This window comes from Strix uralensis, chromosome 1 (genome assembly GCF_047716275.1).
Source record: "Strix uralensis isolate ZFMK-TIS-50842 chromosome 1, bStrUra1, whole genome shotgun sequence".
Classification (NCBI taxonomy): domain Eukaryota; kingdom Metazoa; phylum Chordata; class Aves; order Strigiformes; family Strigidae; genus Strix; species Strix uralensis.
The window spans coordinates 26,526,288-26,654,356 of record NC_133972.1 but is presented as its reverse complement, the minus strand read 5'-3'; the positions used below and the strand labels follow the sequence as shown (position 1 = coordinate 26,654,356).

Sequence of the window (128,069 nt, the reverse complement as noted above, 5' to 3'; positions counted from 1 at the left end):
AGCAAAGTATCCCTTACACTGCTGCCGACTGGTGAAGACCAAAGTGTTTTTAATAGCTCACAGAGATACCACTGTTTTGATTTAGAATCAGCAGAGTATGCCATTCCCTGCTTATCTACAACAAGCATCTGTTTTAAGATTACAGTACTTTCTATAGAGCTGCAAAAATGTGATATGTTGTAAGTTAAAGGGAGACAGAGACTGCAGTGCGCTCACCAGGGTACTGCTCCCACCAAAGTCAAAAGCAAAGCTTGCTGTGACTTCATATACATGAAAGATTGAGTCCCAGCTTCTGAAACAAATATCATGAAAACACAAGGAAGAGAGTATAAGGGCTGGGTAATAGCCATATCCTGAATCGAGTCACTAAGAACAAAGAGTCATACTCTGACCGGGGCCAGCCAGTCAACTGTTTGCCTGGAGGTAAGTAGTTCTTACCTGGGTTAAAGCCAACAGAGCCTTCTCCCATGCCACCCCTTTTGAGGAAAAGGAAATGTGGATGTCAGTGTTCAGCTCTGTAGCACCCATAGTGAAGTGAAAGCAGGCACACCATGATGCAGTTTGTTTGGCTGTGAGAGAGCATATACAAACTAAGATGACCCACAACCACCAACCTCTTGAGACTGTCTCCCAAATGTGTCTATGTATTCATAATTTTTTTCTGAAACAAGGATTTCTTATTTAATGTCATCAACATAATATATGCAGAAACATGCATACGCACGATTTACTATATGCTCAGGAAGGAAATGTTAATTTTGTACTCTGCAATATCCAGGATCAACAATCAACTTCTACTGCAGTTATAAATACTAATTAAGGTTTTCCACTAGCTGATATTAGCTAGGACCTCCCATGCTTACCTTTCTACTGACATATGGCAATGCAATTTGTGTTTCTCTTATGATACTGTAACAGAGCTAAGGCTTTGAATTGGCTAAAAGTAATTTTGAGGAAAAGGTTATTATTTTTTTTTTTTCTTAAAACTCCAGGTTAAATATAATAGCAATTAAGAGTCCGGTGATTCATCTGTATTATTCCGTTAGAAATAATCACTGTGTTATAGTTCCATATCCCATCAGCTTTATGTTTTACATTTCTGTTTTTGTAACCTTGAGTACTAAGAAGACAACTGGGAGTGCAGGGAAAATTTCTCAGAGAAATTATGTTCACCTCTTTTGGAGGGTTGTAGGACTGTTGGAGGGATTTAGTAGCGGCTTTCAATCAATGCAGAAATAATCATCTTAGTGTGATCCAATTTGATTATGTGCCTTTGTATTCTTGTGTGATTTGAGAATATCTGCAGAGATATTTTTGTAGGAGGTGAAGGTAAGCAGTAATGCCTCCTTTGTTAAGAGGCTGTATAATTTACATGGATCAGTTTCGGTGTGATTAGTTTAAATAGGAAGGTGCTAGCAGATACTACCTGTCAGTTGTAGTTTATTACATAAATATGTATAGTACAGAGATAATAGAAATTAAATCTCCCATATTTTTTGATATTTAGTCTTAATGCCTAAAGATATTGGAAGCAAAATTCCCCCCTAAAATGCACTGTAACCTTTTTCCAGTAATTTGTTCTATTCCCAGCCAGGCCTACACAACCTACCTAGTTATGTGTTATTTATCTCTTGGACTGAATTCCATGTGAGCCTTAAGACCCTCTTGTCTTTTTCCTCTGGTGACTGAGGGTCTATGAAGACTGACACAACTTGAAGGGAAAAACTGGCAAAGTAGTACCTGCTGGTAGCTCAGTAGGATGCTGCTGAGCAATCTCTGTCCAGACATCAGTATTACACCCAGGAACTCCCTTCATTTGTGATTGTCCTTTTGTTGCAGTTGGGAGTAATGGCTGTTCCTCAGGTTTCAATACCTCCAGTGTGGCAAGTTTGGCTTCCTGTGGTGAAGAGTGAGTGAATGAGTATGAAGAGAGACAGCTATGGCTGATGTAGCCACAAGTAAAGTGGCCTTCTTGGTGACTGTAGCCTCAGTCATGGTTTCTGAAATGCCTGACACAGAATAAGTATCCTCGTTATTTTCCTCTACAACAAACAAGACCTTTTTTCCTCCATAACTGATAGAGAGGAACATAATTGAGAGAGATCAACATATTTATTGACTGAAGTAACAGATATTTGGGGAAAAAAATGTTGTGAATAACATTCCCTTATTACTTTCTTGACTGAAAATCTACATAAGAAAATACCTTGACTCCGTTCAGGCTTGAAAAATAGCAGGTGCTCTTACTGAGGCTGCCACAAATGTTCTATGACACTTGCATGTTCTGATAAAGCAGTACAGATGTGAGGAAAGCAAACCACATCCATCAGCAAGATGACAGAAAAGGAAAAGGGGCCTTCCCACTATTAAGTTCACAGTGTTTGGTTCCTTGAGGCTTGTTTCATATCAATCTGGGGGTTCCACAGTCCTCCTGATGTGTCTGTCATGACTAATTACATAATCTAAAGTTTTAAGCCACTTAGTATATGGAATGGCAAAGCTCTTACCAAAGGACAACCAGCAATACATAAAACCCATGTTAATTACATTGCTTGAATCAGAACCACTTGCATGTAAGCATTAGCTGGATAATACAGCAAATTGCTGCTCTCTGTAAGTGTTAAACCAACCCTAGGAAATCTTGCACTGTTATGAACTGTTGTGATTTATATTAGCTATTAAGAAATTTTTTAAATCTCCAACTATGCAAAAGTGCCGTATAGCTGGAGGGGATCTGGAGATGCTCATATTGTGCAGTGATCCTTTATGAGAAAAGCTCTTCTTTACTTGACAGCTGTGTTATTCACCCTATGCTGTGCTTCCAAAATATTTCAAGTTGTGGATTAGTTGCACTGTTTTAATTACTAAATGCAGGCTTTTTTAATCAACCATGTTTCTAATGCCTGAGGAATTTGCCCGATCCTCTGGTAAATGCTAAGTCTTTGTTAGTGAAAGGCATTTAAAGAATAGCTCAGTAGTCTGAGGGCTAAAGAAAATCCATATAAAACAAAGATATATTTTCATTTTTCTAGTTCTGCATATGAAAAAAATGCTGATATGCCATAAGCTATGTAGCCTTCTGCCATTTTTCTAACCCTTGGGGAATGCAGTGCAGAATGGACACTTGTTCAGTTACTAAAACTTCTTTTCAGCCTCACAAAGACTTGGCTTCCCAACCTGATGAAAACATTCTTAGGAGTTTATATATAGCACTGATTCTTTGAGCTGTATTGTTTGGTGACAATAATAACATTATTGTTTTAGTTTCTCAAAAGCTCTCTTCACAGCAATAGTTGAATAGTAGCAAACTAAATGCCACAGTACAGTCCTACATGTTGTACCATTTTCTTCTGTACCCATGGACATAGAAGATGCAGGTGTTTGTTTCTCTCACCAAATGTATATTGGTTCATAAAAGTATTACTGCATGAAATACACCTTCACAAAATGAGAATACAGCTTCATGATTTGTAAAATAGAAGGAAAACAGTGACTTTTGGAGCAAACTCCCAGCTGGTATCAATTAACTCAGATTTGTTGAAGTCTTTCTTTTGTCATATGCCACCATATGGTTTAAGGGAAACATTTTGGCATAGTCATTTTATCCTGGCTCGGGATTCATCTACCTAGAGAATTTGACAGCCTCTTCAGTGACCTGAAGTCAATACAGAAGTTGAGTGTTTTTCCCCCCACCCCATCAGGGTGCTCTCATTTAGTAGTAGACTTCTTTTCACTTCTTTTCACTGCAGTTTGCACAATAGAGTATTTGAAGTGCTTTTAAGGATTTTTTTTTTCAACTTCTAACATTAAGTCTAAGCTTCCAGAGTGCCTCTGGATAGATAAGTGAAGAGAGTCCTTGTCTTGCTCAAGCAGTTTAACTGCATTTGTGCTTGGTATGTGTTTGTGGTAACATACCTCATTCACATAACAGTAATTAATAAATCAGGAAATCTCTAAGTTTCTAATCTACTGTTTAGCACCCATTCTTGTAAAGCTGCCATTTTGCTTACCCACAGTTGCGAGAAAATCCCATTCTCCCAACCCCAGTTTTACATTATGCTCACAGATGTAGTATAACCTCATGTAATTGATGCAGTCCCTTGTGACATGTTATAATATAATAGGCCAGCTGGTAGAAGTGGAATAATGAAGAAATGTAAGTAACTGTTGATGTCAAGGTAGGACTGATGTGAATGTTGTGCTCTGGACAAATCCCAAATTAGAGCAAAAACCACAGTCAACTGAGATAAGTATGGTTTGAAGCAGAATTCAAAATGTTATCATCCTGTAGCAATGTGCAAAAAACTCACTAGCTCACTAACTTTCAGAGGAACTGAGGATTCTCAGCACCTCTGAATGGAGGCCCCTTCCTGAAGCATAATTCAGGGTGAAGTCAGAATGCATGAGAAAAGCTACTTTGCAGAAATCCCTCAGCAAGAACAGTGGTGAGTTTACATCAGTCTCAGCCATACTTTCTCAGAAATCAAATTATGTTAAAACCCAGGCTCTTGAGGATGTGGGCAGATTCTTACAGCATTGCTCCAGAAACATTCAGCCAAATCATATCAATAAAAAAAGAGTTGTGCTTGCTTGATCATGCTGAAAGATACAGGATGTGCACTGGCTAAAAATCTTGGTAAGATGCTTATCACACTTGACCTCTTGGGAATAGACCTATACTTGTATGTACAGCTGGTCAAAATGCCTTTTTTATAAATGTTGACTTGAGCACAAAAATACTGGAGTTTCTTGTCCAGAATATTCTTGAAAGAAGGAGGGCAGAGTTTGTTATCTAAAAGAAGAAATATTTTAAGAAAACTTTTTATGAAAAAGAGTCATGTTCCACAAAAAGCAGATTCACACATGCACCCCATTTATAAATGTTCCTAGTTAATTAAAAATTCACTTTTTTGTCTTTGCTTTTGCTTTTTTATGATGTTCTGACTTGGAACACACCAAGTTCCTTACCTAGCCTGCTGATAATGTTACCAGCACTGGAAGTTAAAGCAGCCCACTGGGGACAGTAACTTCTGCTGTTTTCACTTGGTGTTCAGAAACAACCCTGAGACCCAGAATGGTTGAAGTTTTGCAGCTTCTTTGGCCTCGCTCCTGTGCTAGTCTTCTAAGGGAGCAGCTTGAGGTTTCACAGAGAAGTTTAGCATCAATCTTGCATTGTGGAAAATTCTCTAAGAGGCTACTGAGATTCTCTTACATTGTTGAACAAGTTCAAAATCTGACCCATAATGTTTGATGGTAATCTGAGTATGAGTGAGCTCAGGAATGTTACTTGGAGTTTAGAAATTTTTTCACTTTGAGTTCAATATAAGCTCTGTCTCTTTAACACTCATTTTGTTCAAACTACCAAAGGTTAGACAGTTTCTAATTTGGTAACAAACTGATCTTGTCAGTGGAAATAATCAAGTCCTTAACATGTTCAAACAGGCTCTTAGCTTCCAGAGATAAAACTTTGTAAGCATTAAGAAAATGAAACTTTAAGTCAGCTGTGGAATATCCAAAGCACAACTTACTGATGTAAATGTTATTTGTCATGTTCCTCCATTTCCAAATGGAATAAGATGACCAGCAAAGGGCAGAAATATCTTTAAAAGGGCTGTTGGAACAGTTTTCTTTTTTTCAGATGGAAGATACAGGTGAATGGCCACCCAAAACTGCATTCTTGTGACCAAGGTGAGGAGAGAATACAAAGACACCTTAGGGCAAGGAGCAGTCTTCAATTAGTGGTTAGTTTATAAAGGAAAAGCTTTTTAGATGCTCTTATTACTAGAATGGGGGAAATAAATGAGAGTGTTGAAATTAATATAGACCAGCTTCAGAAAGTTTCATGGGATGATGTTGACATGGTAAGGTTAGCTGGAAGAACCTAGCAAGCCTATATTTCAATAGAAAATACCTATCTAGTTTTGAGGAACTGATTATTCACTTTGATTTACCAAAACTGTGTAGTTACCTCAGCTCTGCAGTCAGTAGCGAGATAAGGTGGACTCAGTGGTGTGCTAGGGAGGAAAACTGGCTTTCACTACAGACAGTCAGTGTGATCCTGAACATGACAGGTCTCTGTTCATGTTGGTCATGACCGAGTGAGTTGTTCGCAGTCAGTTCTGTGGAGGAGCCAAGGAGAAAGTAGATGGAAATGTTGTCAAAGTACAAAATTATGAAGATGACCTTAAGCATCCATGTGTATTTTCTCTCCCTGTCACATAAATTCCAAAAAGCTGAAATGACAAGAATAGAATGAGATGGGGAGGGGAAGGAAGAAGACAACTGCACAATATATATTTCTAAAGAAAATTAACACACTGAAGACAAGATAACTTCAGAAAATTCAATTTTAATTTATGTTGAAATCTTGATTTGTATTTTTTTCATAGCCATCACACAATTGCTTGGCCTTCCTTATTAGACAGCTATAAAAGCCACTCAGTTTATGAATTGATATGGGAAAAAATCAAGAAAAGAAATAAAAAACTTCACCAAATTGTCTTACTGTCCACATGTGACCTCAAAGACTTCCAGTTTGAGATATAGCATGGTAGAGAAGTGAACAAAATGAAATACAAGAATTCTCCAGTTCTAATGATGTGCCTTTAAGAGAAAATCATTCAGCTTACACAACCCACTACCTTTCTGTATAATGGAAGAAATATTTACCTACCTCAGAGGAATTTATGAACTGGATCCTGATTCTGATTTTATGGTCACATAAATGGTAATTTTACCAATGAACATTTTGGCTGGTAAAAGCACAGAGGAAACAAGTCTTTTTTCAAAATAGAGACTTTTGCAGGTGCAAAACAGCAAGCATTAGTATTTCCTTAATAATATTTGACACCACATAAAATTATAAATAGATGCCCATCTCTCCAGATTCCCAAGCCACTATTAAAAATAATGATACAAATAAAAGCTGGTTTGTTTTGTGTCATGTTTGGAATCAGTAGATTGGGCTGTTAGCTCCATCTGGAAAATTTGAAAATATATAACCTTAGTGTAGTAATATTGCTTTTGCACTACCTTGACAATACTGTCTGGACTTGAAAGAGAATTTGCCTAGAAATGCATGCAAAGACATCAAAACAGAAGTTGGCATCTAAAGAACAAAAAGAATTAATGTGATGAGATCCTGAGTTCCTCATCCTCTGGAAGTGAATAGCAAAACTCCTGCTGACTTGGAGGGTGGTTTCAAGCATCTGTCTATGTCTGGTAAATTAGTAAAAATTGATAATTCAACACATCCTCAAGCCTTAGGAGTCTAAACTGTCAGATTCTTATCAATTTGCTGCTTCCTCTCTTTCTTGCAAACATTTTTCCTTCTGGTTCTTTGCTGCAGGCCATGCTTGCTTTGCTGTGCCTGTTCTCTAGACTTCTAGGTTGGCATAAAACGAAGACAGCCACTCTGTGCTTGGAGGAGATAATTGTGTGTCTTGAAATGGTCAACTTCAGATAAATAATAGTTACTGCTCTACCTCAAAGAATACTTTTGCTGTTGTACGAACTGCTTTCTCCCTAATGTCTTGGCATATTCCCCCTCCACAAAAATGTTAACATTTGAAATTTAAAATGCTTCATTTTCCCAGACTTCTTGCCACTGGCTAAGGAGGGAAGACAGTGTCAATAACCTTGGTGCTTTTTTCAGTCAGGCTTTTTCAGAAAATCTAAACAAAATCGCATAGGCCTAAATATAAAAAGCCTTACAAGATTGCTGATTCCTTCTCAAACAAGTCTCAGTGCTAAAGAAAATTATTTGATTGCTTTGCACATTATAAATTATTATGAAGAATATCTGCAAAATTTCCTAACTTCTGATGTATTTAGGAGCACAAGTCATGACCATATTTCCCTTCTCTGCTTTTACTCCCTAATATATAATCTGGTGTACCAGACTATACTGTGCACAGTTCTGATACAGGATGGGTCCAGGCAGCTGTGCCATGACTTTAAGGAGGCCAGGAGTCTCCCCTAAATTTTCTTAATCAAGAAGTCCAAAATGCAGATGAGCATAACAGAATCCCTTTCTCATATAAGCAATCCAAATGCAGCTGATGGTTGCTTCACTTTTTGAGATCTTAATCTTTTACACCATTGCCCTTGATTAGAGATGCAAAAGCTTTAGTACCTTTGAAACAGCTGCAGCTTCTGTCCTTACGTCAGAAGATAAAAATATTCTGCTCTTTGTGTCTAATTCTGTTCTGTTACAGTAAAATTAGCACTGAAATTAGGGATTCTGATTTTCAGGTTACTAAAAATAAAAAAATATGATAAAATTACCTCAGCTATAAGTTTCCTAGAGTCAAAATAAACATACTTGAATGGCAGAAAGTGACACATTTCCTTTAAAAGGTTTTTCGGGAATTCACCTTCTGTTCACACTGTCTGCCACACAGCGTATACATCTCTTCCTGTTCATGCTCTCTGTGGTTCACATGTGCATTGGTAAAAGTAGTATCTTAAACAGCTTTTTATTTGTGTACTAAACTCCATGTGGGACCATATGTACCAAATCCTAATGAAGTAATGGCAAAATTTGTATACGTTTTTCCTCCTGCCTTTCTGTCTGTCTTGTAAAACAGCTCATTTTTGCACAGGTTTACATGGCTAACATTAAAATCATCATGTAAAAATCAGTTTTCTAAGAATTTACAAAGTACTAACCATTTGTAAAAACAGACACTAAGGATTCACTAATTATACCATTCATTAAAAAGAAATCTCTCTCCTGGATCTGTAAATAATTCATTTTATGTTATATGCCTGGGACGAGTACAGTCTCTCTTTTTTTAGGGGAAAAGTGTTGGAGTTTATTCTAAATGTTACAACGTCAAGGATAGAAAATACAATTAAAAATGACATTTTGATCATAATCCACCTTTCAGATACAGTATGTAAAAGCAAAGATAGATTTAGTAATGGATCATTTCACAGAAAGTCTTAAAATGTCGTTGCTAACCATATTTTCTACCTTGGCTCTCTGTGTGTAGATAACCACTTGTTCCATTTGCCACCTACACACTGATAAAGCTTTAAGCTCCCTTCTCCAGGTGAAAGTATAATCCAGTGGTTAGACTGAAATTTGAATTTGATGACCAGCTTTGCCGTGGACCTATATCTGGTGGCCTGCCACAAATCCCTTATTGCCATATGCAAACAAAAGGCAGTAAATGCTGCAATGTTTAGGTTATTTCTGGTGGTGTCTGGCTTATGCAGACTTATCAGGCCTAGTTGGGCTTGTGGGACACCTTACCTAGAGAGAGCCACCTTGAAATATAGGAACATTCAGTCTGCGGCATCAGGCCAGCTCAAGCCTGAAGTAAAACACACAAAATGACTTGCACAGGATCCTCAGTACCAACTGCTTGATCTGCTTTTATTCCACTGTGCTTACCTGATTGAATCCTGGCTATGTTTCAGCATCTCATTTCCCTGACTGTATGTGCCATCTGCTTGCTAGAACAATCCTGAGATATCACCTGGAATGGAACAACTAGGTCTCTGGACAAAATTAGCAACTACATAGTGTTTGAGCAAAGATCGTTCCACTGGGCAGGAGGATCCTCTGGTATTGGTCCTCCAAACAGTCTAGTCATCCACAGCCATTCCAGAAAGCATCATATCGGCACATGACCTCTTGCAATAGCATAGAGTAATGCTTAGAGAACCTTTAAAAGTTTTTTAAGATGTCTCAACCCAAAAGAGGGACTACAAGGGACCTGGAGAAGAGATGGGATCTTTATACCAATGTTCCTCAAGCTATGCCACATGAGATAGGAGAGTTCATGTCTGTGATGTTGGTCACCTACAGGGATGTGAAGTGGCTTCATTCAGAGTTTAAAAACAGCATTGAAACTAAATGTGATCTGTACTAAGCTCTGAGGAGGGAAACTGTCACGTTGAGCACAGGGCAGACAACTATTGTGCCTGTCATGAGTCATGCAATAAAAATTACTTTGACAGAGGAAAAATGGAGGTGTAGGGGACAGCTGTGGAGCCAGAGTTTGCATTAAGCAGTGTGCAGTGTGGAATTGACTGGCTGGTGCTGGGTGTGACTAGGTAAAGGCAGTGACAACGTGAGCTACTCTGGACTGCTTGGCTAAGGCAACAGGCCCACCCATAGGTCAAAACCACAAAAAGAGGAAACTTTCCCCTATATAGAACAAATATTTCACTATCAAGTGTATTGTGAAGTAAATAATTTAGAGGCACTTGAACATTAGAAGAGAGAGTTGTGTAAGCAAGTACTAGACACGCAGTGGATACCTGTTGGCCTTTGAGTCAGCAAGGCAGGTGTTTAAATTTTCTGCTAAACAAGGATTTATTTAAACAAGAGCATAAGGTCAGAGTCCCCATTTTGCTACTTTTGTTTCTCTTTGCTTTGGCCCTAACAACATCTGCTGCACTGCATCATCCTGCTAAACACATCAGAACAGTCAAGACAACACTTCTTAAAAAAAAAGCCAGATGTCATTTCATACTAATTTCCTGTCATTCCTGACAGGAAATTAGTACGAAATAAATTGGTTGGAATTTTTTTAAGGAACATCAGCATTTGACAAATAAGGATGCATAAAAATAATTGAATATACTATACATTTCACTAGAGCAATAGTTCCTGCACTAAATTACATATGTAGATCCCACTGTTTCATCTGAGATCATCTCAGCAGGGATGACTATGGAAATGCAAATTTACACTGCTGCTGAGTCCTTGCAGATTTTACACTATGTGTCAATAATTCGCTTAAGGATCTTGGAATGGTTTGCTTTCTTTCTTAAAGTTTAGCAATTCAAACATTTCGCTCTCCAAATTGGACAAAATTATTTAAATCATAATGTTCTTCTCAATGTCCTCTCTGGGCCTCTTCTCGCTGCAGGACGTTCCAGGTTTCTCTATTTCTCCTTTGTGCAATGTGTGAGTATGTCCATCACTTAATCTGAAGTATGGAGGGGACTTTGTGGCAACAGTCTTTCAAAAAATGGCAAAATGTTAATTTTTCATTTAATTTTTTGTTTTACCAAAAACAGAGTCAACACAGGTAACAATATTGCTGTTCATGCAAAATCCTACAGTTATTCTGCCATCTATTGTTTTTATAAAGCTTCTTTTAGAATCCCTGCAAGCTATGCCAATGTAATGTCTGATGAAACATTCTCTGTATGGAGGTGTTCGATATCTTGTTAGACTGACTGATAGAGTTGTTAAAGGATAGCCAAGTTTTTGCCTGTGCGAGCTGTTTTCACCTTGTGTCACACAATCACAGACAGATTGACTTCAAGTCTGTAACTATGTAAAACTGGCAATCTCCTAATTGCATTAATCCTTATACTGAAGAAGCAGCAGCAAATGACCAAGACTGGTCTGCTAAAAGTTGGGAAAAAAAAAAAAAAAATCTCCTAATAAGGTTTTCTTACTTTCTTCTATTAGAAAAATCCAGGTTTTCCGTAAACATAAAAGGGAAAGAAACTTGCTTTCCTACAAATTCCCTTCATGATTGACTTCACAGCCTAAGATGCAAGGTCTTGCTCAAGCCTTACCAACAGTGGGGTTGTTTAGGGCAACATTTGATATCACAGTCTTTTGGATATCTAATAAACACTGCACATTTTTCCCTCATGGAAAGCACTGATAGCTTGACTTTACCAAGCCTTCATAGAACTGCTAGGAACTTAATGTCTCTGAGACTGCCAACACTCTGCCATGCTTGTTTGAGCATATTATTGGGAACTGATGGGCAGATAAGTGCAGCACTTAACAAGTCACATGAGGGTAGGTACCTTACTAACAAGGGTAGAAAATAGTGTAGCTTGTAGCTAGGCTAGTCAAACTCACATTTTGGGACATACCTGATTTTTAGGGGATCGGTAACTTTCTTCCAGCTTACTGTACAACTCTGATACATGCCTCTCCATCCGCCAAAATTCAATTATAAAACAAATTTAGGGTTGTTTAAGAAAATCAGTCATTCTGAAAAGTAAACTGCACTTGGATGAATTCTCTTGATATAAATTGGTCTTTAACTCTGTTTCTGGGGGCAAAGATTTTTGGTAGTCACAGTGAAAGGGATAGCACATCTGTGTGGCAGTGCTGAAGGTGTTTTTAGCTTGAAAGTAGTGGTACGCCTTGAAATGAGATACTCGTGGGAAGTGTGCTTGGAGGGCTGACTGACTGAAGCATGCTGCTCTGGGCTCCATTAGCTGTGTCCGTGTTTTGTTGTAGGTCAAAGAACAAGAGGAAGTCTAGTACAACGGAATTTCTAGCCATCCCAAGAATAGAATGGGTTGGATGTTCTCCAGTAAAACCACTTTTTTTGTCAGAAAATGGTGACTCATCACATCTGGAATGATTTGTGGAACTCTGTCAGTTTTAGCAAACTGACAGCAAATCATCAGTTGGTTTTCATCATTTCACGCTTGTTTGCCTGGCAGGAGGTTGTAGACCCCAGCAACAGTCAGTCCTTCAGCACCATGGGACTTCTACGGGTTTTTATATCTGCCAGGAACTCTCACAGGCATTTGGAGGCTAGAAGCCCAAGGAGCCTTTGGTCCACTTGGAGTTTGGCCCACTGTTGTGCAGCTGAGAGCTCATGCTGGGGGCCTCTCTCAGGGCTTTCATGTAGACACTGTTGAAATTTTCCAGATATAAACTGCTTTTTTTTTTTTCCCTGAAAAAACAGCTATTTATATCCATACAAGTAATTTACAGTTACTTTGAGTGAAGAGAGTCAACACATTTCTTTCTTAAATTGACCTAAATTTAAAGTTTAAAAAAAACCAAAAACCACCACAAATTCTCAAACTCCAACATTTCATTCTGCCCAGAACAGTCTTCCTTCCATATTTGGGAGAAAGAAAGGTTGAGACATTGTTTTCTGGGTTTTGATGGTAGCTCATGTGGAAAGCAGGACTCAGATAAGCCAACTACAAAGCCTGCTCTGTGTAAAAACCCTACTCTGGATACCTTTGCCAGTGAACTGGAATGCTGATTCCCACACTCCGAGTCTGCTGCCTTACTCATGGACTCCAGGGGCTTTGTTGTTAGCCGAGGAGCTGAGCATTAAGCAAGAGTCTGACATGTTTTCTAGTTTCAGTTACTTCAACATTTTTGAAAAAACAGTCATTCTGGCTATTTGGAAACAAAATATTTGAGAACTTTTCACTTTCACAGGAAACTCTTGAAATTTCTATTTTTTTCTTCTAAAGAAGCAAGAAAAAAATCTAGAATGTCCTACAGAGAAGAAATGACAACTTTTAATGTGTTCTCAGGAATATCCTTGCTAGAGGCCACAGCATTGCAGCCTTAGGAACAATAGGAGCTGGATAGAATAGCTGGAGGCAATCTGAAGTGTCTGTTTTCTGTGATGTCATTTTACTTTTATCCGGGAACAGCAGAGTGCTAATGCCTTGACAGCCAAAATCACAATAAACTCTAGGTGTAATGAATGTAGGGTTGCAGACTTGCCTGCAAATCATAAGAGGTGTGAGTTTTGGATGCAGTCATCTGTACTGCCAAATCTTGCCCACATGTTGTGCTGTTCTCACACTGGGATTTTTCAAGTGTTACTTCTATTAAGAAATAGCATCACTCTCAGAAATTATGGAAAATAATTTTGGGAAAAAGCAGACCATTTTTGAAATCTCATCTCTGCCACCCTCTCCCCAACATTTCATTGTCACCTTGTCCTTCCATAAATGACTTGGAATAATTAGAGCTATTTAATCTGAAATTATCTGTTTAGCAGTGAGTGACACTATAGCTCTTCAATAGCACTTGTTAGCAGAACGATATTGATTAGCCAGTCACCCACAATTTCTTTCCTTTCTTGATCTTGGGAAATGATCCTGGTGAGATTAAAATGACATCAAATATGCTGTTTTCTGAAGAACAGCCTTTTGGTTCCATGAAAGGAGAGTTTCCTTTTTGACTGTGCTGCCAAAGCTTTTTGTCTACACTTTCAAATTAGTATGAGTCATTTTTGCAAAGAGCTGAATATCTGTCCACTAGTGAGTCTGCAGGTGTTGGGTGTTATTCCCAAAGTCCTCTTCACATTCCATGCTTGCTGCTGTGTTCCTCCAGCACTGCTCCTGCTTTTTTGCTTGCTAGATTCAAAAATACATTCAGTTCTTGCTAGGCCCTTGCAGGGCAGCATTGATCCTGGTCTTGTTCAGTAACCACTGACACTAAAGGTATCTGTATGTTCTCTTTGAAGCAACTACAGGCTTGAAGGGAGAGGTCATAGTTTGCATTAGACCAGCTGGAGCACTTGATAAACAGAGACAAGTCTTCACGCATGCAAACCTTTCTTCTGGTCCGAGGGAGAAGCAGCAGGCAGACTCACACTAACTAATTTTGCTCAGCCATCATGGCTACAAAAACACAACTACTATTGTATTGTAATGCTTTCTGTAAAAATGCCAGAGAAATAGAAAATAGAAATCTGGGGAGGGGTACTTTAAATTTTTAGTATTCTGCACAAGAAGCAGTTCCCCAAACTGAAATAATTTTGTTTGGCATTTTTCCTAGATTTGTACTTGCACAAATCTGACTCCAGAGCAAATATGATCTTTTAACAGGGTCACAAAAGTATCTATCAGCAGGCATCTTTAAGATTGACTTCCTCTCTTTCACCTTGTTTCAGTTGCCAGGCCATATTCCTTCAGCGCTGCAGAACTTCATTTTCCTTCCAGCCTGAAGGCTGGTTCTCTGGTGTCTATTCATATACATAATAATGCCTTTATATTTAAAAAAATATTAGGATCAAGCATGAGACTTTTCAGTTTGTAAATAACAGCAAAATCTATCAGGCAAGCAAGGAAGCAAAAATTCATCATTTAAATCCCATATTAGAAACAGTGGGTATAAAAAGCTGCTTGAAATTGTATCCTGCATTAAAAGGAAAATAGACCCTGTCATTCACTCACTTGAATTTACATTTCTTTTTCTCTCATGCAAGAAGTGGGCTTCAATAGATGGGCCATATTAATTACATCTTAACTCCAGCCATTTTAAGGCTTGCCCCTTAATCTACATGAATTATCTTAGTTCTGTTTGGAGACAGAGGAACAGAGGCAGGCAGCTCCTGAGAGTAATTCAACCCACCTCTCTTATGAGAGGATGAATAGTCCTGTGTGACTGTCTTGGATTGCCTTTCTTCAAGATAGCTGAAACTAGGTGAGATGAGCCCTATTTCCCAAAGTGAAACCCTACAGAAAAACCCTACAGAATCAGTCCCTTATTTATAGTTCCAGTTTATAAAGAAAACGGTATGAGGTAAGCTTCCTTTTTAAGGCCAGTGAACTATGAGCAGAACACTCCACTTTGAGGGGGATCTTTAAGTTCCCAAAAATATTTACCATGGTGTGGCCTGATCCTAAAGTGAGCTGAGAAGCAGTGGCTCTTCAGACTGTGTGGAGACCCCCTATGTAGAGTTCCTGTATGGGGTGCTCTCTCCAATGTGGATTACATTGCCACCTAGCCATGGGACTCTTCAAAAATGTTTCCAGTCGATATACAGTAACAACCTTTATTGGAGAAAAATGCAGTCTTGCAGATCCCATCAAAAGATCCTTTCCTTCAGCCTTTATCAGAACTGGGGAGTGACTCATTTCAGAACTGAAGTAGAGCCTACTCTGCATCTCACAGGCATCTAACCACTTTCTAGGAGCCTCAAAACCCACAGAAGTAATTTCTGGGTAAACATTAATCTGGGTATTTAGAAACAGATCTTTTTAACCCAAAATAAAGGTGCCATTTCTCATTGGTTATTCTACTCTACCTTTGTGTTTCTCTTTTCCTTAGAAAAGTCTGTAACTGCAATAATTAAACTGACACTTTTAAGAATAAATTTACCTGAAGCCTCTTCTACAAATATGAAGTCATTAGACTTTGGCCTTTGCTTCAGGTTTTGCCAGGAGGCCACTTCTCCTTACAGCCAACTCTATTCAGCCAAGAAGAAAACTGTCATATAGAAATACTATGCAGCTGGATGGAGTAATCATACCATTTATGAGTTTTGGGCCAAATCTCATCTTCAGTGATTACCTCATACCACTCTATTCACTGTAATGGATTTGATGTGAAAAGAGATCAAGCTGATAGAAGTTCAACCAAGGCTACAGGCAACAAATCCAAGGCACATTGATTTAATGTATACCGATAAAGCCAATGTCTTGGCATAAAAATTCAGTAGTGTGCTTAAGTGAGGAAGACTAGTAGTCTAATGTGTGCATGGTTCAGTACAAACAATTGCATCTTATACTGGCAAAGTATGATTAGTAGGAATAAGAAATCCAAACTCTGGTAAATAAACACTAATATTTGTTATACCCACTAATTGTGCACCAACAGAAATGGAAGAAAATTATCCCCTGATGTGCTCAATACTAGTCTTGTTAAATTTCAAGCACTCTGATTCTATGAAACATGCAAATAAACCTAGCTGCAAGCATCTGAGAAGTCATATGGAATTATTAGCTCCATTGCATTTTCTTCAAATGGATCATCAAGTCTAAACTTGCAGTTTCCTTACTAGATGACACTTTGCACCTAACTACAGTCCTGTGTGCCTCTATCTGTGGAGATGGTTAAGGACTTCCAGGAGGCCATTCACTGAATACAGGTGGTGAATATGCTCCTAATTCCAGACCCTCATTGAAATGCTTGGATTTGTATGGAAGTAATGCCAACCATACTCTTTTCAGGAGGATAGCAAATGCCAATTACATTGTAGTCAAGAGGCAAAACTCATGGTGCCCAGAATAGGTGTGGAAAGCACAATGAGATATCATCAGTGTACATAACATGCCCTTGAAATTTCTCATCCAGAAACACGATCTGTTTCTGAAGAGAGTAATAGTGCTGGGAAGCAAGGCTGCAAAACTACATGGCTAAAAGAAGCAGTTAAACTGCATTTGGGAAAGAATGAAATGGGAAGGCACGCTCAGGGATGCCGTAGTGTTAAGTTTGAAGTTTTACAATTGCGAAAAGAAAAAAAATTCTGTAAATCTCTTCACTATGATGAGAACACATGTAAGAGGTCAGTTTTCTGGAAGCTGGTCATTTGAAAGCAATTCTGATCTGCATCTTCTCATTTGAACTCTACTTCTTTGCTTCCTGAAATGCATAAAGTTAGTTTCCTAAATAGAATATGGATTAAAAACTCCAAAAAACTCATGTCACTTGATTCTTTTCACCAGTAGAGCTATTGTTACATAATCATCATAGGAACATTAAAAAAAAAATAATTGGGAAGGGACCCTTGGAAGTCAACTGATTAAACTACTGCTCAAAGAAGGCTAATGAAAAAGTTTAGCATTTCTAACTTCAAAATCTTTGCTGGCAGTGTCATAAACCATGTTCTTTGATTTCAGTCACTGTGGTTAGTGTAGAGACTGGGGAAAGAGAGAGAGATTTTTAACCACCTCTTTGATTTTCCTGTATTTTTGTGCTCTTAAGTCTGCCTGGCTCCCACTGTAAATCGAGACCTCTCTAAAGTATGTCTTGCTAATGGGCCGTGAGAAAGAAAATACAGTTTTAGCATTCCCTACTCTGCCTGTGTCTTTTGTTCCCATTTTAGAGGAGTGCCATTACAGTGGGAGCTGAGAGAAGAGCTGGAATAGGGTCATTCCCACAACCTGTGCTGATGGGGGAGGCTCCTTTGCCTAGTCCCACAGTACCTTTCATGCTGAAAGATCAAATGTAAACCTTTCTTACATCTTCTGCTGTATTCAAAGAAACAGTACAAAGGACCCATACATTTAGGTTTCAAATAACCATGTTTGCTAATACACAGGGCCCAGCTGCGTACAAACCTCTGTTATCTGGAGGGAGTTGGAATCCATCCACATTTGCTGGATTTCAAATTGGCACTTAATGTATCTCTCAGAAAACCAATAAGAGGCATGTAAAGAAGTGAGATATATTTTCCAGTTCAGAATTTCCCTGTAATTAGAAATATTTCAAGTCCTCTTTTTCTATTTCAGTAATCTAAAATGGAAAAACTCATCATAAGCAAAAGGCAAGCAATTTTCAATCTGCATGTGAGACATCATTTATCATTAGGAGCTATGAGAGCATGACCATTAATTTTTTCCCAGGTCTTTCATATCTTGTATTTTTTAACTCACTTTTGTATTACGTTTTTGAATGATAAAGTGTTCAATTCACTGCTTAGGGATTGTTCTCAAACTCTTTAATATAAACCACATCCATACAATATTGAAGGATCTGACTTAAATTAAATCTACAGAAGAAGGGATATTCAAAGTTCTCTATTTTTATGAGTGTATCATTCATCTTCATCTGTCACGTCAGTGTCTCTCTGTACTTTAAGACTGTGTTATGTATTGCTTAGATATCCTTGAATAGCCAGGAAAAAAAATCACAAGCAGCGAGCATTTTGTCATCAACTTCACGGAGCCCAGAATTCAGCTTTTAATGCAAGGAATACTACTTATATGGAAGTGTCTGCTCAGTCACTGCAAAAAATTAATTATCAGGTGTGAGAGACTATGGAAATTAGGCTCACCTTAGTTACGCAAGTGTTAATCATAACTAAGCTCCATGGATTTAAATGGAGGTGCAGCAAGGTCGATCAACTGCCAGACAAGAACCAGGTTCATTAAGTGCTAAGGGAGTGACTTCCACCAATTTTCCAGACGTTGCATCTTCCTGTATCATTGCAGGGTGAATGGGAAGCTATAAGCAGCAGTAAATAACAGAGAGGATATGATAAAGTGTGTGTGTGTGGGGGGGGGTGTTAACTGTAACCTTCCCGTGAGTTGTTTTTCTGCTACGCATTCCTTTCCCCTGCAGTTGGTTTGCCAGCCCACAGAATGTCAAGCTGTTGCAAGACACACTGGTTTAGCACATCTGTCAATTCTCTAACCGGTGTTTACTTGATGCACTGTATACATGCAACCTGGCTTCCACATACTATCTAAGGCACATATATATACATATGAACTTGAAATGTTGTTCATGGGGACTTTCAGTGGTCTGGTACCTTTGGAAACACAGTAAATCATCTGATACCTATGCACCAAATTGTATAGTAATTTGCTCCTGAAAACACTTTTGGTACCAGTTTCAGTTCTAAAATTTGTCCACGATCAGAAGTAGGTTTGTATAGTGTCTGCTACTTAGAGTAGTGGTGAAGTGTATACACTGTAGAGAACATTTACATGCTTCTGATGCAGTTTAGAAACAGATTGTCAGAATAAAATATAATCCAGTATAACTCATCACTAGCAACCTAGATGATTTTTAGAGTTTAAATACTTCTTCCATTTCTTAAAGTGCAAAGACTTGACTCACTTCACTATGCTTCCTCTTATGGAGAGATGCTATCATGCAGAGGTCATACTACTGCAGCTCAGTTACAGAAGCATGCATATATATACATCAACAGTATCCTTAAAAAATTGATGTCACTTATGAGACATTTTAAATGAATTTATTACTATTTATTATAGGGCCTGTATTTATTAAGACATTTCATCAAAGTTTTTGGACTTTTTACTTAAATCAAATAAAAAGATATGATTTTCTTCTTATTTGTGCTACTGTAACTCCATTGCTTTTAGTGTTGCAGCATCCAGTGCAATTTGGAGAACAATTTGACTTTCCTTATTCATGTTCATAATTAAGTTAATATGAAATTTTCTTTCTATTTCTGTTATTCCCGGATGAGCTGTCATGAGAAAATAAGTTCAGGGCAATACCGTTTGGTCATGGCATATCTAAGAAATCCAAAAGCTTGGCTTTCAAATGAAAAAAATCAGTAACCAGAGGTGACTTTTGTTTACTATTCCCTACCGTGTCACTGTCCTGCAGTGGACACATGGATTTTTAACATTCCGGTCTGGAGACCTGCAGTTTCTCTCTCTGTCAACAGCTTTCAAGACTCCAAACCTCCAACAAGCTGAAATGTCTGATTGCAGAGCTGTGTCCTTGCTGCTCAGCTGGGGAAAGCTCTGCTTGACTTTACTGTCTGCCTCCCCCCAGTGCTTCTAAGAACACTGTGCAGTGGGGTGACTAACGGGTGAAACTCTCTTCTGGGAAGAGTTAGCACAAAATACAAGGAACCTGAAAAGAATGAACTCACTGTGTGGTTGGGGGTGTGTATGTGCACATGAAATTCAAACCAAATGTCTTACAGAATTAAGACTGGTTTGCAGAGAGACCTCCTGTGTTAAGATTGTAAACTGATCATGTTCTGCAAACAGAAAAAGATGAAAAATGAATGCCGTGGACCCTGCAGATTTGTAGTCACCTGGGAGCTTGGGAATGTGTGAAGCTTCCGACACATAAGCAGCCACATTGAAGTTGGTGCCCGCAATTAAGCCTTTTCCTGAATCGGGTCCTGCTTGTGAATTATTGGCTTAGTTCTAATTCTTGCCACATGGGATTGCTTTTAAATCTAAATTCATTCATTAATGTTTATAAGGCACACTGAGATCTTCCAATGTGTATGGCACTATTGAAATGCTAAGCATCGTTATAACTCATGCTTGCAAAAGCAGCTGAAGATGGATTTACTTTACATGGCAGACAGTAATGGCTCACTTGGAACAGTTACACATTCTATTGGGTAAATAACAGGACTGTTATAAATTGTAGCAGTGATATGTTTACATAATAGACGGTAACCACTCCAGAGGAGCCATAACAGTCAACTTAATAATGCGCATTTTGAAAATGATGTAAATATATGTATATGTGAGGAAGCAAAATGGCTGTAGGAGATAGAGAGCTGACAGTTCCTGGTAAATACTACATGTTTTCAATGTTATATTTTAATGTTTTCATGCAAACATGTCCATCCGGTGGCTTAACATGATAGCAGAGCAGAAAAAGGGTTGTATTCCAGGGCTGTCGCTAATGTATTCACCAGTGCTGTTAGATGCACTGTAGATGGGCTATACAGTGGGCTGCTGACTTTGCAAGTCAGGCAACACTGCTAAAAGCTTTCAGGCATGTTTGTTCCTGAGGACAACTCCCTCCATCTTCTCATCCCCCTTTTGGCTGTGTACCTTCACATAAGCTTCCTCCCACACTTTAAAAAATGTGACCATTTCATTTCTGCCAAGCATGTTGCCTGTCCTCCATCTGCACAGTGCCTCAGGAAAAGCAGTCCTCCCAGCTTTGTTCTCTGGCTCTGTAGCATTTACCTGGTTGTTTCTACCTTATCGTGCCTTAATTTTTAATATTCTGGGTAGTAAAGTTCTGGTAAGGAATGTTGTTCTGTGAAACAGTATGAAACTATATCTTACATATACCATAACCATGCTGTTAATGGTTGTACTGACTATGTGTGAGGGGAAATAATGCAGTAGCATTACTGTAAGAGTGAAACCAAATTCTTGACTGGAGCTATTCTGCGGGTGTTTGTGAAACATTTTTTTCAACAAAAGCAAAAATGCCTTTTTGACCAGAGGAATTTTTTTCATGGGAAAAGCATACTTTGATCAAAATCATTCATTCCGGAAAGGAAAAAGGAGGGGAGGCATACAAAAAAGGCATCATTTTAATTTCTAAGAAAAAAAAGATAGGAGGAAAATCATGATGCAACTTTTTTTTTCCAAAATATCCTGTCAAAAATAGTCATATCAATCTGCTTTATTCCATAGTTGTGCTGATACACCTCCCATCACATAGTTCATATAAGAGCTTTCTCCATAATCTCTCCACTGGTTTAAGAAAAATACTTGGACTGTCTCACTCTCTTTGGTTTCCTCATCTGTTTAAAAAAAAAAAAAAAAAACCCAAAGAAAACCTTTACTCAAATAACTTTTTAAGTACTAAGGATAAGCTAAGAACACTTTAAAACTTATTGTTAGGATTGAAACTATTTTTAGTACCCTAAAATAGGAAGCCTAAAGACAGGAAAAATTGTCAACAAGTAGCTCTGTAGGCCCCTGCGCTGTGGTGGCTGTATGACAGACCAGGAGAACTATATTCTTACAGCTTCTGTAGAGTAAGAATCATACCGCTCTTTCCATATTTATCTGGTTTTTGTTTCTCTCTAAGTCTATGCAATTTGGGCCCCCATGACAGAAAAGGTTTTCTGGGGGGGAAATCACATGGGAGTCCAGAAATCAAGCTGCCTTTTCAAATCTGAGCAGCATCCTGCAGGGATGCAGCCTGGTGCTGTGGCTGCTGAGCCACACAGGTCTCTTGGTATGTGCTAACTCTTTGGCAGAGCCCATGCTGTGGGGTACAGCAGAAAGCCCTGTCACCTGTGGAGGAGTCCTCCTGTCCTCCTTGCCCTGGCTGGCACAGAGAATGTGATTCCTCCCCTTGGGTCATCTGGGTTGACACATGAAGAGAAGGAAGTCTGGAGGAGCTGAAGAAAGGAGCTTTGGAGGTGTAGTCCATGGACAAACTGGGATCTGTTTGTCAATTATCACTAGCAGTGAAAAATGGGAACATTTTCTTGAGGACTGGGACTGAGGGGAGTGCTCCACTCCCCCAAAGCTCTTGTACCTCCAGTTTATTCATTAGACATCTCCCTTCGCCAGAGGATGAACTTGGACTGCAGCTTTAATACCCCCTTGCAGCTCAGCCCCAGTGCGTGCTCCTTGCCCCCTCCCCTCTGCTGTGCAGCTCTTGAGTTTCTTCCTCTACAACTATAGCAGGAAGCCGAGCAAAAGTCAGGAACAGAAAGGTCGGGGCATGAGTCCTGTGTCAAAGCTGAGAGAGAGGAACAGCTTCGGAGATGATATGGCTTTCCATGTTGCTAATAAGGATTGTTTAGAGTTAGAATAAAACTTACTGTAAGGTTCTGATTTGGTTTTTAACTCATTTGCCTTCAATACTGTCTAGGAGCTAAATAGATTTCTACTATTACCCATTTCAGATGCCTGTTTTAAAATATAATACTTTGATCCAGATTTATAAAAATTTTGCTTCTTGAGGATTCTCTTCTCAAACTACCAGTAATAAGTCAATGTTAGAGTACCTGGCAGATCTAGAGGTTTACAGACAATTAGATGAAGCCTAGGAGAGATGGGGAGTTTGGGTTTCATTCTTATCTGTGTGTGCAGCAGCTGGGTGAGGATGAGGATACGCTTGAAAGATTGATTTTCTTTTCCTGTAAATACAATGGAGAGATGAGTCTTTTCAACTACAGAAAAACCACACCCTGTTGTAACAGGATCCCCACCCTGTCTCTGCTCAATCCTTTTGATAAAAGCCCCATGCTGTGGGCAATACAGATTAGTTTTAGATGAAGAAAACTGGAGAGGTAAGGATGGGGTGACAGGTCTCTGACTTACAATGCAGTCCATTCTAATTATCTAGGAAAATGTCTAAGGACCACAACTCATCTTACCCCAGCAATTGCTAAGAACTCTGTGCCTCATCAATGTTCAGTCCAGGTGTGGGACTGGGACAGTTTCACTTTTCATATGAAAATAGCTCTTCTCAGGCACATGATTTTAACCAAAATGTGGTATTTACAGTATATCCTTTTCTCATTTATTTTGCAACATCAACGGTCATTTCAAAAAGAGACTTACAGGAAATATTAGGGGAAAAAGCAAAAGTACAAGAGTTACCATCAACAAGACACTGGGAAAGTGAGACACGCAGACCAAAAAGGAAAAAAGAAATTACCAAGCAAACCCAGCTGACATGGGTTGACATTATTCTTCCTAAAGTCAAAATGTCATGACAGCAGCAACGAGCGAGATGTATAGTGTGATATTTTAACTGGGGCTCATTCGTGGTAGACTTAAAAGTGTTGCAGAGAGACAACTCCATTGACAAGTAAATTTTACTCAAGATGCAAGTCCTTCTCTTTCCCTTTTTGTCCTAAAGACATACCATTAGCCTAAAGAGTGACTTTTACTTTCTTTTTCTTATTCAAGCAGTAAGAGAAGCTGGATGGGAGAAAAGAGATAATCTATAAAGTAGGCCAAGTCCTTAAAATTTGGATTTTGAACAACATATTTGTGAGTGTTAATTGGGGAACAAACCATTAGAGTTTTTTCCCACAAGTCTTTCAAGGTCCAGCCCAGTTCCTCCAATTAAGTTGTTCTGAAGAACAGTTTATCATGACCAGAGCGTCCCTATCTCAGTATCGAGTGAGGAAGGGGATTGACTAATGTGCATTGTCTAAAAACTTCATCTGAATAACAAAAAATGTTATTTCTCTCTCCTTTCTTCCTAATATCCATTTTGTGACGGTGACTTGATTGTAGCCCATATTTTGTTTGTAGTACTTTTAGTTGGGAGTTTCAAAATGCCTAGACAAGTCTGATACTTCTTGCCACTGAAATGCAAGGTTAACTGGGAATCGTTACTATTTTTTATTGGCTTCAGAAATCTGGTCTTTTATTTTTCCATCTGTTACTAATTTTTCTAACAGATTTCAATTTTTGAGGTGTGAAGAAGACAAAACGGATTTTTATTGTTTTTTTCACCTGCAGAACCTGATTAAAAAATGTCTTTCTGCACAGAATACACTCAGCTTTTGAAACTGTGGGTGGGGAGCTCTTCTGAATCCTCATGTACTAAATCCTGTCTCCTGTGATGTAATTCACATTTTAGTATGTAGCATATTTTTCTTCCCAAGCTGTAGAATTTTCTAATAATTCTGGTGACAGCATTTGTCATCAAAAGGAATATATGCAGTACATGTATACATATGTGTGCATATATGTATATGCATGTAATTCTAGTGTGCAAGAGAGCAGGGTGCTTTATGGAGTTACTAGACTATATATGCTATCTGAAGGTACTGATGTCTACATTGTAAAATCTGAAAAGAATGTAAGTTAACTATTGTGACACCAAGGGAGAGTTGGCAGCTGAATAACTAAGTACTTCTTTGCATGCCAACCTGTACAAGAGCAGCAGAGCTGGTGTGCTGGGTAGACTGAGTAGGATGCTGTGGTGCTGCTGCTTAGTTCCTAAGCCACCTCCACCTCTCATTCCCTTTCCTTATTTCTATGTTGAGTAAAACGGTTTAAAGTTTGAATATTTTGTCTTCCTCCTTTCAATTTTTAGAGACATTTAAATAAGTTCTTTTTGAAGAAGCTCTTTTGCCTGGCTGCAGGAATTGTTCCTTAGAGGAAGGCAGCCAGCAAAATACCCTAGAAACAAAAGAAGAAAATGAGAAAAACAGCCCCGATGGGAATGATTTACAGGCAATCTCTGTGAGATTAGCAAATGGAATAAAAGCCAAGTCTACAAAAGGAGGCAATGCAGAAATGAGATACTGATCTCTCTGCAAGAGACACTGTCCCAGAATTTGGGATCAGCTCAACTGAGCAGCAATAAACAAACAAACAAAAACCAACAAAGCTTACAATAGCTGGGATCATAAAAAACTTAAAACCATGCTGCCAGCCATCTCAAAACGAAGCCAACAGAAGAAACAACAAAACTTTGGAGTAAGCTACAGCATTCTGCACCTCCTAAGAAAATTGCCCCCCCTCCCAATATTTAACATGAATATATGTTTGTTACATATGTTACAAAACCTCCTTAGCACTGGCTGACCATATCTTGGTATTTTACAAAGGACCTTACATGCTGGGCCTTGTTTCTGTTCAGCTATTTCTAATAGTCAATGCAGTATTTTGTCTCCATCCTCATCCCTTCCTGAGAAACTTGGCCCTCAAATCCACATACTCCAATCAGCTCTCGGAAGGTGGTTTGGAATATTCCACTGATTTTTTTTTTCCTCATTTTTTTTTTTTGGTCAAAAAAATACAGAAACTAATTTTTTGAAGGAAAATGTATCACATGTGACAAAATTTTAATTGGAAAATGTTTTTCAGTTCCAGGAATTTGTGGTCCAAATGTGAGAGTAACAAATTGTTTCAGTCTAGCTTTTAGTATCTTGTGTTTGGAAGAGATCACAGGTTTTTCCAGATTTAAGGCATGGTATCTGTTTTGGTTTCCTGACCTGTTAAAAGTACCTGACAATGGATTAGGACTAATAGAAAACTTGCTCTAGGCCTCTTGGTGTAAACTGTGATCATGAATTTATATTAGCAGAACGCAGTCAAGCCATCCAAAGCAACATTTGGTGCAGCACCACGCGGATATTCCTGAGCTACCTTATTCTATTCCAGCTCTGGGCCCCCTGCACTGCACTCTGCACAGCAAAGATAGGGCAAATTAAGACTTTGAAGATTTTGCCAAGTTTCACATCAATTATGTTCCAGATCAGATTTCTTTTCACATTAACAGTCACTGCCTTCTGATTACTGCTGGAGCCCACTCTTGAACAGTTCTAGTGATTTGCCCCGTCCCTATTCATAATCATGTAGCCAAACTCCTTAGTTCACTGAAAATAAAAACAGATCCACAATTTACAGTCAGCACATCCATTTTGTATTTTAAGAACAGATTGTTCAGTGCAGCGAAGTGCTATTCATGATGGAATAGCACTAAGGCATTTCCCACACTACAAGCTGGGATCTTTTAATTAGACTCAAGGGACTGTTATTCCCTGACCTGCTTTTCTAGCTCAAGGACGTGGTGGAAAGAAGTTCAGCCTGAGAAACTCATGTGGCACCTTGTATTTGTTGGCAGCTTTGAAAACCTCACCTTTGAGGCCAAAACATGCACTGTCCTGGAGTCAGCCCTGACCCCTCAGTGGAAATGTTGTCTGCATGCTAGAGCTAGCTGCCAGAGAGTTAAGACATAAAGCATAAAGGTACTCAAAATTCAGCTTGTTCTTCTTTGCTACTGGACATGTAGTGGGGGAATTAAGAGCAGTCACCTGGGGAGGTAGAATGGAGAAGTCACTGCTTCCTAGCCTCATCCCCACTGCACTCCAAGAGAGCTTGCAGAATAACATCAGGAAAATTTGCTGCAGTGCTGCCAGAATTCAACATTTGCTACAGAAAAGGCCTTTGGTCTGTAGTTCTGCTCCAAACCAGCAAGCATTACATTGACTCCAAAAGTGTTTAAATATTTTTGTTAAGGAAGAGAAGAAAGATTTTATGCTATGAGTAAGGAGGTGTAGAAAAGGAGCAAAAAAAAAAATGCGTAAAGGTTAATTAAAAATTATTTGCTGCATGAAGCAGTTATGTGCACCTAAAATATAACATTGTTAAGAAATCATAACATGGATTTCTTTTATATTCAGAATTAAACTCTTCACTACAGTATCCAGTAGCTGGAATCAATAAATAATCACTAAATAATCCATGTTGGAAGTGGTTTTGAGGTTATTTTAAAACAAAGGGAAAAGAATAAGAATTGGTGAAATACTATAGTTTGGAAATACTTTTTCTGGAATAGAGATATACCTTTTAGGGTATTCATGATCCAGTGGGACAAGTACTTCTACTGCTTTGATAAATGACCTTTTTTGCTGCTTCAGAGTCAAAGGGAGAGCCACTTTCCAGAGTGAATGGAGCTGGGTGAATCACATGGTCTATGGCAAGCTCTGGAGTGCTTAGCAAATGAAGTCATCCAGACAGGATTAAACAGAGTTATGTCTCCGTAGCAGAGCCTTGTTTATGGAAAATGAGTTTGGGTGATTGGCTTAGCCTGAGCACATACTGTTCTTTTTTACCTAGGCACATACGGCTTTCTTCAAAAAAGTAGTCCTGTCCCAGGCAGCAAATGTTCCTGGTTTTAGTTCACAGAGGTGGAGCTTGGGGGAAGGAGGCTGGCCTATCTGTTCCTCTGATTTCCCATAGCCTTGGCAAGCTCCTCAATATATACAGCAGTCTGTGCTGCTTTTTTTTTTTTTTCCTAATGAAATCCTACACTTTTTGAGGTCCCTGTGTCTTTTCCAAATGAAGCCGCCAAGAAACACATGAAATATATATCAGCTGCAATTAGAAAATGGTGTTTTGAAATTATGTCGGTATTTTAATGCATAAATATTCCTATTCATATGCATCTAAAATACATAAATGCACCAGCTGTGAGGTTCTTTCCTTTACTTCAGCTTATGAAAAGTTCCGGGAGATCAGGAAATTTAGAGCACAAGAATGGTTTATTTTTATACCTATTTCCCTTGTCATTTCCTTTTCCCATTCCAGTCCCTGTGAGAAGAACCAATTAACTTGAGACATTTTCCACATTCATTAGTATCTTCATTTAAAAAAAAAAAAAAAGCAGAATTGTTTCAAGACTGGTATTTTATGCCCAGTAAACTGTGATAATGTTGCTGTCAGAGTGCAGCAAATAGGGGAGGTGCCAAAGATGTAAAATCTGTGAATAAATAAAATAGTTAAATTTTGCATCTGCACCTGTATCAGAATGGAACAGATGCCATTACAAAACAGCAGGTTGCTAAATAAAATTTACTTTAAGAAAGCAGGTTAGTGGCCGTAAATGAAAAGATGATTGTCGATGCTGTTGGAACTAGTTGCTGGAAAAGAACCTGATTAACACTTTTCAATAGAAGAACAAACTGTTGTGACTTCAGCAAAACTCTTTAACACTATCAGACATGTAAGGGAGTCACCAAAATGTCACCTGGGCTACATGCCACAATCAGAGAGACAGGAGTGCCCCATCTGGATGCCACCTGAGGAGTCCTGGACCCACAGGGCATCTGCTGCTGGTAGTGCTGCATGCTTCCCTTCTCCTCCTTCCCTCTCTCCTCCTGCCACAGAGATGCCACAGCCACCCTGTCATGAGCACAACCAGTAGCAGAGGCAGGTGATAGGGAGGAGCACAGTACATGTGGGGGGTGAGAGCTGATCCCTTCACGTTTATAAGCTTCTCACCTGATCTGGCTGGCTGGGGATATTGCTCTAGTCCCAGAATGCTCCTTAGATGTCTGCTTGGGTTTGGGCCTGATGCTTTGCTTGTTCACTTCTTGGCCTCAGTAGAAAAACACTAGGTCAGTAATAGTGCAGGAGAGGGTTACTTCTGCTGTGTACATAGTTGCCTGCTGTTTATCACTGTATTTCTATGGCTTACATTGCACACAATTTTTTTCACTGTTGTTATTATTATTTCTAGTGAAAAACACTAACAAGTTCTTTTCCACTGCTCTTTTTCTTTTACTACTGAGGAGGTTGGAATTGGCTCAAGCTGTCCAGCCAAAATTGTGTATAATATCAGAAGTCCTCAAATGGCAAAAGATCAAGGTAGCTGGTTCTTATGCTCACTCATCTTAATTCTTTGCTATGTAGATATGAAGTCCTGTGCAGATTTTTCCCGTCCTTCAAAGATTTGTCAAATGATGTATGGTGAACATTAGACACTGACCAATAATGTACATCGGAGCAACTCAGAAAAATTTTTGTTCTAGGATTAGAAAAGCCTGTGCATTAGAAATATGTCACACTTCCTCATGCTACTCTCTGTGTTCTTCCCTTCTTGTCATGTTGAGCAAATTGTTGTAGTGCTATCAGTTCTTGCTAGACCGACAGGAACTCTACTCTGACCCATTTACCCCAAAGGGCTCTACAGTCTCTTGTAGTGACAGTTCCCCAGCACAGACAGGTCTGACACTATTTTCTGGTGAAGTTCCAGCAACCTACTCTTTAATTCCTAACTGAATCTAGTTTTTCCTATTATTAGGGTTTTTAAGTCGCCAAGCTCAGCCAGCATTTCAGACTTAGGGTTTGAGGCTAAAGTCAAGTACAGTACTAGTTGCTGCTTGGATAAAGTGACTGGATCTTTAGTAGCTCCATCTCAATTATTAAAGGTAGAGCAAGAAAGAAGAGGGAAGGAAAATAAAAGCATTTGTGGTGGAGCAAAACTGTCACCCCAGAAATAAAGTGGAGGAACATTTCATAATTCTTAAACTGGTATCCCCAAACCTCTGATAAGAGAGGATTTTTGGTTGGATGCCTTTATTTCCCAAGCTCCTGTTTCTTTAAGACCCCACTCAGAATATGCTGTTATGTAAAAGATTAAAGTTTTCCTGACTAAATTATCAAGAAAGTTTACAACTGCCTTCAGTGGCTGCTTGCAAAAACTGTTTCTCTGGCGAAGAAAAAAAGGCCCCATTTTTAAGGAAAGGGCTTCACATACATCTGCTACACTGTAGGTTCAAACATAGAAAGAGAATTTTAAATGCAAAATTCAATATGAGAAACATAATAGCTGTTTGAGTTCTTGATAGTCATGGTGAGTTTTTGATCTTCATCACAAATGGCACTGAATACAGCTTCCACCTCTCAGTCATATTTGCTGAGGTAATTTAGTATCTGTTATCATGTTGCCTAAGAGGTTTCATTAAACATCGAAGACAAATCTGAGCCAAGTATCTCAAACATCTTTCAGAGTTTGTAAACTCAATACCTTATAATAGAAAGCATTTCAGTGTCAGAATGCTGCAAAAATCTCATGCTTAAGAATGTTATGTGTAGGACAGTTCACCTCAGAAATTATGTTTAGTTTTTTAAAATAACATTTTTCTGATTTTAATCAGATTAAATCTTCAATCTCCTATACTTAAAAATACAGGAAACAAGAATTAGACAATGGATAAAAGAGCTCAAAATAACTAAAACAAAATTTCCTCCCATGAAGTCAGAGATCTGAACCTTGCAGGAGTATCAAAGTACTGCATATATTTTCTGTGCACTAAACTAAATATTTTAAAATACCATAGAGACTTTTAAAAATAAATACTTACTTAGAGGACTATTTCTCCTAAAAATATTTTTTAGAAACACAATTGTGGTTTTGGTTTCTATATTGTTCAAAAGAAGAAAAGAAAGTCTGATGAAGCAGAAGCCAGAAAACAGCAAATGGTGTAGTGTTCCTGTAGAAAAGTAAACAAACAAACAAAGAAAACCACTATAGGGAGAGATGTACTGAGCTATCCAGGGCAAGATTGTAATGGCAGTGAAGGGAATCACATATGCCACGTTACAAAAGGGAAACCAAATGTAAAACGAAATTAATCCCACTACATAGAATAAAACAGATAACCGAAGCATACACATGCATTCTGTTGACTTTACTTGTCCCTGCCACACATCTATGGATATCAGTGGCTGATTAAGGATTTGGGAGGTTTTTACATTTTCATGAGTCTGCTGTTTTCTTGGGGATATAAACTCTCTCCTTGACAGTATACTGCATATGAAAGGTGAATGCTTGCAAAAAGAAATGCAGAACATCTTCAAGCTAAGCTTAGAGCTCTGCATTTCAGTGTTGTCCATAGAGCTGGTTGTACAATACTCACCCTGCTCTAATCATTAATATCTATCTATGCCTGTGCAACAAGGAAGATGGAATGATAGAGCCATAGCACCTTACATGAAGAAAAGATGTCTAATATTTGTGAATGTTTTCTAAATTATTGAGTAACAGAGTATAGAGAGTAACAGAGAACAGAGTCTCAGGTTCTGTTGGCACAGGTGCCTTTGTAGTGGAAAGATCAGCAATAAATGCTACCCAAATCAATATTTGATTAGTGCAGGAATAGCTGCAGCTCAGTTTTGTGAGCCTTTTGTCTCACGAATTATGACTTCAGGTTTGATCCAGCTCCTACTGAAGTCAACAAGAGTCTTTCCATTGTCATTCAAGAGAAACTAGATATAGATAGACCTACAAAGTCTGTAGTCTTTGGGCAAAACTCTTTTGGCTTCAACTGAAGAAAAAACAGCCCAAAAAGGCTCTAAATATTTCAGGATAGAGTTACATACTTGTGCTGACACAACAGACAGTTTCTTTTTATCTGGATGTAAAGAGCATTTCAGCCTACTTCTGGATTTTAAGTGGTTAGAGAAGAGTTTTAAAATGCACAAAATACTGCATTACAAGTTGCAGATGTATTCCTCACTACTGTGGGTCAATGTGGAGCAGTGGGAAAGTAAAACAGCTTGAATGAACTTGCCCTGTGCCATGTTGATGGACATTCACGGAATGACTGCATGTTCTTGGGGGTTAACTGCAACTTTGGATTTGAGCATTTTGGCACATCCATGGGTCAGCAGAACTCCTATGCAGTCTTTCTTGGAGTTATTGCATGACTGGACTTGTGTAGTGCGAATGATTCAGAGAGGCTCAGCCTCCTCCCTGTGCCTGAGAGGATCCTTTAGAGAGCCATTTTCTGTGTTTGCTCAAGTTTCCGGCAGAGATTACATTTGTGGAGTGAGGCTATTACTAGAACTAGTGAAAAGGGTGGGAGAACCTCACAGATCTTCACACACACAAAATTGCTAGGGGGTTCAAGTTCTCCAGCACAAGGACATGTTAAGAGTGGGCAAAGAACAAAGGTGTGAACAGATCTCTGACATCATCAAAGGGACCAAAGGTAGGATTTAAGTAAATGGACAGAGCTACCCATGTCTGGAAATAAACACACTGGGAGAATAGAAGTATGCGCATGGTGGGGATGGCAGGAAATTCAGTTTCCCCATTAGAAGATCTGGCTTGTGCTATACATTGACTGATGTTAATGAAGCAGACTATATTTTCATCATCACCTGGTAACTCTGGCCCTGACGGTGTATTTGTGCATGCTAAGTCTGTGTGTGTAAAAAGGACATTTTCTCTATCTTTCTTCACCTTCCCTTCCCTTCAGTGGACAAATTTGGCAGGTGGTTACTGTCTTTACCTCTGCTTCTGCATGACCTCTCCTGAGAACAAACACTGTGAAAGCTTTCCCCTGCAAATTTTTATAGCTCTACTAAAAATATTGTACACACACACTTAAAAAGATGTCTTATCAGCATAAAATAACGTGGAAGCCCTTTAGAGTAAATTACTGTAGGAAAAACATATCCTTCCTCTCCTCACACAACATCAACACGTACCATTATTACATATGTGTTCCTGTCTCGAGTCCAACCACGTGTACTGCTACATATTGAAATGTCTGTACATTAGACAGTTACTTTGAACAGCTTCAAATATTACAAGCAAAATTTTAAGCACATTCTGTGCTTTGTCCTTATGGCCCAGTTCCTGTTATCCATCAAGTCTCTTTTCAAATAGGACGCGTTTTTGGTACTGCAAAGTCAACAGCACTGGAAAATTGGCAGGTACGCTTGTTTAAACAACATTCCCAAGTAGTCTCCTGGCAGGTGTTTCCAGAGTACTTTGAGCACAATTCTTTGGATGGGATATCTGCCAAAGTACATAGCAACAGGGAAAGAGTGTTTTCCTTTTACCACACTTGGGACAGTGCAGTGGTTTAGATGCTGCGCTGTGCATCCATTTCAGGAGCTTATTTTGGCACAGGCTCAGAGCCTATACAATGGTAAAATACACAGCATCTTCCTGCCTGTTTAATGCAAGTGAGTTCCAGAATACCAACTGGTAGGTTATCTTTCTGGCAATGGGCCAGCCACTGACATTCCTGTTGCACCGATTTAGTCTTTCAGCTATACAGAAACCCTTTACCTTAGAACTCTTTACCATAGACAGTCATGCTGCAAGGGTTTCTGCAAGTTCAGAACAAATGTTCATTTCATAGCTGGCCAAAAGAACAAAATGTGAAGGGTGGGTGAGGCAGGAGGGGGATCGGAGAAGCCTTGTCTACCTGGCACTGATTTCTGTTACAGCTGAACCTAGATTTGCTTAATTGGAACCTGTCCTTTAAATTTGAAAAACACACAACTGGTTTTATAATCCTTCTGGCAGACCATCCACTTCTCAGTATGTGTTCTAGACCTAAAATTACCCTCTGTGTTATCCATGCAGAAATAGTCCCTTAGATATGTATACTCTTAGATACATACAAATGCTCTCTGACCTAAAATAGAAACAGGTATGTGGAACAGTAAACAGACATCAAAGGCTAAAGGAAACATTAACTGAGAGAGATGCTTTTTTGAAATTTAAACTTTAATGCTGTGCTGAAACAAGCCCTATTCAAAGACATGGTCACAGCATGTTTGGTTGTTAAATGAGTACTTAGTAGTCTAATACTAGAGCTGCAGCCACAGGTGACCTGCACTCATGCAGCCTTGCCACAGGTTATGGAGAGTGCTCTATGGCACAAAGCTGATTTCCAAAATAAGGACTTTCATCTCAAATCCAATTCTAGATCTTGGTTATAAAGAAAAAGACCTGGCTCAAATCCAAGCACTTGCATTTTCCTGGGTGTGTAGACAGGCTAATGCAGAAGTTTCAGATGTGACCTACTCTGGTCACTTCAGAACCTTTCACCACTGGAGAGACTGTGTAAGCATCCATACTGCCAGTTATTTCACTTGACCTGTTACTGTGCATGTGACACAACTCCATACTGCCTCCTTACTCACCCACCCCACCAGCTGTATAGTGAGCTACCAATACCTTCACCTCTCTCATTTGTAACTTCTGCAAGTTGGCATAAATGCAGGAACCTGTAGTACTCTGTAAGCTGCAAATGACAATACTATGTGGTAAATACTGCAGGAAGACAAGCAGTGTGGGTGGTAACCTTTTTCTGTTTCATTTTGTAATAATCTCCATTTCTCTGTTGAAATTGTCTGGCACAGACTTTTCAGGTTGCCAGAGCAGGCTACCATCAAATCCAGCTGGCCTGGCTACAAAATGTGTGGACTGGCAAGGACTATCCCTTGCCCCTGTAACTGCCAACCTTCCTGTTTCACTGAGCCTGACCTGTTTCTCACACAAAATTCACCTTGGCCTGAGCTAGAGGCAGACTATTCTCTAGGGGCTAGGCTTCTCTAGGGAGTCATGACTCCGCCTGTCTTCAAAACTAACTTCAAAGCTCTCCTGTTGTGAATATTTTATAGGTGACTATTTTCACTACTTTTCTTTGCCTTTTATGTGTAAGCAGAAAGGGGAGCTTGTTTTTGTTATTGTATCTTATATAAGATAGAAAGCCTAGGCGTACGCATGTGAACAGGGATGCTGTGGGACTAGGCACTGTGCAAACACAACACAAACACAGGCAGCCCAGCATCAGGCACTTTCTTGTCCGGGTGTAAGGGGTGGATGAGCAGGAGAGCATGAGGACACAGCTAAACACTACGGGGTGGCATGGTAGGTCTGAGCAGCCCTGCTCTCATTATGAGCATTGCAGCAAATGAAAGTTTTCAGCAGGCTTTGGAAGAAAAACTGACTGTCCAAAACAAAGCACGAGTCATCACTTCAGGGGAGCGCAGCCCAGATAAGATACTTTAGTGCTGTTATTTGGGGGAAAGTCTGCAGTACCTTCTTACTAATAAGTCCTTAATAAATTGTTTTATATTACTTTGTGTAGTAACTCTTTTAAAGAATGAAACAAAGAAATGAAACAAAATAAATGTGCAACGTATCCAGGGGAATCAGATATTCAGGTCCTAGTTTTGGTATTTGACTTTAAAAACCACTTTTCAGTGGTACACATAGATACTTGAATATTACTGGGGCGTTATAGCCATATTAGTTAAGCATCCTTTTTTCTTGTTTTGTAGACACAACCTTGTTTTCAATCATTTAATATTCTCGAAGAGTGACATTCACTCTGATGCTGGCTCTATCCCCAGGGACGAAAGTAACCTGAGAAAATAAATAGAAATGCTTTAAGTCTGGGTGAAGCAAAATCTGAGTGAATATCTGCAGAAATGTTTACAGTATTTGTCAGTCTATGTTGCTCCAATGAACAATAGAGTGAAGAATACTAGTACTAGTACTGCTTGTAAAAAAGGCTATATTCTGAGTCGTTAGTGGAATCCTAAGCATTTCCAGGTGTTGTGCATAGTTTACAATAGTAAGGATGGAATTTTTCCCAGGCTCCTTTTCCTTTTTGTTTGGACTTTTTCTACAGTTGTGAAGGTTGCTAGACTGACAAGCCTAGAGAATACTCATTTGTCTTGCCACAGATCATATACACTCCTGATCTCTGGGCTTTTGCACTCTGACAAAATGAACATATTTCTTTTTTGTCTTGATTTCTTTATGTTGGAACTGTCTGCCTTCTCCAGATAATGGAGTAAGACCATCACCATTTTCCATTAAAAAAATTTATTCCATTCAAGTTGCATAAACCCACCATGGACATCAATGTGAACACAATCACTTTCAGTGTGATAATGCTTTCTAGTCATTACCAAAGTAAGTCAGATAAAGGCTAGTGACCTAAAAACCTCAGAATTACTTTATTAATCCTGTAAATCTCTGGATTCCTCAAACAGAAAGTGGGCATGCTGCATCTGACCAGGGGTCAGGTTGATGGACATTCCTGTTCAGGGGAATAAGGAATTTTTGGTTCCCTAATAATTTGGACTAGACATATATTTTCAAACAACTTGCCTTTCATTTCTGGGGTTTCCTGAAAAATATTACTTTTGAAGAAGGTTCTTTTAGTTAGTAAGCGCTCCTGCTGGAGAGAGTGAATTATTGGTGTAGTTTTTCTTAAGGAAAATCTTTAAACATACGTGATCTTACAGGTTTGCATCAGTCAGACAGGGCCTTGGAGATGGAACTTCGGACACTGCAACAGAAATTTTGGAAGAAGGCATTTCAGAGGTTTTCCAAACCTTAGGGGACACTCACTGACATTCTTACAGATACTTTTTGAAAGAGGAATGTTCCTGAATGTCTTACTTCCCTTACAGTACTGGATGTAACTTTACTCCAATGCTGGCGTAGCTTTCTCTAGAGTGGGCAAAGGTCTTGCAACCAAAATGGAATTTCCGTGAGTGTGGTTACAACATGCTTCCTCCAGAGAACCTGACAAGGAAAACAGGGAAGAATGTGCTGAACAATCAGTGTGGGGTTTTTTTGCCAAACATGCTAATGCCTGTCATCCTCCTTGAACAGTCACTTCTGAAATTTGTGAGTTTATCAGTAGCACTGCTAAATTACCAACAAGGATCCAGTATTAAATCAACTGTTCAGACTGCAAAAAAATCACCACATCTTTTCCTCTGTTGAGTGCAAGGTGCATAATAATAACTCAGTGGACATTTTCCTGTAGAAAATAGAAATCACTAAAAGCTTTAGAACAAAATGTTTTCTAAGCCTAGCTGAATGGTCACCAGGTTGCTGAGTTGGAGCCAGCTTTCAAATCCCTGTTTGTTTGGAGCTGTGTCTAGGCACAGTTTCTAAACCAGCTTACCAGTACATCTCTGTGGAACAGATCTTCTGTCTAGTATCTGTCATCAGCATGTGCTGTCATAGCATTCAGCTGCCAGGGTCCCAAGTATCAGTTCTGACACATCCCATTTCTTTTACTCATCTCACTAATTGAAATATGTCCAGAGCTCTACCCTTTGGATTTTGTGGCCAATTAGTATAGGGATAGAGAATATCAGCTGACTGAGTAGGCTGTTCCATAGCAAGGAACACAGACTCGGAAATCCCAGCCCACACAGGACAGAAATATGGAATAACAAAATTTAAACATAGGAAGGACAAAAAAGAAGTAATGCATTAGAACAGCCTATTGGAAGGCAACTCACTTTCTAGCAAGCCATGAGGACAAGGCTAGGAAGGCACAAGAGAGCCCACATTCTTTAGAAGGGTGTTGTGTCCAGGACTCCCAGAAAAGGATTCTCAGTGAAGACACTGAAGATCATATATGTAATGTAGACTGTTTTCTTACCAGCTGTTTTCTCCTGAGCTTTGTCATTAAGGCATCTCATTTTAACAGTTGTTACAATTGTGTTCTGTGACACCACCTAGTTCTAACTATTCCAGCTTTGTTTTAAAAATAACTGTAGAACCCAAGAATTTTTTTCCCAAGCCAAAATCTGAAATTATCTTCAGACTTCTATAAGCAAGCAAGAATTGCTAGGCTTGAAATGACTACTCCCTCATAACATCTTAAATTCCAGAGACAGCCAAATCATTTTGTCCACATTTTCTTTCAGAAGAAATTTAATGATTATGAGGCAGTAACAATTCAACATTGCCTTTTGTTTTTTAAAACCTGTTACTAGTTCAGTGTTAATTCTCAGCTTGTAACTTGCTGAAGAAAAGTAGTGAATGCATTTCCAATATATCCTTTTCCTTTACATATTTTTTTTTTCCAGGAGTATTGTAGCAAATAAATTCACTAATAGCATTCTTAGAAACTATGAATTTTAAGTTCATGTTAGGGTTTATCTGCAGAAAATAAATTTTCAACTCATGAAACCTAATTTTTAGACAAGATAATCTCAAGCAATCATGTTTCAGCATCTTAAATAATTCCATCTCAGCTCAAAATTATAGCCGTGCAACTGAGTCACTGTAACAGATCATCACCATGCTTTTAAACCGGTGTTGATCAGAGTTAAATGAGTTACTGCAAATAACTGCAAGTTGTTACTCTACCACAGAACAGGAAAAATACTCTGTGGTCAATGTATTCAAATCAGACTAACCCACAGACTTTGAATTTTAATTATTGAATATCCTTACCCAACTGTCTACAAATGATGCAGTCATTGAACTTTGAAAAGGTATGCGTTGGAGGAAAATTGGAAGGTGCTCACAGATTTTTTTCCAAAACTTTTATTTCACTGAAGTATGTGATTTGTTGCAAATTATTTACCAGTTCCACTAATGAGAGAGAGAAGAAAAGGAAAGTTGTACAACAACTTCAAAATAGAAAATGGAAGTAGTGTTGAATGTCTTATGCTACAGTGTAAGGAAGAGATTTGTGCACACAGATCAGGCTTCAACTGGTGCAGCAAACCATATAAGATGGAATTCATATCATATCACTGCAGTCATCTGGAAAGTAGATGTTTAATTTAGTAGCAGCCTCAGTTCACTCTATAGCCAGTGGCACATAGGCACCTCCTGAGAAAAGTCAACCATTTCAGATGGGTTGAATACTTCTCCACATTAATTACAGAGGGAGGAAGCCTCAGTAACCAGCACAATAGCACAGATAACTGTTTTTCAGTAGGTTAATGTTAGGTGAGACGAATCCTACCTACAGGAGGGCCTAGCTTCTATTCAGAGCCAAAGTTACAGGTCAAAGTTTATCGTGTGCAGTAAACATGTTTACATTATGCAAACAGTTCTTTGTCAAAAGGGCCTCCAGCTGGTGAGGGCCAAATGCATTCAGGCTTGTCCTGTCCCTGGAGTGGCTCATGGTTCTTGCTCTGCGAAATACCACAGCCCTGGGGCAGGCAGCACTGGGAAAGACCTGCTCAAGGAACAATGGGCTCGTAGCTGAGCCACGCACAAATGAGGAAAGGAAGCCATTTATCATCTCTAGGCCATAATGGAGAGCCACTTCCTATTAATTAGAGAAACACAGAAATGAAAAAAGAAAACAAGAAACTTACGTAATATGATCTCAGAGCTGGCTGATTTGCTAATGTAAAACACAGGGTGGAAAAAAAAAGACTGATAATGTGGAACAGTAGGGCATGACTGCTGATCTCATAGAAAAAACATGCGGAAAATACTATTCAAAACACTGGCAAAATGACTTCATGCGAAAGGCAGATTTCTTCTCTTCCAGTGGGCTGAATGTTCCAAAGGAACCTGTATGCATCTGCCTGTGTGCTCTTTCCATTAGCAGGCATGCAGACAGCTTGGGTATTGCAGGGCCAAACGAGCAGTGTTTGGTTCACATAATGTGTGTATCTTTGTCCTAGATTACAAACCTGTTAGATTGCACATTAGAAATTTTCCCGCTTGAGCCCTGGCTGTAAGGCTAGAAGCATTTTCTGTGGTTTCAAGGGTTTGGGGAGCAAAAGAAAGGTCCTTATTAGATGCAGTCACTCACCTCTAGCTCTCTAGACACAAAAGGTAGCAGAAGCAAAATTAGCATCAGGATATGGCCAGTCCCTGCTTTTTAAAACTGGAGTCTTGAGCATGGGCAAATGACCCAGGGACACTCTCTACTACTTCCATTTAGTAACCACATACACTTGTTATTATTCTCATAGTAGTTATGAATGACCGAAGAAATAGGTGTTAGTTCAGATAGATTTAAAAAAATACTCATGATACTGTAAAAAAATTACAATTTACAAGACAAAACTCCCCTCCTTTTTCATGTACTGCAAAGAAGGTTTAACAGTGATTGCTTTAGGAAGAGATAGTATATTGCACTAAAATAGGAGATGTCCAGTATTTTTCATGGAAGGTGGTGTTCAAAATCTTTAGTAGCTCCTAAAAGTTTAGGAAGAATTTCTCTATGTGCTTATGAATTCTGGCTCCCACTATTACGCACTCAAGCACTACACTCTTTTGCTATTATTGGCAGGAAAATGAGCTTGTCAGGGGCTGATCAGAGGCTTGAGAAACAAAACTGTTGGCCTCTGTTTCTCATGCTGTTTTTCCTGCCCTCACAAAATCTATAATAAGCCTGAGCATTGAATGAGATCCCACACATGCTGAGAAATGAACAGCTAATAGAAAGAGATCCCAGATGTCCCTTTCGAGGTGAACATGGTCCTCTCCTGAACAGGCATCTGTCCATCACTTGACCAGAGGTAAAAAGGCTACATCAGCGTTAATTGTGTGACTACAGTCTCTGTCACCTTCTTCCTTCCTAGCAAACCTGTGCTTCCTATCTGTGTATTTTTGGAAACATCAGAGCAAAGACAAAACTGATGTTTTAACCCTTGTGCAATACAGAAAAGCTGTGGAGTCCTTTTACTCTGGGTACTAGGTGCTTGTTTGAGCATGGAGTATTATTTTGTCTTCAGATTCTCTGACACCTGGCCTCCGAGAGAGACACCTTCTAATTCTTTGACAAGCCCAATGGGTAAATGAATTATTTTATTGCTCATAACTGTTACATGCACCATCTTGCCTTGGTAGTGTTGTCATCTGGCTTAAACTAGTAGGCTTCATGGAAAAGCAACTAAGAGCACCCAGTTTTAGGCAACAGTATTTTTGTTAGGTCAGTAACTGAGCTGACTCAGATGTAGCTTACATTGGTTTTTGGTTCTTTTTAAAGAGCTGTGCAGATGCCATGGCAACTGACCCAGGCTAAGAGAGGCAGGCTGGGCATTACTTAATGAGGCTTTGAGCTTTTTAGTGCAGTTCGCTGTAGAATAACCTGACCTCCATATATGTGGCACTCAATCAGGCTTTTAAAGTATTTTTTTCATTAAGAAAATGGTTTTGTATAATTTCTGGCCTCAGGCAAAACAGCCTTGGCATTTGCAAAGGCTCTAAGGATTATTAATATTTGACTAGTCCCTATCATTTCAGCAAACTGAGCATAGGAATGGCATAAGGGATACAGAGCATATCAGGAGTTTGTCTTTTTCTGTTATTCATATAGGAAACATACAGTGCATAATAAAACTTTATTCTGAGTCATTGCATTTTCCAAGAATAGATCTAAGAGCTGCAATAGTCTACAACAGAGATCAGCAAGAAAGGCAGGAAAGCCAAAGGTGGCACACAGGCATTTTTTCATGCTATGTGGTCTAGAGCTAGGAGCAACATCGTGAGAGAGAGATCTGTAAACAGCAACAGCTCTCTGCTTCTGTTTAAATCTAAATTGAGCTGGAAACCATTGTCTCATAAAGAATTGAGATGCCATCAGTAAAACTTTCTCTTGGAGGTGCAACATGTCCCAGATTATGGTGTATTTTTACTAGTCAGGTTTTATTCTCTACTTTGGGGGAAGAAAATTACATCCTGATGCAACCCTTTCAGATAGGTTGCTACCTCCCAACATAGAACACTGGGCAAAATACCATACTGCCTAGATAAGAAAGTTTTGGTAATATAAATTGTGCCCCACATTTTCTCCAAAGAAAATTTTCTTCTCTCTTTCTTTCATTTTTAAAGCAGCTGAAAATATGTCATGTACCTTAATATAGGGTTGAAATTTTAATCCCAGTTTTATGAGGTCTATGAAACTGATATGTATTGTGCAATGTGGGAATTAATCCCAGGTGACAACTAGGCAAACCTGGTGTCTCTAGTTATCAAGTGCTAGTCTCCTACAAGTACACGTGTGATCTGTGTGTTTTCCAGTGTGTACAGTGTTACAATTTAATGAGATAAAGACAAGTGGAATGTGCACACTTAATCAGTTCAAATGATAGTATTTCCTAACCCACATCACCAAGAAAGGCTCACAGCTGTTCAGGCTCATTCCAGTGAATGATAGCTTTCAAAGAAAAATGAACCATAAAAAATAGTAGAAATCAAAATGTAATTAGAGGCAACTGGTAATGTTTCTGTCTTAATTACAGCACTGCAATTGTCCTTATTTCAGAGAGAGAACTCCTGGGACAATTTTGCCCACTGGATTGTTCGGGGAAAAAAATGAAAAAACAGTATATTTTTGTCCATTTCCCTCTTGTGTGATTTGTTCCTTTATCCTAAAAGCTGTCAGGTTCATGTCCTTTTAATTTCATTGTCTGGGAATATGTTAGCTGTGGTATGGAAGTGACAAAGAGAAATTGAGGGTTTCTGAAATCTTATGGAAGAATTAGGAAAAGTTCTAAGAGAGCATGCTCTGCATTGCTGTAGAAACTAATGATTTGTCATTTTCAAGGGAAATTGTTTAGAAAATACCTGACACTAGTTTTATGGAGCGGGTTGTATTACTTCATCTGTTTGGAACTTGGTGGATTGTACATGTTTCTCTGAATTAGATATACCCTCTCTCTTTGCTTCTCACCCTTCCTATCCCTCTTCCAGGACACATTTCCCTAGTGCCTGTTTTTATCCTTTGCTCAATTGTCCGTATTCTGAACAAAGTTCTTCTCTTTTTTTCCCCTCTTCATCTTCTCCACTGTTATCTTGTCTTTCCTCTCCTATAATAAGCTGTTTAATCCTGTGCATTTTTTAGAAGAGACTGTTATGGGTATACTCTGGCCATCTTTTGTAGGGCTTGTCCTTCCATTTCAGATCTCTCTGCTCAACAGATCCCTTCCACTGCTTCATTTGACTGTGAGGGTGGGATTCACTCATCTAAACATAGGTGCCCATAGACATTTCAGTTGTCTGTCTTGAAATCTCTCATAGGGCCTGAGTATCTAAGAGGGTGTCTTAGATACTCAAGGACATCTAAACCGAACTTGTTAACTGTGTTTAGGTAACTGAATTGTTTCTTTTCAGCTCCTCTTCCTCTTCTCTGGCAAAACAAGTTATTCTCTGTGACAAATACACAGTCTGCAGGCACAAGGCAGGCTGTCAAATGGCTCCTCTCTGGCTTATAGATCTCCTGGGAAGCTCTAGCTATTGTTCCCCTTGAAATTTTTTGCACAGTATCAACTTCCAGTACCTAAGAGTTATAGAAAGATGAGTAAGTCACTGTGCCACATCAAGGTTTATCCCTTGATAAACCGCATTTATGACTGGGATATTGAAGAAAGACCAGCAAATTATCACCCATACTTGAATCCACATCCTGGTTTACCTCACCATACTTTTTCACAGCAGGCTTGACAGAAGGAAATGCATTCAGTTGTAGCACTAAATCCTTCTTTCTCAGTTTGTGATTTTCACTTCCTAGTCTCTGATAACCCTGTTTCTTTTTCCTTTTCCCACATGAGTTCCAGTGAAAATGCAGCCTAGTCAGGAGTTTTGGGTGCAAGTTTGAAAGACTGAACAAAAGCACCACCAGGTCAGATTCTGATACCAGTTTTATTATTTTATTATTTATTATTTTATTTTATACCTTTAGAGTAACTGTGAAGCTCAGCACTACTTCAAATAAATAGGGCTCTGAAAATGGTGGCAACAGCCTAATTCAGCACCCACTCATATCTTGAGAAACCCCCACTGAAGTAGAAAGACTCACCCTTAAGTGACTTTTGACCTTTTCCTTAACTAGGACTTTAAAGTATAGAGGAGATACAAGGAACCAGGTTCAAAACTCTTAAAAGGTTAAAGAATGCAACTTTGCTGGGAAAAAGCATCCTAAATGCCTCAGTTCCAAATACAATGATTAAGAATCAACAATATTTTTTTATCCGCTCTAACACCAGAGTTAGGCAATAACATTCAGCAGGAACTTCTATGTCATTCGTTGTGGAGTCAAAATATTTTCTATGACAGGTCACAAAATGGTTTTGCAGCATTTCCACACAGCTGGAGAAATATTCATACAAGCAAAAGGGCAGCAGCTGTGAGATTTCAAAGTCTTACCAGGAAAAGAATTCTAGAAATGTAACAGACATTTTAAAGTCCCCATCATCTGCCCAATCCCCCCATCTATCTCCCTTTCTTGCATACATATGTCTTAAACACCAAGTAAAATAAATTATTGATATGGTATAGTTCTGGTTTCCAATTTGTATTCCCTGATATTGGCAAAAAGTCTATCCATAAATAAAATTAGAACTCTTTGTCTTAGGGATTGGATGTCTCATCATTAAGTATTAAATTGTTCTTTAAGAGCCCATAAAGTATGGATACCCATTTGAATCCAGTAACTCCAGGCTGTGTTGTGAAACAAAGGCAGAAAGGAAACCTCCAAAACTGGAAGTGCACAGCAGCCATTGACAAACTTTCAGCCCACCAAATAACTGAACATACAGCTTGCCTTTTTCAACATACTTCTAAGTCTCACGGAGAATACTGCTTACATGCACTGTGGAATGAGCAGTTTCTTGAGCAGCAAACACTGATTGTCCTGGAGCTGCAAGTTTGAAAAATATGGATGAACTGCAGGAAGAGAAAATTAAGTAGTAGGCAAGTGCAATCAGCATAGTAATTTTACAGGCAAATTCTTCAGGGACTTGCTCTCTGTCTTTGGGAATAGTTTGAGTTTCTGCAGATTTTCTTGAACCATTCTAATCTAGAGCATTTTTCCTCACACAAAAGAGATGCTATTTTCAGTTTGCAAATCTTCAGCCAAAGCAAAAGAAGAGTTTATTTTGTGCTCTTGAACGCTGCTATATGTATGTCACATACATCCACTCAGCAATAGTATAATGCAAAGAAATACTGACCAGCATATATTTTGTTGTTCTTAAACCTTGTTTTTACTTCTTTGATTCATTATGAAAAAGCTTTACACTATGGGTGCTCAATTTACCATCTCCTGTAGGTACAATCTCTGTAGCCACCTGTAACAATAAACTCTTCTTGACCTCAATGGCAACAAGAATGTGTGTTAGGCAGACACAAAGAACAGCAAGCAAACACTCAGAAAGCAGGAATGGTAAGCAGATGACAGTCTCAGATTTACAATCTGAGAATTCACTGGTTTCATCAATATCATATAAATAGCTAAATGCATCTAGTGGTGTTGTCATAGCTAGGTATGGTGTCACAGCGATGAAGGATGTATTCTGGAAGGGCTTAGTAGCCCTGTGCAGGGACAGATTCTTGGAGCCCAGTTCCTTTGGGCCATTTTAGGCACAGACTGTCCAAGATTCCTATTGCTCTTAGGAAAGGCTCTTTATGGGTGCCAAAGTGGGCTTTGTTTTATTCAGTTTGGAAAGCTTCTTTCCAGTTTCTGCATGGGTGCTGGGGCTTTTAAAAATCTGGTCATTTATTTGAGATGTTCAGTCCTTCTGAAAAGCAAGCTTGTACTGCAGTGTTTTGCATGCATATTCATACAGGACAGAAGTGTAGGAAAAAATCTATTAACCAACATAACCTATTAAAACCTACCAACAACACAGGGTAGGCATAGCTATGCCAAAGAAAAGGGTGTCTTCTGATGTGTCATGAGGCGTTATACAGAAGGTGTCCACTAGGAGGATCTGCCAATTAATCCCCATTGGCCCAACTTGTCTTGCAGGTGAGCTCCTACCAAGCGACGAGGGTTGGCACCTTTTGCTAAGTGTTCAGAGTACATGGCATGGCTATAGATTTTGCTAAGGTGTTAGTGAAATACCTAGAAGGGAATTCTGTCTTAATATAAGTTACCTCACAGTTACTGTGAAGTGTGTCCGTCCAAGCTTACCTCGTCTTGTTTGTCTTCCTGCACACCCATGGTCAAGGAATGCAAACACCATCATTTATACCATGTCAAAACGCCTACTAGAAACTATCTAGATGAAGAACAGTCAGTTCAGGCTGAATCCAGGCAAGATCGAAGTGTGTCTGGCTGAAATGGGAAACACTTTGAAGAGCTGGCCAAAACGCTGTCATCAACGTTCCTCAAAGATATACAGCCCTTATTGATCGAAGTTATGGCTGACTCCTCACTAGACTTGGATGATCAAATTTGCAGTAATTCCCAGAAATGCTTTCTCTCACCTTCAGCTCACTAGGAAACTCTGTCATTTCTTTGTAGATGGGCATCTCACCCCAGTGATTCAGGCAGTTGTTGCCTCCAGCCTGAACTCCTGTAACGGGAGTGGAATCTGAAACCTGTGAATGGATCCAGAAGGTGACTGCTGACTTTTTCCATACTGTAAGGTGCTTTTAGCACAGTATGTCTGAATTCAAGTCCCTCAGCAGGCTTCTACTTTCTCTCGGTACCTGTTTACAGCCTTGGCCATAATTTTCAAAGCAACTGAAGAAATGTCAGAGACAGCTGCATACCTCTGATGTGCTTTAGATCAGGAGGTTCAGGAAAAAATGTGTGAGAACTACTCACAATATGAAGCTGGGTTTGCTTTGCTATATCTGCACCTCTTGCCAAGGTAATCCTGCTGCGGAATGCTCTGCTGGATTCTGATTATCTTCATGAAATATTGCAGTTTTCCCTATGTGATTGGGTGGGGGAGTGGGGACCTTATTACCATATATGACACAATTCAACAGCTGTTTTTATTCCATAATCCCGTCCTCCTTTCTTCCAGCTTTCTCCCACTAAAAAGACCTTAATCAATGTTGATCCCACAGAGCATATGCAAAGAATCCCATCCAGGCAACCAAGGACTTTACTATTGCTTTTGATGTCCTATTCAGATACTGCCTTGTTCCTTGTTCTGTTTAGGATTTAAGTCTTAGTAGCTCATTTTTTTCACTTTCAGGCTCTTTTCAGCTTCGGTTACTTCTATTTCAAGGGAGGCTGTAAAGGTTTTCAAGTACTCTGAGTTTTAAAACAATTTGAATTCTGAAGTTCCATGAGTGAGACCTCCTGAGGGCAAAAGTCAGTTCATGTGGTTTATTCACTTGGCTGTCCGTGGAATACAATTTGTTTCAAAATACTTAAATACTGAGATGTTCTCTCCTGATTCAAACTCAATTTGAGGTTGTTAAGATATTGTGTTTCTGATATAATAAAAAAAATGTTGGAATTAGTCAAGTAAAGGCAACTGTTTCATTTAGAATGAAAACACATGAGGATGGAAGGAGGTAGTATTTAGAGCTTGCTTCTAAAACAGTGCAATGGTTTAATATTTAGGGTTATTTTGACAAGTGACTAAATCCAACGACGTACAGGTCAAACCACGGTAGAGGGGGTGGTCTTCATATGATAGTAAAGAATGTGAATACAAGTAAACTAAACTGAAAGGAATACTCCATCAAAATGCACGTTTTTCTTTGGAATAGCAGGACAGTAAGGTATGACGCAGAAGGCTTGGATGGAATTGAGGAGACACAGACTGTTACTGCACTGAGGCCAAGATTTCAAAATGCATGTAAGAGTGCATAGCAAAAATGCCTTTGGTCTTTAAAGTATAAATCACCCCTGAGTCAGTATACCCGTCTCAAGCAAAAATCATGGGCAAACTGGCTTGCTTCTATCCTTTCTCATTTTAGAACATCTTGTAGATCTATGAGGCCCATGGCCAAAAGTTTTACCTGGCTGTATGGACTAGACTTCGATTTTGGAGGTGTGCTTGAGTTGTGAAGTACCAGTCGGGAAACAAGGAGCTTCTTTGAATTAAACTGAGCAGTAGACCTGACTGGAGTTCATATGACACGAAGACAGCTGTAAATTTGTGGTTAACACAGATTTCTATGGAGAGGAGGATTAAAAGCTCATTCACACCAGTCAGAGGTTGTTGCCTTGGTTGTTCATATAGCAAGCCAGCGGTTGTGTGTCTGTAAAGCTCTCCCTCAGTTTCCCTTTCCATCACAATTCTGCCTGCATTCATTTCTGGCTAAGGGACATACACTGACTAAACAAAGCCTTGCTATGCTTTGGGACAACCTCAGTGCCTAAACTGAATATCTGACGAAGGTAATTAGTTCACAAAGTAGACAAAGTAAAGGTTGGTAGAAAAGATGTATTTATGTATCACTCAATGTTTGGGGAGTAGGGCCTGCCTTTTGATTCTGTGCATTCAGTGAGTTGGCCCAGACGATCTTTCGAGGTCCCTTCCAACCTGTGCTATTCTGTGATTCTATTATTAAATGAATGGTTTGCTCTATCTCATGTATGTCACAGCTGCAAGAAAAAGAGAAAAAATCATTCCAAACTGCCATTGTTGTAGAAAAACTGGGTAGATAGGCAGGCAGGCATGCACATCTGGCACAGACGTTACCTGTGGGAGCCGTTCATGGAAAGAGCCATTTTCCCATTCACAGTGATTATTGCTGGGGAGAATGGGCAGCCCAGATAGTTTAGACAAGGCATTTGGTGTGAGGTTATTAATAAAATTCACACAAATACTTCAGCATAAATTTCTACATCTCTGCCAGACTGAAGTTGTTTGTTCCAAGGCAGACCCCATGAAGCTGAAGCCATGCTTCTTCCTTTCTGCCGTACATGGAGGAATTTCTAGAAGAAATCCAAATTTATACAAGTAAAAAGAGCCTGGTACAAATGGCAGAGAAGCAGAGATTAGTCCAAAACAAGAAAGCTGAAGAATCTCACTTTCCTAGTAGCCATGGATTAGAGAAGTGTTCTGCCCTGAGCCCACAGTCAGTGAGAAGCAGCAGCTGGGGCCAGACAGATAGAGCTGCTGCCCACACTTTTTCTACTATTCTCACACTCTTTCAGAGATTCCTGGAATTTACAGCCAGCAAGGACTATTAGTTAGTTTAGTCTGACCCACATTTTTTTATTCTGACTTACTCCAGTAACTTGTGTTTAGTTGCAACACATCTTCTCAATCTGAAGACATCAGGAAATGCAGAATCCACCACTGCCTGCACCAGTTTGTCCAATGATCGGTCATCCTCATAATTTTTAAAAGAATGTATCTAATTTCAAAGGCATTTCCTTTAAGCTTCTGGTCATTGTTTAAGTATGATTTTTTTTCTGGTATTTTATCCAGATGAGGGTAATTAATGGAGACATCTCAGTTTTATTCTAGGTAGCCCTCTCCTACTTGTGAAGCTGACTTCCCACCTGAATTAATCTATAACATAAGACAGGAGTAAAGTTATCTAACAGTGTCTGTGGAGACACAGCATTGGTTTAACTCAAATAGTTCATTCTAGTTTTGTATTTTGCTTAGCACAGAAGACTCTCTCCCATCACCCTCCTTCTGTAGAGACCTTGGACACTGCTACAATACAGCTAATGTATGACCATGGACATGTCATTCTGTCCCTCACCATTCATCCAGCCCTGTAAGACTCTAACCCTTTCAGATGATAGCTGTACTTTCATTGTACTTAAACTTATTTTTGTACAATAGCTAGCACCAATGTCCTGATCTCATTTGTATGTCTTTGTAACGGTCAACACTAATAATTGATGAGAAAGCTCTGACGAGAACAATGAAATGCCACTGTTCTTCAGTCTCTGCAGGTAGGAATATATATGGCAGATCCAATGTTTTGTAAGCTCTTCCAATCTAAACACTGGCCACACTTTTCATTTATATATGATCACTTTTATTGGATGTGGAAAACATCAAGAAAAATAACTTAAGAAAACATGTGGCAAGTTGTTTACAGTTACCTATGTTATTCTTTCCATCTCTAGCTGTTTTGATTAATCTTTTGAACCCTGCCACAAAAGCTGCTGTGTTCTTTATAGCAGGATAGTAATAACAGTCACCATAGTTATTGCCAGTTCTTCTAAAACCCAAGAAGTTAATGAAAAAATAAATTGCATGTTATCTTTAATGAGAAAGTTGCATTTTTTTGAAAATTACATTCTTCTTTTTATTCATAACTGAAGAGGATTCTTCAGGGCAGTCTGAAATTAAACTTCAGTGTTTTTCTAATTATTCCTCCATTCAATCATTTTAGGGGCAAAACATGGTGTGCAGGAGGAAGAGGGGTGGCAGTAATAACAGAAAGAAAAACATTTGAGAAAATTCTAAATATTTTTAAAAGCTTTTAATAGAAGATGCTTAGGGAAAGAAGTGCTGTTCCCTTTCAAAGCATACAAAATATGTATCTCTTTAAATTTCCTAAAAGTCTTCACCAAATCTCAGTCCTTTGTAATGTCGTGGATAAGGGGAACTCCTGGGGAATATGGGACTAAGCTGGATACAACAGATCCTCTTGGGGAAATCATAAAGAATGTTTCTTCTGCAACTTCCTCAGATCAGGAAAACCTGCTGTATTTGCTTCTTCCCTGTTCTCCTTCCTTTGTGGAACCAGCAACACAGAGGAGTCATTTCTCAGGGGTGTCACAACAAATGTATGCATGAATCTAATCGCACTGAAGGAAAACAACATTCCTGATGAGCTGAGCAATATGAATGGCTTACGCTCCCAGTGTGAGAGTTCTTGCTACCCAGTAAGACCTCAGTAGTTTAGGATCATTGACATTAGAAATTATAAAATCACCCAGAGTAAATAACAGTAAAATAGTTACAGTCCCTGCGGGAGAATGTTTAGTATTTTGCTTTAGTATTAAAAGCAGCACCTTGCTAGTTGAACCACAGGAGCACTAAAGCCTTCAGCCTTTCTGGAAAGATTCACAGTGAATCCTGATTTTCTAATGTAGATTGACATTAGCAAAGGTAAATAAATCCACAGATCTCTCTCTTAAGACACTGATTTAATCTATTTGATGATGATTACAATTCAAGAACCTCCAAGAAGGGCATGGGAAGGTTGAACACCTTTGAATTTGACTGCCCATATTTTATTCTTTGCCACAGCTCAGAGGGAGACCCAGTCACCTGTGGAATTAACTGTGCTAACTAAATTGCAAAAGTGCTAGAACTTGAACACTAACATCATTACAAATATCAGTCAATTTTAAACAATGCATTTGTGCAGTGCTCCACCTGAACAAATCATATGTGTACAGCTCTCTTCTCCTCCAAAGGAAGGCCAGATGGCACTGTTGCAAAAACTCTCGCTAACTCTGCTAATCTGCGTCTGTAAACTGGTAGTCCTTGAATAACTGCTTATTGTCACTGGTGAGCCATTTCTCACCAGTAAAAATTGCTTTCCTGGCTTTAATCTCTCTGTGAAACCATTGTAGGTAAGTCTGCTGCCACAGCAATCAAACAAAATATTGTACAGTGCCAAGATGTTATGCTACAAATGAATTCTCAGCACATAACTCTCCAAGAACATCTTTCCACCCAGTTAAAAAGGGGTGGGACTGTTTCTCTCGTTTCCCTTGGCAGTTTCTCCAACAGCTCTCTCCCTAATTAAAACAATTCCTTTGCAAATTATTTTGCCTGAACTTACGTTACTGAAAGAAATTATATATACTAAGAGTTTAAAAGCACCTTTGGAAGGTACTGTACAAGAAAGTAAAGACAGATGATGTAAAAGGCAGGACAAGGTGTGGTTTGTGAAAGAGAAAATGAGCTAAATATCAGCTTGTTCCCAAATATCCAGCAGCTCACAGAACTTTAAAATCTGCTTTTTTTTTTCTTTCAATTTTAAGGTATGGAAAAATTTTTCCATCAATTGTATGCATACCCATACTGAAGTATTGCCGTCAGCTTGAACAGTCTTTTTGCAGTACAAGATGTAGAGACACTAACTCTCCTAGAAAAGGCAATGTACAACTGAAGGACAAGCTGCACTGGCTGGAAAGGACTCACCTCTCACTCTGCCCTGTGGTGCTGCAGAGGCTGTTCTGCAGAGGTTGCCCAGGGGGTTATTCTGATGGCTCTGGAAGGGGTGCACAGGTGTGAGCTGCTGCTTCTCTTGAGGGAAATTCACTATCATGGTTTCTTACAGAATTCGATTCTTCCCTTATTTAAGGACTATTTCATCTAGACAGTAAATATACTACTCCCTTGAATGACAAAGAGAGTCCTCATGTACTGTGATAAATATTTACATCACTTGTGCATGTACTCTAATGAAGCTGTTTTCTGGATAATAGCCTGAAGCATTTCACTGTGGCATAGTGCTAGGGAACTTTGCTTATAGAAAAGCTGATATGTGGAAAGAGTTAAAAACATGATCTTGGTAACAAAGGACTTCACTTTATTTAGGTACTTCTCTGCCCACTTCCCAATTGCTGGAAAGCATCTCACACAGTTATGTGAGCCTCATAATGCTGTTGTATTGTGAGGCTGACCCCTCCAAAAATGCTCCCTGCCCCTTTCATAAATGTGGAAGTAATCTAAGTGTCTTATTTTCCAGCAACATGGACACTCTGTAGCTTGTTCCTGGCAGAACCCTTTTTTTGTGTGTTGAAATCTTAAATCTCTTGCCTATACTCACATGGTAAGAGAGTAACAGAACTGAGAAGTGACCACAAGTAACCACATGAATTTATTTCTCTTTCCTTCCTTACACAGTGTAACCATATGCATAGTAGTTTGATGTGACAGGCGCTGCTGCAACTGCAGATTTTCGCAGAGCTCTGTGCTGATCTCTAAGGTCTGATAGAGCCTTTTTGCTCTTGCTGCTTTTCTAAGCACTTAAATACCAGCTGTCATTATCGGGCCTCTGAAATGAAATTCAGATATATGAAGATTTCCTTCATCCAACATAATGAAGTTTCACACAAACTCTGAACAGAAACTGCTGTTACGCTTCAGGGGGTGACAACAGCCCAGGAGCACCATACAGCATTGTGGAGGAGTGCTAGGTTAGTAATCAGAGGTCACTGAAACTGCTTAACAGTGACCACAGCCACCCCCTGCTACTGATACTGTTTCTTTCTACACAGCTGGAGAAACGGCTGTTTATACAAATAATCTTTATCACACTTTTACCAGGAAATTGCTTAACATGTATCTGAAGCTGAGCATGTTCAAGTTGAGCTCATTTCATTTCAAGCCAACTGCTGTTTCTGTGCTGCTCAGTGAGCACAATCCATTCAATTTTAATTTTGTAACAAACGAACAAAGATAACTAATAACATACGCTTTAGAAAGACTCTTTTTCCTAGAGCAAGATGTTTTTCAAACCCCTTTCCAACATAGAGTTAAGAGCAAAAACTGTTCTAAAAACTCCTGTGTGAGCCTGGGGAGTGCTGTGCACTGCATACATTGCTGTTCTCTGCTTCAGTGTTCTGAGCCATTCAGCACACCATCGGCTCTCACCTGTTTGGGTCAGACCTTAGTTTTACACAATAGCAGAAACATAAAAATCGTTGCCTTGGTATGGCTTGGTGGTCCACTCTCATCTGTTATTCTATCTCAGTTCTAAATCTGTTAGAGGAAACAACCCACCACCCCAGAAGCGACTATTAGAATGTATGAGGTCAAACCAAACAAGGCCTTTTTTTTTTAAACATGTTTCTTGAGTTAATACTAAATAGAGAGCGCCATACATCTAATGAATTAAAATGTGGCAACAAAATGTTAGGCATGTAGAAAAATTCCTGAAAATTCCTGTTGGCATTGATCATACCTATATGACCTAATTGCCTTTTTTTAAATTAGTGTCAAGAAAGCAAGACTCTACTGACTTCAATGGGACAAAGGTCTGGCCTTAAATTTTCTACTTAGAGTTTTCAAAAACATCTAGAAATGGAGCTAAACCAGAACTACAACTCCAGACCCCAAAGCTCTGAGGAAGTTTTGGTTGGAAGACAAGCTTTGAAGCTGGACTTTGATCTGGATGGAGCAAGCCTAAACCTAGGATGAGATCTCCTGTGAATGCTGAAGAAAATTGTGTTTGGATCTAGATTCAGACAACATGGGGCCCATCTCCTGGAATGGTGTAGATGAAGGCCAGAAATGTCTGCCTGCTATAAAAGGAGGCAGAAAGCCCCCACCAGCTGCATACTCTGAGCAGCCTAGCTGCCTGTGTACAATAGTATCAACGCTGCAGGGGTAAGCCCACGAGGAAGTCTTTGTGGTAAACTGGTTTGCAAAAGCTGAAAGTGGTATGCATCCTTTATAGCACAATAGCAGAAGGCTTCTGCAAAACAACCTCTAATTCCTGTCTAGGGCTGCAAATGCAGCCTTTGCAAAATGTGCTTTATGCTTTGAAACCAATGTTCACACTGGTTCCTGCTTATCACATATTGGCTTACACGCTCTATCAGCACCTGCCAGTTCTCAGTTGTCACCACTTCTTTCACACCTGGAAGCTCACGTTGCCAGTCTGTGATTGGCCACAAGTTACAAGTAGTAAGTGGTGATGTTAGCATGCCCCAGATGAATCACATTTGATACTGCAAATGTCTTCTTAAGACTCATCAACATGAACACTGCGAAGAGAATTATGTTTGCACCTGAAAGGCCATGTAGAAGAAAACGTACTAGAGTTATGAAGTACATATATCATTTATGGTGTTTTCCACCTGGGAAGTGAAGTATGCCTTATATACCCTAATATATAAGTCCCATACACACTGTGGGGTAGTAATTGTTACTTCCATGTCACACATGAGAAAACATGTCCACAGAGGTATGAGTTATCCCCCATCTTGTCCCTTCATGTGCCACACACAAAAGCCAACAACAGAAATAAGAATAGATATACAACCTTGTCTAAAAATCTGCTCAGTGCTGTAAGAAAAAGGACTATTTTTTTAGGTCATAATGATCACTCATGAGAAAAGAAACTTATCTGTGCTTCCCAGGGGTCTCTTTCTCCACCATGCATTCCAGCTGAGGAGATCTTTGAGCACTTCACAGGCAGTAGTGTGTCTCTTAGTCTACAGGAATCATTTGGTTTCCTCTGATTCTTAGAAAGCTCCTATGGCTCCCTTGAGAGAGGTTCAGGCTGTCGGTGTGCATGGTGCAACTGTGACAATTTGTAGCTTGAGTGGTTTATTTCAATGCAAAAAAAATAGTTTTTTGCAAAAAATAGCAGGGGAAAAAAAGACTCAGGTCCTTCGAGTGGTTACCTCCAGCTGTTGTCTCCAGTGGAAAATTATAAAATGAGTTACACTTATGGCTACTTGACTGAAGTTCAGTGAGGTGAAGGTCTATGTGTCTCTAGAACAGGCAAAATGGTACCTTGCTCCCTTTATCACCTCCATGACCTGCCTGCCTTCTGGTTGCCAGTGAAGCCCCTTCAAAGGCATGTCTTCCTTTGCCATGACGTGAGTGGACAGTAAGTAGAAAAGAGGAAGACAATGGAGCTTAACTCCACGCCCCAGCTGTATCATGCAATATGACCGCAGGTGGCCCCATTTGTCATAGCACGTGGAAGGAGTTGTGACTTTCAGGGGATGTTCTGTGTGACTGAAGACTTTTGAAGCCTGTGATGATTGGGCTGACAGACATGTCTGGCTTGGTACGGGAAAGGAAAGGAACAATACTTGAGCTGTCTGTGTAAATTCGTTCTTTGCCAGATTCTTGTTGTTCTCACCGACACCCAAGAGGATCAACAACATCAAAACTAATCAATAAGCAGCAGCTAGATATCCAAGCTCTTAAAGAGTCCAATAAATGTTTTTGGTGTAGAAAGGCAGTGATGAAAAGCCCCTTGTCAATGATTATATGACTGTGGCACCAGCAAACTTTAATCGCAGTGTTAAAGGCAATTCAGTGCTAAAAATCATGTTTACCTTTTCGATTCTTTTGCCCACTACAGCTAAGTAAGAAAGGGAATTCAAAAATTACCTATTAGGTGATTTAGATAGCTTTTTTTTCTTGAATCCTTACTGTTTTTAAGAAACTTTACATAAAATACCATGTTAAAGCTTCCACAAGAGCCATGGAGGATGATCCATCCAGGATGGGGAGGGACACATACCCCAGCATTCCTTCAAGGGGCATAGCAACCCAAAGCAAGTATGTCAAACCCTGCCAGCCAGGGCTGCTGCCCAGCAAGCTGGGCAGTGGGTTGAGTGGGCCAAGCAGGCAGTGGCAGCTGGCAGGAACTCAGAAGGGCTAGAAATAGCAGTGGGGGGACTGAGAGAGGACTCAGGAACTGGAAGGAACAGGTGAGAGAATGCACTGGTGGCAGACAGGAAGGCGGGACAGAAAGGAGATGCTCTGAGTCTGAAACATCCTGCTACAGCTCTGCATTGTGGTAAAAGTGTTTTGGCTTCCAGTTTCGTTACATGGAAGATAGGTCTTCACTGCAGTCAGCATAGGCTCTGGTAACCTGGATCTGAGTGTGTAAGTTAGCCTAATCTACCTTTGTCCCCTCTGGGTCTCCCATGGAGAGTGTGTCAAGCAAGTCTGGGAGTGTGTCTTGGTGTAGCACTCATCTGAGCTCATGATCCAGTCCCGGGGAAGGGTGGAAGAGCTCACAGCCAGGGCAAACTGTGGGAGGGCACTGGAAGATGTTCAGCACTCTCATGAGTCAATTTGTGTCCTTGCTTCAAATTAAGCCCATTTTTGCAGTGAAAATAGGATCTATACTCCCTGATATGCCACTAAGCTTCATGAGCAGATCAGAGAGGAGTATAAACAGGTTCTGTGCAGGAGGCCAAGCTCAATCTACAACGCCAACTCCACTTCAGCTACACCCTGCCAGCACTACACACACATACATGATTGCACTGGTAGAAAAGTGGACCTTAGTGCCATGGCTTTTTCCAGGGCTGTATCAGAACATCTGAGAATAGCTAGAAGAAAATGTTGAGGGCAGTAATGGAATGGAAACCAGCCTGAGCTGGGACTTTTAATTGTGTAACCACAGGGCAAATAAAAGAGCCGTAAAGTACATTATGCCACTCCCATTTCACAATGCCCGTTATTCTGGGCTTTGACTAAAAGATAGTATATGAGACCCAGAAGTTTTACCACTGATAAATTAACTGAGTGTGGTTGTTGCTAGTTGTGAAACTAATAGTCAGGAATTTCTTCTGAATTAAATGTTCTTGTGCACACACACACACAAGCAGACACACTTTTGAAGAAGCAGCTTGTTAAGTCTAACAGTACCATAGTTTGGAATAGCAGTAATTGCAAAGATGTTAAAAAAAAGGATTTCTAAAATAGCAGTCTGTAATTGACACCCAGAAGAAAAATCAATGGGGATAGATTAAAACGCTCAGAACAAATAAACTGAAAGAAAAGAAGGAAAGAGATATTAGAGAATAGGAGAAATAAGGGAAAGGAACACAAGGAAAGGAGGCAAAAAAAGTCAACAAAATGAAGAAAAGAAAGACATGCCAATTCAGAACAGCATGCCCTTTAAAGGAAAAACATTGAAATCATATAAGAGTAATGTCATGCAGGCAGCTGTAAATTACTTTTCATTTGTGATGGAGATTACTGAAGTTGATTTTTCATTTTTTTCTTATTTTTAAATCACAGTAAAAAATCATCAAAGAAAGGTAGAGATGAAAACCAGGTTAATATTCATGGCAAGCACATACATGCATCAAATCGCAAGTACTATAAAAGGTCTTCAGAAAATTCAGTCCAACTTCAACAGGATCTCCTCACTCACTAATGAGCATCACTACACTTTTCTGTATAACATCCCATCCCATCCCATCCCATCCCATCCCATCCCATCCCATTGCCTGACTGTCTTGTTTGCCTCACCATAAAGCCTATAAACTCCTCAACTTCTAAACAGTTTTTATATTAGATGGGCAGTGGTCCTTCAGGACAGGGGGGCTCCAACTGCTGCATGATTCAGAGATCAAACTGTGGTAGCACTGGACAAGATGTGTCCTTATCTATACTTCAAAACATGTGAAGAGACAACAAATATTCACTCTCATCCCTCATCAGTGTCAATTGCACCTTGATTTGTAGTAGGCAGGAGAATTACCAAATCACTTTCTCCTCCAGCCATAGGTCACCAGAGACACAAGAACATTCTTACAGACAGGGCAAAGTTGAGCAAGAAACATTATGCACCTTTGTACAGAAAGGAAGACTGACTTTAAACCAGCAATACTCATTTGTTCCCTCACTGCAGTCAATATCTGGGTGTAGAATCTGGGGAATTGACACTCCAGAAATGCCAAATTGACAGAAAATGCATAGTGTTATTTCTCCATAGACAGTGGAGTCAATCATGCATCTTTTATTAACTGCAAAGCATCTAATTCTCAGTTATGTTAAGGACTATTTATAACACTTTAATATTGTAAAAGGGCAATAAAATGGGTGTAAATTGCACTAAAGCTTTCTCTAATAGCCCCCATATTGTTACAGTGATGCAGAAAGCCTGTGGATCACAATCCACAGGCCTGAGGCTGTGGATTAACAACCTCTCCCTGATCTTTGCAGAAGTTTTTAATGCCCTCAAGGCTTGTCCCAATCTACCAGATGGAGTTGGTATCCTTCACACCTATTGAGAGTTTCAGGTGAGCACAATGTAATTTTCACTGCCCAGTATTAGACGGCTTCAGCCAAGAATTGAAACTATGGATGGTAGCCTGGCTAGTCCGGCCTGAGTTGTGAAGGGAAATGCCTGCCCAGCATTCAGGGCTGGTAGGACTGCATGGAGAGCATCTTCCAACTGGGGAGATGTCATACCAGCTGGAAGATGTGGGAGACTGTGTGTGCACAGCCTGAAAACAGGGCTCACAGGCTAGTTTGGTGATGGTCTCTGTCACAGAAAAGGAAGATAGCAAAAGTGAATTATATTAGTTGAGTTATTTTCCAGCCACAGTTAGCCCATTTGTTCCAGGGTCAGCTCCGTTGGAACAATATCCCAACTCCCAAGGCATTCTGGATCCTCCCGTGCTGCTTGTTTCCAACTTCTAAAGCACAGTAGCCACCTCCTGTGACCACAGATCATAAAGTTGCCTTGCAGATAAAAATTATGGAACCATGCATTTCCTTTCTGAGAGGAACAGCTGTGCTATGGCAAATAAATTTGTTTAAAGATCCTGGTCAAATGAGTCAGTTTAGCATCATCAGTGTACTGCATTCCTGAATAACACAGACATGATCTTCTGCTTGGTGGGGTGAGAGGATACTTTCCTCGGTTCTGGGGCTTTGCGGTTACAGTATTGGGATTCTTTCAGATTAGATTTAGGGATATACTCTATCATAGATTCACAAATCCCTTTTGTTCCAGTGGGAAAAATGAAACAGCAGGGCCTCTGTGTTATGCTACTTAAGTTCTTTGATAGCTTCAGATATTTTTTTGAGGCTTGGCATCCAATGCTCAAATTCTTTCTAATGAAGAGCCTAAAATAACAAGCTTTGATGATAATAAATACTACAAATTATGTGGTAATGCAGACACATTCCACAGGTAACCATATTTCTGAGCAACTTAAATTATCTCCCAAGTATATCTGTAATAATTTGGTTCCATGTCTTTTAAAAATGCCACTTCATCTAGACTTAGTTTTACTAGTTCTTTGTACATGTAGAAGAGTTAAAACAAAAGATAGAACATGCTTATGGAAATGTGCAAGGTTTTTTCCCAGCTCAAATACCCATTGTGAGAAGTACAAGAAACTGAAGAAAACAGTATAAAATTCTTCAAATGTCCTTTGCTTTTGGAAAAATAGAATGGAATTCTTCATGTAAAACGTTGTGCGGTGAGATTAATGGTGCTTCCTGCTTCTGGCAGGGCCAGAAGCACTAAGGGAACGATATCTCGTCTGACACTTCTGCTTTCACTATTGGGGGTGTTTATACATACACAGTAAACACAGAACAAGCCAATTCAGTGAAGCTTAAACATGGTTGATTTGCATTATAGCTAAAAGTCAAAGATCATGTGAACAGGACTGCCCTGAGAGTCTAGCGCTAATTTGAATAATATTTCAAAACCTTATTTTGCTAAGTGTCATTCAGGAGATTTGTACAGAAAGCATTAATAAGATAAATCTTGAAGATAACATTATTCTTGTTGCTGCTGATGTATGCAGGAGTTGATAACAAGCTGATTGCCTTCTTCTGATGGATGATTACACACAACAGATGTTTTAATTTGATTATATCTGTGAGATAAGCATATTGCTGTGTTAATTCCAAACATTTTTTATGAGTCTTTCAAAATATTTTGCAATGAACCTAACCTTTTGTAAAAGTCTTTGCTTGAGTCTGCGTGCGTCCACATAATTGTGCAAATTATTAGTAACAAGTTGAAACCAGTGATTATGCAAAAGAATAAAACTGCATTTAACAGTAGCTGTAATTCTGTGCTCTATGATAACCTAAATTAAGAGAGAAATGTGATGCCAGTAGTGATACAAGGCACAATAGTTTAACAGTACCCCAAAGAGGACTATGTGTTCTTCAGCAAGTGATGCACAAGACAGGCAGAGCTTTTATCAAGAATGCTGAAAGGCCAATACTCCATGCCAAGCAGCCTCAATTTGAAAATTAGCTGGCAAATGTCAGCTCTGTGAACAGAGCATTACAGGGAACAGAAGTTTTGGGCTCGAAATAATTTAGGGTTACAAAATTTGACTTTGATTTGAACTGAAATGCCAAAATGTCCCTGAAAATACACCTCTTCTTTCACTGCAGTGAAAGAAGTATGCTGTATGTTGCTCTCATGTTTTGTTTTTATATGTGATGTGGAGAGAACAAAAAAATTTCAAAACTAATTTACTGCTTCAAAACAAAACCTGATCTGTATCATATCAAAAACATCAAAATAGAACATGTCAACTTTTCAAAGTAGATTTCCTATTTGTCATTTGAAAGTAGCTATGGCAAAACTTATTCAGAGTCATCAGTGTTTCTATTTTGGTCAAATTACTTATTTCAGTTATGTCATTAACAGTTTTGTCAAGGCAATATCAGCATATTATGTACCAAATTGCCTTGTTTCATTCCAAACAAAAATCACATACAGTAATTCCAATGATTGCCAGCTAGTAAAGCATCTTGTAGCTTACCGTATATGATGTATACAATTCAAAGAATATTTTCTTTAGGATTCATGTCATCTAATATCAGATACCTAAAAAGTAGATGTCTGGGCTAACTATGCTCTCTGTCATCAGCTCATGTGTTTAGAGGTTTTTAAAATATCTAGACTCCTCTCCATCCTTTGATGACTGAGGGAATGTAGGTGACCTAATAGCTTGCTGTCACCATAATAGCAGTTCTGTTCATCCAGCCTTTGTCCTCCATCCTTTGGATCTTGAACCTGATCTGGGACTAACCCTCTACGGTCAAACAAATGAGACTGCTCCTTTAGATGGCAGGAAAGGTGCTAGGTTGTCTCAGCCATCTCCTGGAATTTCACTCCGAGGCTAACTTTTAGACGGCTAAAGTAAGGTGAGATGCCTTTGCCCTAAGACACATATGTCAGCTTTATGTAGGCATGAACATTACGTTGTGTTAGTGCAGCTGCATAGGCCTTATTTAATTCTGAGTCAGTGGATCTGGAAACTAGCTTGTTGTGGGATTCTTAAACAAAGCAACACTGGAGCTAATAAACTAATCAAAATAATGGCTTTACTGGGTACATCAGCAGTTCTTGGCTGTGGGTAGAATGATTTTGGGTTAAAAGTGTATGCTGCGTACAGTGAAATGACAGCTTGTACTAGCAATGCAAGTTTTGTGGAAGCTTGAAAATGTTCTTCATATGAGAATAACACTGTAGTTTGCATGGGATTTTGACAGAAATATGATACTGCAAGATGAGAAATGGTTGGAATACTAAAGAGAGATTATTCATACTCAGTAGTTTTTATGGACTGTTTTAAAAAGCTGTACCTAAAACTGCAGCAAGAAGCACTTAGCTCGTCTTCACTAGGAGGCCCTGAGATACAAGAGGTACTAGCTTGCTTGTGTTCTGGGTATCTCTTTTTAAAGTTCAGAAAGAAAACACAATATTCAGTGCTTCAATATTTTGCCTTTCTGAGTAGCGAACTGAAATTAGCTGACCCTTCCTTACCCTGTCAGACTGGAGTTAATTATTTACAGCTTTAATCTGCAGCTCTTTGAAACGGGCTCTTTCTTACCTTAGTCAGGCTGAGGTTAAATATTCACGGTTTCAGTCTAGAAGTAAGTAATAAACTGCCATCTGTAAATAGGGAACTGGGAACTATGAACAAGGAAATGGAAAGAAATGACCGGCTTAGCCTTGTTTTATATATTTTGGTTGCCCAGGAAATCCTGATTAATCTGCATTTGGGTCCTAACAGGGAAGCTTATAGTACTCAAAAAGGCAGGATGTGAGCTTTTGTCAATAAGCCTGCTGGGACAAACCTGTGAACCAAACTGGGGTTTACTTCAACTTTCACGTTGAATTTTGGTGACAAAGGTGCTCATCCACTGAGGGTATCCAGGTAAGATATATTCCTTACACCCAAAAACTTTATAGTAGCACCTTCCACTCTCATGGGCTCTCTGAACATCCAAAGTGCAGCTGTAGCACAATCCTCACTGCATGATGTGTCTATGAAAACAAAAACAACTTTTATTCAGAAATATCAGACTTCTGAAATCCACTTGTAGTACACTCCTCACTTACTGGGTAACAGGCACTGTATCACCTCATGTGAGAGAGAGGAGCTGTGATGCCAGCCTGCACTCAGGGACGTGAGACTGCTGGGGACCTGAGTACAGCCCTCCCCAAGGCCTCCATCTCCTGCAAGCGCCTCTCCTACTCCCCGACCCTGGATGAGAGAGACTGGTCAGAAGGTGCCCATGTGGGAGAAGAGCCATTGCACTCGTGCGAGGGAGAGAGATGCGAGTGAGGCAGAGGCCAGCTTGCCAAGTCACGCCCAGATTGTGGCAGGTTTGAATAGTAACATTAAATCTGTATTTAATGGCTTTTAAGCTTCTTTTTATATTGGAAGTTAGTCACCAAAAACTAACAGGAGAGTTCAGTATACACAGCCAATGTTCTAAGCAAACAGCAACTCTTTGGCACCCACAGCTTGACAGCTACAAGCAGAGAGAAGTGTATACAGTCTATTCTGATGGGGGTTGAGAAATGCTTTTGTTTAAGTGAATTACACAGCCAGCTTCTAGCATAGAGCTGGTGCACAGGAACTGATAAGAACACTCCAGTCTGTGCACAAAGGGGAGTCCAACATTTTTCTTACCTCTGGAAGGTGGCAACTGTATTTGAGTGAATCTTGACTGTATGGGGGGGGGGGGGGGGAGGGCAGGGAGAAAATACTCTTGAAGAGGTTGATGAGAAATTGCACCATAAACCGGGACTGCACTGTGAAAATATGCATTTAGGGAGTTTTTAAAACTAAATTTACATAAAATCACAATGAGATTTTTTATGTCTGTTATAGGCCAATTAAATGGATTATGCAAACATTTCCAAATTCACACAGAGTTGATCTGGGACATTCAGAGCATGATTACATATATTCCCCCTGAGAGCTTAGCCCTTTTTCTGAACTACCCAGATCTGTATCTTTAAGTAGTGCTGTAACCGAGACAAAAGCAAATCACCAAAATTTGAACAGACACCTTCAAACTATCCCCATGTGCATCAGTTTACCTTTCCATTAATGCCTAGCCATTTAACTCACAGAGGAAGGAAGGCTCTGTGAACCAAAAATGGGTCTTGACACAACCGCTGGCTATGCAGTGGCTGGAGTTATATGGGCAGAAAGCTCAGGCCTTATTCAGGTTGAGAGTCTAATTGTTCTTACAGTCTCTGTCTGGGCCATCACTGGTGTGGACCTACTCCCTGAATCCTATGTGCAATTTCTCCCTTCTGGAGAAGGCAAAATCTCTGGTAAAAGCTAAACCTGCTTCAGAGAGGGATGGAGAAGATCTTCATCTGTGTCACATACACAGTATTTGGGACCAAATGGTGCACGTTCAGCCCATTTGGGAGCAAAATGCAAAAAAAAAAAAGAGGCAGGTGACAAGTTGTCCCAGTCAGCTTCCACATCTGCAAACTGCCCAGCTACTCTGTGAACGTTTCCTGTTATTACCCTGACTTCAGCCTCCTCTGCCCCCTGCTTTAGTTCATCCGGGGGTTACGTCTGACTTTCCAGTATCAGTTCTGCACAGGGGGAAATGGGCTGCAGCAGCATCGATAAGGTCAGGGATGCAGATGCAAGGAGGAGCTCTGGGAAGTCCCCACGCCCCAAATGACAGGACTGGGCCCTTGTCAACGCGTGGGGAAAAGGAACCGTGCGACCTGGCGGTTTCCCGTCGACTCTCAGCCCCCTGGCAAGGCAGGACGCCGCTCGGGGGCCCGGCAGCGCGAGCGGGTGGTGCCCGGTCCCTGCCCCGGGAGGGAGGGAGGGAGGGAGGCGCAGAGATCCGGGATGCACGTCGGGGCTGGCCCCGGCGCGCTTGTGGTGGGAGAGCCAGACCTGAGAGGGGCTGGCCTCTGGCAGATGATTGACACCAAACTGGGTGAGGTTTCATGTTTTAAAAAAAAAAAAAAAAAGAAAGAAAGAAAGGAAAAAGGGCGAGCGCAGGGGAGGGGGTGACTGTGGGAAGGGGGAGAAGGAACTACTGTAAGAGTAAGAAAGTCCTGCCCAGCTGTTTGCGAAGTTTAAGATTTCCTGTTTCCCCTGCAGCGCCGAAGTGAAGTTTTCAGTGAGTCACCCGCAGTCCCGAGCAGCGGAGCGGAGCGGCGCAGCCCGCTCCCCCGCCAGCCCCGCCGCGGCCTCCCCCGCTGCCCCGCCGGCCCGGCCGCCCCCCGCCCCCCGGCTCCGCCGCCCCCCGGCTCCGCGATGACTCCCCGCCTGCCGAGGAGCCTGCGGCGGCTGCTTCTGCGCGTTTCCCTCTGGGTCCTCATGGGCAGCTCCGTCCCCGCTCTGCTCCGGGGTAAGTGCGCGCCGGCCCGGCGCTCCCGCTTGACAGTTGCTGGGGCCGGGGGGAGGCAGGAGCGGGGCCGGGAGGGGGGCAAGGGAGGCTGGCGTCCGCCGCGGGACGGAGAGACGCGGTTGCTAAGAAAGTTTTGAGGCTGGAGACATTTCGGGAGCGATGAGCGTGTTTCTTTATTGCCCTGCTGGAAAGCCAGCGGGGAAGAAAGGACTGGGAATCTGGGGGTTTCGCGGCAAAAAAAAAAAAAAAAAAAAAACAAAAAAAAAACCAAAAAAAACGGAGGACCGTCCGTGGAGGGAAGAGCGGGGGAGAAAAGAGAGGATTCGGGCAGGAAATGCAGCAGGGTCTGGTCCGGCCGGAGGAGCCCGGGGAGGGCAGCCCGGGAGCTGACTGCTGTCCCCGGGGGGAGCGGCTGCCCGGCCCTGCAGCTGCTGCGGCAGCTCCCGCACCTGGTGCCGGGCCGCAGCGTGTGCCCGGGGGGCGCCGGGCCCGGGGGGACCCACCCGGCCGCGGCCCGCGGGTCGTGGTCGCGGGTGCAGCATCCAGCCCCCGGCACCGCCTGTGCGATGCCCGGTGGGACGGGGAGCAGGGGGCGAGGGGGGGCGGGAGGTGCCCGCTGGGGGCTGCATGGCCTGAGCCGGTGTGGGCCGGCGCTCAGAGCTTGAGGGCCTGTGCGCGGCCGCCGAGCTCGGGGCTGGCTGGATCCGCAGCTGCTTAGCAAAAAGTTGGTTTACACGTGAGTTTGTGCCTACGGCAGAATGAAGCCGTGACTGTGAGCGGTTGGACTGAGAGTAGCAGGCATTCCTGTGGCACTCAGTGCTCACGTTGTTTGATTCACTTTTAATGACCCTTCGCATCCCTCATTCCGTTTTCACCAAGACATCCTCAGATAGATAGGTTTCTGAGGCTGTGGCTTGCAGCATTCTTCATAGGATAATTTGGAATGTACTACGAGCTTAAAGTGCTGCCGCAAAAACAAGGTCCCTGCCCTGAGGAGCTTTTGGTCTCTGTCCTACCAGTTACTAACCCACATATGTGAACTAACATCTGTAACCACAAGATTAGGCCCTAAATCGTGTTGCAGCACAACTGGTGAACCTAAAAAGAGAACATCAGATTGCAGCACAACTACATCTGAAACAGCTTTGAAGAATTAAGTAGATTTCTGAGATGTCTTGTGATATCACATGTCTAGTTTTAGTCTTCAGGTAAGATGTGCAGACACCTGAGCTTCTACAAACTTTGCTTTGTGCCTCTGATTCTCCCTTGTGGTCCATTCATGATCAATAATGATCTCAAAATTGTTGCTAAAATATAATAACATAAACTAGATAGCTCTTGTATAGCTACTCCCAATAGCTATGTACAGAATGAATACCTTCATGTTTCATTAATAATCCTGTCAAAGTCAACAGGTTTTACATACCTGCAAAGTTACTCATGGAGGCTTAGGGCAGATGAAACAAACAGTTTAAGAATAAGACACTCTGGTGTCCCAGGGCTCAAAATGGTATTATTTTAAATTAGAGGTGTGAAGCTTCTTGTTGATTTTGATATATATTTTTATTATTCCTGATTAATATAAATCATACTCAACTAATGACGGCTTTTATTTTGACCCCAGTCCTGATTTTTTTGCAGATTCCCATCACAAAAAGCTTTAAATGAAAAAGCTCCACTTCAGTTAATCTTGTATTATGTATTATTATGCTTTTTTTTTTTCACTCAACCAGTATACACAGTCTCAAACTACAGACAGATTTTAAAAATGGACATAGCTTAAAGGTTTGTTCTTCTTTCTTGTCATAGGTCCAGTGAGAAAAAATATATAGACTGGTTACAGTTCAGCATTTTTCATACTGATCTTCATCTACACCCTACAATAACTAAAACTGAGTAGACCTGTTGTCAGATAATCTATCCTATAGCTCCAAAAATTGTTTTAATAATCACTGTAGGATTCTATTTTGTGTGTAACAGGAAGAGTTGGTCAGAAAATAACAGTTCTGTGGGGGCAGAAAGTCTGAGGTTTGGATATTGGTTGTTATTTGGCATCAAAATAAAAACTAGAGCTGCCAAATGTTTGGGGGAAGACAAAACACTAAAAAGAGTACTTACTTTGTAATAATCAGTAGCTTGGCCGTTCATGAGGATGAGGCAGGAGAGATACCAGGCTTAGGAGAGCCCAGTTCCCAGGTATGCCTGTTAACCAGCTGGCTCTTGTTGGTGAAGAGGTTAATAAAGCCCCAGCTAAAACTTCATTTTAACATTCTTCACAGCAAAATATTAGACAGGAATGGCATGTTCCCATAAAGGTTCTGGACAAAAGCACAAATTTGTGAGCAGGTCCAGTAGGAACTGTCTACTTTGAAAAAGATGCTCTCATGTCCTGTACTATACACAAGTAATTGAAACTTTTCCCATAGAGTAAAAGGACAAGGTATGATTTTTTTGAATGATTGTGAATGCTATATTGAGCATTAAATCAACACATGGCAGTGCAAACCAGCAGTTGCCCACATGAGAAGTTGACGCTGCTGTCTCCAAGTGAATATGAATCTGTAGTTTATCTTTGGGGTATCAAAACCAGAAATTTGTTCCTTAGAATAATCTGTGTAATAATTGTTCGTTTCTGAACATCAGGAACTTAATTTTGCCTTTCAGGCAAACTCTACTTGCATTATTGTCTCCTTATTTTTTAAAAGCCATATCATAGTCAGTTAATTTTATAGTAACAAAATCAAATCTAGAGCTTCAGATATTTGCAAGAGGGAGGTAGGAGAACAAACATCTTTGTAACATGGTAGAACATGTTTGTAACATGATCAAATCTAAAATGCACTCCTGCCCCCCATTAAAACTGGCAAATTTCCAGTTATTTCGGGAGGGAAGTAGGAATAGAACAGAGATACTATTGCATTTTCTTCTACTTGTGGGGTATCCTTGAATTCTAAGACTCTATACCTGAGACTTTGAAAATCACTTATTTAATTGCTATTTTGAGCTCCTTGGCCTTAACATGCTTCTATAATATTCAGATGGTGAATTCCATATAGGAATAGTTTCTAATAAAAAATGATGAGCCAGATCTTAAGCTGCTGCAAATGAAAATTAGCATCAATAGTTACATAGAGTTATAGCATATAAGTTTTCTGAAACAGTTTCAAAAGTAATTTCAAAAAAAGGGCAATGGAATAATTCAGATTCTTCATATTACTAATATTTTTTCACTTATATTTTATAAACACTTGCTATTATACAACCTACATTTAGCCAAATGGCATTGCTTCAGAATGAAATACTCCTCTCTGGGATGAATTGTTACAGTTTCAAAGATGCAGTGTGCTCTAACAGTGCCTGATAAAAGTTGTCATTGTGACAAGGTTAATTCTGAACATAGGAGCAAAGATAGTGTCAGGTTCTTACCAGAAGGAAAATTCTTCATGGCTGGGTTTTTGGGGTTTTTGTGGTTTTCTTTTTTCAGGACTAGGCTTTTAAGAAAGGAGTTGCTCTTTTGGGGGGAGTAAAAAGAGCATAGTATCACTGTAGCACCAGTTGTTGGAGTTTCCCATGCTTATATTTCTTCTGCAGGATATTTTTAAGTTGACATTTTTGCATCTGTGGCATAGAAACTTTTTTTTTCTCTCAATAACGTATGTCTGTGCTTTGCACACATATGAATACACTTTGCTAGCATTCACTCTGTATCACTGTCACTCTTCTGACCTCAGAAGAGCTGTGTCTCATGGTATAGCAAGAATGAGCAAAACCAACTGGTTGGGCCCAATTTGTTATTCTCTTGGATTTTGTATAACAGGGTGCATTTGTATCCACTAGGTATGAAATATTATCGCTAGTGCTATACAGATTTTGATCTGAAAGTGATCCATGAAGTCTCCATGCTGGCTGGCATGGCTACAGTTGAGTGTTCGTGGCACAGTGAAAGTCAAGGCTTCCAGCCACCTTTGTGGCCCCATGGTCCTGGCTGGCATCTGCAGGATGGAGGCAAGTCGTTACAGTCCTGGTCTGCCCATGGTCCCCGCAGCCCCTCTGGCACCTGGTGAGCTGAGGAACAAAGGGTTGTCCAGAGGCAGGTGGGAGAGCAGCGGTGCAGTGTCTCCTTTGCCACATAGGAGACCTTTGACTCGGGGGATATTGCCAGGTAGGCACATCCCTGGGACATCAGCTAGTTTGTATTGCCAGAGCACTGTAAATGCAGTAAAATGGACTAAGGTATCAACCAGTTATGTGCAGATGTTGGAGAATGTAAGGGATTTTCAGCATGGACTAGTAGAGAGCCAGTCCTGTTAGGAAAAAGAAAGTTGAGTCCTAGTGTGAGAGTTTTAGTGCTGAGATTTTGGTTAACTTAAGAGGTCTTTAGCCTTAAATTTTGTTGGTTTCAGAGGGTTTTTCGTTTCTTTTTTCTTATAGGATAATGGGAACTGGTTTTTAAACTTTACAATCAAGAATAAAATAAAAGGTCATGACAAAATACTTGTGCTTTTTTAAGAACTCTAATTCTGGAACGTTAAAATATACCAAAATAAATAAGAAAGAATATACCTTGTTTTCAACAGACTAGTTATATGTCCTTTGAAGATAAAATTCACTGCCAGGTGAAAGTGATAAGAGTTGTATTAAGAAACAGCAGAGAAACTTCTTACTACAGGGGATGCTCCTTTTACAGCAAGGAGTGGGCATACACAATGGGGCAAGGCCTTGTAGTTAAGGTAAATGCTGCTGATCTGTATGCCACTGTAAGCAATGAGTTTATACTAAATATTTGCAAGATTGGGTTCTCAGTAACCTAGCTAAGTCTTCAAAGGTTATTTTTCATAGCATCTCTTCATTCTGGCGTAAAGACAGAGAAGCAGCTCTGGCATTGGTTGAGTACAACCATTTATATCCTACTGCCTGAAAGGACACATATTTAGTTAGTGTACAGATGTTTAGGGTAAGATATGTAGAGAGAGCAAACCACTTCAAACACCATCCAGTGATGAAAAACTCATCCAAAGTAGTAGTTAGAACTAACAAATCTCACCAGAAGTTGCTTAATTCTACTTCTGCTGGTGACCGCACGCCATCGTTTGTTTGTGTCCATTAACTTTTAGGGATTTCAGCAGAATTTAAATTGGAGCATGTATTAAGGGGTCTGCCCCACAGTCCATGTGGATTCCTGAGTCAGGGACTAATGTCCATTTGTTTGCATTGCTGTGAAGTTTAGCAACTGTTTCAGATTTTAAGAAACAATAACAGCAGTGGCAGGAGAAATACTAGTTGACCATTGGTCCATGTTTGTGCGTTTTTTTTTTTTTTTAATATGCCACTTCCTTTCTCTTGCTCTGAATGCCACTGTGGTTGTTACAGCTGGAACTACCTGTCCTTTTTTTCATATGAGTTTTACAGCCTTTTTACCTCTGGGAAGATCATCTGGGGAAGGAGTAGTTTTCCTCTGCTCAAACAACTGGTATTTAGCAAGAACTTCCTGCTGGCATTCATCCCTGAGTTGATCTGGTTAGAATTAGAGCTGGTTGAGAGGTTTTGACACTGTTTTTCATGGGAAAATGCTGATTTGTCAAAACTGAAACAATTTGTGGAAATGTACCGGTTTCCATTAAACTTTCATCAGGAAACCTTTTTTTCTGTTTTCCCCCCTAGTCCACGGTGGAATTTCTGATACAGAAAGATAGAGAGAGAAAGAGAAATCACCATTAATCAATAATTAGAATAATCACTGGTCAAGGATAGAAGAAAGTCAGGATCAAGTGCCTGGTCTGACTCATAGAATGCACGTTTGAATCTGGAGCTCCCCCTATCCACTCGCCCCAGGATATTGGAGGGCTGTGACTCTCTCATTGTGCATGCATGCACAAACACCCCCACACCCACCACTTCAAATGATTTTGGTTTCACTCCGGTTGTGAATATGAAAATGTATGAAAAGTTACAGCACTTTGTAGGGCAGGAAAAACATTCTTCCTGACAGTGTTTGTTAGATTGACCTGTTGCCATGTGTTCATTTTCTCCTTGTTGGGTGGGAATGGCAGTGCTCTGAATGACTGGTGTCTTCTAGCTTTTGTTTCATATCATAATAACAAACTGTATTCAGAAATTTCTGTCATGCAAAGGAACCACAATTTTTATTAGTAACAGTCCTGATAGTCTGATTCCAGGATTCCAGTTCTCCACTCACCCAGAGTAGTATTTGGGCAAAAATTTGGCTGAAATTAATAGATTTCAGGAACATATAGAGGACTCTGCTTCCTCACACTTAAAGCACCCTTCAGTTTACAACCCAGCAGATACATCACTACAATGACACCTAGGGTTAATGTTGTGCATTTGAAACAGTAATCTGGAACCAGAGGTATTAGAAAGCTGTCTTCTGTTTACTACATACCTTCTGTTTGTACTCAAGGACTTCAGCCTACACCCTCAAAAGAGCTGTTGCTCTGCTCCATAAGTAAATACCTGAGGTTTTAAGGTAAAAAAGAAAGACATATCAAGCAGCCAAAGCCATAAACTCACTGTGATTTGAAAGTCACACCATATTCTTTCTGGCTTGTTTACAGTCACCAGTAATACACGTTTTGAAAGATAGCCTCTGCCCTCTATGCAGTTGATTGGTTCCTCCAAAACATTGCATTGGTATACCTGTAGACTTCATTTAATTCAGCATTTAAACTCAGTTAAAAACCTGACCTATGCAGAAGACATTAGAAAATCCATCTTGTGTTCCCAAGGTCATGGTGGCTCTGTCAGGACTTAGAGACTTCCTTCTGTTAGAAAAGCAAGTGAATTTAAACAGTACATACTCAGAGAGCAGCAGTAAGGTTTCACAGTCTTACTCTTCTCCTCAGAGCAACATTTTCCAAGTAAAGACCCAAGTGTGGTTCTTACGTGCCTGGGGCACTTTAATGGGCTGCTTTAAAAACTAGCATTGTGCAAGTGGAACACATGCAGGGCCAGATTGTCAGCTGGCATAAATCAGTTTTACTCTGTTGAAGGCAAGGAACCTGCCCTGATTTATACCAGCTGAGAATCTGGCCACGGAATAAGTAATAGGCAACTGTATGTTATGAGGCTGTAATTCCCTCGAGGGGGGTTTTGTGATAACAGTCTTACAGGAGCCAGAGTGATCCAGTTCTCCAGTACTTACAAGAATAATTTGACTGCAGTATTTTGAAGTCTTCAGAACATTAGGAAGGAGAGATTTCAGGCAGTCGAAGGAAAGAAGATGCTTCCAAACTTGTATCATTAAGGTTTTTTGCCCAGGAAGAATTGTGGGAGGAGAATTTGAGAGGATGGGGATGAATTGGTTTGGGATAGGTAGTCCCAAAAAAAGAGAAATCAGTAAGAGGGATGATTGCTCATTGAGACCAGGCCTTTCCTTCAAAAGCACTCATGCACATTTCCCAAGCTGTATGAAAACTGAAGGTCCCTCCTCACTGCTAAGATGCTAGTGCTGGTGTAATTAATAAGGAAGCAAAGTGAAGAATGGAAAATGAGGACTAAGGGGCAAACTCCTCCTCAGAATGTGGATGTGGATGTGATTTTTAATTTTGTTTAACGTTTCGCCCAGAAGGGTAGTAAGTGAGCTGTACTCATTTTATTGACTTAGAAAGAAAAGGGGGCTCAGTTAGATTTTCCAAGAGTTAACATGTAGTTCTCCTGGGTCTAAATATTTTAGACGTGAGATGCAGGTGAGCCACCTCCCTCCTGTTTTAAACCTGCAGTGGATTCTGCAGCTCAGAATGGGAGTAAGCGCATCATACATATACGTCACCTGTTGGCATCGTTAGGTGGTGCCTGGGGCTTTTGGATGATAATGTGGTAATTTTGTAGATTTCATCTCACTAACTAATATAAGCACATTTTTCATATTGCTTTACAAGAGGGTGAACTTTGAAACAGACCACAGATGATTACTAATGGATTATCACTTCTGGTTATTTTCAGTGAAGGAAGCAGAAGCAGCTGTCCAAGGATTCTTATGTGTCTTGAGATGCTGATCTGGTCTGATCCATGAGATCTAATTAGTAGCTGAGATACTATTGACAACTCACTATATAAAGCTGCAGAACAGCAGTGGTTTTGATAGTATGGCTTAGGCAACAGTTTAAGAAAGGTTTTAGTACTCGAAGGGAGCTGAAATTTCTTGATGTTTTGACTGCTGCCCTGTTTTTAGTGTTACCAGGCTGTCCTGACCAACTTCCATATGCTTTAGGAGCTCTGTGGCTGGAGCAAATCTGAAGTCAGTTACATCAGGACTTAGCATCCTTGTGCACCCAGAGCACTCCAGGAGAGTAGCATGTGTGAATATCTTCTGTCCATTAAAGTGTGTGCTTGGGGAAATATGGTAGATGTAACTATACTTTTTCCCCTTCCAGTTTTTTTCTCCAACTGTCTAGTCTCTTAAGATATTCCATTCTTTAGACAGTATCCACTGTGCAATTTCAGGCCACTGCTAGAGGGAGGTCTGTAGCTACATGTTAGTTTATTTTACTTCAACTCACTGTAAAGATTCTAATTAACATTGAGTAGCACTACTCTCTTATCCTGAGCAAGACATTACATAGTCTGGGATTTTTTACCTCTTACCCTAAAATGGGCTGCATTGTAAAAATATACACAATTAAGGATGTATCTTTTTTCATTATGTTATCACTAGTGATAAGATGGAAAGATAATAAAATCATATGGGGGAGTTCAGCATCCAACCAGCACTGAGTTGCTTCTGGAGTTCACATGATAGTTGGTCGCTTCCTGCTCTCAGGATACTCCCCCCTCAGCTCCATAGTTATCTTATGCTTTCCTGTAACTTGACTGGGTAGTGACTCCAGGGTGTCCTATTCTTCTTGAGAAACTCATAGGAGTAGTGCAGGAATGAAGAAGTAAATCTTTGTGTGTTTCACTAATGGGAACAATTTAATGAAGTTTTGAACGGCACAAATTTGTCAGTCTGTGATCAGGTACCCATGAAGATTTCAAGAGAAGAGCTGTCATATGCAGGTGGTGGTTGATCCTTTATTTCCTTTGTCTGGTTCTGCCTGCAAGCATGCAGCAATTACCCTTCTCATTTGTCTCCTGCATACGAGGAGATCTATGATTCTGCAGTGACTCTGCTGTGGCAGTTGGCCAGCTGCCCTGCAGTGTACCTTCTACCTCCCCACAGTTCCCATTATGAATTTACATGGTTGCACTGCCTCCTTTTCCTACAGTGGTTGGAGCCTTTGCCCAGAAAGTGAGAGGTCCATGATCACATCACTCCTCAGCCTGAGAGTATCTAAACTCCATCAGTGATGGGCTCTGAGAGGAAGGATCCTTGCTGGCTGAGACTGGCCAGGGGTTTGGAGGTGGCACTCTGCAGAGAAAGGGTTGACGTGTGTGCGGGTGGTCTCCTGAAGCATGTCAAAGGAGAAGAAAGCCTGTTCCATGATGGATTCATTCATTATTCCAGCCCCTATAGGGTGACTGATACTCTCTCCAGGGAGTTCACAGCGCAACAAAGAGATACTTTACATGCAGAATCTTTTTTTCCTTTTTAAACTGAAAACAACCATTTCTCATCCTCATAAAAAGATCAGAGAGGACCATGTAATAGTCATGACTTCGTAAGCCTCTTTATTGAAGCTTTCACAAAGTAACTAGGTCAGTGATACGTGCTTCTGGGCTATTGAATTTCCCTTCTTCCCCTCAGTCTGTTCTTCCATTTCCTCACTCAATTTTACCACAAGGGAATGCCTTAAGTCAAAAATCTGGGAAGCTGATCCTTTTATTGCATTTGTAGTATTCTCATCTGGTATGTACAGTGCCAGGCCATCAGGCTTGCAAAGCTGCCATAGCCCAAGTTTGCATGTAAACAGCAATACCACATTGTCTGGTTGTAACTAAAGCCATATCTGCTCTCTCTTTGCCTCTGGATAATAGAAATAGGAAGATATTCATCGGGAAGAGATTGGTGAACTATTCTGGAAAAGGGAATACAACCAAAAAGTGTTTCTTCATCTCTGTTTTTCTTTCTCCATCAACTCCTTTCTCACACACTCCTTCCTTCTCACATTTTATACTTCTGCCTTGAAGTTTCTGCCTGGCTGTGGGCTTTGCTGTTCCCCCTCTTCCCTGAGGCTGCACTGGTACCATGAATGTTAGCACAACAAGAAGCAGCCTAAAGCTTCCCATATGTACATGTTCCCTGCCTTTAATGTGTGTAAAGCAAAATAAAAATGTGATTCAAATTAAATCACCAAAATTCAGGAACATGGAATTCAGAATGAGGACTCAGGCATATCCCATGTAGATTTTGAGTTGTTTAAAAAGTAGGCACTTGACCCTAAAAGGAGGATTTTGAAGTGTCTGTTAGGCATGAAAGCTCCTCCTGTACATGTTGAAGGGGGTTAAAGGCTTATTCTTTTACATGGGAGGAGGAGGAGGCAAGACTTGTTGATGACTTATAACTGAGAACAGCTTTTGCATCTTGATGCGTGATTAAAGCAGTGAGCTAGGAATTGAGAAGCCTGGGCTCAGTCTCTTAGTCTCTGGAGGCCCAAACCCAGATCTCCAGCTTCCTAGAATTTCATCCACTGTATTTTTGATGCCACCATTAAACTTCAGTACAGTTATTTGTATTAGAATTGCTGCAGTTTCGACTAGTTCTGCTTAACATGTGGCAAAAAAATTAATGCATTGATGTGTTAATTAGTTTCTATAGACAATTATAGAACTTGTGGGAAATGAACAGAGATTGTTTCAACACTGGTCTACTGTGATTGGGAAACTGAGGTTCAAAGAGAGTCATAACCACTGTTATTTCTCAACAGAAATTCTCAGAGCATTCAGAAATTCTCCTCAGCCTCAAATACCCTGCCAAGTTCAATAAGACACAGTTAGCACTTTTTTTCTCCCCTATTTATTTCAAGTTAAGAGGCTGTGTGCTGGGAGCTGCCAGGGAATGGTGATGCACAAGGAAGCTTTGGTAGCTTTCTTCAGTTTGGCTGTTTAAGGCCTAACTCTTCCCTCAGTTGTCTACATATATATTATTCACAGTTCAGCCAACTTGCACTTCCCCTAACTTTGCTTTTTTGTTCTGGTAACTTGTAATATGATTGTCAGGCATATACCTACTGGTGGTTTGAAGTCAGAAACATACTGGCCTTCTCATGGGTGAAGGTGGGTAGCAAATGCTAGAAGAAAACCACTAATTATTTGAAGTATCTTCCCCTTGAAAGTTAATGAGAAGGCATTTACCACTATTGTAACCACATACCTAGAAATAGAAAACACTGACACCTGCCTTTCCAAGCTGTTGCTTAGCATGGGTAGTTAGACTACCAGTCATCACTCTTCCCTTTAAAAGGTGGATTTTGTTTTGAGTTTCCATTTTGTGCTTTTGAAACAGAGGTGTAGATAGCTTTGACCAGAGCAGTAATTTCCATTAGATTGTCCTTAGGTCTGCAGTGGGTTAGGAAGGAGGTGGTACTGTTTGTTTAGGGAACCATACTGCCTTTTTAGGATTTTCAGGTAAGAGTTTAATGTTAATGATTGCCTGCCTTTTGAAAATGATGGACTGTTGTGGTTTTGAACATATGAAGAACAAAAGAATTAGGAATAGTACCTTCAGCTGCTATTTCCTGGCTGGATACAGATTTGGTCAGATATGCAGACAGTTTGCCATGCCTTAATAAGATACCACACATCACACAAACACCAGTAACAGGGAGCATTTGCCTCAAGGCAAATGTAAGGTAGTGCAACCTAGGTAAATTTGTTCTGCCAGAATGCTAAACTGTGGGTAGGAGAACTCACGTGGAAGTTCACCCTAGTTAGTTGATGGAGAATAAAGTGTTAAACTGTGCTAACTTGATATTTCAGACTCTGTGGTGGATGAGATTATGAAAGGTGAACAAGCATCTACTCCAACAAATGAAAGCTGTAAGTGAACTAAATCACTCCAGAAACAAGGTGTGCATTTTTAACAAACAGGATAATTTCATTATTAGAGCCCTGCCAAGGGATGTGATAGACTCCCCAATGCAAATCTCTAAATCCAAACAGAGTTTTGCTTTTAAAACATATACCCAGAGAAGTTAGGGCTTTGCAAAACTAGCTGAGCGGAATGATTTCACTCGCGGAAGGCCAGACTGGGAATATCATCCCAGTTTTTCCTGGCATAGAGGTCCTGTAACATACAAATCTGTGATGAAGCAGGTTACCACCACCAGGCTGGTATCACTCATGTATGTTCCCTCTCATAATTAGGACTAGCATCTCCAGAGGCAACAAACAGTTACGCTACTCTATTAACTAACCCTGTGCAAGGATATTTCAAATATGGCTGCATTATAAAATTTTGCATCCAAGGAATTAAAAAAAATGCCTCTATTCCTACAGAGCACATTCCTTTGGTATAACCTAAACTGTTACTGCATTTGAAAAGCTTGGAATTCTGTTTTGTGAGAACACTTTTTAAAACATACTGTGTTCTACATGAGTGCAATATTTGTGAAAAATGCCAGAGTGACAGCTTTAGAGAATGAGCTGCCCATGTTGCTGAACAGTTACATCAGAAACCATAACAAAGCATGCAACTGCCTCTGAATGTTTAAAGGGACGCTGAGTGGTTCAGCTACTATGGCCATGTTATGCACAGCTTCCTCAATGACAGTTGTTGAAATAGTATTTTCATGACATAATTATTAATCCACTTGGCGTTTGATTAAAATGATCAAGGCATTTCATAGAAGCCCTTAGACATCATGCAGACTATTAACTGATTTCTACAGTTGAATAAGTGCCCTCTAGATGAAGGATGATGATGTGCTATGACCAATATCCAGAAACATTCAGTGACTCTAAACTGTTAAACATCAGCTAGTATAATTTGACATAGCAGCACTCAGACATCACAGATTAGCATCTGCTGAAGATCTCATCCTATTAAATTTGACTAATACATGTGACAGTAAACATCTTCTGTCCTGTGGTATCAGGGTGAGGAATGTTATGCTGTTGCCAGAAATGAACTGCCCCATTTAAGAGTTTATGAAATGTCATCATGTTTTGCCTATCATAGTTCTCAGTTGTTAGAAAAAAATTGTTGAAGTAATTGGATGAAATTTGAGATATTCAGATGAAAATTTAGAGGCAATGGAAGGTTGGCTTCTGAGCTGCTGCTTGATATCCTTGATCTTGTGTTTCTGTCTTATCTCTTCCCAGCTTTCTCCCTGAAACAACTCCTTCAGTAGAAGTAATCGTTTTGTAGACACTTAAATTAGTTTCTTCTTTGCAGTGTTTCTTCTAAACAAGCTTGTAAGTGTATATGCTGTCTTGGAGTGCTGGTGAAAGATTATGGTCTGGAGAATGGCTTAAGATATAGCTTGAGGACTGAAATAGTGGGTTTACAGAAGCAACGACCATCTCTAGAGCAACTGGGAGGGGAAAACCGTAGAAATCCAACTCCATGTGTACATTTCACATTTACAGTTTTATTCTGTCTCATCATAAACAAAGTGTAAGAGCCTGCAGTCTCTCACACATCTTCAGGCAGGTAGACTAAACATTTTAGACTGGCAAGTTCCTTCCCACTGAGCTGTGCCTAATGTAGGAATGTCCTCACCTTACACTGTAATGCCAACTCTGCTGGAGGCTGGCTGCTGCAAGCAGTGAGTAGTGTATTGTTGTATGGAGTGAGAATTGTTGTATTCCTACATGCAGATTTTTTAGTGTCCAGGGCTAATTTTTTTAACATGGGGGCTTACCTGCTGAACCACACACACATGCAGAAGAGACTGCCCTTAAAATACTCCATTTTATAGTATAATGAATGAATTATTTGCACACGATTTAGAAATTATGAGAAAGATAAGGACCTTTCAGTGAACTTTCAAGGGATGTATCTGGGGATGAAACACCTATTTATTTCAGAATGGGCAGGTTTCACCCATGGCTTTTATTTTTCTTTAAGCCCAGTAAAATTTCAGCCTCAAATAGAAATGAAGGAACTGATTACTCTTTCCCTTATTTCAACAGGATGGTATTGCTAACTAGTGATTCAAAGTCTCAAAGGCAAATGCATTACAAGGAACAGCTAATACCTGGGGGATATGTTAGCAAATTTACCTTTGGCAGATAAAGGAGACGGTGCTTTGTTGGTAGAGATACTTCTTTACCAAGAAATCTGATAGCTCTCTAACGGCATGCTACAGCACTAGAATTTCTGCAACAGAAATCACCAAAAGAAAGTTTTCCTAAGGTTGAATATCATTAGAAGTGTGTATTTTTATGTGTGTGCCCTTTTCTCAATACTCAGTGTATAATTCCCATTAACGGTTGTGGAAGTTAGATGCATCTATCAAGAGAACATATCCCCAGGGTATTAAATTCTGATATTCTGTTTCTTTGCATGTAACTTGACAGAGACAAATATAACTATCCAAGCTACTGAATTTGAGAAGGATGTGTATTTTTCCCAAAATCCATTCAAAGTGATTCTGCTCCCAAGGGATTACATTTGAGTCCAACTTTCCTCTGATTTACTATTTTAGCTGAGCTGATGGATTATGAAAGAGAGTAATTTCTTTTTCATACTGTTTTCCTGAATCTGTCATTCAAAACTTGCTGTGTGGGGACAGAATGGTTCATAAACATTATCTTCCTGGAGGAAAATGGCTTCTCACAGTAAAAAAGAGCTCTGAACAGAGCTTCCGCATAAACATGTTTGCCCATCAGTGACTGACAGAGAAGCCTCTGTGCATGTTAAGGATGTGGACTTGTTAAATGAGACTTCTTATTTGGAAACAGTTTTTCAAATAGACTAGGAGGGATGGGCTATATTCAGATCTAAAGAAAGAAATTGCATAGAATTCTGTTTTACCAGAATCTCTAGAGTATATTGTAAACTGGTACCACAGTAGGAGCATCCTCTGGTCAGGGGACATGCCTTAACTTAAATTCCAGATCTCTCAAATATTCCTCAAGTTCAGAGATATTCAAAAAGCTAAGTGAAATTAGGTCTTTTATATTCCTTACATTAGTAAGTTGTCTTTTTATATTAAGCTTAAACCAAAATCCCCAAGTCTTCATTTGTGATTACAAATTTTACACCCTAAACACATTCTTCTTTTTGTTTCATTTCCTTGTTTGTTTGTTTACGGCTGGGAGGGAGGGATAGAGGCAGTGAATGCACTTTAAAAAGTCTCACTAATGCTGTCCTTTTATCTGGAAAAACAAATATTTATAAATCCCTCTGAATCATGTAACTGTGTACCGATTGCAAGTTTGAAAGCACAGTTGTCTGGTTAATCCATTTAAATGCTTATTTTAAATGGGCAGCTGTGAGTCTTTGTGTGCACACAGCTTCTCCCCATACCTACTGGTGTGTTATAAAATACCATGGAAATTCTGGTTTGGTTCAGTAGCAACCAGAACACATACATATAGTTTTCTACTGTACAAGATAGAGACTCTCCCCATGCAGAGCACCTCCTTGCTTAAGGTGGACTTAAGAGCTGTGGCTGAAGCCAGTTTGCTCGGTCACTTCCAATCCTGGCTGTATAGGTTACTGAGATCATGCTTAAAGAATGTGTAGGTCCTGGTCAGAGGCACAAAGCACCCCCTAACTCATGACTTCAACATGTTCCAGCAGTTGACACAAAAGGGGCACTTGTGAAGGGCCAGTACAAGAGGCACAATATGGAATTCTGCATGGAAAAAGATTGAGGAACTTTAGTTTGAATTCCTCTACCTAGGTAAAAATAAAACACTGAACAGCAGGACTGCAATTTATGTACTCCAAACCATGCCATTGTACCTAAAATCTTTTTATATCTTATTTATGCTGTTTGTGCCCCTTGTGCTTCACAATTATGAAATCTTTCCTGCTTGTGAATGTGACACTTAAACCAATATTTGAATAGATGCAGCCCATTCCAATTACTGTTACATTTTGAGACTGCTTTTGATTTTCTTTTTTTCGAATCCCAAATTCATTATTTAGGTTTAGCTTGTTTGACTAAAGTTTTGTTCCTTGGTCCACAAGATCTTGCTTCCCGTTTACAGAAAAGGAAGTGTAGTCAGAATCAGGCCCTTTGAAATCAGAGATGGGAATTACAGTTCAGCAAAAGTTTCAGAGCAAAAGGTGAAACTCGGGCAGTACTTTTAGTCTGGGTTTGTAGAGCATTTTCCCAGACTAGTAATAGTTTCAGGTAGATGTTCATCAGACTTTTCCCCCGAAACAAAGCAGAATTGGAGTGACTGGCTGAATTTTATTTTTGGGTTCATATTACAGATCTGCAGCAAAATCAGATGTTTCACTTTACACAGAGGCTATCTGTGCTTCACTGTACTATCTGTCCCTTTTATATAGTCCTTTCTCTTGAAAAAAGTGTATTCTAAAATCAAGACTGTTCTGACTCTTTCAGCATCCTGTGAAGAGGAGACATCTGCTAGGTCTGTGTACTGCTGAGGAAACAGTCACAGAGAGTAATACCTGTCTTCTCAGATGTCTCCCATAAACGTTGTTAACTGACTTGAGATGCCAAAACTACTTTTTCTACACTTCAGAGTTAAAAGAATCTCCCGTCTACTTTCATAGTGGATTTAAACAGCTATGGGGCCCATCCTGAGGTGCCTCTGCAAATATTTCTGGGGAGAAACATCAATCCTTGGAGTGCTTCCCAAAGTGTCATAACCCATGCAGAGGAGTCCTAGGCAAGGCCCATCTGCTCTTGCAGTGATGATGCCTGGCAGAAAAGAATAACTGCAGAGCCCTTGTTTCCTCTCCTGGAAGGGCTGAGACATCTCCTGTCGTGGGGCAAGTGGCCTGTGAAAGCAGACCGCAGTCAGGTTGGAGACAGCAGCAGACAGCAGGTCCCCTGTGTCCCGGGCACAGTGGGTAGCCTGACCCTGCCCCAGAAGTAATTGCAGCCATAGATCCACAGAAACTTTTCTCTGCCCTCAGTAGTGCTGCTGCTGTTGAAATATACAGTTTTGCATTACCCTCGCCGTGGGTTCCCGCTCCTCATACCACATTCTTTATTGTGTTTGTGTAGTCAGATAGCTGTCTAGACTGGAGAACTGTTCTGGGTCAAACTGGCCTTTTGGAGGGGGAGGGAGGTGTGGTAAGGTGCGGTCTGATTCCTCTGCGAGGGAGGAGAAAGTGCAATGAGGGATGTGAACAAATAACTAGAGCAGTGGAGTAGGACTGGTGGTTTTTTGCAAACTGAAACTGTGCAGATATTTTCTCTCACTAGAGAGAAAAGAAAAAGGAAAGAGCTTTTGTGTTCATAATGCTTAAGAAACAAATTAGTAATTTTTCTTAAAATGGTTTGAAGACTTCCCTATGAGGCAGTCAATTGTTCTCAAAATATGTGTTTCCTTGCATCAAAAAGCAACATTAAAAATAAGATGTCAGAAAAGATGTGTGAGTGTGAAGAAGGCTCTGCAGTGCATCCCCAAAGGAGGGATCCGCCGAGAGCTCTGAAAAGCTGCATGTGGCAGGAGCCTTTCAGAAGAAAAGGTGGGTACGGCCTTATGACTTCCAAAATCTGTCAGGAAAGTGTGTCAGTAATTTTAAGGGGACATTACTAAAGCAAATAAAATGAAAAATAAAAGCATGAAATGGCAAATACAGGAGTGATACTTTTTTCAGATTCACTAAGCAACCTAGCTGTATCAAAGGGAACCTGGGGGAGTCAAGCATAACTTTGAATTTCCTGTTTTGTGTGATTTGTCACAGTCTTAATGTTCGTGCTTTATTTTCACTACTTCAGAAAGTAAGCAAAAAATCTACCCCCAAACTAACGTATTTCACGACCTTTCCTGGAGGTTCTTCTCTGAGACCAGAGTGGGTTTGCAAGTGCCTGTCAGTCTGCTGAGTGAAGGAACAGTGTTGTTAAACATCTGCGCATCTGTATTAACTCTTCATAAGGCACAGCAGCTGCTTTTAGGTGTTCTTTACACAGTTTCCTCTACATTAGTTTGCTCTTTTAAAAACTCTAGAGTGCAGTGGACATACATTTAGCAAGAGTTTAGCTGTAGCAAGAGTTAACTTTAGCAAGAGTTGAACTGTTGTTTCAGGAGGAAGATTTGGCTTTTTGCCACCTGAGTTGCTGCATGCTGCCAGCATAGAGATCAGTCTTTAAATCATTACCATTTTGCATTTGGAAGAAATGATTTTCTGCTGTCTATCTAGCCTTCCTTATTCCTGTTGAAAATGCTGCAAGTAGGTAGTCAAGTAACCTGAAAGCTTTTTCCACATACCGTATTCACACCTCTTGAGCTTATAGTTGATTTAAAAGCAATTGAGTAAAGTGCTACAGCTTTGTGTGTGGTAATTCTCAGCTCTCACACTGGCTAGACTTGTTCCTAATATAACCTATAGTGAGTTAAATCAGCTTTAAAAGGATTTGAAGATCCATGTGCAAAACTATAAAACCTCCACCCCTTTAATCAGTTAAACTCATGTGGTGGTATGTGTATGCCAGGCCAGCACTTAGTTACTTGAAGCCCTTCGAAAAGTTAAGAATGACAAAGCCATACACTAAATATGAGTAAAGCCCTGTAGGAGTGCCATTTGTGAGTGTTTGGCCAAGCAAGTATGTTACTATTTTTGATTTCTGTGTGGCTTTGGTTGTGCAGTGGTCTGTGGGAGCTGCGGGCAGGGCTCCATCTGCACAGCATGCCGTGTGGCTGCCTGCTCTGGTGTCGCAGTGATGACCCATCAGGACAGTTGTCTGTGTAAGGGAGAAGTAGGAACTGTACCCATATGCCCACCTACTCTGTCCATCACAGGTACCACAACTGCAATTCCCGGTGGGAAGGATGGCAGGGTCTGGCCATACAGTATAGTGGGAAGCTCGTAACACTTTGAAGTTTGCCTCTTTATCCCTACCATAGATCCTAATGTGTTCTGCTGCCCAGAAGTTTAGCAGAAGATGCAGTCACTTGCCCTATGATAGACTTCAAAACTTCTCTGCCTTCCTCCCACCTGTAGCCTGTCCAGTGAGGATGGTCCTAAAAAAGCAGACAAGATTTGTTTTTGTGTTAAGCAGGTATCACAAGATAGAGACTTAGGACTGCTAGTAAGTAATAAAGGGACGCCTTTAGGTAAGCAGCGCTGATCCCTTGAGAATATGATTCATTTTTTGATGATCTCATGGATTTTTCAGTTTGTATGTGGCCTTACGGATAAACTGAAGAGCCAGGATGTGTCTCTATGGAATACTTCATGGCTAATAGAAATAGCTTGGCCATAACGTTGTTAGAAATGTCCTGAAGTATTGTTCCACCTGTACTGGGTGGATTCCTGAATTTCCCTGTTGGAAACTAGGAGTTTAATAAATAGGCCTTTGAAAATAGGGTTCAGTGACTTTTTACGGTGGACATTCCTCATTTCTCATGCAGTAAGAGAGATAAAGGGAAGAAATATAAACTGAGCTTTTGGAGGGAATATGTGCTTCTGTCAGGACAAATGATTCACCCTTCCCAATGCCATTATGAAGAATGAAGAGCCCTATCATATTTTGAAGTAGGTTGTTGTTAATGGTGTGACTGTTGAGGGGGCAGGAGTGGAGAGAAGCATGTTTCTACAAACTGCTTGCTTAACTAGCTGAAGGGAAAGGAACAATGGGTTCAGAAACTCCATTCAACCTACTTAGAAGATTCAATTGCATGGTTTTGTTCTGGTGAGGCTCTGTAGCTGAGAGTGGAGGCACATTTGTGTTTTTCTGAGTCAGAATTGTTCCTAATGGTGTGTGTTTTGAATGTCACAGGTTTTGCCACAGAGACTCTTCTGTCATGAAAAAATCTTTGCTTCCTTCTGTATCACAGAAATAACTGTCTAATGCTTGAATGACTGCTGTCTATTTTCACAGCATACAAGTTGGAAAAATAATATTTGTGCAAAGCTGAAGTGTTTATACTCTCTCAGTTCTGTTTCAAGTGAAGCAATGTCAGCTTTCACTGGGTGGGCAAGAATACAAAAGGAGGTGAAATTGCCGGATATGCTTTTTAATGGACAGACCAGAATTAGCTATGCAAATGTCAGTTCTGAACCATGAATCATGCTTATTCCAACAAAGCGGGAAGGCTGTTTTTCCTGATCTTGTGAACCTGATGAGCATTGCTGTACTCGATACTCACTGTATATCTGAAGGCACAGAAGGAGTTAACCCTCAATGACAGCTTCCAGTAAATTCCAAACTTAATGCATTATGCAGAAAAAAAACTAGACCCTGTAGTCATAGTTGAATAAATTGATCTTCGTGTTATATCACATATGGTTCTCCAGTGCTGTGTGCAGTTTATGGGCTGTGTTAGGGAGGCTGCGGGTTAAAGTCAGGAGAAGATGAAACATCCCTTTGAGTGCCCTATGGGAAGCCATCATTTAGATTTTTTTTCAGCCTTTTTGCCTGGAGACAGTATTCTTTTGTTCCGCCTACCATGGAGTGCTAAACAGTGGCCAGAAAATGTGGAAGAGAGCAACAAGTTAAAAATCCGCAGGTAAAAATCCATCTCATTATTTGAAATATCCCAATAATGTTATTTTTATTCCCTGTTTTCAGAATGTGTTCACACTTCTCTTGTAAGTGCTGAGCTGGAGTCTCCTCACACCTGCACAAATGTCAGTCAGGAGTCACAGCAATGAGCTCCGTTCTTAGGCATGTTTGAGGCAGTTCACTGCCATGCCCTGTACCAGTAAGAAGAGCCCAGCCCATAATTAAAACTGCCAGTGCTAGCTCATTTTGGAAGTAGTGGATAAAAATAGTGTTATTTTAATGCTTTAAATACAAGAATGATTTTTATCTTCAAGATCTCCAGTTTAGTATGCTGTTCCCTCCCTTATTTTCTCTGGCTGTGTCCCTCCCCCCAGCTCCTGCCAGATTTGATTCTGTTTCTGTGTCAGTGCCTGCAGCAATCCCTAAAGCAAAGTTTTGCCAGTTCTACTTGCTGTTAAAAGCCAGGCACTTCCACTGCAGAGACAAGTTTTCTAACTCCTGCTCCATTTCCTTTTGTCTTACCCCTCTGCAAGTACCTTCCCCCCACTCCTTGCCTACCTGTAGGTGGGAAATAGGGGTTTCCCACATTTCAGTGCAGTTCATCAGTGGCCTTCCCACTGTGAACCAGTTCTTCTGCTGTGGCCTTCCTTCAGCTGGGGAGTGCCCAAACTACTTATGGCTAGATCTAGCTTGTCAGAATGGCTTACCTAGTCTGCCCTCTTCTTTCCTAGAAGACTTCTCAGTCATGGCTGAAGAGCAGGTCATAGCCTGCACAAACTCTTTGAAGGCCTGTGGGCCACTCTGGACCATTCTTTCCCCTGTCTCATAGTGGCTGCTTTGTGATAGGATGGGTTGCAGGACTGTATGTGTTGCATTAACAGTTGTGTGGTTGCCATCTGATAGGTGTGACTTGCGTTTTTTTCATATGATGGGCAAGAGCCATTACATGATAGGGAGAAGTCATGACATGCATCTCCTCCAAGCAGTTCATGAAGAAGTGTGTTCATAAAAAGGAAGTTATTTTGGTCTTTATCCTTTGCAGAGCACCGATAAGGTTTGATCAGACACGAAAGCAACACAAAGCTCCCAACCACTTTGCAAACAAAAGTGCAATCGGTACACTTAAAGGCATGTCTTTAAGTACTAAGGCAGCTGTTGTGCTAAGCCAGAAGGCTGAAGATCAAAAGGAAACCTAAGAGGTGAAACACCTTCTGAGGGGAAAAAAAGGAGTAAGCTGCTAGGGGCAGACCAGGGTGACAGCAGTGATCTGTGACTATATATGATACAGATTGAGGCAGAGAGATTCTGCAAAAGAATCTGTAGGAATGTGGGTTTTTGGAGTCCTGCCACGGGGATAGTTAAATATCTGGTGAGCTAAACATTTATGGAACCTGTTTTCCTCTGACATATTTTGGTTGTATGTGAAAGATAGCTCATATTTGGCTTTACAGAATCTGTCTCGGCACTCTTGATAATCACTGTTGTTAATCTTAATAGAAACAGTCACAAAAGTCCTGTGCCCATGGTAGTCCTACTGGGATAAATCATAGTTGAGGTAAAGGACTGCAGCCAAGTCAGGGTCCAAGACAGTATGAAGTATGTGAGTTCATACTCACATAGTGAGTATGGGAGTATGTACCACAGAGTGACACTCCATTTCAACTCATGATGGCATTAAGCTCAGAATTGGCAGCTGTAACTGAAAAATCAAAAATACTTATTTCATAGGTCACTTGTGAAAGTGTTGTCATGGGACTTATTAGGTGATCTCCAAGTGTTGCCAACTCCTGTGATTTTATGATGAGTCATATGATAGCTGACATTTTTCTTGAAGATCAAGCTCCTGGATTCCAGTGATTTATTTTCTTTTTATCTTTTCATTTTGTAAGTTAGACAGTAATTCCAACCCTCCTGCTTATGGCCAAAGTTTCAAAACATGATTCAAACACACTCTAAGAGTCCAGGCAGCAATGGCAAATAGAAGAGAACCCAGCAGTTGGGTTTTGGTTGGGTTTTGTTTTGGGGTTTTTTTCCTTCCTTTATTTCCGTGATGTCTCTGGCTAGTCTTACGATTTTGTAACTCATGATTTTTGAATATTTGGGGTTGATTATGGTTCCATCTTTTCTTCCTTGTATTATTACTACACTGAACATAATCAGTATAATTGAGAATAACCATTAGGATATATCCAGGTCTTAAAAGCAAAGCTCAGATCACACATTTGCCTTGACTCCTTTCCTCCTGCAATTACTTCATCAATATTTGTAAGGCAAAGAATGTGCTTTTGCATCATCACCTCTCCATTTTCATGATGCTGGTAGTGTCCCCATCACTGTCAAAGGTCTCCTGAGCTTACAGATCATGTATTGGGGTGGTATGCAAAATAGAAAAAATGCTGTGTTTAGTACTGTTCCTGGCAAAACCTTTCTTTCTTTCTGTTGAATGAGAAGGTAATACAGCTTGGACATTCTTCATAGCTGCTACTGTGCTTTCCAGCCACTGAGATATGATGTCATGGAGCTGTGCCCTTTGGGAGAACAAGGACAAACTCTAAGGTTTTCTGATAAAGGCATCCTTCCCCTTGTGGATTTCCATGATGTAGTAGAATGAAGTCTTAAATGCAAGTTTCTCCCATCAGGTGGAATTATTTCACAGCAGCTGAGTACTTGAGTTCCCATTCCAACATCTCCCTCAGCAATTTATTTTTTTTTAAAGGGATGGGATCTATCTGCTCAGCAATGCTATTTTATATGTATACATGTGCCAGAGGCGCTGGATGAGAGAAGAGAAATGCAGTAACAGTATTTTACAAGATAGGAGTAAGACAAATTGACTGCTGTTTCCGAAATGTATCCTAAGACACAAATAAAGTTTTCCAGTGTAGATATTCCCAAAAAGACAGCATGTTGGTTTGGGCTCTATTTAAATGTTGTTGGCTTTTGAGAGTTCTGTAATGATACTGAAAAATAAGAGGAATGTAAAGTATAGCCTGAGGCCTCAATGGAAGTTACACATCTACAAACAACAGACACAAAGCAAACGACTTCAAGACAGTCAGTAGAATTTGGGTGAGGCGTACTGTTTATAAGGTCCTGAGAAATCATAAAAAACATGTGAACCATAGAGTAAAAGTGTTGTCCTGCGAGCCTGGCTCTGCCAGAATCCATGGAGTTGATTTCTTATGTGGCTACTCTGGTGTCTCTTCCATAATATCCAGCCCACATGTTAGCTTGCATGTTCCATGCATTTTAACCATGGTGACTGATCTATGCTGAACTGTTTGGTTGAAAGCTTCATAGCCAAGAAACCGCAGTCTTTTATTTAGAGCCCTCTCCATGGATAAGGAAGCGAGGAAAGCTAGAATTAGGCTTCCTGTAGAAGTCAAAATAAGAAAACTAGCATAAGAGAGTAGGTGGCAAAACTCAAATTTTAGGAAACAAGCACACATTTTAGAATGGCTTCCTTCAGATGTGCAAATCTGTGTTTTCTCTGTTGACTTTCCCATTATATCCACTTTTTTTTTTTCATGCAAAATGAAAGGTTGCTTCTGTCCACAGTGTTCAAGTGACTTTGGTTGTCTGAATGGGAGAAAACCTTGAGGAGTTGGCTCATGGGGTATGAAGTGCGCAGCAGGATGGTCAAGCATTTTTAGAGATGGACATTCAAGTGACTACAAGAAGAGGAGCAATCTTGCTGTTGGTTAACCACTCATGGCTTGTGGGCCCCTCAAGGAATGAGTGAATACACTTCTCTAGGGAAGAAGCCTACCAACTTGTTATTCTCCCAGCAGGATTTTGTTGATTAGAGATAGGTCTGAGTTCATGTGACTTGGAAGGAGACCAATCTTTCCTGGATTTCTAAGTCCTCAGAATCTAATAGCAGGCTGTGATCAGAAGAGAGTGATGCTGAGGTTCACATCCGACTCCAGGTTTCATCTCAGGCCCTTTGCAGAGGTTGGTTTCAGCATCAGCCTGATAGGGGAAAGTCAAACTTGGCTTTAATTTGGGACTAGTTGAATTATCAGAGTGGGCAAGGTTGAGCTGTATTAATGAACAACTCGCCAATACCTGCTAGAGCAATGTGACAGTATTAAGGAAAGTAAACTGCAGTCTCACTTTAAATCAAATGTAGAAGCATGGAAGAAAGTTTGACCACCTGGGTAGTTTATCCAGTACCTTGAACTGTCAGAGACATGAATAGAGAGGCACTGTCAGCCTCTATTACAAGACTTTTTAGGGAGAGAATTCAAGTGCAGTCAGTTCTGGAAGTCCTAAAACCCCATTAGATTTTGCCATTAATTTAACCTGTTCAGAAATTAGCTGGTCCTAACTACCCAGTCTTTTGCTAGTAATTGAATTAAGGCCTACCGCTCTAATTTAGAAAATTAAGGTTTGTGACCTTGCAGTGGATTGTTGCTTTCCAGATAGTCTGTTGTTTTTTTTTTTTTTTTTAAATCAAGTTGCTTGGTTAAGAGATCTCTTTTTGGAAGAGGTCCAAACATATTTTCATCTGTTTATTCCAGTGGGTGAGTCTTGGCAGAACCTGGCATGGCCAGGGATGGCACAGGAGCAAGCCCTGACTCTCAACAAACATAATGTGCTTGAACCAGTTTACCTAAGGACATGTGACTTTTGGCTCCAGCGCTGCGGGCACTAGAGAGGACTGAGTCATGTCTGTGGCAGAGGCATCCATCGCGACACAGCTGCCCAGTGAAACAACAGAGCCATATGAGCTCAGAGCTGAGAGCAGTGTAGATCCAGCTAAAGTCTTTGCACTTTGAGCAGCAGATATCTTTCCCCTGTGCTCAGTTGTGAGCTGCTTGGCACCCTGCCACAGGTTTCCTGTGCGAACTTGGGTGAGTCACTTCATCTCTCCCTTGATATTTGCTCATCCAGGTTTTTAGGACCATGGATTGTCTTTTACTGGGTAGAGGGACAGTCCCTCATTATCAGGTTGTTTTGATCAGTACTGGAACCTAGATAAATCAATATAGCTATTAGTTTCTCTTCAACATGGGGTAAATAACAGGTACCATCCAGAAGAGAGGAGCAATTTGCCATAATGATGATTGTATTAACATATATTTTGTAGTACACTAGATTCAAGACCTTTTGAGTTCCTACCACACCTACTTCCACGAGGCTTTGTTCTTCTGCATGGCTTCTGGGAGTTGTTGCAACACAAATAATTAAAAACAAGAAATGTTTACCTCAGGCTTACAATTTAGCCAGCCCATAACATACTGCCAGTATTCTCCACCCAAGTAAGTGCTCCCAGTGAGCTCATCATAACCCTACCCTCTGTGCAGGAGCTTCTTCTATACCATTAAAATCATTGGGAGTTTTGCGACTGATTACAATGACAGTAAGATCAGAACTTAGGTCAGTACCAGAGCATGCTAGTGATAAGAAGGATGATGGTTTGGATGAGGAGGGAAGGCTTTTCTTTCAGTCCCTCACAATGGCTCAGAAATCAATTGAAAATGTTAGCAAGAGGCCTTTTTATTTCCTTCTGGAAAAAGCATGTATATTTAATTCCTGTAATAAAACATTCTCATGGTAGTAAATAGTGAAGTTCTAGAAGGAAAAAATTGATTTCTCAGCTAATGGAGGAGAGAGGGGGAAATTACAAATCCCTGGTTGCCTGTTATTGGTTGACTAGCAACACTTGGCCACAGAGAGCAATATGAACATAGTATTAACACACAGGTGGCTACGAGAGAAGGACTGTGCTATATGAAGCCCAGTATCTCCTTAAAGTGGTTCAACCTACTTTTCCAAATATATTACAAAGTGAGTCAGACTGAAACTGTTGTAGATAGTCTGCTCCACTTCAGATAGTTGCATATTCATTTTAGTTTTAGAAAAAAGTTTATGTTGGCATTTTCTGTTCTGACTTTTCAAAATAGTCTTTGAACTAAAAATATATTTCCTGAAATTCATACACTGGGACAAAAAATATCTCTTCCCTTACTGCTACCACACTGAAGCAGATGGTGAGTACTAAGAGTCGGAACCTGTAAGCAAGTAATTCTTCAGTGCCTGGGTGCAGAAATGTAGCTGTTGGGTGAAAGCAGACTTCTACAAGACAGACTGTCATTGCAAGTTAGTTTGAGTTCAAGTGCCCCTGAGTTAGCCCAGGAAGACTCCAGTAGCAGATTACATACAGCTGCACAGATGTCCTATCGCATTTCCAGCTTGAGTTTCACCCACAACCTCTGGCAGACCATCTACCTTAAGTTGAATGTCAGCTCCAGCTCTGTGTTTTTCTGTGTGAACAGTAATCAGATTAGGGACGACACCCAGGTTATACCTCAGGTTAGTGAAGACAAACTTGCAAAATTCATCGTGATCTGTGTCATAATGATGTCACTCATCTAATGTGCATTCCCACTATGGTATCCACAGTTACTCCGGCACACAGACCATGATGCAATATATTGTACATGGGGGACAGATAAGCTGCCTGTGAATAATGCAAATGAGTGACTGCAGAGTAGTTATTCAGTGCAAACCAGACTCAGAATGAGCTTGATTCTGTAAACTACAAAGCAACTTTTGCTCCCTCTGAAGTCAATAGAAGTTGATTTCACTTTTCAAATGCACTTTGGTTAACCTGGTCTTGACACTGTGCCACTTGCCCTGTTGTAAAGAAAATTGGTAGCTGTGAAAGATCCAAGATTTTCTAATGTAAGGTGGGAGGGAATGTTTGCTGCTGATGAAAAATTTGTCTTGATAATGAGCAGTAAAACAATCTGATAATCTACCATTATTGAGTTTCCTTCTCTTTTTCTTTTTCTTAAGCTGAAATTATGTCACCCGTAGACAGAAATAAGGAAAATGGATTGCAAATGCCGAACCTATGCAAATTTTGTGACATTAAAGTAACAACCTGCTCAAACCAACATCAGTGCAAGAGCAACTGCAACATCACTGCTATCTGTGAGAAGAATAGTGAAGTCTGTGTTGCTATATGGTAAGTTATTTCCTCACACAGATGGGGAGAGGAGCACACCTTCATTCACCATTACTTAGTACTTTCCTTGATTGCTCTGATATTCGGAATGTCCCTGCTACCTCACCAGGCTTTGCTCTATTGCTTCCAACTTGTATCTGTGTTGAGCATACTGAGAGTTGCTTGAGGTTAACAATAATTCTGATATGAAATGTTCTGGGGACTTTTTTCTTCTAAAGCAGTTCTGTTCCAGCTTATGCTGTTATTGGAAAAGAGGCATGTTTTTGCTCAAACCATTAAGCTGCATCCACCCACAGCACCCAGAGTAGAAACAGATTTGAGACTCAGAGAGGATTGTGGTGGCATTTGCTGAAGAAAGACAATTCTCTCTCAGGTTTCAAAGTGAACTAGATTATGTAGATCTATCACAGGAGGCTTATTTACCATGTATAGGTAGAAATAATTTCTCTTAATAGTAGCAAAAAGTCTTCTGTGTATGTAGTGACTCTGATGTAAGCGTGGTGCTTTTTATATAGTGTATGTCTTGGTTCAGGGAAATTAAGGATATATGAAAATGAGTTGTAATGCTTTTTTAGGATTTGTGGACTCTAAACTTGCATTCCAGTCTGAAAACTGGGGGTTTGCCCTTCCATAAATGGTAAGCCAATCCTTCCAAAGAAAAACCGGAAACAATCTTAATGAGCTCATAAGTGGACAAAAGGAACAGAACTGAGTATTTGCAACATTGCTGCTGATTTAGGAACATAACTAGAAATGCTTACAGAAATACATAATTAATTCATTTATTGAGGCATTAGTTGTGTCCATTGACTTGAAATGCAGGATCAGTCCAGTGTGCTGTTCCGTATTTGTCTTGTGCTCCTTTAGTAAGTGGTCAATATATATTATTATCATACAAACTGACTGTAGTGCAATTTAAGATACATTCTGGATTTTTTCATGCCAAAAAGCCAAGTGAGTTGAGAACTGAATCTAAAGTGCTCTTTGCCTGTGCGTCTTGTGTCAATGAAGTGAAATCTGTGGACCAGGACAAAACACAGGAATATGGTCCAGATTATCAGCTGTAAATATTTCCCTGACAGTGAGGCAACTCCAGTTTGTACCAGTTCTATGGTTGGTACTGGTTTTTTGGTTTGTTTTTTTTGTTTTTTTTAAATTATAAAGATAACTTCAGTGCAGAAATTGTGCTGATTGTAGGCTTCAAAAGCAAAATAAAAAGACCAACTCACTAGGAATTCCTCAGATTTTGAGGAAATAATTCCGTTTTTATCATAATTTCCCACAGATTTTTACTGTCTGAACAATGACCACAAAAACCAAAAGTATGTTCTGAAGTTCAGAGCAGTTCATTGAGCATTAGCTTGAATAATTCTGGGTGAGATTTTCGAAGGCACTCATTGGAGCTTAGTGGTAATATGATACAGGAATAGCTATGCCATTTTACAAATGCCCCAGTGTGAGGAGCCCAGACACAGCCAAATTTACCCCATTCAGGAAAGCTGGAGAATATATGATACTCTTTAAATCCCATTTGCAGTCTCAAAAGAGGCAAATTTTGGGCAGGTGCAGTCCTGTCTGCTCCCTTTGTAAAATATTTCTTCTTTGATTTCAATTTTCTCCTTTTCATTTTTAGGAGACAGAATGATGAAAATGTGACATTAGAAACAATATGCCATGATCCCCAGAGAACACTGTATGGTCACATGTTGGATGACTCCAGCTCAGAGCAGTGTTTGATGAGGGAAAAGAAGGAAGATGGGGGATTGATGTTCATGTGTTCCTGTACGGGTGAAGAATGCAATGATATGCTCATTTTTCCAACAGGTAGGTTTAATAATTTATGCTGCATTCCTAGGCTATACCTTGCAAGTAATATGAACTGTCCTTCCAAGGGACTTTGGAATCACATTTTGTGGAGGAAAACTTCTAGTGGCAGGAGATATTTTGGACTCTTCCAAGCCTAGCAAAATTTAAACCTTTCTTTTCTGCATTCAGAGGATATTTCTTCCTGCCAGGCTGTCCTCCTTTTGAAATAAGTCTGATACTCAGCTCAAGACATTGCACTGAAAAGTTGATGAAAAGAAAGATGAAAACAAGATGTTCAGAGTTGTTCTGTTGACACACCAAAATGCAACATATGCTAATTACATTATAAAACATAAACAAGAGGCAAATGCCATATTTAAGGTCTTGCCTCTTCTAAAAGGCTGTATTGCCATAGTGTGGCATCTGTATATACAAATACTAGTGAGTAACTTGATAGGATGTGAATTTAAAGTCAGCTTCTCTGTTGTCACTGACCATCTGCACTTGTTTTGTGGTAGACATGAAGTAGATAGAAGGTTCTTTCACTGATGGATGTGCTACATCGTGCTTACTACAGCAAAAGGGCATGTATGTGAGTTCAGTTAAACCAGTGAAATCTGAGTATAGACCAAATCACAAGTGTATAACCCATCTCCATTCTACTTCATGAGTGCCTACATAGACCACTGCAAATTCAGTAAATGCAGTGCAGATGTGTACAATGCTGGTGGACCTCATGCTGCACACACACGTGCATGTGTGAATGCACACACTGCACTTTATTTTGTCCTACCTGCTGGATCCCACAATAATTCTTTTACTGAGACTAAGTCAGGTCTCTCTCAGGCAAGTGTGAGGCCTCCTGTTGAGAACACTCTGTGGACACACTTATAAATGAGTGTGGCACAGAACACCTGTACATTCCTTAGAAAAGGCTATAATCAAATCCTAGTTATCTGAGATAACGAAGAGTTGGGACACGGCTTCCACTCCTGGGAGACATGGTGCGTGATTGCATTGACACAGACAACTATGTGAGTGGCTTCTAGCTCTCAATTCCCAGCCCTCCAAGAAGGCTATCTAGTTTAGGTTGCAAAACCACACCAGATTAGCCAAGAGCAAGCTAGAAAGTCTCTGCCTCCCTTGGCCCAGGCTACCCATATCTGGTGCCATCTCTTCCCCTCTTCCTCATCCCGTCTCCAAGTTTGATTTGAAACCAGGCAACATGGTTGTATGACCAACACTTACTTGGGCAGGCTTTAAAGGAGTTGGAGTAAGTGTTTGTATTGTTGTGAGCACAGATGGTAGACCCAGGACCTAATTCTAACAGATTGCCTTGATTTTATTGAAGAGAACGTGTTCACCATGAAAAGATTGTACTCTGTGTCAGCTGTCTAGAGTTCTTATACAAAGTGAACCACACCCTTGTGGATTTTGGCTAATTTGTTATAAATTAGTCACTTTATAGCTCTTTCTCCTGCAGCTATGTAGCTGAATACAATCACTCTGACAAATGTGTGTCTTTTGTGTGTATGCTTATGAAAACCATTCTATAAATTCAACACCAAGTGTCTTCATTCCCATCAACTCTGCAGCCCTCCTCACACTTCCAGAGCAGCCTAAAAGGAGCTGTAGTATAAATTAAAACCCTGTCTTTTTACCTTAATTCCTTTCACTCATAGGTATGGAGCTTTTCCTTCTAGGTCATGTGCTGCAAGCACTCTAGGTGACTCATGAAAACTGTGCCCTGCATTCACATGTAGTAAATGGATAACTACAGATAAAAATTAAAGTAATGTAAAACTTCAGTTTGTAACATTTCCAGTTCATTCACAAACACAAGCATTAACTCCAGTTGGGAGGGGGAGAACTGAGGCTTTGTCATTCCTTTTTTATTGTTGTGGATTAGTGTTTCTTTTAAATGAAAACAGCCCCTTTGGGTTGCTTGCCTGGTTAGCCATGGCAGGAAGACAAACGATTTTTACAGTATCAGACATGCGGTTTCCTGTCTGTGTTTAACTTTGAGCAGAACATCACAGCCAGCTGGTCCACAGCTCCTCCAGACAACTAGATAATAGCCTGTAATGATTTTGCCTTTGAAATTACTGTCATCCAGATCTATTCTGTACATTGTTCTTTCCTCTTTTTCTTTCTACATTTCTTGTACACCAGAGCAAGAGTTTTTGCAGTGTTTTTGCACATCCTATAGTTTTAGAGAGTGGACAAAAGTTAGACTAGAAAAGCCTGATCAAAAAGTGATTGTACTCATTTATTAGCAGAAACTGAGATGATAAAATGATTTTTAATTTTTCACCTGATAATCCTTTCAAGCTATAGCTATAAATGATCAGCGTTTTAGCTCTTCTTCCTCCTGGATGCACACTTAAGACAGAACAGATATGGTTTGTTCCTGGTGTTTCTGAGTTAAGAAAGAAAATTGTAGGTAAGGCAACAAATTCTGATTTCCACCAGAGGTTAGTCACTGCATTCCGGTGATTCACAGCTGAGCAGTTACTGCTTATAGAAGAATTGGTTTATAGCACTGTTGGCTTGTATCAGTCTTGACTGTGAAGGGTAAATCTCATAACTCCCAGTTTTAGATACAAACATCTAAAGGTTTTAGTTAGTGGGAGGTGTTGTGACTCACCCAAGAGCGGTTTTGGAAATGTTTGAACTAGTAACATCCAAATCAAATGCCTGCTTCTTATATGGACTCTCATTTAAATTGCCAGTCTGCAAAATAAGCAAGACACAGTCAGGCATGTGCCTAAACATGCCTGTAGTTCTGCTGTGTCAGGGGGCTTCTGACCCTGACTCAGATCCTTGGCATTTCAGGCCATGGGCAGCCAGTGGAAAACACTATGTGCAGAATCACTCCAAACAACGTTCTGTAGTTCTTGGAGAAATAATACACAGGAGACAGGTAGCCATTGCAAATCTGACTACTCTGTGTTTATTTTTTAATCCCTCTCTTTTTTGCCAAATAAAATTGGTGACTGGCAAGCAGCTTGCACCCCTGTGGTGGAAAAATGCTTCTGACATCAAAATTCAATGCCAGTCTGTTTTAATTATTATTTATTCAAATGTCTAATGTCAGTGTTACCAGAAGGCAAAGCCAGGGAGCAAAACCACTGGAAAAGATGAGCCAAAATCAGGGGGAAAAAAGGCTGGCTAGAAGTTGGCTAGATGGCAGACAGGGGCCTGGTCCTGCTGTCATGGAAAAGATGAGTGCAGAACTGGACTACCAGAGTTTTTTCCTCCCTGATGTCTAGTTGTGTCTGGTGGATCTGCTGCATCTTGCTTTGCCTTCTTATGTTTTGATCTGTTATGATGAACCAGCTCGCTCTGTAGCTGTTAGCACAGTTCCAGGCCTCCCCTGGTGTTTGGGCAGATTTGTTCCTCAGCCTTCCCTTCTCCACACCATCTCCCAGCCTCTATTCATCAGCCAGTGCGAGCATGATCAATGCCTATCAGAGTTCTTCTTTATTAACAATCCTAAACTATTTGGCTGAGGTCAAGGCTTGTTTACCCCAAGGGACCAAGTAGGACTCAGCTCTTTCCAGCCTCATGTCTGACCCATTCTCTATGGGCAGAGATGACCAGGCACTCATTGTAGCTGAGGAAGTGCATGTTACTCAGTGCATGGCCTACCTGCAGTGCAGTGCAACTTCTTCCTGTTGTGCAGGCTCATTCAGACACATGCATTCATTCAGTGGTGTGCAAGAGGGTGACCCCAGCACTGGAGACTGCAGACAGGAAAATAAATTCTTTAACTACTGTTGTCCTTATATTTGCAGTTCTTATCCTGAGCATCAAGTTCAGATCCAAGCAAAACTGTAGAAGTCTCAAAATTTGGAAATGGGATTTGCAGACCTGTAGCACAGCTCTCATTGGTTTAGAGTTGTTTCATTCTGATAACTTACATGGTGATCATTTTTCATCCTCACCTGTCTTGCCATGTTATGCAGCTCTCCATGCAGCTTGCAGTCAAGGTGTGTGTGGGATTGTTCAGGTAGACTGTGTTTATTCCTCATGTACCACAAGAAGTCATTATTTTGGGTATTCCCACTGCACCCATTGTAATATGGGAGAAACCTGTAGCAGCAACCATGTATACAGGCTTTAATGATTACCTGAACCATCCAAACAGTTGCCTTGAAATATCAAAACTTCGGTAATAGAGATGACTGACAGGTCAACAAGAGTTTATGAGAATAATGAAGTTAATTGGGGAAGGGGGGGGGGGGGGAGTGTTGTGCTGCTAACAATCTTCACATCGATCATGGTTTTACTGACTTTGCTAATTGAGAGTGTAAGAGACATAAGTATTTGATTAATCAATTGTGGCTGAGTCATTTGCGCAAACGAATTACAGCGTATGGATTTGCAGTGTGTCAAGTGCTGTGATTGCTCACTGTGTATGGTTGTTACCTGGGAGACCTGGTATTGTTCTGCTGCCTGAACTACCACAAGCATGCCTGTGTGATGCCTTGTCCTGTGCCCAGATCACAGGAAATAACAGATAATGTTTTAGAATTTCCTTAACTTGGTATCTCTCACTTGTCTCTAACATGTTGCCCCTGTCTTTTCCTTTCTTTCTCTCCTCTTCCTCTCCTTACTAGAGTCAAAGCGTTAGTGATTTTACTTGACTCCATAGGAGGATCTCAGACTTAAGAGCAGACTTAAGATCTGTGCACAAACAGCCGCCAGGCCATAAATACTCATGTGATGAGTTGTCCAGTGCTCAAGGAACAGCAGAAGGGAGATGATTACAGCTGGACTGCTTCCAAGTGGATTTTAACAAAGGCTTTCATTAATCTGTTTTTCTGTTATCCAACTAACATGTTCAGAAGGTAACTGTCTTCCAGCTGCCCCATAAAAGAGGTCAGTAGCATTACATAACATTGCACAGAGCCTCTCACCGCTTGTATATTGGCATTGTTCTCTATGTTTCCTCTTAGGTATTTGCAGCCACAGAGTCCCACCCAATGCCTGCAGCTGTATGTAACCAAAGGAGAGGCTGTCTAATACTGAACGTCTGATTCACTTAGTGGGATAAAAAGGAAATAGAATGGAAAGAGGCAAAAGAAGCCAAAATTTTGGTTTGCTCTGTATTATTTATATTGTTTGCTTCCTAGGAAAATAACCATGCAGAGCTCAGTTACAGATTTGTGTAAAAACAAACTAGGCAGTGCTCTTCCAGTCTGGTTGGCATATTTGTTACAATTTGCATCACTTGAGAGCTTAATAAGTGTGGGAATGTGGCCAACCTTTTATCAGGTTGTCATGGAAGAGACTTTAATAATTACAGACAGAAACAAACTGTAACTAACACTGGCAACATAATATTTTGGGAAAGGTTGGAGGGGTGAAACACAGGCTGAGAATAAAAATAGTGGTTAATGTGTGGCATCTGTTGGAACATATTGAAACTGGAGAGATTGATTTGTTCCAGAAAACCACCAGCAAACAGCAGCAGACACCAAGTTGTATAACTGAGGCATGTATCACAGAAACACAGTCACATCATGTAAGGTTAAAATATGTGGGCTTTCATATCACTGAGTAGGAAAGCTGAACTACAAAAGTCAAAATGTGTGAGAGATGCCATGTACACACAGTGAAGTGACATGTTAGAATGGGAGAGATAAGAAGGGAATGCATCCAGGGGTGGGAGATTTTAATGGTGCTGTGCCAGCAAACCAAGGAATTACACCTTCTAGCCAGCAGTGAGGGAATAAAACAGCAACAAAATATTTGTTCTGTCTTAGAGCTTAAGAGTTTCTTAAACCTCCTGGGTGCTGAATAGCATACTTGGCAATCGGTTGAAAAAATGAAATTCTGCTTACAATAGATAAACTAGCCATTACATCATAGCTGCCCAGCCTTTTCACTGAAGTTAGCACCCAGAGGCAATCACGTTGCCTGCCTCCTGCCCCAGTGACTAAAATGCAGCCATTCCCATCAGGTGACAGATGCATACGCATGACTGCTCCAACATGTAACACATGTAACCGGGGATTTTCCCTGGGCATAGCAGAGATGTCTTGAGTCCTGATCACCCAATTGTGGGTAGTCATGTGCCAAGGCCAAAGCTGCTGGCTCTCAGTGGAGAGCAGCAGTGAGTGTACCACAGCTCTCCAAAACTGCTCATACATTTGCCTTACTACCTACTTCTCAGGAAAACAGGTAAGTGTTGGCACTGGGCAATGGCCTGCATTAAATGCTCTGAGGGCTGGGTCTGGTTTGCCAGCCATATGTTGACTGCAGAGCAACATTCAGGCTGGCAAATAACCAAAAGGTCAAGTGAATGAGTTCCCACACCTTTGAGCAAACATCCTTAGGTCCCAAATTCCGAGCCATGCAGATGGCAGTGCTTTAGAAAGACAGCTTTAGACATAGGCTCTAGATATGGCTTTACCTTGTCACTTCTACTGTTTGAGCCCCTATAGCAGGCCAGGCAGACCTGCCAGCTACCAGAGCTAGTGCCTCTCCAGGACACTGCTTCGACAGATACTATGTTTTGAATACCCTGGCAGTATCCTCTTTAAACTAAAAGATGAAGACATACAGCTCAAACACAAGTTACTGGCCTTGACAGACTTGGTTTACCTAGTCCAAAAAAAACTTGTCAGATTCAGGAACTGGCTGCAGGAATTTAACTTTCAGGAAAGTCTACAAGAAATGTCAGGGTTTATTTTCTACTGGATAGCAAGATAGAGTCCACTCTGGTTCTAAAATTTAGTAATCTCTGTATTCTGCCATCAGATAGTTCGGCATAGAGCTGAGAGAGGGGTGGAACTGATTTTCTGCCCCACAAAACTATTAAGTTTAAAAAAAATTCTTCATCTCCAGCAAGGATGGAAAATTAAAATGTTTCCAAGAAACTGTCAAGTTAAAAAAAAATGCAGGTTAGTTTGAGGTGCAGCATTTGAGTTTGATTATTTCAAAGTATTTTCTATCAGGATAAACCATTTTCCTAATGAAAAAGCTCCCCATCCACAAAGCCCAAAAAACAATGCCTGTAAAATTAGCAGAAGTTTTTAAACACAAAAGTTGGATCAACTTTCAGACCACTTTTGTCCTCAAGATAGGGGTTTCAGGGAAAAGTACAGGAATGTCAGAAGCAGAGATTCTGTTTTGAAAATCAACATTTCCCATCTAAAAAGTTTTGATGAAGATTTCCAAGTCATTTTAATTCTAAAAAGACCAAAATCAGGAAGGTACATGAGACATTGAACTACAGAATTTCATTGTCACTTGAAGATTCTGCAGTAGAGATAAACTAAATTACCCAAACAGCTGCTCAGAGTGAAACTTCATTTCACTGAAAATGAAGCATTTTATAGAATTAGTTTTCATCCAGAAAGTAGCGCTGAAGAGATGGGCAGACTTTTCCGTATTTTATTGCCTAGTGTCTTGCCCAGAAGTCAGTATGCATGTAAGGTTCAAACTCGTATTTCGCCTGATTTGGAATAATCGGAGATGAAAAGCTCTTCCCTGAATCAAACAGAGCAGGACTTGAACTTGGAGCTCCCATACCCCAGACTAATCCCCTCACTGGTGGGGACTCAGCACTCGCATCTCTTGCCAAATTGCAACATTTGAACAGAATTCTGTTTATGCAAAAACATTCAAAAAGTGCTAGTTTTCATTCCAGTGTGGAATTGAAACCAAACTTTGAAACCTCAGAATTGCTGCAAAATGGAGTTATCCTCCAGTCAGCTCAAAGGGCTGCTTTGTGTCTCAGGAGCTTGCAAAATAACTGGATCACAGTCCCGGCCCATATTTTGGGACTGTGTTTCTGGGTTTTTTTAAGACACTAGACAGGCTTGCGATACATCAATGTTGATATGTTTAACCTGAGTTCTGCCAATATCTAATATGTTCTTGCCCTGCTGTGTGGCTTTGACTAGCAATTGAATAGGCAGCAACTTTAGAACTTGCATAAGCAACAAGCAGCACTAAAGTAGTTCTGTCAGGACTGGCTGTGTATTTGTGCTGCCCTATGCGTTAAAGTGTGGGTTCTAATTTTATTGCCATTGTTTTATTTCTTGTCTCCGAAGTTCAGTGACACCGAAGTTCAATCAAAGGCACGCAATTCAACCTAAAGAATTTGCAGGCAAAGCGATGTTGTGCGTTGAAGCTTCCTGACTGAACAGGGGCTGTACAGTGTTTCCATTTTCCTTGGCACCTGAGCCCTATTCCCTAAAGGCTTAGGTAGTGTTAAGGGCTGTGCAGATGGCTTGTGCTTAGTTTAAACCCCATACAGGAAGCTTTCTTTTAGCTCAACTTCTCTATTGTTATACTATATTAATAGGCTCTTTTGAAGCTTAAGAAAGGACTGATCCTCCTAAATAATAGGTCTGGGTGGGGAAAGTTATTTAGGAGCATGTTTGCAAAACCTGAAAGGCTGTTTAATTTAACCATTTCCTTGCCTGCCTATGCAGCAAGGTTTTGCTCATTCTGGTGCTCAGCAAGAGGAAGCAGAACTCCCATTTTTGAAATTATGGGGTTTGAGTCATAGGTATTTATTTTTAAGCAAATGAACATATTTATTCTTAGATTCCTGTAGTCAAGCCAGAAAATGTTGGCTAGCCACTATGCAAACATACAGATATGCTCTGAATTTTGATCCTGCCCTGACTTCGTACACAGAATCAACAGAGAAGTACCCCAACGTGAGCTTGTGCTGGAAGGACTGATTTTGTTCTGCTCATATCAGCAGTCAAAATCAAAGGCAGTTCTAGAAGTGCCTTGCTCTGACCAGCCCTCAGTGCCAGCAGCTCCTGGCTGCTGCTGTCCCCTTTAAATCTACTGGCAGGCAGCTCACTCCCCTCCTAAACTCAGGGTTCAGCCTTGTCAGTCTTGACAGTCAGTTCTCCATGATGGGTGCTCATTCTTGCACTTCCCAAGCCTTGAGTGGGCCTTGTCCTGTGTCCTAAAAACTGACAATGAGCAGTCCCTGTTCCTCCGGGTGGGGGTGTGCAGCTTTTCACCCTCTGCCTCCCTACTTCCTCCAAGGGACGGTGCCAAAGTGGATGTGTCACTTTGCAGCAGGGGTGCAGGATGATACAGTGCTCAGGGGAAGTGGCCAAACTGTTCAGCTTCTGCTTTGATTAAAAATTTTTTTTTCATTCTTTTTCAAGTGTGACATTTGCAGCATCAACAGTTTCTCCCTTCCACCCAGAAATCCCCCTGCACCACAAGTAGAGCTTTCTCTCATGCAAAAAGAGGAAGAGCCAAAGGGGCTGTGAAGTCTGCTGGAGACTACTCAGCTGTAGGCCAAAATAATGCAGTCTGTTCTAGGGCATTATAGGAACGTTTGGAGACCCTCACACAGGTAGCCATAACAGTCAAGGAGTGGCAGCTTTGGGTGAGTTTCTTCTCAGTTAAAGATGAACATGCACCCAACTACCTCCAACTGCTTGGAATCATGGGGAGAAATTGGAAAGAGAACTAATATATCTTGGTTTTTTTCTCCCTCTTTTAGGAGGACATTTGTATTTCAAATATCTGGGCTACATATTGCAGCTCTGTGGCAAAAAAAAAAGAGCTTAAAGGGCCCTAAAGAGACATTTCCATCTATTAAAAAGTATGCCGTATGATATAGACGACATATTACTCAGTTCCAAGAGCAGAGTCCAAACTTCAAGCATGCTTTTCTGTGGTCAAGAAAAAAAAAAACAAAACAGAACCCCAAACGTTCATCAAAACTATTTTATCTGAGTGTTACAGATCATAGTTGTGTTCATGCAGTTGTGGCCTGCTTGCAGCTAAAACTCTGAAAAGCCATCCCACAATGTAGTCAGTTCTCCACTGGGGTGTTCTTTATAAAGCAGATTTTCAGCGATTGAAGAATGCACATGGGAATAAGCAATGCAAATCTTCTGTTTACTGACAGTGACATTTCTCCAGTAAGGGCCATAAAAAAACTGGTTTTTTTTTTTCCCTTCTTCAACATGTTGAGAAGCAGAAGGGGTGCCTGTAATCTGTGATGAACTTTTAAGCATTTTTTTAATTTAAAATTTAAAAAGTTTAAAACTTACTAACAGTTTGTTGCCAGAGGAGATCACTTGAGAATAAGGATTTGTGTGCAAGGGATTGGCTTAAAACATTATTTTGCATAAATGAAGGAAATACGTTCTTTGTAGGTACTGCTAATGAATGTCACTGACCTGTGCTAGCCAGGGATGTCAGTGTTAGAAAGGCACTTCCTCTTCCTTGAAACCCTGTGAGAGAGGCTATTCAACCCTATTGAATTACGTGCTCTACATCTGGTTGATGAACCTTTCAGAGGAAGCATATCCTGGTACAGGATTCAGGTCTTCTTCCAAATAAAGAAGAATATATTGTTCAGATGTCCCATCACTTGCCTTTGAATAGCTGATGGCTCCTGTTGCTTGCCAGCTAACTGTGTTTCCAATAGAAAAGTGATTACAAGTGAAATTGGAGAGTCAGAGGACCTGCTTGTTCTGATTGTAAACTCTTTTCCCCCACCCCTTTCAGCATTGCTCACCTTCATTTTGAGAGGCACAGAGTAGGGGAAGCAGTTAGTGGCAACTTCCCTTCAGAGCTTATTAAACTTTCCCTTTTCATATTGACTTATTTGACCTGATACACAGAACCTGAGTCAGTGACATTGCTGTAAGCATCTGCCAGAGCATTGTGCTGCCAACACAAGCCACTTGCTTAACTGTGGTTGCAGCTTCAGTTATTTTAGTCCATTCAGGTTAATCTCCCAGGGCTTCTTCCAATCAATCCCCTCCCTCATGGAAAGATAATATAGTACATTTGCTCTGACTCAAAGGAAGAAACAGGCTGAGAGAGTACATTTGCATGTGTCTGGTCAAATCAGGTTCAGATAAACTCTGACCCTCCTTCTTTAATCTATTTTCAGAATAAAACTGTTCCCTTTTAAACTGTTTATCTTCCCTAAGAAATACTGAACTAGAAATTCACTTCTAGAGAGACAAGGCAGCTCTTGCCTCTAGAATAATGATCTTTACCATTCCCAGAACATCTCCCTATTCTAGAATATGTCCCTGTTGTTCTTCTATTCCCTATATGTTCCACCTAAGAATGTGTTAGTGTGTGGACTGCACCAGCTACAGAGTTTGGAGTAAATCATCTACTGCTTTACAACAGGACTGCCAGTGTACAGCCAGCAACTGTCACACAGAGGAAGTTTTCAGATACATAAATCCATGCAAAAAGTATATGGGAAGGGGGTGCAACAATTCTGATATGTCATACATGCCTGATTGTGCCTGCAGGATTCAAACACCTGTGTACATGCAGATGTTTGAATTTGTTCTAGCAAAACTCTTTCACATACATCAAAGTAAAAGAATGAGCTTTGTTTTTCAGATGTGTATGCAGGCATACGTATTGTGCCTGAACATTAACATGCAGTAGTTGTGTGCGAATAGGCTTCCTGAAGATGTCTTTACATGGATCCCACTGAAATATCCTGGATCTGGAGTGGTAACTGGGCAAGTGGGAAATCACATGCTGCATTGTCTATTTATTTATCCTAGAAAAATTAATGTGTGCTAGTAATTACTGGTTAAAGGGGCAGATATGTCAAGAATACATTGACAGAGTAAGTGCAGGAGACTTTGGCTATTGTATTCAGGAAAGTGAAGGTTTCATCCATAATGTATGAAGAGCCTGAGAGAAGAACAAAGCTATTAAATTACAGTAGGTTCTTTCTCATTCAGTTCTGGCTTCTTACAAAATAAGCAGGCAGGGAAGTCCTGGTAAGTGGAGGCCTATGTACAAAACAACATTTTGAAGTAAGAAAGCAGTGACAATTTTTATTATCTACTATTAGTGGAGGAGATCATTTATTACACTCTGGATAAAAGTTATAATTATTGACAGCCTCCTGTATACATAAAGCTATGATATCATTTAATGGATGCTTTCCTTCTGCTGTTCTTTACAGATGACCCTCATAAACCAGAGGAGAAAGATGAAATTTGCAAAGTCACAATCATAAGTCTTGTCCCATTACTGGTGATTTCTGTTGCTGTGATTGTTATCTTTTATGCTTACCGCACTCATAAGAAGAGGAAGCTCAACAAGGCATGGGAGAAGAATGTTAAGCCCAGGAAACATAAGGATTGCAGTGATGTTTGTGCCATTATGTTAGATGATGACCGCTCAGACATCAGCTCTACTTGTGCCAACAACATCAACCACAACACAGAATTGCTGCCCATTGAGTTGGACATTGTTGTGGGCAAAGGAAGGTTTGCTGAAGTGTATAAAGCCAAACTGAAGCAAAACACATCAGAGCAGTATGAAACTGTGGCAGTCAAGATTTTCCCCTATGAAGAATATGCCTCCTGGAAAACTGAGAAAGACATTTTTTCAGATGTAAACCTCAAGCATGAGAACATCCTCCAATTCTTGACAGCAGAGGAGCGTAAGACAGATCTTGGTAAACAGTATTGGTTGATCACTGCCTTCCATGCTAGAGGAAACTTGCAGGAGTATCTCACACGGCACATTATCAGTTGGGAGGACCTCTGGAAACTGGGTGGGTCCTTGGCCCGAGGGATTGCCCATCTGCATAGTGATCACACCCCCTGTGGTCGCCCCAAAACACCTATCGTGCACAGAGACCTAAAGAGTTCCAACATCCTGGTGAAAAATGATTTAACCTGCTGTCTCTGTGACTTTGGGTTATCCCTGAGGCTGGACCCTTCTCTGTCTGTGGATGACTTGGCTAACAGTGGACAGGTAAGTTAAAAGGTTGAAGGGGGGTGTTGTACCAGTTGGTGTGTCAGTTCCTGGGATGAAAAGAGGGAAAAAAACTTATGCTGCCATATTTACTTAAAATAATTAAAAAGAAGTGTGAAAGTGTTCATAAACAAAGAGGCTCTAAACTTAACATCAAGGCAACAGTGGGAGAAGCACAATGTAGGTTTTGTTATGATCAGAGAGCTGCATATGTATATGATGCAACCATCCTCTCTATACACTTATACTAATCATATATGAGCTTGTTAGCAACTGTTTGTGGTGCTGCTGCGGTACACACACACACAGATACAATAAGGCTGTGCTTCGCTGTTGTGCCAGAGTTTTCACGCCTTGTGGCATCACAGTTTTGTGTGAGTAGACCAACCCCTGGTGTACCCCAGCATATGTGAAGTCAGTCTTCTGTCTTCAAGAGATTTAAGCAGATAACTAGAGTGATAGATAATCACTTTAAAAGGCCCCAAATAAACTTGTTTAAGATTATGGTACATTCTCCACATGCAAGCAAATGCAAGAATGTCAAATAAAAATAATTGCCCTGTTGTGCTTTTTCAACTAAGTAGCATGGATAATACTCATCTACTTCACAGGTATGCCAGGAGGATGTTTATGAATGCTTCGAAGATGAAATTTTTCAAGTATATCTCTAAATATTGGCTCTTCTAATAAAAAGTCCCATAGTATAAATTCAGACCATTTAAGTTAATTAATTCCTGATCATTTAATTATACATATATGTGTATTTTATATTTTTATCCATAGGTCGCATCAAAGTCTGTCCATTTGCACTGACTTTTACTTCACGTGGAACTAATATTTTGGTTTAGAATGTCTTCAGGGACAGCTTTTCAGTCAGTAGTGCTCTGTTGAGTTCACGGGAGCTTTGCTGTTGTTTATCTAATGAAGATCTGTCTTTGAAAGTCTCCTTAGTGAGAGGCAACTGTCCTGATCTCATTTTGAGAAGGTTTCTTAACCACAGTCAGGAGTGAATGTTAACCAGTAGAGCCATATTTAAAAAAATAATACAAACACAGCTCACAGTTACATGTAATTTCTAGCATGCCAGACCTTTTCAGAGTTCAGTGAAGTGCCATATTGTCTGTCATAAGGTTGTTTTTTTAAAGTGAAAACAGAGTATTTGTCAGTGTAAGGCAGGGACTCTGAAACTTAACCCCACAGACACTTTGCTTAAAGCTGACCCTTGCTTCAAGCTGATGTCTCTGGCATTGCTCACAGACACTGGGAAGTAGGAGGACAGCGCTGATACTACCTCTTCCATAATCCACACTGACAACAAAGTATGGTGCTGCCCAGAGCAGGTTACTGCTTTGGAGTTGGTGTCCTTGGGCACTGGTATTGAGGCCCACTGTTTTTTTCTGTTTAGCTCCAGTGAATCTGTTTGAGGGTGACCCAACCAGTGTCATTCTTCTCTGTGACAAGGAGTATGATCATGTGAAGTGGCTCAACTTCAACTTCTACCTTTATTCTTCAGGGCACACAAGCACTACTCACTTAAATGCCCCAACATGCCAACTTTAGTGCTGTAGCTTTTGCTAAAGGGGTCTTGCACAAGGATTTGCCTCATGCATCATTTCCAAACTTTACCCTTTGACTCAAACCCTTCCCATGAGAAGGTGCAATTTTTTACAGTATATAATGGAGCTGACCCAAATTTTAGTTCAAGAAAACCCGTAACTTCCTATGAAATAAATAAAAGAGTGTTTTTTACCATTTTTCTGGTCTGCCTTGGACAGTAATAGTCAAGGCAAGTCATTGGGGTTACAAAGCCATCTTCTTTCCCATCTACCCAACTACCTTCCATATCATGCAAATGTAGCCATTATTGACCATACAATACCAGTGCCCTTAGTGACTGGCTGGAAACCATCTTTTTCCCCATTAGAATCTTTGCAGTCTTTTCAGTTTGGCCACTCGTGATGGTTAATATTTGCAGACATTACTTAACGTGAGTACATAAATCTGGACCTGTGTCCCATTGTGTTCAAAGGACTGGCATGTGCCAGCAAGGCCAGCAGTTCCTCACCTCAGCAGTGTCAGCAACCCTAATCAGATAAAGAGGGATATCTACTGCTCCTCTGACTGACATACCTCAGGTCACAAAACATCCCCCAACAGCTTCAAAGAAGTGTAAGGTCTGCAGTAAAATAAACCAAAAGTCACAAAAATTATAATGTACCATAGGAAGAGAGATGATCCCTCCCTAGAAGTTTTAGAGAAGCAAGAACTGAAAGCAGACTGGTTTTAGCAAAGAGAAAGCATATCCAGACTCCAGAGGGAGTTTAGATACCTAAAACACCTTTGAGACTCAGGACTCAGGTTTCCGTGAGATACAGGAGAAGTGTCTTTGACCCAAAGACCTAATAATTTAAATGCAGATAAAAGGACACAAGCAGAGTGGAACACGTGACAAATCCTAAGCAGGATGGAAATGGGGTTGATTTGATAACATTCTTCAAATTATTTTAAATTTTCTCTGCATGTTCCACTGTACTTTTTAGTTATAGGGTTTGATCATTGTCAAGCAAAGCCACAGACTGATTTTCACTGCTGCAAAGAGGATGTGGAATGACAGGCCAGACCAGCACTTTGTGACAATGTTAAGAATCTGTAGTTAGTCACCATTAACTCTTGTTAAAATCAGCAGGATTTGGGGATGTGAGACTGTGGGCCATAGGGTACAGGTAACCCTTCTTAAGCTTTGTATGGGATCTGCTTGGGGAAGAAGTTGTGTGCTGGGGAACGGATGGGAGGTAGGAACAGCCGATGCTGCAGAGTTTCTATACATTAATGTTCTGTAGGGAAGGGAGATTCTGGTGAACTCATTGGTGCTGAGATAGGATTGTCCCAAATACCTGTTCAGTATATGGCTGTTGCATATATGCTTGCCCTTAAATTCATCACAGAGTCTACGTAATGGGGAATTTAACTTCAGGACTGATCGCACAGGTTTTTTTCTGTCCTCTGTTTATAAGGGCTTTGATCCTACAACCATTTGGATATTTTTGATGCAGAAATTCTCTGCTGTTGCAGGGTCCTATGGCAAAGCTATGTCCTTGATCTTTCCTGCTGTTTTCTTACGGCACATTGCACTTTTTGTGAAACTTCTTCCCATTTGCCCTGAGCCTGGGGTGATAAGACGTGTTTACAGAAGCTCTTAAAATGGATGTTGTAGGGCTCTCTCAGGGACTGTACATTTACTGTGTGGCTCCCTGCAGTTGCAGACCCAGTAACTGAAATGATCTTTTGCAGTCCTGCTTGCTGCTGGGCTCTGGAGTGATTGCTGTAGTGAAGTCTAGCTCATTTGAATCACAGGTCCTACTGCATCATCCACTGGTACTTGTTCATCTCTGTGATTAACCAGTCTCCCATCTGAAAGTGTCTTTGCCTGATCAAAGACTTATATTTGCAGTTTTTCAAGGGGGATAAATTTTTTATACCTACCCTGTGAAGAGTTTGTCATTTGAGAGCAACTGTTGAGTGATCCAAAAATTATTCCTTAAATCCTTTCTTGTGATAAAAACAGACGTTTAAACTTTGCCTTCTACAATGCAAGCTCATAATCTAGATCTCAGCAAAGCTGCTAAAATCGTTGCTGAAAATTGCTCAGTATGAATAAAGTTTATGAGAACGGTTTTTCAAACAAAGGGGCCGATTTTTGGTTTCAATTCAAATGTGTGCTTCTGCATTCAGCATTTGTGTATTTGCTTTCTTTTGCCAGGCCTGCATTTACCACTTTCCTTTTAAGCCTACCATGAAAAGAAACAGCTAACACTGTAATATGCAGTGCAAAAGAATACAATGTGTTTCTTGCTCATCTGAAAGACACTCGGTCAGTGGCAATTGCTTCAGGCCCAAAGGGCAGAGTTTATCTCTGAACAGCCAAAAAGTGAGAAAGCTTGTTACTGTCAAAATTATTTGCTTAAGGAACTAAAAAGGGCTTCTTTATTTTTCTTTACCAAGGGAGGTGCAAGTAAGTTGGTAGTCAGGACAATGCCAGATTCCCCTGGCAGCAGAAAATATGACCTGTGCCAAGTATGGCCTGAATTTTTGGATACATGTCAAATGGAACTGTTTCTGTGAAAGCTGAAGTTAAATCACAGCAGAATCCAAAACATGAATTACAATTGCAGCTCCTGAGTTCTCCCCGATCTCCTTTCCTGTAGGTTGGCACAGCAAGGTACATGGCCCCTGAGGTTCTGGAGTCCAGGATGAACCTGGAGAACGTGGAGTCCTTCAAACAAACAGATGTGTACTCCATGGCTTTGGTCCTCTGGGAAATGACATCTCGCTGTAATGGCGTTGGAGGTAAGTGCCATCAGTTTTCCTCTCTCTGAAAATATGTTTGGACAGACGTACTCTTGTGGCTGTCTGGGGAGGGGATGATTCTTTTTAACTCTCACCAATTGTTCTAGTGTACCTGGATGCTGTAAATTAACAGGCCTTCGGTAGTATGAGGCACACATGTGCATGAGCAGGCTTGAAGTGCAAGCACCTGAGAGCACGAGAATACTGGTTCTCAGTTGGTGTAAGGATAAATCTGCTGATAGGTAGACCACTTTTAAAGATAATTAATGTCTGTTTTTTCCTATAATATCTTGAGTAGTCATGGATTGACTCAGTCTGGTTGACCTCACCCAAGATGATTGGAAACGTAAGACAATTTGAAATATTAAGACCAAGAAGTGATAACTGCCTCCCATTTACTTTCATGGAATGTTAATTCTGAAACATAATGAGGGCCAGTTAAGTGTCACATTTACTAATTGATCATTTCAGTAAGAGCCATCATAGTGATACAGAAACCTTCCAGCTTTCCCAAAATCCCCAGCTGCTGCTCATCATTTTTTTGATGTTGCAAGAGATCATCCATCTGAGAAATCAAGGGATGTTTGCTGTATGAAGTGCAGTAACAAAATAAAAATTATTGGAACTGACTACTAGAACTGCTCCAGGAAGAGCTGCTGTCCTTGTTCATATTCAGAGTTTGTTCACTGAAACAAAATCTCCGTTTCTGCTTGTCTAAAGCTGCCCCAGAATTCCCAGTGTGCAGCACTGGTATGTGCTAAAAATCAGAAAAGTTGCTGTTGAGATATCTGCATTACATATTGCCATGTTTGAAGATTTTCACCTCACTTCAGGGAGTAAAATGAGACTAAGTTACAGATAAAATTCTTCAGTCTGCTGATATTGTCTAACATTCGTTCTAACAAAATCTGCTGCACAGTCCAGGGCTCTCACAGGCAGCCTAAGGAGTAGGGCTGTAAAAGGTGACACTAATGTGAATATCATAGTAGATATGTGACTATGGTTTGATTTGTTACCCTTCTTCCAAAACCACAGAGGCTCCCTTTTCATTGGACTCGTCACGATTGCATCTCAAAGGGCTGCCACAGAGATGGTTCAATCTTGCAGGCTAGAGCACTACAGTATGGGGAACATGGTGTACAGAAGGGAACCAGTGTCCCATGGGAAGATGTGCATAGCTGTTCCTTGTTTCTCTTCTAACACCCATGGGATACCACAAAGGTGTCCATGGAGGTCTCTGAAGCCACTCTGCACAGTGGCTGTGTGGCTGCAACACGGTGTCCATGTGCAGGCAGGAGGAGTGCCTCCACCTCAGTCTCCTCCTGTGTCTGACCAGCATTTGGTCTTGCTGGGTGGGCTGGACTGTGGGCAGCAGATTTGCCCTCTTTGCACCCTGCCAGGAAAGCTACAAAGCGAGTATGTGTGCAAACAGCTAGTGCTAGCATAAAAGCATGAAAAAAAATTATTTTCTAGTCAAACATTTCAGGGAAAAAACATTTGGTGCTTCAGGAACTGAACCTCAGAATGGCATATTCCAAGGCAAACCTATCCACATTTAACTGTCATGGTCCTGCCTGTTTCTAAATGCATTGGCACAACCTCGGCCTTTCATTAGCACTTTGTAAATGTGGCTGAGGAGATTTAAAACCCAAGAAAAAGGATCTTTGCCCTGTCTCTTGAGCTCTCTCTGTTTCTTGCATTTAGGAACTCACCTTATTAATATAAATATGAGCTGTTCACTGTGGAGTCTTTTATCTTTGCTGATGCCTGAGTCCCTTCCTGTTCATATTTGCTGAGTACAGTGAAATGGAGATTGTGGCAAGAGCAAACCTTATTGCTGCTGTTCTCAAAAGGCAACTGCCTAAAAGAGGATATAAAGGGAGTTTCATAAGGAAGGAAAATCACCAGCATGTTTAGCTGAAAGAGAGTGACCCATTATAACCTTGAGAAGAAGAGCTGAAGTCATTTCAGGAAAAGGAAAGATTTCTCTGGCCCAGCATCCCCTTTGCTTTCAAGGTGGAGCTTAACCCCCACCCACATCCTGATTTTCCCTCTTCATTTCATCCCTCAGTCATCCTCATCTCCAGAAACACATTTCATTAATTTTGTTTCGCTGTTTCAGTCACCTTTCCAGGGGCTGAAGTCCTCAGCAAAACCACAGGAGTACTTGGGCAGATCTGTGGGGGGGTGGAACCTGGGCTTAGTGTCCTCATCCAGAGCAGTTAAATACAACTCCAGGATCTAGCTCCCTTACCTTGTCACTGGTACGGAGCTGCAGAAGCATTGCGCGGTTGCTCTCATTTTCTTCTTAGATTTTCCCCTGGTTCGTGCAGTCTGACTATCTTTGCAACCAGCTGGTGAAATACCCTTACAGTGATTCATGACTACAGCTCCCCCTCTGCTTTCTTTCTCCATCTGTCACTAGTGAGACTCCCTCCTCCCCTCGCAGCCTTCCCAAGGAGCTGCCTCCACTCACGCAAACCCCTCTTTCCTTCCTAAACTGTTAGGCACTGAGAAAAATAACCTCCCGTATAAGCTGGAGCAGGCTGACCTGATTGCAGCCAGCCTTTCCAAAGGAGCCTAAAAGGTGCAGGCACCATCTTTCCAGGGCAGGGTTAATTTTGGTGTCAGCTCCCTGTCGCTAGAGAAACCTGTGGCAGTTCTGAGGGCAGGAGTGGCAGTCTAAGCTGAGGCAGTGGCATTAGCAACTTTAATTAGGGAGAGACACATGGGGGTGGGGGTGGGGGGGGAGCTAATTGCCATTCAGCCACGTAAAGGTACAGTGACTTATTTCTTTTACAAAGGAAGCTCTCAGGATTCATTTGTCAGCATGCAGGTGTTCAATGAGTGTGGGAGGCAATGGAGGCAGGTCCTTTCACTACAACAGCTTTGTCAAACACAGCCTCCATGCTATGCCAGGCCTTTTCAGTCAGCAGACGTTTAAACAAAAATACCCAGCAGCATAATCCATACTGTGAAGCTGCTGTAGTAAATAAGCAGGTGGGGACTAGCTTTCAAGAAAGGCCATGCTGTTCATTGTTACTTTGTTGTGCTAAATATGGAGAAGCAGAAATGGGGCACGAGGGAAAGGGAGACAGAGGCAAAGATCGAGTTTGACTGATTTTTCACTGGAGTATAATTTAAGAGGCATATTTAGAAACTCAGCAATACTACTTTGGGGAGAACTTCAACTGTTCCACACTGCCGTTAACTTGGTATTTCATTCAGCGCAACAGCTGTGCACCAGATGCTGCACGTTGCAAGAAATATAATTTTCATCTCAACCACTTGCTTTCAGAGAAACACAGCTTTGGCGACTGCGGCAAGTGTAATTTCTCTGACAGCCTCCTAGAAAGAAAAGAAAACCATCTGTTTTGTATCAGAGCTGCTACGGTTGGGGGACTGTTGGAGGTGGCAGGGGAGAAGGAGAGGAAAGGGAACTTCTGGATATAAGGGGTTGGTGAAGAGGGAGAAGAGAAATCCCTCAGAAAATGTCGACGTTGCTCTTGCAGTATTGTACTGCCTGGAGTGGTGGCTGGCTTCAGTATAGCAGCAGGGCTTTGTTAGAAATCGCAGTTTTGCTTTATCAGAGCAGTGCTTAATGTGAATAAAACCAATGATTAATCTTATGCTTACTTGGAAAGAGTCAGCCAAGAGCCACAGTTTGGTAACTAAACATTTGTGCATCCTGTACCTCGTGAAATGTTCAGCTTTCATCACATCGATGTGGAGAGGTGACAGTTTCTGGTGGCAGGGAGCATTTTGATAGCCTGTACAGTGGGGCTGTGCCTGCACATTGGGCCCTGAGGTGGCTGTAGCTGGGGCCTGATTTAAACCTCTCCTTCAGTGGAGCAGAGCCCAATTAGGGCATATCTGCACTGCGCTGGCTTGTGGTGGCATATAACCCAGAGCTGGTACATCCACACAGTGCAGCATCACCCCATGACAGTAACTCGTGTCCTAGAATTCTCTAAGTGTCACCACAGTACCACATGTAAGGTAGCAAGTGCTGTCCTTCAACAAGCCCAGGTAGCAGTAGATAAGATCATTGGCACTACACTCCATGTTGGGCGTTGATGTGCTCTGTGTTTCTCTACTTTCCCACCTCAAGATCCAGCACACAGTGACTAAGCAGCCTGTAACCGTACACTGATGGCAGAGCTTGTGCACTCCCAAACCTTTGAAAGGGTGGCTGTGTCTTTGATCACCAGATGTGAAGTCACTTACTTAAAGATGTCTGTGCAAGGGAAATTGCACAGTGAGTTCACCCATCCCAACGCACCTTCACCCTTCCCAGCTAGCATCTGTATTCTGAAGAAGTGGAACAGGGAAACCTAGGGAAAATGTGAACTAAGCATTTTGACAGCTCCTTAAACTTGGCCATGAAATGGCCTTTGGAGCCTCTGCTTTATGCATTATTATCCCTTTGTGCAACAGCTAAGTAGATCCACCGCCCAAATTTCTCTAGCATGAAGACACACACATGTGTGTGTTGTGCGTAAGCTGTCACAGTAATTTCACCACTGATTGATTTATCCCTTCTGTGGGTCTCCCTTTGTAAACTATAAAGGAGTGTTTCAAAAGGACCTAAAAGTTCCCAAACACAAACCCACTGCTGTGGACTGTTCTTCACAGTTGATTTTTGCTGGCCTTCTTTCACCTCACTCCTGCTTTGATTCTACAAATGAGCCTTCATATTCCAAAATATGAAGTTGTCCCACAGAAATCATTAAGACAAATCACATGAGGGAGTGTCAACAGGGTTTGCAGGTATGCTGCTCTGACCCAAAGGAAGAGGATTTCACTGCAAAGAACTTAAGAGTAGAAAAAGTTCACATGAGCGAGGTGTATTTTTCATGAGGAACTCACAGCCAAATTTTCCAAAGCATTCCTCAGGCACAACAAATAGATTTTCAGTAATGTCCCTGTATGGGGCTAAAAATCCAGTCCCAGCCTTTCTGAGAGTTATGTCCAGGCCAGTGTCAAAGAAAACCAACCAAAGGTACAGCAATCATTAATGCAAGGTAGCTCACAACCATAGAGATTAAATGCTGGAGGTTAAAGTTGAAGGAACTCTGCCATTACCGAACACTAAAGGTGCTGTAGTTCATGGTACCCAAGGTATTTATGGTACTTCAGCCAGTTGTCATTTTTAGTGCCTGACTGGTCTAAAAACAATCAAAAGAAACATATAAGGCATGAAAAATAGATTCAGCATCTGTATACAGCCATGCACAAGCAGCTAGGCACAAACATCTTAACCTACCTCAAATTGACATCTGTTACATCTACTGTAGAACGTCAACATGATCCATGAATAACCCTGGCTATTACTGCAAAAGGTGTCTGACACCTGAGATTCCACAGCATAAGAATGATTTACTGCAAGAGGATTCAGTGGGCTTTTCCTTCTAAGGGAAAGAGAAGCAAGATAATAAATAGCAAGAAGATGCTTCAAACTGAGGGAAGGCACAACTGTATTACTATAAAGTCATTACAGTGAATTGGCATCTGGCCTCAATTTCTCTTTCTTTACCATAAAAAAACCCAACAAAAAAAAACCAAAAAACAACCACAACAAAAAAACAAAAAACAACCACAACAAAAAAAGCCAAATGTTGAAAAACCTATTCAGTCTTTATATTTGGAAGAGGAATGCTTATAGCATAGAAGGAATTTCTGGAACAAGGAAAATGTATTACAAACCTATCAATTCCCTGGGAAGGCTTTCCCTTCCCCCACTTGAACCATCTCATGAACCTGAATGGCCTTCGGATTAAGCTCAACAAGAGGGAACAGGTCAGCACCGCAGCACCAGCTTCGCTCTGTTTGTTGGACATTTGGACTCCTCTGTCTCCTCATACTGCAAGAAGATCTCAGAGCCTTGACTGGTGTCCATGACCGCTACCCCAATCAAACCATGACTGATGGAGATGGCGTAGGAAAAATGGCTGTCGAGGTTATGCTTTTTAAATTTTCCCAGCAAAATTTACTATTTTGGTTAGCTTTGAAAGTAGAGGTATCTGCTTTGTAATCATTGTGCATCCGCTGCAGAGTAATCCAGGTCTGACCAGCAAGATGGCAACTTCCCAACTAACTTCTAGGGCTAAAGTCTTGTAAATTTATTTTGGCTGAGTAATCTCTAACTCAGATTAATGTGGGTGAAACTGGTATGCCTTCTTGTAGAGGAAAGAAAGCAAAGCAGACTTTGGCCCTTGAGTCTTAAAGAAAGTGATTTACATAAGAGAAGATAGGAGTTGTGTTTAGGGACTATAGCCACTCTCCAGAGCATTGTGTGGACAGTGACCAGCACCACATGGTTCAGGAGAAGGAAGGAGAGCTGTACAGGTGGCATCTGTGGAGTGACTACTGCACTGCACACACAGTTGTTTGCAGCTGGATCTCTAAATGCTGCACATCTGAAGCGCAAGGTTTAATATCCTTTCCAAAATGTTTATTGTTACATGGCTATTCTTTTTAAGCATTAGAAATTCTTCGTCTTTAAGCATTATAAAGTCTTCACCTTGGGGCCATCATCTACATCTTCATCTACAGCCTGACTCTAAGGTTTTGGAGAAAAGTCCACCTTTTAGTTATGTTCAATGCTACCTTGTCTTTATCATAAGACATGACAGAAGGATCTGACCTGTGTTATCTTGATCATTAGTTATTTTCAGTATCTTACCATATGACCTCTTACCTTTTTCTCCAGAGGAAACCAAGCCAAGCTTTAGAGGTTCTTCCCATTTTTTCTGGTCCTTTAATCACTGTTGTCACCCTTCTCAGAGCTTCTTTTTACCCCTTGAGAGGAGTGAGCAGCACTGGACACTGCATTTGAACTTTGGTTGTAACATTACACAACAATACCGTGTCTCCCATCTCGTTCATCTCTCTTCACACATCTTCTGGGCACTCACATGCATTCTTCAGTCTGCCTTGTAGATTACACTTCAGTTTTTCTTGCCCTCAATTAATTCCTAGAAAGAAATAAGAGGCAGCAGAACAGGCCAACTTCATAAATCTTTATCTAATACTAGCAAGTCATTAGGCCTGTGAGTAAAGTCTCCATCTGTTCCCAAAGAAACCACAGCATTTTCTACACTGTGTCAGCATCTACTATAATATTTCCGCTCTCAGAGATTTCTTGAGTTTTCTCCAAAGGTCCCATATGTCTGCCTCTTCCTTTCTCTCTCCAAAGAAAAGCAAAGAAAATATGCAACATGAAAACAAAAACTAGAATGGCAGCAGCCCCTTCAGGAAGCTGTGCCCCCTGCATCATGGGCCAAAACTGACCCATTTTGGGAAAGAGGCCTAAAATAAGAGCAGACTACTACTTTCTACAAAGGAATGCAGCTCAGTAATAAACAAGGGCAGCATGGCAGCTTCCAGCACTGCTTCTTACTGTATCTTTGTTCTTTTCAAGCAACTGTTTCCTCCTAGCAATCCGGCACTTTAACATCTATCATGATGTAGATAGATTTCAGTTTATATTTCACCTTGTAAGTGTGAGTGGATGCTAGGGGACCTAAGGGAGACCAGTTCTTGCAAGCCTGGCTCAGGCAAAACCACCTTGAAGCCCCTGTGGGTTTTGCCTCAGCACAGATTGAAAAGCTCACAAACCGTTATAGGTTACTGTGCTGCTCTGACTGTTGCTAATATGATTATGTACTAAAGGGTTTAAATGAAAATTGTTTTGTTGGCTAGGAAAGAAAAGGGGAGGGAGGGGGCGTGTGGGAGAAACACATTTGAAACATTTTTGAAAATGCCAACTGGCTTTGCTTTGTTTGGAGCTGGTCAAGCAGAACAGTGGCACTGAGCAGCTAATCAGTAGCTCGTACTCCTCCAGAGAACAGTCAGCTCCCTTCACACTTGGCACCAGCGCAGCCCAGCTGAATACCCTTGTGTTTGCTTATTCTCTTGGCAGAAGTGAAAGAGTACGAGCCCCCATTCGGCTCTAAAGTGCGAGAACACCCCTGCGTGGAAAGCATGAAGGACAATGTCCTAAGAGACAGAGGGCGACCCGAGATCCCTAGCTCCTGGCTTAACCATCAGGTAAGAGCACCACATGTGAGCAGCTGGGGGCTGCACTGTGCATTTAGCTGCTGCCTGAAGCCTGAGCCTTGAGTCGGTGTCCTGCCCAACAGGCTGGACCACTCTTTTGCACAGATTACAGCTCTGTCACACTGTGACACCGGTGCTGCCGTGGTTCAGACACCACAGCGCTCTGCACCACGCCTACCCCAAAGCTCTGGGATTTCTGCTGCCCACCAGTGTAATCTGAAAGTGATCAAAACAAAAAGATTGGAAACCTGAGACCCGACAATCATCCAGACAGCCACAGAATAATTAGGGCCTTAAAGCACACTGTGTGCAGGCTCTGAAAGGTCAAAGAACAACTTCACACATGGGCCCCTTCACCAGAGAAAACAAATCTCAGTACTTTATCATGGAGACCAGTCATAGTTGTATCCCAGCTGTTGACAAGTTTAAGAAAATAGGAAATGAGTCTTCAGCAAGCCAGTCTGTTTTTATTCAGGTTGCGCATTAGCAGTCCGTTTCCCTTGCATGTCGTGAAGCACTCTGTCAGCTTTCCCCATTCACAGATCCCATGGTTGCACTTCCTAGGCGATAGTAGATTTCTCAGTAGATGAAACTGAATGGAAACAAGCCAAAAGCATGCAGCTCTTCACCTTTGCTCTGAGCAATTGTATCAGTAGAGAGAAAATTATAATCGTATCAGAGAAGTGAGGCGTGGTCATTCCACTTGTCAATGAAATATGTTGAGTGGTCTTTACAGACAAAAGGAAAGCATCATGAACATATAAAAGTCCAGGCAACCAAGATCAGCTAGTATTTCCATCAGGAGCAATGTAATACTCCCTTTTTCATTCCAGTTGAGATGTTAAAAATCACAGTCTAACACCTACTTAGGAAAGGCCAAGTGAGTGGCCAAAATCAATCATCTTTCCAACTAAGAACAATGCCGCTTGATGACTATGGCAAAGGGCAGCCCCTTCCTGGGCCACAGGGACTTGCTGCTTATGTAGTCGTCTGTGATGAGTAAGGTTATTGGGGAGGGCTGCTTTAACTGGGGAGGAAAGCTGTATTTTGAGGGACACCTGGATATCTGACGTTACAAGTACTGAAAAGCCCTTGACATTTCTAGGAGCCATAGATACAACCATATTCTAAATAACAAATTGAGCTGGGAAGGAGAGATTATACAAATGCTGATCTTTATAGAAAATAACTGGCTGCAGAAATTTTATTAAAATTGTGGATACGCTGATAAAAGGGATCATGAGTTGAGTGCAGTTGTTTGTTTTCCATGAAGCCAAAATGAAGTTCAAACCAGTAATACATATGGGGTACTTTAGAAGAGCCCAATTAACAAAGCAGAAAAGAATCCTGAGCCAGATCATCTGGGAGATAAAAATTAAATAGTAGAAAATGCTTAAAATTAGGAACAGTGAGAACATTTCTCAGGATATTCAAAAGACATGGTCTCATGTGTGAAAAAACACAAGAAGGGTAGAGAACTGATTAGGGGAACAGAACAACAAGAAGATCTGTGGTCAGCAAACTTGAGGGTAATCACAGTTTTCTCAAGAGCAAAAGGAAATCTAACTCAGTACCAATCTGTTGCTGGATATGAAAGAAAGATACTGCTTATGCTAATGCAAAGGCAGACATGGTCAGCAAATATTTCTGTTCTGCATTTGGGAAAAGTCAGATGACATACATGTAGCAGAAGGTGATGAAAGCCCTTATAAAGCAAAAGTCATTGGCACTTAAAGCAGGCCTGGGGCAGAGTTAGGTGGCCCAGAGGCTTGTCTGCGTTCAGGACACGGCTACTCCTGTGGGCACTGTGGCAGGGCACTGCATTACGTGGCAGCAGAAACAGACAGTATGCCCAGTTATGCCTTGGACAGAAGTGTCCAGGAGCTCATTTCACGCACAGCCAGTTGTAGTGGCAAGCATAGGTGTGCCAGCATGCCCAGGGTGCCTGGGCAGAGGAGCACTGGGCTCGGGATCCCCGTGGTGCTCAGGCACGGGGCAGGCCCACGGCTGCTCTCATGGCAGCAAGCATGAGCGTGTGGAGGGCTGCAGCTTGAGGTACTGGCGTAGAGCTTGTAAGATACACTGTGAATTTCATCACCTCTGGGTTTACATAGTAAGTAAGATGATCACACTCGCTGTCCTGCATTTGACTTCAGAGGTTTCTTCCCTTTGTAAAACCCAGACCTCAGTCTGCCCCCAGTACAGGGCACCGACTGGGAGGACCACACATCTGTGCTTGTGTGTCACCAGGACGGGCACAGCTGGCTCCAGCAGAGTTCAGCTAAGAGTCTAAGGCAGGAAATGGATGCCTGATAACACACTCACAGGACATTTAATGAAGGTGGATTTAATTCCCTTCATCTGAATCCCTTCAGCGTTTTACATTGCCCTATCTAAAATGCAGTGATGCATCGGCTTCCACGAGGCTGTGACAGTTTGCAACAGCTGAGGAGCTGCTTTGAACTCCATGGAAGTTGCTCTTACTGTAATGGCTCTTCCATATTCATTTCCTTCCTCTGCAGTTGTGTTTTTGTAATGAACTCATTATTCATCGTGATAAAATTCTGGAATGGATTTACATATTACAATTTTCCCCCCCCCCGTAATGAGATTTGTTGCACTATTGATTTCAAGTTAATGTTTAATATTTAATTTAATTTACTGCTTGTAATTTCAATGCCAGCAGAAAACTAATGTTATTTGTATACAGACAATAACGTTCTGCTATTAACATTGACATCAGTCAACATCACCAATTAGGTAAATTATGCAATTAATGAGATGTTGTGAAATGTTATTTTTTTAAATAAGAAGTTTAAGATAAATCCTACTTAATGGGCTTTTAGTGTCATAAAGCAAAGCACACAATTTCCTGGCAAATACTTCATGTTTATAAAATGCATTACAGAAACGCAACTGGTTTTTGCTCCTGTAAACATATGCATCAGCACTGAAATGAAGGTTAAATAGTTACATCTGTGAGTGACGTGTTTAAGTGTTTGTGGGACTGTGGCCCATATTTGCACATAGATTTAGGTAGTCTGCAAGGAATTCATAAAGGGCTGATGTAGGGCCTGATATTGCTGGCAAACAGAATTTTGTTTGTAAAGCCCAAACAGAAATTCAGGCACACAAAGGCATGGGTTGAGTGGGAAGTCACATTATCCAAGAATTCTGATCATATTTATTAAAAAAAACCCTACTTGATTCTATAGCACTGGTCCAAAGCATCATTTTTCTTGTTATAAAGTATCAGAACATATGGCCAGAAATGACGGTGCCACCTGAAGTGCTGAAAATAGTGTAGTAGGGTTTCTTTTAAAAAAAAGAAAAGCATGTCCCCATGACAGTAGCAGCAGAGCCCATAAAGCACCTCCAGGACACACCTGAACTTCAGAGGGCACTAAAGCAACTATCACACATGGGCTTTGGTGGTGACTGGCTCCATCACAGCTGCTCTCTGTGCTCTCTGCAGGGCATCCAGATGGTGTGTGAAACTCTTATTGAGTGCTGGGACCATGACCCTGAGGCCCGGCTCACAGCGCAGTGCGTTGCCGAGCGCTTCAGCGAGCTCAAGCACCATGACAAGCTCTCGGGAAGGAGCTGCTCGGAGGAGAAGATCCCTGAAGATGGCTCTGTGACCACTGCCAAGTAGCGTGCACCCGACAGCTCCGAAAAGGAGGGAAGTCACTCCTAGACGCGTTCACCTTGGCAAAGGAAGAAGTCTCGATCGGTGCCTTGACTTGCTTCCTGAAGGACTGAGGCTGTCCCTACTCCCTTTAGGCTCCGGCTCCAGACAGGGAGATGTATTCGTGGGAATTAAAAGTCAGGGAGTAGGTGTCATACCCTAGCATTGGCTGCCGGCATCATGTCATAGGAGGAGCTATGTATGTTAGCACTTCCTCAGGAAATGAGATTTGAAAATAGCCAATAACATTATGCACTTTATTAATGCCTGTATATAACTATGAAATTGCTATTTTTATATATATATATACATATATATATATAAAATGTGTGTGTATGTGTATATATATATATATATCTCTGTATATCTATAAACAGCCATGCTCTGAAAAAAAAAAATTTTAAAAAAAAGTGTTTCCAGGAAATTACCGGTGCATTAAAGATCCCTCCTCCTTAGGGAAGGAGCCTGGGGAGACTGGCATAGCACAACACCAGCAATTGTGCACTTAGTGCTCTGCCAAAAAGGTAAGAATAATATGCAATAAGAAGATGGCTTTCAAAGCATGTGCTGTAACCACCTGGCTGTGGCCCTGCAGTTCGCAGTTGCAGGAGCAGTCTCACAGCAGACAGGCCAATTTGGCTTTGCAGTTGTACCTGCGTGGTCCTGTCTGCAGCACATTTTGGAAAGTTCAGGGATGCCTTTGCTCTCTCACTTTAACCCCAACGTCCTCACAGTGTCCCAGAACAGGAATGTGAGGAGGTTTGGCCCTCCTACATGTGTGTTCTGATACAGAGGTCATTAATGTTATATGTTTATTGCTCGGAATTCATGCTGCTTGCAAGCAGGTTGAAAAATATCAGCAGGATGAGTTTTCCCCTCCTCCCATCCCCACCCCCAAACCATACAAAACAAGATGGGGCCAGCAATAATCCAAGCAGATGTTTTATATTTGCTGTGCATTCTGAGTGCAGGCAGTACTTTTCTTTTTTTCCTTCCTTTTACCTTAATTGTGTTGCTGTAAGAACAAACATTTTTTTCCCCATACAGCATGTCTAATTGCTTGACACACCACAGTCTGACTCTGTTCCACGCTTTCTAGAGAAAAGTAAGAGATAACAGCTGGTGCCTTTATTTTTGCAAAAGGACCATGGAGGTGATGGAAAGCTCCGTAGCATTAGGTTAATGGCATATCCTGCCCTCAGCACTTCTTGCATATAGGGCTGCCCTCAGCAAGTCAGCAATTAACAGAAAAAAACAAAACAAAACCCAAGAAAGACGATTTATTCCAAAAGGACCCTTCAGACATTGCTTACATTCTTTCAGTTCTCCAAACTGTTTAAGACAGTTGACATCACATTGGGCCTATATAAATGACAGCAATGCATTTAATAAGTGCTAACAATTTTGTCTTTGGGAGTTTTGCAGTGATTTTTCCACTTTTTTCTTCCCCATGGCATGTAAGCAGGCCTTGGAAATTAGAAATTCAGCCAGCACAAACCAGTCTTATACAGATGTATCTGGTGCAATTTATTAAACACCTTTGACAGATAAACATCGATATTTCTCTAGAAGATGTTGCCATGTAAGTCAATAGGAATCATGCTTATTCAAATAGGAGTTAAGATTTACGATGACAAATATTTGAAATGGTTTTGTATCTGCTTTTTTTTTTTTTTTTTCATTTTAACTAAACTACTCAGAAATATTTAAACAGAGCAGGGCAAAACCTCAACAGCTACAGTGGAATTCAGAGGATACTATGTCAAATTTTATAGGGGGGGGTGGGGGGGTGGGTGTTTTTTGTAAGAAGAAAAGGAAAGAGGGAGCGGGGCCCGCTGCCCTCTAGCGACGTGCCCGCCACTGCCCGGAGCAGGAGGTGGGGAGAGGGAATGTTGAGGCCCGTTTCTCTTCCTCCATCCACGCTGAAGGTCAAGGAATAGTGCCCGGTAGTTCCTGACAATACTGACATTTTTATGGTGGTTTGTTTTTTTTTTTACTACTACATGTAAAGGAAAATTTTTATTCTTTTAAGGAATATTTCACCGTACATCATGTATGAAATAGGAATGTGAACGATATATACTCTTGTATATCAAATGTTTCAAGCACTTAACTTGCTTTGTAAACAGTTTTGGGGTTTTTTGGTCTGTTTTGTTTTGTATAAATCAAATGTTTATTGGAGTAAATAAAATAACACTGACTGAAGTTTGTCTTTCATCTCTGGAGCATCCAGAATAGGGAGAGGGCTCTTCCTAAAATGAACCCTATTCTAAACTGCTTCAGTGTTTCCTTTCCACCAGAATGTCATGCTCAGTGTGTCCAACGGCTTTTGCATGTGTCCTGCTTGCTAATGTCTCCTTCCCGCCGTCTCCATCCTGCCCTTCAGCAGAACAGCACTAGCAGATACCCAAACCTGCTGGCCCCTTAGCCCCTGCACTCCACTAGCCTCAGGGGAGGGGAGGAAGAAGAGGGTTCACAGCTGACTCTCCTACTTTTAGGTTGCTCAGTTCTCAGTGCAGATAAGGCCTTAGTTAAACCTCCGTTGTTTGGTGCTGGTATTAAAGCGAGCCAGAAGACAGCCCACTAAATCTGTGTCACTGAGAAGTGTATGATTAATGTGCTTGTGCCTTACAGCTACTGCTCTCCACTCAGAGCTTTCACCTTTTTAAGCTGATACCCCTCCCAAGACAGACATGCAGAACACAAGCACCACATAAACAAAGAGCAAGATACCTCCCTCTTCCCCGCCTCAAATTGCCTCAAGTGTGACTTAGGTTGAATCTAAGCCTTTACACAGGATGCAGTCCACCAGTGCCTGATGTAGGCATCTGAGACTCTCCAGGCATCACCATTTTTTTCAGGGATTGTATTTTGGTGCCAAAACCTCCATCAGAGCTCATGTTTGGCTTCACTGAATATCTCCTTTTGAACTTCAAGTGGGGATTCCCCAAACAGGCACCCATGTGTCTTTGTTCATGAATCCAGCAGAACTGCAGAATAACTGAGGCTGGCAGGGACCTCCAATCCAGGCGCTGTGCTCGCTGGTCATCTGGTCCAGGCTCCTGTTCAAAACAGGCAGCTCAGATCAGGTTGCTCAAGACCTTGTTGAGTTTTGGATGTGTTCAACACTAATGATTTCACAGCCTATCTTAGCACCTGGTATTCCGAACAGCAACACACATAGCCGATGTCAGGTGCGGTGCAAAGCACAGTGGCCACATCCAGTGTAAAATCAGTAAAATGAGAGCTTTGTGAAGAAGGCCCCCTCCAGCCTAGGTGTCCCCTCCAGCAGACAGCTGCAGGTGACTGGCTGTTCCTTCAAGCCAACTACCCTCTGCCCCATATTGCCAGACTATAAATCAAGCTGCACTGTGAGGGTGAAACCAGCCTGCCTGGGGACACCATGGAGGGGCCTGAAGGGACCCTTGCTGCAGGACTGCTGCCAAAGATGCAGTCAGGACAGGACCCTTGCCAGCGGCAAGGCAGCGCTGCAAGCACCAGTCTGGCTGTAGTCGGTCTAGCATTGAGGAATGGTGGAATGCTCAACAGCCTGCGCCTCCCCAGCAAGCATTAACAGTGCAACGTCTCTCCTGTTCCTTCAGTAAAGGTGAGGTACAAATCAGCTCTCAGCTTCCCTACAGGCATGCAAAGCCTCACTGCCCCCACCTCTGTGGTTTCCAGCAGTGTCCTGCCGAGCCCTAGGCAAGCCTAGCATCACTGTAGCTGGCCCCAGCATTTGCTGGTGCACTGGTGGCAGTGGCTACTCCTCACGTCCCCACCGTTGACCATGTATTGGCAAAGATCTTCAAGCCCTGACATCCTGTTTACACTGGTTCAAAGTCTAAAAGTTCTTTTGGCATAACAAGGCAAGCAAGTGTTGCAAAATCAAATATAAAAATGTATTAAGGAAATGTAGCAGGCAAACTCCACAGACCTTTCAGTCTTGAAGTACACAACATCCTTGAAATAAAGTACACTATATCCTTTCAATATTTTTTTTCAATTATGGTTTTTGCCCACCTTCGTTATCCTAACTATAGTATGCAACATCCTTCTTAAGCAGCTCTTAATTAGCATGTCAATCAGCATTTTATCACCAGGGTACAAGGCAAGGAGGCTCCAGCTGTGCAATGCAGAAGGCAGTCCTTGGGTTTACTGCTGAACCGTGCCATGGTCTAAACCAGATGGCAAAGTTTCCCAGCACAGCCTGCCTCTCTGTTACCAGTTCACACAATTCCCAGCACAACGGGGATTTCACCCCCTTCTAGGATAGTCCCAACTGCTACTGGAATAGAGATGAACAATAAAAGAATAAAAAACCATGACCCAGCTCCTGAGGGGGAAAAAAAAGAAAGGCATTAAGACATCGTTATTCTGAATGCTCCTGGAAACAAACTGGGCCACATGTAGAGCACCTGCAATATTGTCCTCTTGTCAAGCCAGCTGTGCTCAGACCCAAGGGCTTCCTTTGCTTCCAGAGGAACATTGATTAATTTATTTCCTGATCCTTAGCTCTTTCTCTCTCTCCTGCTTGCTTTTTTTTTTTTTTTTGGCATTATGTTTTTAATAAAACGCTGCCTATGGCAATTTTTCCCTCTGGCCACAAAGAAGATGGAGTGAATTCTGTTCCAGACTGTCTGCTTGTTGTTTCTGAATGCAGTTTGGCTGCATTTATGCTGCTTATTACTTGGCAAATGTTCATACAAGTGGGTGCACACCATATGCGGGTTCAGAAGGCTCTTGCTGGGGGTGGGGGTGGGGTGTGGGGGGGGTGGTGTTGGTAGTGCCAAAACTTCCAGTCTCTGCCTGGGTAGGTACAAGTGACGCATCTCACTGAAAGATTTTGGTGGGATATTTTTTAGGCACCTGTGTCATAACTGGGTTCCATTTGATAGCATGACCCAGTTGGCCTGAGCCCATGGTGGCCCAGCCTGGCTGTCCAGACCCCATTTCCCCACAGTGCTTTGACCTATTGGCAGCTCTCACCTATTTTTGACCTCCAGCAGCTGAAAGGCCTTGCTCATGAGCAGAAAGTTGAGGACAGTCAGTGGTTTGTTGAAATACAGCCAAATTGGGAGGCTCCTGGGAGGACCAAGCCCAGGAAATAGATTTAAAACTCTTGACTAATGAATGCTTTGAGCACCCTCTAATCACATCATGAAGAGGCAAAGGCAAAAGGCAGCTCATAAATTATCTGCTGTGAGTGATTTGCTCAGTTATAATGGTGATAAACCAATCTCTTCGGACAGTTGCATTTTTGACGCTAAATACTTAAAAAATAAAATGTCCACCTGATCAAGTTAGCATAATTAACCTCTCACTGCTGAAATTTCTGTTTCGCAAATGTGCTGCCATATGATTGCAGGTAAAGCAAAGATCCCTGGCATTTCTTCCCAGGTTAGCTGTCGCG

At 40.9% G+C, this 128,069-nt stretch overlaps 1 protein-coding gene across 1 annotated transcript; it reads left to right on the top strand.

Moving 5' to 3' along the window:
* Positions 1-63,963: 63,963 nt before the first annotated feature.
* TGFBR2 (transforming growth factor beta receptor 2) lies at positions 63,964-124,864 on the top strand. Its single transcript, XM_074860824.1, has 7 exons — positions 63,964-64,533; positions 91,836-92,007; positions 93,641-93,831; positions 105,764-106,563; positions 110,769-110,910; positions 118,835-118,962; positions 122,447-124,864. Exons 1-7 carry the CDS (start codon positions 64,440-64,442, stop codon positions 122,624-122,626), a joined length of 1,707 nt encoding a protein of 568 aa, XP_074716925.1. The 5' UTR covers positions 63,964-64,439; the 3' UTR covers positions 122,627-124,864.
* The last annotated feature ends 3,205 nt before the right edge of the window (positions 124,865-128,069 follow it).

Bases quoted from the DNA above. Each gene is read 5' to 3' on its own strand.
- TGFBR2 (XM_074860824.1), top strand. From the start codon at position 64,440: ATGACTCCCCGCCTGCCGAGGAGCCTGCGGCGGCTGCTTCTGCGCGTT. The intron at 64,534-91,835 runs GTAAGTGCGCGC...CTTTTTCTTAAG, and splicing joins CGTCCCCGCTCTGCTCCGGG to CTGAAATTATGTCACCCGTA. The intron at 110,911-118,834 runs GTAAGTGCCATC...TTCTCTTGGCAG, and splicing joins TCGCTGTAATGGCGTTGGAG to AAGTGAAAGAGTACGAGCCC.